Below are 125,179 nucleotides of genomic sequence, written 5' to 3' on the forward strand. Positions count from 1 at the left end.
CCATTTTCTAAAATGTCCCCACTATAATCTATTCTTCTCAGATCTACACATGTTTGTGAGAGTCTCAACTTATTAGGCCCACATTTAGGAGGCAAAGATATTACTGGATAAACAACATGTATAGTATATATATCTCAGAATCAAATGTTCAAAAAAAGTATACACTATAATCTACTATTCTTAGAGCCCTCAAAATAACATGCAAAAGTCTTATACATGAAACCACTTGTACAGTATATATCCCAATCAGATGCATATGCAAAAATACATCTACAGAGTAAATTGTACAAATCAACATAATTTCCTATAGCATTGCCATAACCATAACAGAGGAATATGGTTAATGGCTACAAACAAATAATAAAATATACAGATTTTAAGATATTGTCAAGCATACTAGCAGAGTGAAGGGGAGAGAGGTATTGTAAGGAAGTATCTGTCAGTCTAAGGACACACACACTGACTGTGAGGTTTGAGGTCTGTGGTTGACACAACTTTGAAGTAGTGAGAGACTATGGAGTTGGATAAAAGGCACACTAGCTACAAAGACTGTTTAAGCATGGGTGTAACATTGTATGCATCCTTTCAGTTTGTTTATCGGCTGTCATTAAACTCATTGAGGTTGAAGAAGAAGAAATTGACTACTTTAAAATAGAGATAGCCCTCAATTGCTCTGCCGATATTGTCACAGAACCCATCATGAAAGATGCAAAGGTGAGCCCTCTATCAATCTCTATGTCAGGGACCAAGACGCTGATTCAGAGATAGCTTCCTTCCTCATTCACACAGGTTGTGTTCAAGAGCATCAAAACTGTGACGTGTGATGGTTAAATACTGACTGACTGATCTACAAATCACCTTGCATGATAAATAACTACTTCATATTATTTGTAGATCAGTCAGTCTCCACTCAACTTTAAAGTCGGCTGCAATGTCGAACGCGGCCACATTTACATGACTGACAGCCAATGATGTCATACAATATGATAATAACTGTGGAAAACATGTTTAAAATCTTTTTCTTTTTTAAAGTTAACAGACGATTAAGAATAACAGGCTAACCTGCCATGTTTAAAAGAAAAAACGTTTGTATGAATTTTCTTAAACTTTAAGCTTATTTAAAAAATTATGCATAAATTACACTGAATCATACCTTTTACAAAGTAGGTATAAATTAATAATTTTACAATAAAACAAATGTGATTATGGTATTAATATTCCTTCTCATTAATGCCTTTGCTCAATAATGTCTGGTAGCAATACAAAGTACAGTTGAAGTCGGAGGTTTACCTTAGCCAAATACATTTAAGCTCAGTTTTTCACATTTAATCTAAGTAAAAATTCCCTGTCTTAGGTCAGTTAGGGTCAACACTTAATTTTAAGAACGTGAAATGTCAGAATAATTGTAGAGAGAATGATATATTTCAGTTTTAATTTTTTTCATCACATTCCCTGTGGGTCAGAAGTTTGCATACACTCAATTAGTATTTGGTAGCATTGTCTTTAACTTGTTTAACTTGGGGCAAACGATTCGGGTAGCCTTCCACAAGCTTCCCACAACAAGTTAGGTGAATTTTGGCCGATTCCTCCTGACAGAGCTGTTGTAACTGAGTCAGGTTTGTAGGCCTCCTACGTAGTCAGAGTGGCCTGAAGTTTTTGAATATGAATGTAAGAAGTCTTCTGCCGAAGCTTGATTTTGTGAATATATGGATAAAAACTGCCAAACCTGATGTATTTATGCTTTCTGAAACCTGGCTTAAAAAATCTATTACAGACAAAAATATTGGCATAAATGGTTACAATGTGTTTCGTACAGATCATAAATCTAAGGCTGGTGGTGTTGCTGTATACGTAAAAGACAAGTTCTCGGTGGTCGTTCTGACTTCTGTTACTAAACCTAAGCAATTTGAATATCTGTCTTTGAACCTAAACCTTGGCTCATCTTTAAATATTGTTGTATCTTGCTGTTATAGACCTCCATCTGCTACTGTTGGCTCTCTGGATCGTATTTTAAAATTGTTATCACAGAATGTCAACTCTGAGTTTGTCCTGATGGTGGATCTGAATCAGGACTGGCTTACATCTAGCTCTGATCAACTCAAAATTCTATGCAATACCTATAATCTCACTAAGATTGTCAATAGTGTAACTAGGTTGAATATAAAATATCTGTCACGTCCTGGCCAGTATAAGGGTTAATTGTCATTGTAGTTTGGTCAGGACGTGGCAGAGGGTATTTGGTTTATGTGGTTCGGGTGGTGTTTTTGTAGTAAGGGCATTTGATTTAAGTATTCCGGGGTTTTTGGGCACTGTTTGAGATTCATGTAATTCTATGTTTAGTTAATTGGGGGGGGGGACTCTCAATTGAAGGCAGGTGTGGTCTATTTGCCTTTGATTGAGAGTCCCATATATTAGGGTGTGTTTGTCATTTGTGGGGGATTGTTCTTGCACTGCGTTTTTGTATGCCTGTAAGACTGTTCCTGTCGTGTGTATTGTTTTTTTTCCAGTGGATGCTTTACTCCTTTTTTAAAATTAAAATATGAGTATCCATATTCCCGCTGCAGTTTGGTCTATTCAACACAGCTCTTTTTGTGACAATATCCTTTGAAATCCTCTTTGATTTATTTGATCTAAACCAATACTCCTCATCGTTTTAATGCTTCTGGTATTTTTGCAAATGACATAAGTAATCACTGTGCTATTGCCTGTGTGAGAGATGGTAAAATTCCTAAGAAATCTCCACGTGTTATTACAAAAAGAAACTGGAAGCAGTTAGATATTCAAGGTTTTTTTACATGACGTATCTAGCATTGAATGGAATAGAATGGGATTAATCCCTGATGTTGAACTAGTCTTTTCTTACTTCCACAACGCATTCCAGGATGTATGCAATAGGCATGCCCCTTTAAAAAAATTCAGGATTAAGGGCAGAGAGAACCCTTGGTTTACTAAGGAACTTACAAAAATCATAAGGGAACGAAATGCTATGTGGGCTAAAGCAAGAGGGACTGGTTTGGCAGATGATTGAATGGATTTTAAACGTCTTCGAAATATGGGTGTGGCTATGATTCGTAAATCGAAAGAAGACCACTACCTGAAATCTACTTCACAAAATGTAAATAATCCATCCAAATTTGGGCAAGTAGTGAAGGGTTTGGAGTGCAAAAAAGATACACAGCTTCCCAAACAATTGTTGGTCGATACACAGATTGTAACTGAGAGAACCACCATTCTGAAAGCCTTGAATTAGCATTTTTTAGATGCAGGCAGTTTATCTGAAAAGGTTAAAGGTATAATTGAGCCCACTATGAATTTACCTGACATCCCTGTGCACTCCTTCACCAGGTTCTCTTTTTCATCCTTCTCTGTTTCAGAAGTGTGTAAAGCCCTGAAAGAGATTGATAAAAAAAATCCCCTGGCCCTGATGAACTAGACCCCCGCCTCCTACACATAGCTGCAGACACCATTGCTCCCCCTTAACATGTATTTTTAATCTCACGCTTGATGTTCAGGAAATCCCCAAATTATGGAAATCTGCTTTTGTACTGCCTCTCCTGAAAGGTGGAGATCATTCGCTACTTGACAACTATCGACCCATATCAAAATTGTCTGTACTGTCAAAGGTACTGGAGTCCTTAGTTAGTAGGCAGCTAAAGGCCTACTTCTAAGAATACAACATCTTAAATGGAATGCAATCAGGTTTTAGGTCCGGCCACAGCACTGTTTCAGCAACATTGAAGGTTTTAAATGACATCCACTGTGCTCTTGATAAGAAGCTACATTGTGTGTCTGTCTTTATTGATTTGTCGAAGGCTTTTGACACCGTGGACCATGCTGTGTTAGTGCAAAGGTTAAAATGTTGTGGAATTACTGGTCATGCTCCAGATTGTGTACAATTTGATAGGTCATTTATAAACCAATGTGTAATGGCAGATGGCTGTAAGAGGTGTGCTCAGGTATTCCACAAGGTTCTATTTTGGGCCCACTGTTGTTTATTTTGTATATCAACAACATTGGGGATGTTATTGAAACAGCGGATGTTCAATTTTATGCAGATGATACTGTTCTTTATTCAAGTGGTAGTAGTTTATCTTTAGCTTTTGAAAATGCCCAAAGAGCGTTTAACATCATACAACAGAATCTGTATGATTTAAAGCCGGTTCTAAATTCGGGTAAAACAAAATGCATGGTATTTTCAAATGCCAGGCATGTTACAAATCATGTCATTGCTACATTGGCTGGACATACTATAGAGCAAGTTAACCTGTTGTGGTATAGGGGGCAGTATTTTCACCGCCGGATAAAAAACATACCCGATTTAATCTGGTTACTACTCATGCCCAGTAACTAGAATATGCATTTAATTAGTCGATTTGAATAGAAAACACTCAAAAGTTTCTAAAACTGTTTGAATGGTGTCTGTGAGTATAACAGAACTCATATGGCAGGCAAAAACCAGAGAAAATTCCAAGCAGGAAGTGGCCTGTCTGAGAACTGTAGTTCTACTTTTGAATCCCTAGAGAACTACAAATACTTACGAGTCGCTTTGCACTTCCCAAGGCTTCCATTGGCTGTCTAAAGCCTTCAGAACGTGGATTGAGCCGTCTCCTGTCTCTGGGCAGAGTATAGTAGCTCAGTTTGTCAGTGGTCTGACTGGTGACAAAGAGATTGGGTATGCGCGTTCCCACGAGCACGCTGTCTTTTGTTTTCCTCTTTGAATGAATACACTATTATCCGGTTGGAATATTATCGCTATTTTACAAGAAAAATACCATAAAAATTGATTTTAACCTCTATGGGCTAGGTGGGACGCTTGCAGGTGCCTTGGTGGAAGAGTGGGGTAACATCTCACAGCAAGAACTGGCAAATCTGGTGCAGTCCATAAGGAGGAGATGCCTGCAGTACTTAACCTCTCTGGGCCAGTGGGACACTTGCGTCAACAGCCAGTGTAATCCCGTGGCGCGATATTCAAATACCTTAGAAATGCTATTACTTCAATTTCTCAAACATATGACTATTTTACACCATTTTAAAGACAAGACTCTCTTTAATCTAACCACACTGTCCGATTTCAAAAAGGCTTTACAACGAAAGCAAAACATTAGATTATGTCAGCAGAGTACCCAGCCAGAAATAATCAGACACCCATTTTTCAAGCTAGCATATAATGTCACATAAACCCAAACCACAGCTAAATGCAGCACTAACCTTTGATGATCTTCATCAGATGACAATCCTAGGACATTATGTTATACAATACATGCATGTTTTGTTCAATCAAGTTCATATTTATATCAAAAACCAGCTTTTTACATTAGCATGTGACTAGCATGTGACTAGCATTCCCACCGAACACTTCCGGTGAATTTACTAAATTACTCGCGATAAACGTTCACAAAAAACATAACAATTATTTTAAGAATTATAGAAACCGAAGTCCTTTATGCACTCGCTATGTCAGATTTTAAAATAGCTTTTCGGTGAAAGCACATTTTGCAGTATTCTGAGTAGATAGCCCGGCCATCACAGGCTAGCTATTTTGACACCCACCAAGTGTGGTACTCACCAATCTCCGATTTACTATTCGAAAAGTTTGATTACCTTTGCTGTCTTCGTCAAAATGCACTCCCAGGACTTCTACTTCAATAACAAATTTTGGTTTGGTTCCAAATAATCCATAGTTATATCCAAATAGCGGCGTTTTGTTCGTGCGTTCAAGACACTATCCGATGGGTAAAGAAGGGTGACGCGCCCGACGCGTTTCGTGACAAAAAAATTCTAAATATTCCATTACCGTACTTCGAAGCATGTCAACCGCTGTTTAAAATCAATTTTTATGCTATTTTTCTCGTAAAAAAGCGATAATATTCCAACCGGGAAACCCTGTTTTTGTTCAAAGACAGAGAAAATAAAAACATGGGGTCGCCTCGTGCATGCGCCTCAGTGTCATTGTACTCTGATCGACCACTATCAAAATGCGCCATTATTTTTCAGCCAGGGCCTGCAAAGCCAACATTCATCGTTCTGGCGCCTTATGAGAGCCTATGGGAGCGTTAGAAAATGTCACGTCATGCCAGAGATCCCCTGTTTTGGTTAGAGATGATCAAGAAGACCATGAAATGGTCAGAGAGAGCGCTTCCTGTTTGGAATCTTCTCAGGTTTTTGCCTGTCAAATGAGTTCTGTTATACTCACAGACACCATTCAAACAGTTTTAGAAACTTTAGGGTGTTTTCTATCCAAATCAAACAATTATATGCATATTCTAGTTACTGGGCAGGAGTAGTAACCAGATTAAATCGGGTACGTTTTTTATCCGGCCGTGCAAATACTGCCCCCTATCCCCAACAGGTTAATTTTCCTTCCTCCTGATGCCATCTATTTTGTGAAGTGCACCAGTCCCTCCTGCAGCGAAACCCCCCCACAACATGATGCTACCACCCCCGTGCTTCACGGTTGGGATGGTGTTCTTCGGCTTGCAATCCTCCCCCTTTTCCCTCCAAACATAATGATGGTCATTGTGGCCAAACAGTTCTATTTTTGTTTCATCAGACCAGAGGACATTTCCCCAAAAAGTACGTTCTTTGTCCCCATGTGCAGTTGCAAACTGTAGTCTAGCTGTTTTATGGTGGTTTTGGAGCAGTGGCTTCTTCCTTGCTGAGCGGCCTTTCAGGTTAGGTCGATATAGGACTCGTTTTACTGTGGCTATAGATACTTCTGCACCTGTTTCCTCCAGCATCTTCACAAGGTCCTTTGCTGTTGTTCTGGGATTGATTTGCACTTTTCGCACCAAACTACGTTCATCTCTAGGAGACAGAACGCATCCCCTTCCTGAGCAGTATGATGGATGCGTGGTACCATGGTGTTTATACTTGCTTACTATTGTTTGTAAAGATGAACGTGGTACCTTCAGGCATTTGGAAGTTGCTCCCAAGGATGAACCAGACTTGTGGAGGTCTACAATTGGCAGATTCCTTTTGATTTTCCCATGATGTCAAGCAAAGAAGCAATGAGTTTGAAGGTAGGCCTTGAAATACATCCACAGGTACACCTCCAATTGACTCAAATGATGTCAATTAGCCTATCAGAAGCTTCTAAAGCCATGACATCATTTTCTGGAACTTTCCAAACTGTTTAAAGGCACAGTCAACTTAGTGTATGTAAACCTCTCACCTACTGGAATTTTGATACAGTGAATTATAAGTGAAATAATCTGTCTGTAAACAATTGTTTGAAAAATTACTTGTGTCATGCACAAAGTAGATGTCCTAACCGACTTGCCAAAACTATAGTTTGTTAACAAGAAATTTGTGGAGTGGTTGAAAAACAAGTTTTAATGACTCTAACCTAAGTGTATGTAAACTTCCGACTTCAACTGTACATCATTTTAACAGATCAAGATAAACTTGGTCCAGGACTTTATACATTAAAACGCTGTTGTCAATGTTATCAAAATCAGTCACAGAGAAAGTACATTATGTAATAAAAAAAGTATTGAAATGTCAAACCCCATAGACAAAGAGCAGAAGCATAAACTATCCTGTTTATCATCAATATACATAATTATCATTACAAGGAAAGAGAATTCAACTCCACATTTACCTCAAAAGTTAAAGCTATGGAAAGAACCCTGGAATGAGTAGGTGTGTCCAAACTTCTGACTGGTACTGTATATAGTCTGTAAAGTGAATATTTATGTTGTATTATACAGGGCACATTTGAAAAAGAGACCTAGTTCTCAATATGTCCTCCATGTTAAAATAAAGGTTAAATAAAATAAATAAACATTATTTGGGTATGAGTATGATAAAAGGTACCTCTAACTGCTTTCTTCTGGAAAATGTGAAGTCCAAGATGGACAAAGGGGGCGTTGTTGGGGCTGTGTTTCTGGACCTAAGGAAGGCTTTCGATACTGTTAACCATGAGATTCTCATCACAAAATTGTCCAAGTTCAACTTTTCCCCCGATGCCTTGAGATGGATGAGATGGATGAAATGGATGAAATCATACCTTGAAGGCAGAACTCAGTGTGTCAGAGTGAGCAATGAGCTGTCGCCCACTCTTAGCTATGATGTGGGCGTGCCCCAAGGGTCAATACTGGGGCCCCTCCTGTTCAGCCTGTACATTAATGATCTGCCTTCTGTCTGCACTGGGTCTGAAGTTCAAATGTATGCAGATGATACAGTGATATATGTGCATGCAAAGAGCAAACAACAAGCTGCACAAGAACTCACTACTGTAATGGTCCAGGTTACAAAGTGGCTCAGTGACTCCTGTTTGCATCTCAATGTGAAAAAAACTGTTTGCATGTTCTTCACAAAGAGGGCAACAGATGCTACTGAGCCAGATGTCTATGTGTCAGGGGAGAAGCTCCAGGTGGTATCTGATTTTAAGTACCTTGGCATCATACTTGATTCCAACCTCTCTTTTAAAAAGCATGTGAAAAAGGTAATTCAAATAACCAAATTCAACCTAGCTAATTTCCGATTTATACGAACTTGTTTGACCACAGAGATGATACTCCCCCACTTAACATACTGCTTGACTAGTTGGGCCCAAGCTTGCTATACAACAATAAAACCTATTCAGTCTGTCTACAAACAGGCTCTCAAAGTGCTCGATAGGAAGCCCAATAGCCATCATCACTGTTACATCCTCAGAAAGCATGAGCTCCTGAGTTGGGAAAATCTTGTGCAATACACCTATGCATGTCTTGTATTCAAGATCCTAAATGGCCTAGCTCCCCCTCCACTCAGTATTTTTGTTAAACAGAAAACCCAAACATATGGCAGCAGATCCACAAGGTCTGCCATGAGAGGTGACTGTATAGTTCCCTTAAGGAAAAGCACCTTTATTAAATCCGCTTTCTCTGTGAGAGCGTCCCATGTCTGGAATACACTGCCATCAGACACACATAACTGCACCACATATCACACTTTCACAAAATGCATGAAGACATGGCTAAAGGTCAATCAGATTTGTGAACATAATCACTAGCTGTGTATTGCCACTTTCCATGTTGTCTGTTGTCTGTAGCTTGTGAGGTGTGGAAATACTTTGTTTTTTTAATGGATTTTGTCTTGTTGCTTTTTGATCTATGTTGCTCTGTCTGTATGCTACATCTTGCTTGTCCTATGTTGCTCTGTCTGTATGCTATGTCTTGCTTGTCCTATGTTACTCTGCGTGTGCTCACTGTTCAATGATTGTCTATATTGTAATTGTTTTTAATAACCTGCCCAGGGACTGCGGTTGAAAATTAGGCGGCTGGCTAAAACCGGCAGTTTTACTGAAACGTTGATTAATGTGCACTGTCCCTGTACAAATAAAATAAACTCAAACTCAAACATGGGATCTCCAGTCTCCCTTCTAACCCTCTATGTCCCCAAAGAGAGACACCTACCTGGGAAGGTCAGTCAACAGTTAGGGAGTCAAGAGCCACGCCATGTTGGAGACCATAGCACTCATTCTATATGGCATCACATTCTCACTGTACAATGATGTAATCTATTCTCTAACTCCTAGCTGGTCAAAATGGTGGACTGATATTCTTCTAAGGACAAAATGCTTTAAATCAGGCAATAATCTCCCTGCCCGGTCTGAACTTGTTAACTGTGAGATGTATTATTATCAATCATCAACATTCCAGAATGTTCCATCTCTCAGTGTTCTGGAGTGGAATGCCATCGCTGACTGAATTACCCTCCACACTCCAAACATCCATGTTATGTCATGTTGTGTCTGTGTGTTTTAAAAATTACAATAAATCATATTTAAAGTAACTTGTTGTGTGTCTACGTGCTGGACATTGCTCCTACTGAAAGTGTCTGTGTATATTTTGTGCATTCTCTGACACCAGGTGGTGTCAGAGGAAGGCCCTAAAAATTGTCAAACTCCCCAGCCACCCCAGTCATAGACTGTTCTCTCTACTACCGCATGGCAAGCGGTACTGGAGTGCCAAGTCTAGGACAAAAAGGCTTCTCAACAGTTTTTACCCCCAAGCCATAAGACTCCTGAACAGGTAATCAAATGGCTACCCGGACTATTTGCATTGTGTCGTCCCCACCTCCAACCCCTCTTTACATTGCTGCTACTCTCTGTTTATCATATATGCATAGTCACTTTAACTGTACTGTAATGACCTGACTAGATTATAAAGGAACAATTGTTCAGACAGAGGATGGAGTTAACGAACGGACGGTTTATTAACCCAACTTAACACAGGCTACTGTTTGGCCGTAGCCCACGCCAAATAAATGAAAGGAACCCTACAAACCAACCGTGACCTTCTCTTGTGAAGCCCAGACGTAAGAGAGAGAACAATGGCTAAACCCGGTCTTAACTTCCAATGCTCCATCCCCCTGCCCAACCCCCCTTCACGCCACTCCGCCAACCACCAGGCTGCCCGGTATCAGAACATTCCAGGCATTCCCGTGATTGGCAGATAGCAGGTTGATTGGCATGACCCCGCGAACAATGGTAAGTACGACACAACCCACTAATAGCCTAACACATAACCCACAGCTGTCTGTGCGGGTCGCTACAATACATTCATGTACATACTACCTCAATTAGCCCGACCAACCAGTGCCCCCGCACATTGGCTAACCGGGCTATCTGCATTGTGTCCCACCACCCACCATCCGCCAACCCCTCTTTTACGCTACTGCTACTCTCTGTTTATCATATATGCATAGTCACTTTAACCATATCTACATGTACATACTACCTCAATCAGCCCGACTAACCGGTGCCTGTATATAGCCTCACTACTGTTTTTACTGTTGTTTTTATTTCCTTACCTATCTATTGTTGAATCCTTCTAACCCCCCCCCCTAAAAGATTTAGATGCACTATTGTAAAGTGGTTGTTCCACTGGATATCTTAAGGTGAATGCACCAATTTGTAAGTCGCTCTGGATAAGAGCGTCTGCTAAATGACTTAAATGTAAATGTAAATGTTCACCTAATACCTATTAAAACATTTTATAGAAATTGCACTGTTGACAAATACACTTTGATTTGTTGGCGATGATGATGAATGGGAATTAACCACTATTGCTATGCAAACCAATGTAAATGTCTTATTTGTAGTTACTGTATGTACTGTACAGTAGAAGAGGTGTGATGTTGAAAGATTTCCATTTTGTCTCCACGGAAGATACTGTTATAACAAGGTAAAAACAATGACGATGAAGTTCATTCTGAAAAAAAGTCACACTTCACACACTAGCTTACAAAAAAATAAATTTGATAAAAGCGATAAGAAACCTTGCATTAAGCAGAACTCTTTCCTGAACATAAAAAATAAAAAATATACCCAACTTTTACTATGTGTATCATCTAACAGTAACATATGAAGTAATAGAATATAATAGAAGCAGATAGAATTACTTTCTTGTTCTTAGCCTTCATACAGCATATAGTCTCACAAGTCTGATGATTGTTTCAGAAATATAACATTTTGGGAAAAATAAATTGTAATCAGAAATGTTTACAATTTTTCAAAAAAAAATAAACAATTTTAAGGTACTTTCTTATTCATCATTGTGAAAAAAGTGAAAACTGACCCTAGATCAGCACTCCTATTCTAAGGGTGAATAGAGTAGTCCGGTGTGGCCCAGTTTGTACAGCATGGCTCATGGGTTTCATTCCTGCTTGGACTACCCATCCGAAAAATGTATTCAAACATGATTGTAATGACTGAGTGAATTTGGATAAAAGTGTCTGCTGGAAGGAAAATATTATTATATACTATTATAAACTGGGTGGTTTGGGTCCTGGATGCTGATTGGCTGAAACAGCATTTCAGAAGTGTATACTCTATAGCAGACAATATACCGCGGGTATGATGTAAAAATACTTGTTTACTGTTCTATTTATGTTGGTAACCAGTTTAAAATAAGCCGTGCTACGGTATGTTGGCCATATACCACAAACCCCAGAAGTGCCTTATTGCCATGATAAACGTAAGCAATAAGGCCCGAGGAGGTGTGGTATATGGCCAATATAACACGGCTAAGGGCTGTTCTTATACACAAAGCAACGTGGAGTACTTGGATGCAGCCCTTAGCCGTGGTATATTGGCCACATACAACAAACCCAGAGGTGCCATATTTTAAACTGGTTACCAATGTACTTAGACCAGTAAATACAAATGTTAATACCCATGGTATACGGTCTGATATACCACGTCTTTCACCTAATCAGCATTCACGGCTCAAACCACCTGGTTTATAATGATCAATATTCCACACCCCCTCAGGCCTTATGTCACTTAGTTTAAATATACAGGTCCAGATATACAAGGTTTTTGTCAAACTTGTTGTGTTCAAGTCTTCTTGGTTCTGGGTTTGTTGTGTTCAGGTCTTCTTGGTTCTGGATTTGTTGTGTTCAGGTCTTCTTCTTTCTGGGTTTGCTGTGTTCAGGTCTTCTTTCTGGGTTTGTTGTGTTCAGGTCTTCTTGGTTCAGGGTTTGTTGATTCTACTGTAGAGAACAGAGGAGTCCTCCTCAGCTGCTTGTGCTGCTGCTGGTCTGAAGCAAGAGAAACAAAAATTAAACAAAGATAGCGTCCCAAATGGTGGCACCCTATAGGGCTCTGTTTAAAGTAGTACACTAAATAAGGAACAGGGTGACATTTGGAACAGAAGAACAGTTCCTCAAAACCATCATCACGTCACTCCCTCATTATAGACATGTCATAGTAATTGTCCTGAGATGTCCATTGTTGGGTTCATAGTTTGGGTTCATAGTGGTCACTAGGGGTCAACTGTTTTTCTTATTGATGACATCTCCTACAATAAACTGCAGCATATGAATGACCTTCATGCAGAATATGCTCACCGGGGTGGCAGCAGTGGGGAGGTTGAATGTCAGAGCAGAGTACTGGACATCCTCATCCTGTTTCTGGGGCAGAGGCAGTTGGACGGTGGAATATAGAGGCACTTCCTGATTTTTGGAGCGAGACAAGTGGACGCTGGTGTAGTGAACATCATCCTGGTCGTCTGTGGCTGCTGTCTGTGCTGCAGTAGGGTTCATGGCCATGCTTGAAACGTTGTCATACACTGGACTAGAGTCTAACTGATGGGGTGAGAGGACAGACAACATGAGGAGTGTAAAGTCCCACAAATACTGCACAGTCAACACAGTCATCTTCTGATTCCAACAGACTCACCTGTCCATTGTCTGCTGTGTCTCTTGTGTCAGAGGTGGATTTGCAGGACTTCTTCCTGTTTTGTAAACGAATGAATGAATGAATGAATTAATTAATCTTCTAAAGTGAAATAATAACCAACAAAAAAACTCACCTGAACCACATGAGTCCAGAGAGACAGAGGATGACAACCAGAACAACCACTATGATTCCTACAGCTGCAGTCACAACTGAGGTTTGTTTCCCTAAAATAAAATATGGATGATATGAGTACATGGTATGATATAATAAACTAAAAATAAACTTATATACAGGACATTAATACAATACTTGTTAAGGGATCTTATAACCCCAATGTATAGTTATAAACTAAGGTGTAATAAGACAAAGTATAATGATTAAGATTTGCTTGAAACATGTCGTTTTATATTGAAGTTTTGAAGATTAAACTTTACCTGCTACAATGATCATCAGAGCTGTAGAGTTCATAGATCCTCTTCCATTCTGGGCCTCACAGTAGTATTCTCCTCTGACCTCAGAGCTGATGGTTGTGAAATTGTATGTCTTTTCAGATCCTGTCAGTGAAGCTCCATTCTTCTTGTACCAGGTGTATTTGTCCACAGGTGGGTTGGCATCACTGCTGCAGGTCAGAGTCACTGAACTGCCCTCCACTATTTCACCAGAGGGACTGACTGACACTGAGGTGTTCCTTGAGCCATCTGGTAAAATATCATTTTCTAGAGCATTAAGGCAGTAGTTATATTACAAATTCACATGACATCTCATGTCAAAATTACATTCTCAATTCTAAATTCTCAGAGAACTAAAATTACACAAAACATCAACAATAACACATTTGGAGATGCTATGCTTAGCATTCAGGCACTAAGGTACTTTACTCACATTTCACATCCATGTTTATGGTTCTAGACCTGTCTGTCCCCATCTCATTCTGGGCCTCACAGTAGTACTCTCCAGTGTCAGACGATTTGATTTGATTGAAGGTATGATGTGGTCCTGTGTTCTGATTGAAGACACTCTGATAGTGACCTCCATTCTTCCTGAACCACCAGGTACAACTCTGGACAGGTGGGTTGGCATCACTGCTGCAGGTCAGAGTCACTGAACTGCCCTCCACTATTTCACCAGAGGGACTGACTGACACTGAGGTGTTCCTTGGTCCATCTGATGTAAAAGACAATGAATTTAGTAAAAGTACAAATAGGCCACTTATTAAACATTTTATATAAACATTCCACAATTGTACTTTTCACCACAATGCCTTTTAGATTCACCCTCTTATTGAAGATGATCAATTAAAGTACCATGTGGAGCTAATATCTGTCACTACAATGCTAATATAGCAAGCTAAAGGTTTAAATCCCATGTACTTACATGTGACAGTGAGAGTCTCTTCAGCAGAGGGGAGATCCTCAAGGCCTTCTACAGCACAGGAGTATCTGCCAGTATCCTCACTGCTGACTGAGAATAGGCTATAGACAGGAGAGTAGGTGTTGCTGTTTGGTATAGGCTGTCCATTCTTATACCAACTATAGGCTGTGATGGAGTCCAGTGTACATTTGGTTCTACATGTCAGTGTGACTCTCTCCCCCTCTGACACAGATCTACGATTCATTTCCAACACAACATCTAGAGTAAATGGAAACAAATTATTATTCTACTCCTTCTATATATGTCCTCTTATGTGAAATACTACATTTGGGATATTGCCATCACATACCACTATGGTGTCTGTATGACTTCCCTTAATAAGGTAATCACAGTTATAGATGTGAGATGTGTGACAGATTACCTGTGACAGTCAGGGAGACAGGTGAGCCAGAAAACGTTCCTCCAGATGTTATGAATCTGAACATGTACCCAGCAGAGTCACTCAATCTCAGGTCTGTGATTCTCAGGGTACAGTCACTCTCCTTATCCCCAAGGTACTCTATATGACCCTCATACCCTGGCACTGAGCTCAGATCTTCAGCATCCATACCAGACCATTTAGTAAACCAGAAAGCTTTTTTGATCTCATAATAACTGGGATATGTGTAAGAGCAGGATATGTCCACTGTTGACCCCTTCAAGGTACAGATACTCTGATGGGTGTAAGTCACACTCCAACAGTTCTTACCTGAAAGAAAAAAATACCATATAACACCTTGTATAAATCTTAAATTACAATATCTACCAATATCTACTGATGTTGTTTGTAAAGTAGAAGAAAACCAGTTACTGTTTACAGTAGTGAAAACCCAAATGATTAAATAATGATCAATATTCATTGATTAATTGACATTAGTCTCACAACCTTAAACATTGTATTTATATGAAATGTGTATAAAAAAAGTCCACACTCACACACTGCAGGAGAGTGGAGATCCTCACGGCCTTTTACAGCACAGGAGTAACTGTCTGCATCACTAAAGTAGTCTGAGTACAGGCTGGAAGTGTCCTCCTTTACTTTGTGTCCGTTCAGAGAGAGTGACATCTGAGCCAGATTTCCATGAGCCTGTTGTAAATGAGAAGTAATATGATGCTGAATCCTCCTTTCTCAGGTCTGTGATTCTCAGGGTGCAGTCATTCTCCTTATTCCCACGGTACTCTATAATATCTTCATATTTATCTTGGATTTGAGTCCAAGTTAAACTCTTCCGTTTATTCCATGTGGTTGTTGTGACTGTATAACCACTGGGATATGTGTAAGAGCAGGACAGATCCACTGTTGACCCCTTCAAGGTACAGATACTATTCTTGGTGTAGGTCACACTCCAGCCATTCTGACCCAGTACCACTGAAACACAGTCACAAAACAGAAGGGAATCAGAATTAAGTCAAGGTCTTATGGCTCACACTGACAGTAGGGTTCTGTCCAAACTTTGTTGCCATAGTTGCTGAGTTGAGTGTGAATGGAAACCACAGATAAGCATCACTCAGTGAGGTGTGAAAGACAACTATTTAAAGTGAAGTGGAGACACCTAACAGAACACACCAGAATAACATTATGATTCTTATCCTTTTAGAAATGTCTGTATATTATTAATTAGAGCAACTAAAACATTATGAATGAGACCATACCTGCTACAGACCAGAGAAAGACCACCAACACACTTCCTGCTGTTCTCAAGGCCATTGTTGCATCTCCCACCCTGCAGTCTTAGAAACATAAACAACAAGTCACTCTATAGCTGGTGAATAACTCCACCTGATACATTGAAGTAGAAACTGTAAATGGGGTACAGGGCCTCATTACTGAAAATGAACCAGGCTCATATTGTGTTGTGTTGTATTGTTCTATATGGTTGTCTATGTGAATACTGTCTGTCTGTAAGTCTATTGCACTATGTATGTAATGTGTGTGACGTGTTGCATGTCTGTCAACATCTGTCTATTTAAGATGACATGTTGTATGATGCAAAAATAATTTCCTAATCGATACGATAAATGTATCATCATCATCAACAACAACAGTCACTTATTGAACAGATGTGTAGAACTGTAAACACATATTTCTACGTTGATTGTTCAGAAGATGTTTTAATCTCAGAACCCCAAATATAGGAGGATAAATGTTCAATCCTCTACGGTCCGTCAAGCTGTACAGCAGCCTAAAGACTGACCACCAGGTTCAATGATAGCTCCTATCCCCAAGCTGTGAGGACAAACAGCAAGTGACTCTCACACACACACACACACACACACACACACACACACACACACACACACACACACACGCACACGCACACGCACGCACACACACACACACCACAGACACACAACACACACACAGACAGACACCATCTGTAGTGAAGGCCCATATGGCCCATGGAGTCTGTATCAAAGTCTAGAGAGCTGGTTGTTATGGATGTAGAAAAGTTAAAACACGCATCCTACACAGTATAGATGTCCACACTACTCCCTATCAGTCTGGTCCTGAAGGGCCCTCAGCTAAATCCACTGTGTCATACACACACACACACACACACACACACACACACACACACACACACACACACACACACACACACACACACACACACACACACACACACACACACACACACACACACTACAGTGTTACAATGTTTGTTTACATGTCTTTTTTACCCAGGTTAATCATCTCATCCCTATGTAGATCAACACTCCTACACGGAGACACTTTATGAATACTGACCCTGATGTAACAACCAAAACACAGCTCAAAACATAACAAGAAGTAAAATGATACATTACCCTCAAGAATATGACTTATGACTAATAACTAAAAACTATATTTCAAGATATTGTCAAGAGTACTTATAGAGTGAAGTGGAGAGGAGAGGTCTGTACAGTGAGTCAACTGACTGGTAGTGAGTGGAAACTGCTAGAAAGTGTCAGTTCTGTGGTTGATACATATTTATAGTAGTCAGAACACAAGTAGCTGATACAGAACTGTCCTTTCCTTCCTCTTTAAGACATTAACATGTCTGTTCCAGTGTTCTAGACTAGAGCTCTCCCTACTGGCATCTCAACATTACTGCACCATCCTAATAATAATGTCCTCAATAACGTTGGGATAATAACAACATAACAATACATCAGATAGAATGGTGAAACACAACACTGGCTACTTGACAAAGTCACATTTAAGGACACAAACACTGATGTCTGTAATAGTACAACATACCACTATCATATTATGTTACACTGTTGACCCTTGTGTACAGTACTGGTAGTAGCATTAGTTAGCAGAGGAATCAGTATCATGATCACCATAGCCTGCTGTATTGACTGCTGCTGTCCATATACTGTATAGTCTAATGTAGCCTGTTATCCATATATAGTCTAATGTAGCCTGTTATCCATATAAAGTCTAATGTAGCCTGTTATCCATATATAGTCTAATGTAGCCTATTATCCATATATAGTCTAGTGTAGACTGTTATCCATATATAAACTAATGTAGCCTGTTATCCATATATAGTCTAATGTAGACTGTTATCCATATATAGTTTAATGTAGACTGTTATCCATATATAGTCTAATGTAGCCTGTTATCCATATATAGTCTAATGTAGCCTGTTATCCATATATAGTCTAATGTAGCCTGTTATCCATATATAGTCTAATGTAGCCTGTTATCCATATATAGTCTAATGTAGCCTGTTATCCTTATATAGTCTAATGTAGCCTGTTATCCATATACCGTCTAATGTAGCCTTTTATCCATATATAGTCTAATGTAGCCTGTTATCCATGTATAGTCTAATGTAGCCTGTTATCCATGTATAGTCTAATAAACCACGTTATCCATATATAGTCTAATGTAGCCTGTTATCTATATATAGTCTAATTTAGCCTGTTATCCATATATGGTCTAATGTAGCCTTTTATCCATATGTAACAGTATAGCTTCCGTTCCTCTCCTCGCTCCTACCTGGGCTCGAACCGGGGACCCTCTCTCGGTGAAGGGCTTTAAGAAAGGTGTGAACATCTTCATGAGGAGAGAGAGGGACTTTACAAGAAATGTCTGTCTTATATGTCATAGGCTACTTGTATTTCTTCATTGGTGGCTACAATATGGAGAGTGGATAGATGGGTCCCTCCTGAGAGGTTTGAGAAACACTAGTTCTGGTGGGGGTGGTGTTCATTCCCCAAACATGTTGCTAAAACTGTATTTGGTTTTTATAACACCGTTATACATAGCCTTTCTGAATAATGACATTACATTAATAACGACACTACATATGATTTGATAAAACTGTATTTCATTATGAATGAATACAACTGATTGACATAATAAAACAGTCATTTGTACACCCAGCTCCCCCACATGCTGAGAGGATACAAACAGATTGTCATTTTACATTGATGCTCTCAAACAATCATTCTTTGCTCCTCATATTGTCAATTTGGTCATTTTGAATTTAATTAGTCCACTGAACAGACATGTATTAGTCCACTGAACATACATGTATTAGTCCACTGACTGTACATGTACAGTATATATTCACTGAACTGAAGATGTGGGTCTCATTCCAATATCACAACAGCACACTACTTGTTTCATTTAAGGTGGTCTGGTGTGGATGTTAGAACACCACATGGACACTGGGGGTGCTCCCGGCTGACTACATTTCAGTCAAGCTGTGTGCAGCAACCAATGGTTGTGTGCCACATCATCAATTGCGCAGTCGGGAATCACGGGTTAACTCATATCTTAAACACATACCTATATATATATATATAGTCTGCCTGGGACAATATAGTCTGCCTGGAACATGCCCTATATTCAATTGGAATTAATTTCCAAAACAGCTCAGGCCGAGGGAGAGGGGAAAGGAAATCAGAGGAGCACCCCTCTTCACTTTGATTGACACTTCACACACTCATACTGTATGTCCAGTGTTCTGTCTGTGTGTCAGAGGACTACAAAAGTGGTGACACTCCCCAACACCCTCATTCTATCCAAGCTTCCTGTTCCCTTTTAAGGTAGGTACAGTACACGGTCCCTCCTCCTCTTCCTCAATCTTCATATTCATTATTATGTTCTTCCTCTTCTTCCTCCCTCTGTCATATCCAGACGGTGCGTGGTGTTCAGGATAGTCTGGATGGTCAGGGTGGTCAGGGTTGCCATGGTTTCCTGTCTCTTCATCTATGGTCAGGCTTGTATTTGATGCAACATTTATCATCATAGAGACAGCCAGTGGTCCTCCAGAAGAAACACTCATCACAATTGATGGGAGCCATCCTCCTGGGCCTGGGAGAGAGACACACAAACAGTATGAAAACACAATCCTGTCCCCACCTTCTGTCAGTTGTCTGTAATTTTGTACAATTCATGGCCCATAGATTAGTAACACTTTAGAATAAAACATTACAAATGCTTATATCATTTTAAATGATAGATTATGTTTTGACAGACAGATGGATGTCCATACCCTGTGGAGTCGTACTGGGAGGCTGAGGAAGTGTTGAGGCCTATAGGGTTGGTCCTCTGAGGAGAGGGAGGGGTTCTCTGCATCCAGCGGTCTGGGTACCTGATCACCAGCCTGGTGCTCTCCAGCAGCCACTGTCAAAATACATAAAGTGGAACCAATAGGAACCAATAACACAGTTCCAAAAGTACAATGGAACCAATAGCCTAGTCCTAATAGTACAATGGAACCAATTGCATAGTCCCAAAAGTACAATCTCCTATAGTGCATGCTAAATAATTGAAAGCACATCTCACATAGTTAAATGCATTTCACAGCATTATGTTTCATCCCACCACTCACCTGGAGCCTCTCCAAGGCGCGAGCAGTCATGTTGGTATTCTTGAAGTTGACGAAGGCACATAATCTCTCATGTAGAACTCTGATGCTCTCTATCTCACCACACATATAACCACAACTAGAGAGAGACAGAATATAGAGAGTATTAGAGTTGCCTCCCGAGCCTCAGAAGCCTGATACCTGATTGCATGAACACTTTGGAGCCTACTCTCCCATCTTGTGTCACTCCATGACTTCACTGTTATGTTCACGTGTTTCTTCAGAACACTTCATCTTTGTGTGCCAGCTGAAAAGAAGGTGAAGAGCTTTTGCACATGCCCAAAAAACCCAACTGCATCTTTTGAAGATTTGGCAGCATCTGCAATGACAAGGTTTAGAGTATGTGCTCCACATGGGACCAACACGGCTCTGGGATTTTCTTTGAGAAGTCTGGCTTGTACTCCTTGGTGCTTGCACTTCATGTTGGCCCCATTGTCATACGCTTGCCCTCTGCAATCTTCAAATAGAATCTTCATCTCGTTGAGCTTATCTAAGATGACAGTGGACAGATTCAAGCCTGTTGTAAACCTCTAAATTCACAAAGCAGAGGAAGTGCTCCTTGATCTCTGGCTTTCCCTTTAAAGCCACGCTTCTCAGAATAATGGACTTTGCTACTGGTGACTAATGTCAGGTTTACAGTCCACGATAATGGAGAAGTACTTTGTCTCTTACTTGAGTCACTATTGCTTCCACAATCTGTATCAGTTCATTCTGTTTGCACTTCAAGGTAATGAGCATGTGTCTCTCCATCTTTAATTCTGCTGAGATGATTTTCCATAACGGGGCCACATTTTGCCAGTAATTCAACCTATTTTAGGAAGTTTCCATTATCTGGTTGGAAGAGTTTGTCTGATGAACCACTGAATGCTAGGTTTCTTTCAGCCAGAGACTGGGTGATACTTATTAAACGTGTAAGGATATCCCACCATCTCTTTCTTTCAGCCTCCAAAATTGTCATTTGTATCTGGTCAAGAGTCTGTCCCCGACTTAGGCGCAGATCAAGTTCTCTCCACTTAATCATATTGCTTGTGTGTTCAGGACTACCCTCATGGTGTTTCAGAATGGCGTTGATATTTCACCAGTCATTCACGCCTTCCTTTATTATTTTGTAGTCTTTTGTAGAAAAGAGCTTACGGCAAAAACAATACACAGCGTTGTTTTTAATTGAGTATGAAAGCCAGCTCCTGGTAATCTTTTCCCCATTTAGCCAGCTCCTGGTAATCTTTTCCCCATTTAGCCAGCTCCTGGTAATCTTTTCCCCATTTATCCAGCTCCTGGTAATCTTTTCCCCATTTAGCCAGCTCCTGGTAATCTTTTCCCCATTTAGCCAGCTCCTGGTAATCTTTTCCCCATTTAGCCAGCTCCTGGTAATCTTTTCTCCATTTAGCCAGCTCCTGGTAATCTTTTCTCCATTTAGCCAGCTCCTGGTAATCTTTTCCCCATTTAGCCAGCTCCTGGTAATATTTTCCCCATTTAGCCAGCTCCTGGTAATCTTTTCCCCATTTAGCCAGCTCCTGGTAATCTTTTCTCCATTTAGCCAGCTCCTGGTAATCTTTTCCCCATTTAGCCAGCTCCTGGTAATCTTTTCTCCATTTAGCCAGCTCCTGGTAATCTTTTCCCCATTTAGCCAGCTCCTGGTAATCTTTTCCCCATTTAGCCAGCTCCTGGTAATCTTTTCCCCATTTGACAGCTGTCTCTGTAATAAGCCTGAATGGAAACCTCTTCTAGACTTGTCTTTAGGGTAAGAAAAATCCAGTCCTGGTTTGAATGGACCTCCGCGCACTAACTCAGTCCTCATAGAGTCTGTTAAGACTGGGGGGCCAGTCTGCTGGGTCATTTGGTGGAGCAGCAAACTGTTCTATTAGGGTCTGAGCTGCTTGTATCTGATGCTGGCTGTACACCTCTGGTTGTGCTAGTACTGGCTGAGGCTGCCTGTACTTCACCTGGGTCTGTGGTAGTATTTGCTGAAGCCAGCCATACTGGGTCTGTGTTAGTACTTGTATTGGGTCTGTGTTAATAGCTGCTGAAGCCAGCTGTACTGGGTCTGTGTTAGTACTTGCTGAAGCTGCCAGTACTGCGTCTGTGTTAGTATTTGCTGAAGCCGGCTGTACTGGGTCTGTGTTAGTATTTGCTGAAGCCGGCTGTACTGGGTCTGTGTTAGTACTGGTTGAAGCTGGATGTGGATCAACTGAGTCTGTGCTTGTACTGGCTGATGATCGAGCATCTTCTCTACTGACAAACTTAAGCATAGCACCTGTAAATTAAAGATATCAATACTATTATTAATTTTATCAGCTGCTTCAGGCCCATTCAAACTGGCTCCCCCAGATTTCCTTTTATACATTTTAAAATATAAAATACTATTTACACTATGGCTTGGATGAATAATTGATGGTTATTATTTACTGAGAGATGTGCATCCATATTGCCCAGTATGCCCAGCTAATCAACATTTTAAATTAAATATATAGATCAATAGTGTAACGCCCTGGCCATAGAGAGGGGTTTTTTGTTCTTTATTTTGGTTAGGCCAGGGTGTTACATTGGGTGGGCGTTCTATGTTCCTTTCTCTATGTTTTTGTATTTGTTTTGGGCCGTGTGTGGCTCCCAATCAGGCACAGCTGAAGCTCGTTGTTGCTGATTGGGAGTCACACATAAGGAGCATGTTTTTCCTTTGGGTTTTGTGGGTAATTGTTTCTGTTAGTGTTTGCACCTGACAGGACTGTTTGGCTGTCAGTTTTCTCATATTGTTTTGTATAGTGTTCTCTCTGATATTAAATATTCTATGATGAACACTAACTCTGCTGCACCTTGTTCCACTCTCTCTCACGACAGCCCTTACAAATAGTCAATGTCAATCCATTGCTTTCCATAATGCATTAGTCCAGAGTTGTAACTAAACCTTGACTGAGAGACTAGATATTCATTGTCTTGCTTTAAAATGATGTGCGCCTAAGAGGAGTGCCATCACGCCCATATATTGTCTGGACTGGTCCCCACAGAGGTTGCCACTGGAAAGCGCAAGTTTCATTTTGTGCACAATCATATGAACACATATGAACGCATGTTCATGGGCGACGCGGTTATATTTTCCAAGCTGCAGTTTATAAACACCGTTGCCCGTTAGCGTTTATCAAACTTAATAGATAGTTGTATTTCACTCTCACTTTTGTCAGGCACAAAGTAACAGAACACAGCCCTGGAAGTGGCTGGTAATCAAGCAAGACACAGACAGACCAAGAGATGTACTGCCCAGCTAGGATAACAAGACAGACAGACTAGAGACAGATGCACTGCAAGCTAGCACATCAATTTAACTTTACATCAAACTTGGAGAGGAGAGAACACAAGTTTACCTGATTGCTGTTCCCGCAATTCACTCTCGTTGTTTTTATTTCTCTTTTTGTGACCGGAAGGATAGTTCCACTTCATCCTTTCATCGAAGTTGTAAACATTGACACATTGACACTCGCTTTAACACGAGGGGGAGGCGGGGCCCTTGCGTAATTTGTGGGGCCCTACGCAACTTGCGTAGTGAGCGTATAGGGCCGCCCGGCTCTGGATAGGGCAGAGAGTTAGAGCTCCAGACACCAGTAGCAGTATGAACCATTCCCAAAGAAATACAAGAAAGTAGAAATAGTCCATCCAGATCTTCACCACCTAGGAAATCTGTTGGACAACTTATATTATAGTACTCCTGCAATAGTCTAGGGATTGACACACACACACACACACACACACACACACACACACACACACACACACACACACACACACACACACACACACACACACACACACACACACACACACACACACACACACACACACACACACACACACACACACACACACACAGGCATCCAAACGCACACACTTGTACAATGTCTGAACTACTGGGAAATAATCTGGCAAGGTCGAGAGGTGTGTGTGTGTGTGTGTGTGTGTGTGTGTGTGTGTGTGTGTGTGTGTGTGTGTGTGTGTGTGTGTGTGTGTGTGTGTGTGTGTGTGTGTGTGTGTGTGTGTCTAGCCACTCACGGTTACATGGTTCAGTATTACCATCTTGTGTCCAATAGGTAGAAATACAAGAAACAACATCAAAGTGGAAATAGTTATGAATCAATGTAAGTTAATAAAACAATCACTTTATTTGTTGCCTAAACTTCAGCTTATTTACAACATGATGTTTATACTGTACTCAATGTAAAATAAAATACATAATAATGAATAATGAATAATTTGATAATAAAACAAGCAATATCATGACACTGAACAATATGGTATTACATAATATAAAATATAAAATGACCAATAATATCTGACAGCAATACAAAGTAAAACATATTTAAACACATCAGGAGCAACTCCAGAGCTACAAATATTTAAAAGCTCCTGTTAATATTGTTTCTTTTTGTGTCACGCAGACAAGCCAAAACTTTATATGTTATAAAATCTGGAATTGGCAAAATCCCATAAAAACAGATAAGCAATACAATCTATAGACAGCAAACAGATAAGTACACGAGAAAAGTAGGCCAGTTCAGAAAGGAAACCCGAGTGTCCAATTAGAGACTAGTATCATTCACCACCACCTTATTCTGTGGTCTATTTAAACTGACCGGGTCTGTTCTCACATCAGTCTACAACTGCTACTGTTACTATACGCTGGCTTCTTTTCCTCCACTGACTCTGCTGCTGTAACTACTGTTACTATACGCTGGCTTCTTTTCCTCCACTGACTCTGCTGCTGTAACTACTGTTACTATACGCTGGCTTCTTTTCCTCCACTGACTCTGCTGCTGTAACTACTGTTACTATACGCTGGCTTCTTTTCCTCCACTGACTCTGCTGCTGTAACTACTGTTACTATACGCTGGCTTCTTTTCCTCCACTGACTCTGCTGCTGTAACTAGCTGTTTCTAGCTATGCTGCTGATTTCTGATATAATGTTTTCTTTGTGAATGCTCGCTAGCTGTGTTTGAACCTCCCAGCATCGTTCAATATGCTCATGTTGCAGTGTTTGGCTGCTGCAGGGATGTGATTGATTGCGAGGATCAACCATGTTGCTGCTCTGTTGTCAATCAATAGCCGGCTACAAGCTAGCTAAGTAGAACTAGCATCGAGAGTAACCTATCATACTGCCCACTTGTTTCTTCCCAATACCAGCTTCGAGCTGAGTCAGTGTGCTCCGTGAACCATCATGGAGAATACTCCCTCATCCATACAAGGAAGAAGTAGTCTATGCTAGACTAGCATACAGGCTATGTGTTGCTATACAGTGAGTGAGTAGCAATGTTTTCTGATCATGAGCAGGAGATTAGCTCCTCCCACCACCCCAGCCTCCACCTGTTAGGTTCTGTGTTCCTGCTGGGGGATTGGTATAGTTTACTGCTACCCTGAAGGAGCAGAGCCTATATCGCCAAGATTGAAATTAATAATTTGCTCATAAAAAATTACAAATATTTCTATGTGAAATGTAATCAAATCTGGAAATGGCCAAATCTCATAGAAAAAGAGCAGAAGCATAATCTATCCCATTTATCATCTATTAACTGTATTTATCATCTATATACATACTGTATTGATCATCTATATACATACTGTATTGATCATTAGGAGAACAATCTACATTCCAGCATTTACTCAAAAGATAAAGATCATTGTCTGGTAAACCTTGATGCTGTCGCTCTTCAGTCCAGGTTCAGTGGTGGTTCTCTTCAGTCCAGGTTATGTGTTGGTTCTCTTCAGTCCAGGTTCTGTGGTATTTCTCTTCAGTCCAGGTTCTGTTTTGGTTCTCTTCAGTCCAGGTTCTGTTTTGGTTCTCTTCAGTCCTGGTTCTGTTTTGGTTCTCTTCAGTCCAGGTTCTGTTTTGGTTCTCTTCAGTCCAGGTTCTGTTTTGGTTCTCTTCAGTCCTGGTTCTGTTTTGGTTCTCTTCAGTTCAGGTTCTGTTTTGGTTCTCTTCAGTCCTGGTTCTGTGGTGGTTCTTTTCAGTCCAGGTTCTGTGGTGGTTCTCTTCAGTCCAGGTTCTGTTTTTGTTCTCTTCAGTCCAGGTTCTGTTTGGGTTCTCTTCAGTCCTGGTTCTGTGGTGGTTCTGTTCAGTCCAGGTTCTGTGGTGGTTCTCCCCAGTTCTCATAATCGGAGGGCTCAGCATCTATCTGAGGTGCTGTGTCACTGTCCAGGTTCTGTGGTGGTTCTCCCCAGTTCTCATAATCGGAGGGCTCAGCATCTATCTGATGGTCTGTGTCACTGTCCAGGTTCTGTGGTGGTTCTCCCCAGTTCTCATAATCGGAGTGCTCAGCATCTATCTGAGGTGCTGTGTCACTGTCCAGGTTCTGTGGTGGTTCTCCCCAGTTCTCATAATCGGAGGGCTCAGCATCTATCTGATGGTCTGTGTCACTGTCCAGGTTCTGTGGTGGTTCTCCCCAGTTCTCATAATCGGAGGGCTCAGCATCTATCTGAGGGGCTGTGTCACAGGGGAGTCCCTTAATGTGAAAGAAGACACATTGAATGAGCACTTTACGAACCCCTCCCTCCAACATTTTTATGTAAATTAATTTGCTTACGGTCTATGGTATTAGGATTGAAATCTTTGGTTGTTGACATTATTACCTGTGTGTCTGCTGTGGCATCACTTCCTCCTGTGTGTTTCCTGTAATGAGGGACAGAGTGAGTTCTGCTCTCTACTGACCTCTAGTGGAGGTTGATGTGTAACTAACAGTATATGTCAATGAAAGTCTCACCTCTTCAGAGTGCAGTAGATGGTGAGTAGCAGAGCTCCAGCAGTCAGGACAGCCCCCACCCCCACCACAGGAACCCAGGGAAACACTGCTGCAGGATCATGGGTTTATAAATGCATGATGTCAGAATGAAATCTGTAAAATGACAGGGCACCAAAAATGATCAGAATGTGACATACTTACATGTAACATTAATATGGACAGGGATATGTTCTCTCCCTATAATGTTCAGAGCCTCGCAGTAGTATCCCTCTCTGTCCTCAGAGCTGATGTTATGGATGGTGTATCTCTGTCCAGAATGTCTCATTGACATTTTCTTGTGTGTTATCTTGTACCAGGTGTATTTGTCCACAGGTGGGTTGGCAACACTGCTGCAGGTCAGATTCACTGAACTGCCCTCCACTATTTCACCAGAGGGACTGACTGACACTGAGGTGTTCTTTGGGCCATCTGGATAACAGACAAATTGAAAGTTTGGCTTCTCATTATGAAATTGTGTAAGTATTTTGAACTGTAAAATCAACATCCATTAATCTAAATGAAATAGTAGCCCTATTTGATGTCTGTTTCACTAAACATCAACACTGACCAATGATGTATTGGATGATTTTGACAGACTTTATAAAGTGTATTAGTCACACTCACACACTGCAGGAGAATTGATGTCTTTTACAACACAGTAGAAGCTGTCTTCAGTTTTTAAGTGGACTGAGTACGAGGGGGAGGAGTCCTCTTGTCCAATCGTGCTGTTCCTGTACCAGATGTAGGTGGGGTTACCAGTCAGAGTACAGGTGGTGCTACAGGTCAGTGTCATTGACAACAATGTAGTGGTCACCTTCACCTGCAGGTCTGGAGTAGATAACATTAAACCCTCAATTACCTGTTTAGTTCAAATGAGGCAGGAGTGGACGTTCTCAAATCATCAATTCAGACATTCCTATTTAATGCATGCTTTCATATTAATTGTATTATTTCAATACAAATCAAGACAATTTTCCAGAAACAATTAAACAGATTAGCATTCTATATATAATATCACTGTACCTGTTACAGACAGAGAGACTCCAGGATCACCAGTTTAAAGAATGTTACTGTACCTGTTACAGTCAGAGTGACTCCAGGATCACCAGTATATAGAATGTTACTGTACCTGTTACAGACAGAGAGACTCCAGGATCATCAGTATGTAGAATGTAACTGTACCTGTGACAGACAGAGTGACTCCAGGATCACCAGTATATAGAATGTTACTGTACCTGTTACAGACAGAGAGACTCCAGGATCACCAGTATATAGAATGTTACTGTACCTGTGACAGACAGAGTGACTCCAGGATCACCAGTATATAGAATGTTACTGTACCTGTTACAGACAGAGAGACTCCAGGATCACCAGTATATAGAATGTTACTGTACCTGTTACAGACAGAGAGACTCCAGGATCACCAGTATATAGAATGTTACTGTACCTGTTACAGACAGAGTGACTCCAGGATCACCAGTATATAGAATGTTACTGTACCTGTTACAGACAGAGTGACTCCAGGATTGCCAGTATATCTCCCTCCAGTCTGATTTGTTATAAATCTGAACTTGTACGTAGCTGAGTCTCTCTCTCTCAGGTCTGTGATTGACAGGGTGTGACCATTCTCTTTATCCTTACGATACGTCACACGTCCTTTGTAGTCTGGGTCATCTAACAGACTCACATATTTCCCCTCAGCATCATTTTTAGTGAACCAGAAGGTTGTTGTGACTGTATAACCACTAGGATATATGTAAGAGCAGGACAGCTCCACTGTTGACCCCTTCAAGGTACAGATACTCTGAGTGGTGTATGTAACACTCCAGCCAATCTGACCCAGTACAACTGAAACACAGTTAGAAATCACAAGAACGTTACATTAAGTTCAAGGTCTTTTGACTCACATTAACACTTTGTTCCATAGTTGCTGAGTTGAGACATTGATACTCTTTGGTTGAGTGAGAATGGCAACCACAGATAAGCATCACTCAGTGAAGTGTGAAAGACAACTGTTTACAGTGAAGTGGAGATGCCGAATGTGTTGACAGTAGAACACAAGTTGTTATGCTTTTAGAAATATCTATAGATTGATAAACTGAGCAACTAAAAGACAGGAATGAGACCATACCTGCTACAGACCAGAGAAAGACCACCAACACACTTCCTGCTGTTCTCAAGGCCATTGTTGCATCTCCCACCCTGCAGTCTTAGAAACATAAACAACAAGTCACTCTATAGCTGGTGAATAACTCCACCTGATACATTGAAGTAGAAACTGTAAATGGGGTACAGGGCCTCATTACTGAAAATGAACCAGGCTCATATTGTGTTGTGTTGTATTGTGCTATATGGTTGTCTATGTGAATACTGTCTGTCTGTAATGTGTGTGACGTGTTGCATGTCTGTCTACGTCTGTCTATTTAAGCTGACATGATGTATGATGCAAAAATAATTTCGTAATGTATACAATAGTCATCATTATAAACAACATCAACAACAACAATCACTTATTGAACAGATCTGTAGTACTGTAAACACATATTTCTGACCACAAGGTTCAATGATAGCTCCTATCCCCAAGCTGTGAGGCTAAACAGCAAGTGACTCACAAACATGCACACACGCACACACACACACACACACACACACAAACACACACCCAAACACACACCCAAACACACACACACCCACACCCAAACACCCACACACACACAGCAAAACCAGCCTTCGCTTTGGCTCCACCTCCTGTCCAGCTCAGGCTTTCGGCTTCGCTGGCCTTCTAGTTGCTGCCAAACCTGCTGCTGTCAAACGCCCTTCACTCATCAACCCCGGACTTGTTAGTCTTCATTACACACACCTGGTTCCAATCCCCACTCTATCACTGTATATATACTCCCTCTGTCATTTGTCTTTGTCAGTCATTGTAAATGTTGCTTGTTTTCCTGCTATTTCCTGAGTACTTTATTATTTTAATAGATTTCAGTAGTTCTAAACCTGCAACTGCCTCCTGACTCTCTACACTTGTGACACACACACACACACACACACACACACACACACACACACACACACACACACACACACACACACACACACACACACACACACACACACACACACACACACACACACACATCTATCCTACACAGTATAGATGTCAATCCTACTCCCTATCAGTCTGGTCCTGAAGGACCCTCAGATAAATCCACTGTGTCACACACACATTTTAAATAGTTTATTTGAATCCACCAATCAAATTGAACATTTCAAAGGTCCCTGAATGCATGGCACTTAGGTACAGAAAGCACCTCCCTCTCCAAACGGCTAGACTGCCCATGTCAGCTGAAACAGAGCAATACCTAGCCAATTGTTTTGCCCTAGTTTTTGTCAGGCCTGCTAATTGGAGGCCACGCACTGCAAGCCTGTGTGAGTGGCTGAGACTGACAAATATCAGTGCCAACAGCTTGCACCTACACCAGAGGCTGTCCAAGCACCACAAGGGGCAGGTATTTAAGCAGAGTCTCAGGAAAGCCGTTAAATGAGCAACCCACTTCCACAATGAGCACCTCTCCCTGGCCTCTGCCCAAAACAACAATATCTGGTGTATTTGGCACACAGGAAAACATATCATAATCAACATCAAACCAGCTTCAAATCAAATTGTTTTTGTCACATGCGCTAAATACAACAGGTGTAGACCGTACAGTGAAACGCTTACTTACAAGCCATTAACTAACAATGCAGTTTTAAGAAAAATACAAAAAAAGGAAATAAATAAAAGTGACACATAATTAAGAGCAGCAATAAAATAACATAGTGAGGCTATATACAGGGGTAAAGGTACAGAGTCAATGTGCGGGGGCACCGGTTAGTCGGTATATATATAAACATATATATATATCCCATGTGGCTCAGTTGGTAGAACATGGTGTTTGCAACGCCAGGGTTGTGGGTTCGATGCCCACGGGGGACCAGTACGGAAGAAAAAAAACATGTATGAAATGTATGCATTCAGTACTGTAAGTCGCTCTGGATAAGAGTGTCTGCTAAATGACTAAAATGTCAAATGTAAATATGCTTGTAGGTAGAGTTATTATCTTTTTAAATATTTTCATTAACCTCAACTTCTAAATACTCTCCTGCAACCCGCCTCACCCAATGTGGCGTGGATCTGGATTTTTTTTCTAAAGTATTTCTATTTACTTCGGATCTGGAATCCCTCAACTGAAGCTAGGCAGCTAACTACCTACAAGCTATCAGTCAGCAAACCATTGCTAGCGGTCATCAGCTAACCTTTAGCTTGGAAAGCTCTCGCCAGTTCGAACAACGTGACTCAAACCAGAGCATAACGGACCTATTTTTTTTTCTCTCCATATCCCCGGATTCCTACCGCAAACTCTGAACATTTTCTGCCCGAGGATTCCAACAGGCCCCTCAGGTGCGACGTCCGCTGAAGGCCCATTCTGCTAACCGTGGCCTGCTAGCTACCTAGAGCTACTTGAAACCCTAACTACTAATCCACGACTGGTCTATCGACATCACCGCACGAAGAGGCAAAAACAGACTTACCCCCATCGCGACGTCCCCCAAAGGCCCTTCTGCTAACTTGCTTGCCCCAGTCTGCTAACTGCTAGCTTGCTTGCCCCGGTCTGCTAACTGCTAGCTTGCTTGCCCCGGTCTGCTAACTGCTAGCTTGCTTGCCCCGGTCTGCTAACTGCTAGCTTGCTTGTCCCAGTCTGCTAACTGCTTGCTTGCTAACCCGGCCTACAAACTGTTAGCTTGTTAGCATCGGCCTGCTAAATGTCTGAATCGCCGTGTCCCCAGTCAGCTCAACCTCTCACTGGACCCATATGTTCACTTGGCTATGCATGCCTCGCTCTAATATCAATATGCCTCGTCCATTACTGTCCTGGTTAGTGATTACTGTCTTATTTCACTGTAGAGTCTCTAGCCCTGCTCGATATGCCTTAACCAACCACGTTGTTCCACCTCCTACATATGCGATGACATCACCTGGTTTAAACGTCTCTAGAGACTATATCTCTCTCATCGTTACTCAATGCCTAGGTTTACCTCCAATGTACTCACATCCTACCTTACCTTTGTCTGTACACTGTGACTTGAATCTATGCTATCGTGCCCAGAAACCTGCTCCTTTTACTCTCTGTTCTGAACGTGATAGACGGCCAGTTTGTATAGCCTTTAGCCGTACCCTTATCCTACTTCTCCTCTGTTCTTCTGGTGATGTAGAGGTTAATCCAGGTCCTGCAGTGCCTAGCTCCACTCCCACTCCCCAGGTGCTCTCATTTGTTGACTTCTGTAACCGTAAAAGCTTTGGTTTCATGCATGTTAACATTAGAAACCTACTCCCTTAGTTTGCTTGACACACTGCTTTAGCATACTCTGCTAACCCGGATTTCTTAGCTGTCTCTGAATCCTGGCTTAGGAAAACCACCAAAAACCCTGAAATCTCCATTGCTAACTATAACATTTTCCACCAAGATAGAACTGTCAAAGGGGGTGGTGTTGCAATCTACTGCAAAGATAGCCTGCACAGAGTTCTGTATTACTATCCAAGTCTGTACCCAAACAATTCGAGCTTCTACTTCTAAAAATGCACCTTTCCAGAAACAAGTCTCTCACTGTTGCCACTTGCTATAGACCACCCTCTGTCTCCAGCTGTGCCCTCGATACCATATGTGAATTGATTGCCCCCCATCTATCTTCTGAGCTCGTGCTACTAGGTGACCTAAACTGGGACATGCTTAACCCCCCCCCCCCCCCCCACTTTCATCCTACAATCTAAGCTTGATGCCCTCAATCTCACAAAAATGATCAATGAACCTACCAGGTAGAACCCCAAATACGTAAACACGGGCACCCTCATAGATATCATCCTAACTAACTCGCCCTCCAAATAAACCTCTGCTGTTTTCAATCAAGATCTTAGCGATCATTGCCTCATTGCCTGCATCCGTAATGGGGCTGCGACCAAACGACCACCCCTCATCACTGTCAAACGCTCCCTAAAACACTTCTGCGAGCAGGCCTTTCTAATCGACCTGGCCGGGGTATCCTGGAATGACATTGACCTCATCCCGTCAGTAGATGATGCCTGGCTATTCTTTAAAAGTGCCTTCCTCACCATCTTAAATAAGCATGCCCCATTCAAAAAATGTAGAACTAGGAATAGATATAGTCCTTGGTTTACACCAGACCTGTCTGCCCTGAACCAGCACAAAAACATCTTGTGGCATTCTGCATTAGCATTGAATAGCCCCCGTGATATGCAACTTTTCAGGGAAGTTAGGAACAAATATACACAGGCAGTTAGGAAAGCTAAGGCGAGCTTTTTCAAACAGAAATTTGCATCCTGTAGTACTAACTCAAAAAAGTTCTGGGACACTGTAAAGTCCATGGAGAATCAGAGCACCTCCTCCCAGCTGCCCACTGCTCTGAGGCTAGGAAACACTGTTACCAACGATAAATCCACGATAATTGATCATTTCAATAAGCATTTATCTACGGCTGGCCATGCTTTCCACCTGGCAACCCCTACCACGGTCAACTGCCCGGCACCCTCCACAGCAACCCGCCAAAGCCCCAACCATTTCTCCTTCACCCAAATCCAGATAGCTGATGTTCTGAAAGAGCTGCAAAATCTGGACCCCTACAAATCAGCCAGGCTAGACAATCTGTACCCTCTCTTTCTAAAATGATCTGCCAAAATTGTTGCAACCCCTATTACTAGCCTGCTCAACGTCTCTTTCGTATCGTCTGAGATTCCCAAAGATTGGAAAGCTGCCGCGGTCATCCCCCTCTTAAAAGGGGGTGACACTCTAGACCCAAACTGCTACAGACCTATATTTATCCTACCCTGTCTTTCTAAGGTCTTTGAAAGCCAAGTTAACAAACAGATTACCGACCATTTCGAATCCCCCCGTACCTTCTCCGCTACACAAACTGGTTTCAGAGCTGGTCATGGGTGCACCTCAGCCACGCTCAAGGTCCTAAACGACATTATATCTGCCATCGATAAGAGACATTACTGTGCAGCCGTATTCATCGACCAAGGCTTTCGACTCTGTCAATCACCACATTCTTATTGGCAGACTCGACAGCCTTGGTTTCTCAAATGATTGCATCGCCTGGTTTACCAACTACTTCTCTGATAGAGTTCAGTGTGTCAAATCGGAGGGCCTGTTTTCCGGACCTCTGGCAGTCTCTATGGGGGTGCCACAGGGTTCAATTCTCCGGCCGCCTCTCTTCTCTGTACACATCATTGATTTTGCTCTTGCTGCTGGTGATTCTCTGATCCACCTCTACGCAGACGACACCATTCTGTATACTTCAAGCCCCTCTTTGGACACTGTTAACTAACCTCCAGACGAGCTTCAATGCCATACAACTCTCCTTCCGTGGCCTCCAACTGCTCTTAAACGCAAGTAAAACAAAATGCATGCTATTCAATCGATCACTGCCCGCACCTGCTCGCCCGTCCAGCATCACAGGCTCTGACTTAGAATACGTGGACAACTACAAATACCTAGGTGTCTGGTTAGACTGCAAACTCTCCTTCCAGACTCACATTAAGCATCTCCAATCCAAAAATAAATCTAGAATCGGCTTCCTATATCTCAACAAAGCATCCTTCACTCATGCTGCCAAACATACCCTCGTAAACCTGACCATCCTACCGATCCTCGACTTCGGTGATGTCATCTATAAAATAGCCTCCAACACTCTACTCAACAAATTGGATGCAGTCTATCACGGTGCCATCCGTTTTGTCACCAAAGCCCCATACACTACCCACCACTGCGACCTGTACTCTCTCGTTGGTTGGCCCTCGCTTCATACTCATCGCCAAACCCACTGGCTACAGGTTATCTACAAGTCTCTGCTAGGTAAAGCCCCGCCTTATCTCAGCTCACTGGTCACCATAGCAGCACCCACTCGTAGCACGAGCTCCAGCAGGTATATCTCACTGGTCACCCCCAAAGCCAATTCCTCCTTTGGTCATCTTTCCTTCCAGTTCTCTGCTGCCAATGACTGGAACGAACTGCAAACGTCTCTGAAGCTGGAGACTCATATCTCCCTCACTAACTTTAAGCACCAGCTGTCAGAACAGCTCACAGATCACTGCACCTGTACATAGCCCATCTGTAAACAGCCCATCTATCTACCTACCTCCTCCCCATACTGTATTTATTTATTTATCTTGCTCCTTTGCACCCCAGGATCTCTACTTGCACATTCATCTTCTGCTCATCTACCATTCGTGTTTAATTGCTATATTGTAATTACTTAGCCACCATGGCTTATTTATTGCCTTAACGCCCTTATCTTACCTCATTTGCACTCACTGTATATAGACTTTTTGTTTTCTTTTGTTCTACTGTATTATTGACTGTAGGTTTTGTTTATTCCATGTGTAACTGTGTTGTTGTATATGTCGATTTGCCATGCTTTATCTTGGCCAGGTCGCAGGTGCAAATGAGAACTTGTTCTCAACTAGCCTACCTGGTTAAATAAAAGTGAAATAAAAATCACCACCTGGTATAGAGGTCCTGGATGGCAGGAAGCATGGCCCCAGTGATGTACTGGGCCATTCTCACTACCCTCTGTAGTTCCTTGCATTCGGAGGCCGAGCAGTTGCCATACCAGGGAGTGACGCAACCTGTCAGGATGCTCTCGATGGTGCAGTTGTACAACCTTTTGAGGATCTGAGAAACCATGCCAAATCTTTTCAGTCTCTTGAGGGGGAATGGGTTTTGTCGTGCCCTCTTCACGACTGTCTTGGTGTGCTTGGATCATGTTAGTTTGTTGGTGATGTGGACACCAAGGAACTTGAAGCTGTCAACCTGCTCCACTACAGCCCTGTCAATGAGAATGGGGGCGTGCTCAGTCCTCCTTTTCCTGTAGTCCACAATCATCTCCTTAGTCTTGATCACGTTGAGGGAGAGGTTGCTGTCCTGGCACCACACGGCCAGGTCTCCAACCTCCTCCATATTTTCTGTCTCGTCGTTGTTTGTGATCAGGCAGGCCCGACCACTGTTGTGTCATCAGCAAACTTAATGATGGTGTTGGAGTCATGCCTGACCATGCAGTCATGAGTGAAAAGGGAGTACAGGAGGGGACTGAGCACGCAACTCTGAAGGGCCCCCATGTTGAGGATCAGTGTGGTGGATGTGTTGTTACCTAGCCTTACCACCAGGGGGCGGCCCATCAAGAAGTCCAGGATTCAGTTGCAGAGGCAGGTGTTTAGTCCCAGGGTCTTTAGCTTTGTGATGAGCTTTGAGGGCACTATGGTGTTGAACACTGAGCTGTAGTCAATGAATAGGATTCTCACATAGGTGTTCCTTTTGTCCAGGTGTGGAGTGCAATAGAGATTGCATCATCTGTGGATCTGTTGGGGCGGTATGCAAATTGGAGTGGATCTAGGGTTTCTGGGATAATGGTGTTGATGTGAGCCATGACCAGCCTTTCAAAGCACTTCATGGCTACAGATGTGAGTGCTACGGATTGGTAGTCATTTAGGCAGGTTACCTTAGTGTTCTTGGGCACAGGGACTATGGTGGTCTGCTTGAAACATGTTGGTATTACAGACTCAGAAAGGGAGAGGTTGAAAATGTCAGTGAAGACACTTGCCAGTTGGTCAGCGCATGCTCGCAGTACACGTCCTCGTAATCCATCTGGCCCTGCGGCCTTGTGAATGTTGACCTGTTTAAAGGTCATACATCAGCTGTGGAGAGCGTGATCACACAGTCGTCCAGAACAGCTGATGCTCTCATGCATGTTTCAGTGTTACTTGCTTCAAAGCGAGCATAGAAGTAATTTAGCTCGTCTGGTAGGCTCTTGTAATTTAGCTCGTCTGGTAGGCTCACCGGGCAACTCTCGGCTGTGCTTCACTTTGTAGTCTGTAATAGTTTGCAAGCCCTGCCACATCCGACGAGTTTTGGAGCCAGTGTAGAACAATTCTATCTTAGTCCTGTATTGACTTTTTTCCTGCTTGATGGTTCGTCGGAGGGCATAGCGGGATTTCTTATAAGCTTCAGCGGCATCTCTAGCCTTTAGCTCAGTGTGGATATTACCTGTAATAAAATGCTGCTGGTTGGGGTATGTACGTACAGTCACTGTGGGGACAACGTCATCAATGCACTTATTGATGAAGCCAGTGACGACTGTGATGTACTCCTCAATGCCATCAGAAGAATCCCGATACATTTTCCAGTCTGTGTTAGCAAAACAGTCCTGTAGCTTGGCATCTGCTTCATCTGACCACTTTTAAATTGACTGAGTCACTGGTGCTTCCTGGTTTAATTTTTGCTTTTAAGCAGGAATCAGGAGGATAGAATTATGGTCAGATTTGCCAAATGGAGGGTGAGGTAGAGCTGTGTACGTGTCTCTGTGTGTGGAGTAAAGGTGGTCCAGAGTTTTTTTCCCTCTGGTTGCACATTTAACATGCTGGTGGAAATGAGGTAAAACAGATGTAAGTTTCCCTGCATTAAAGTCACCGGCCACTAGGAGCGCCACCTCTGGATGAGAGTTTTGCTGTTTTCTAATGGCTGTATACAGCTCATTGAGTTTGGTCTTAGTGCCAGCATTGGTCTGTGGTGGTATGTAGACAGCTACGAAAAATAAAGACGAAAACTCTCTAGGTCTACCTGTCTACCTCAGGTGGGCAAAACCTTGAGACTTCCTTAGATATTGTGCACCAGCTGTTGTTTACAAATATACATAGACCGCCATCCCTTGTCATACCAGAGGCTGCTGTTCGATCCTGCCGATACAGTGTATAAACCGCCAGCTGTATGTTATTCATGTCGTCGTTCATCCAAGATTTTACAGTTTTGAATGTCCCAATGGTAGGATATATGTGATTTTAGTTTGTCCAATTTATTATCCAGCGATTGTACGTTGGCCAATAGTACAGATGGCAACGGCATATTAGCCACTCGTCACAAGGCACCCCGATCCTCTTCCGCAAAATCTTTTCAAGGTGAGTAATCGCTGTTCTGATTTCCAGAAGCTATTTTCAGTCATAAGAGACGGTAGCAGCAACATTATGTACAAAATAAGTTACAAACAACAAGAAAAAACTAACAAAATAGCACAGTTGGTTAAGAGCCCATAAAATGGCAGCCATCTTCTCCGGCGCTAACAAGGTGTCCCTTTAGACAAGAATGTTTATGCATTTATGCTGTCGGTGAGACTATTTGTCTCACCTCGCTGGCTATCAGGTCAACAAGGCGGTCATGTCTAGCAATGTACAAATCCCCCCCCCCCTCACACACTGCAGTGTTACAATGTTTGTCTGAATGTCATTTTTACCCTGCTTAATCATCTCATCCCTATGTAGATCAACACTCCTACACTGAGACACTTATTGAATACTGGCCCTGATGTAACAACCAAACACAGCTCAAAACATAACAACAAGTAAATGATACATTACCCTCAAGTATATGACTTATGACTAAAAACAAATAACCCCAAACTATATTTCAAGATATTGTCAAGAGTACTTACAGAGTGAAGTGAAGAGGAGAGGTCTTGTACAGTGAGTTAACTGACTGGTAGTGAGTGGGAACTGCTAGTAAGTGTCAGTTCTGTGGTTGATACATATTTAAAGTAGTCAGAACACAAGTAGCTGGTATAGAACTGTCCTTTCTTCCTCTTTAAGACATTAACATGCATGACGACCAGAACAACATGTCAGAGAAGGAAGGTTACTCTATTAGAGTGGGCCCTACATTTCTTAAATGGACAAAATGTCCCCCATTTACACTTTTATATAAATACAGAACCATGTTAACAATATGTTTACTATTCTATATGGAATGTTTATAATATTTTAGGATGTGTTGCCTTGTCCCTCTGAGTTCTACATGGAACAGGTCAAAGTTCCATTTACATTTGGTCAGTTCCATGATGACATTCATTATATTCTACAAACACATTCAATTTACACTCCTCATCAGCTGTATCAAAGTGGTACTGAAGGTTCCAGTGTTCTAGACTAGAGTTCTCCCTACTGGCATCTCAACATTACTGCACCATCCTAATAATAATGTCCTCAGTAATGTTGGGCTAATAACAACATAACAAACTGACAATACATCAGATTGAATGGTGAAACACAACACTGGCTACTTGACAAAGTCACATTTAATAACACAAACACTGATGTCTGTAGTAATACAACATGCCACTATCATACTATGTTACACTGTTGACCCTTGTGTACAGTACTGGTAGTAGCATTTGTTAGCAGAGGAATCAGTATCATCATCACCATAGCCTGCTGTATTGACTGCTGCTGTCCATATACTGTATAGTTTAATGTAGCCTGTTATCCATATATAGTCTAATGTAGCCTGTTATCCATATATAGTCTAATGTAGCCTGTTATCCATATATAGTCTAATGTAGCCTGTTATCCATATATAGTCTAATGTAGCCTGTTATCCATATATAGTCTAATGTAGCCTGTTATCCATATATAGTCTAATATAGCCTGTTATCCATATATAGTCTAATGTAGCCTGTTATCCATATATAGTCTAATGTAGCCTGTTATCCATATTTAGTCTAATGTAGCCTGTTATCCATATATAGTCTAATGTAGCCTGTTATCCATATATAGTCTAATGTAGCCTGTTATCCATATATAGTCTAATGTAGCCTGTTATCCATATATAGTCTAATGTAGCCTGTTATCCATATATAGTCTAATATAGCCTGTTATCCATATATAGTCTAATGTAGCATCTTATCCATATATAGTCTAATGTAGCCTGTTATCCATATATAGTCTAATGTAGCCTGTTATCCATATATAGTCTAATGTAGCCTGTTATCTATACATATTCTAATGTAGCCTGTTATCCATATATAGTTTAATGTTGTGGTGAAATCCTGCAGAGAGCCTTCACCGTGTGCTGCCACTTTAAAAGCACATCGGCAGTCAGGAAGGAGGAAATAAAGTTATTCCTGCTCTCTGTGTGGAGCTGTCGGTTGGTGCACAGTGTGTGCTGCTCTGTAGAAGTCTTGTTTATTTTCAGTGTGCTTAGTTGTAAAGTGTTAAGTTGATCGCCGTTGTTACCTCTCTAGGTTGTGGTTTTAAAATACTTGTTTTTCCAGACATTGAAGTTAGGTTGACTTTAGGTTCTGAATGAAAGATGAAAAGACGTGATTTATAGACGTCTTTGTTTGAGCCAAATGAAAGCTGGTCCAGAGCAGGCAAAATCTCAACCAAACACAGAAGTCTATGATGGTTTCAAATTTGGTCCGGACCAGACCAAAAACCAACGTCCGTGAACGTGGAAATCAGAGCCGGTCCGGAATGCACCAAAAAAAACATCCAGTCCAGACAGGACCAAAAAAAGACCTCCAAAAGTTGTCAGTGTTGGACGGTGCTTACTGAGGTATAGCCTACAGTGTTGTCTGAAATAACATTTTAGGAATGCCCATCTATGTTGTAGGCCTACCATTTGTAAAACACCAAAAAAGACTGCCAGTTCGGACATGACCAAAGATGTCCAAAAGATGTCGGCCTGTGCTTACGGGGATGTATTCTACCATGTCGGCCCAAAACGGAATTTTATGAATGCTCATCCATTTGGTAGGTCCACCGTTTGTAAAACAGGCTGTTGCATCATATTAATTAGTCCTGATTCCTGTGACTAATCAATTTGGCTAATTAAGCTCTGAAAATCAGCAACCCAACTTTATCAGGAGGATTTATCCTGAGCCTATTTGCAATGTGTTTACACAGCAACAAATGCAGAAATATTTTATTTTCGCTATGATCAGCTTAGTAAAAAATTGAGGGATACAAACTTGAAACCACTGATCATGACAATTTAGCCCATGGATGAATCTCCTGGACAGCAGTGACTAGCCTGGTTGTCCAGACAATATTGTCTATTTTACCTTGACTTGTATTGTTTTTAGAATATGTTGTTTGTTAAGTGTCAGCACATTTTTTATGTGATTGGGCATCATTCAGGTAAGGCTATTTGATAGGAGAAATCTGATATAATAAGTTTCCCGAAAAGGCCACATACTCTTTCTTTTTCTTTATTTACAGAATGTTGGTGGAGCTCAGCAGTGATGCGTCTCTCCAACAGCACCCTGGACAGGAGCGCTGGGAACGGACAAGATAAATATTTTGCATCCCTGCCATTGACAAAGTGGTTACTGCTTATCACAGGGTGGAATCAGTGCTCACCTAAAAACCCCACTGGTTGAGAGAAATTGTCATTGTTTTTAGGCAGAATTATGTGAGGTTTTCTGTGTTGTTGGAGGTGGGTCTTGGTCAGTTTAGCTCAGAAAATGCTGCCCTCGTCAAAGCATAGGCCTAATCCTATGCAGGCCGGCCTTGTGTTTCATGTTAATACAACTGCTAAACAAAACCAGCCATCACTGTGTTTCATGTTAATACTACTCCTAAACACAACCCATCACCACTGTGTCTCATGTTAATACTACTGATAAACACAACCCACCATCACTGTGTCTCATGTTAATACTACTCCTAAACACAACCCACCATCACTGTCTCATGTTATTACTACTCCTAAACACAACCCACCATCACTGTGTCTCATGTTAATACTACTCCTAAATACAACCCACCATCACTGTGTCTCATGTTAATACCACTCCTAAACACAACCCACCATCACTGTGTCTCATGTTAATACTACTCCCAAACACAACCCACCATCACTGTGTCTCATGTTAATACTACTCCTTAACACAACCCACCGTCACTGTTTCTCATGTTAATACTACTCCTAAACACAACCCACCATCACTGTGTCTCATGTTAATTCTACTCCTAAACACATCCCACCATCACTGTGTCTCATGTTAATACTACTCCTAAACACAACCCACCATCTCTGTGTCTCATGTTAATACTACTCCTAAACACAACCCACCATCTCTGTGTCTCATGTTAATACTACTCCTAAAGCTTTTACGAAGCATCCACTTAATCACTCTTACTCTTACTGTCACTCTGTTGCTCTGAGAACTCTTAAAATAGCATGCTAAAGTCTTCATGTGAAACAACATGTACAATGTACTTCCCATCTTTTGTAGCACACAATATAGCTCAGTATTTCAATCAATCAATAATTTTGGTCGTCACTGTATATCCAACAATCAGATTAATATGTCAAAATACACACACACACACATGCACACGCACCCGCACACACAGTTATACTTGGCCCTCTTATACTTTGACTGTGAAAATGACCCTATTCAATTGAGATCTGGGACCCTTTGGCAGAAATCCATCTTGGTGTTACTGGCATACTCTACTCTACTGATATTTGAAACATGCAATTTAATTAACTGAACTTAACTAAACACATGAAACCACTGTCCAGGGTCCGTATTCACAAAGTGTATCAGAGTAGGAGAGCTGATCTGGGATCAGTTTAGCCTTTTAGATCATAATGAAATGGACCGTCTGAGACACTTTATGAATACAGGCCCTGATGTAACAACCAAAACACAGTTCAATATAAACCAACAAGTACAAAGATACAGTAAGTCATGTGATGTACGGCTAAAAACATCAAAACTAAAACTATATTCCAAGATATCGTCAAGTGTACTTACAGAGTGAAGTGAAGGGGAGAGGTCTTGAACAGTTAGTCAACGTACTGTCACTGCGTGGAAACAAGAAGTAGTCTACTGTAAGTATTAGTAGAAGCAGACGTAGCCTAAGTGTGAGTTCTGTGGTTGATACATTTTAAAGTAGCCTAGTCAGGGCATTAACATGCAGCAACAGCATGTCACATAAGGGATGTTACTGTATCTAAATAGAAAATGGTCTAAAGTCAGCATACTGTAGTTACATTTCTTTATTTGAGGAGTGGGCCTACATGTTTTACAAGAGACAAAATGTACTGCAGGCCCCCACCCGGCATCTTGAGTCCAGAATGGTGCGTACTGTATACGCCGGGGACCCCTTGATATCTAGAGGGGGCAGAGGGACCTCCGGCACCTCACCGTCTTGTAGGGGACCAGTTACCACCGGCCTGAGGAGAGACACATGAAACGATGGGTTAATACAATAAAAAGAATGGAGTTGTAATCTATAACACACCTTGTTTATTCTCATCAGGACTTTGAAGGGCCCTACACGCTGCGGACCCAGCTTCCGGCAGGGCAAGCGGAGGGGCAGGTTTCGGGTCGAGAGCCAGACCCTGTCTCCTGGTGCGAATATGGGGGCCTCACTGCGGTGGCGGTCAGCGCTCCTCTTCTTTCGTTCTCCAGCTTGTTTCAGGGATTCCTTGACAGCCCTCCAGGTGTCCTTGGAGCGCTGCACCCAATCCTCCACCGCAGGATCCTCGGTCTGACTCTGATGCCATGGTGCCAGGACCGGCTGGTAGCCTAACACACACTGGAAAGGCGACATGTTAGTGGATGAGTGGCGGAGTGAGTTTTGCGCCATCTCAGCCCATGGTAAGTACCTTGACCACTCACCTGGCCGGTCCTGGCAGTACGACCGCAGAAACCTACCCACCTCCTGGTTCACTCTCTCCACCTGCCCATTGCTCTCGGGGTGATAACCGGAGGTCAAGCTGACCGAGTCCCCCAGATGCTCCATAAACGCCCTCCATACACGGGACGTGAACTGGGGACCCCAATCAGAAACGATGTCCTCCGGCACCCCGTAATGCCGGAAGACATGGGTGAATAGAGCCTCCGCGGTCTGTAGGGCTGTAGGGAGACCGGGCAATGGGAGGAGACGGCAGGACTTAGAAACCCGATCCACAACTACCAGAACCGTGGTATTCCCCTGAGACGGGGGAAGATCGGTAAGAAAGTCCACCGACAGGTGAGACCACGGCCTTTGTGGAACGGGGAGGGGTTGTAACTTCCCTCTAGGAAGGTGCCTAGGAGCCTTACTCTGGGCACATACCGAACAGGAAGAGACATAAAACCTCATGTCCTTGGCTAAGGTGGGCCACCAGTACCTCCCCCTAAGGCCTTGCACTGTCCTCGCCACCCCAGGATGAACCGACGAGGGTAGTGGTGTATGAGCCCATCGAATCAATTGATCACGGACACCAAGCGGAACGTACTTACGACCTGTAGGACAATTAGAAGGCGCAGGCTCCATCTGTAACGCCCGCTCAATGTATTGTGTCCTATTGTGTCTACATGATGCGTGTCTTTTTAAATGACATTGAATATTCATTCATGTATTTGGTTATTGCTGCTTCGTTATTGTTATTTTATTGTGATTTCATATTTTTTGTTGCATTTTTATAATTAAAAAAATCGAATATTTTCTTACATAAAAACAACTGCATTGTTACTTAATAACCATTTAATAACCATTTCACAGTAAAGTCTACACCTGTTGTATTCGGCGCATGTGACAAATACAATTTGATTTGTGTGTTCAGGCACTGGACATTGCTCCCTCTGACACTGTGTTTCTATACCTCTAAAAGTCTAAGCCGTTTGGGGGGGTTCTACTAGCTGACATATGGAATTATTTTAAGGTGGTCATACCATGGATCATTTAGCTATTTGAATTTGAATTATAGTACCCCTTTAGGTAAAAAGGAGAAGGACTAATGTTTGTGAGAGCAGGCAGGTGACTGCAATATAGTCTGCCTGGAACATGCCCCATATTAAACTGTAATTCAATTAAATAATAGCGTTTATTTATCCACTGTAGGGGCAATTACTAGGCACCCTATGGCATCAGGCTGGCAGTGTCATCACAAGGGTTAGGGTTAGGTCACATGTTCAGTCACATGACCATACATAAATTCAGCAAAAAAATAAACCTTTTCAGGACCCTGTCTTTCAAAGATAATTTGTAAAAATCCAAATAACTTCACAGATCTTCATTGTAAAGGGCTTAAACACTGTTTCCCATGTGATACTTTTGTAACTGAAAATTCCAGAAAATTATGCCATGGCTTTAGAAGCTTCTGATAGGCTAATTGACATTATTTGAGTCAATTGGAGGTGTACCTCTGGATGTATTTCAAGGCCTACCTTCAAAGTCAGTACCTCTTTGTTTGACAACATGGGGAAATCAAAGGAAATCAGCCAAGACCTCAGAAAAAAAATTGTAGACCTCCACAAGTCTGGTTCATCCTTGGGAGCAATTTCCACAAGCCTGAAGGTACCACGTTCATCTGTACAAACAAAAGTACGCAAGTATAAACACCATGGGACCACGCAGCCGTCATACCGCTCAGGAAGGAGACACGTTCTGTCTCCTAGAGATGAACGTACTTTGGTGCGAAAAGTGCAAATCAATCCCAGAACAACAGCAAAGGAACTTGTGAAGATGCTGGAGGAAACAGTTACAAAAGTATCTATATCCACAGTAAAACGAGTCCTATATCGACATAACCTGAAAGGCCGCTCAGCAAGGAAGAAGCCACTGCTCCAAAACCGCCATAAAAAAGCAAAACTACGGCTTGCAACTGCACATGGGGGCAAAGATCGTACTTTTTGAAGAAATGTTCTCTGGTCTGATTACACAAACATAGAAATGTTTGGCCATAATGACCATCGTTATGTTTGGATGAAAAGTGGGGAGGCTTGCAAGCCAAAGAACACCATCACAACCGTGAAGCACGGGGGTGGCAGCATCATGTTATGGGGTGCCTTGCTGCAGGAGGGTCTGGTGCACTTCACAATATAGATGGCATCATGAGGAGGAAAATTATGTGGATATATTGAAGCAACATCTCAAGACATCAGTCAGGAAGTTAAAGCTTGGTCGCAAATGGGTCTTCCAAATTGACAAAGACCCCAAGCATACTTCCAAAGTTGTGGCAAAATGCCTTAAAGACAACAAAGGCAAGGTATTGTAGTGGCCATCACAAAGCCCTGACCTCAACCCTATAGAACATTTGTGGGCAGAATTGAAAAAGCGTGTGTGAGCAAGGAGGCCTACAATCCTGACTCAGTTACACCAGCTCTGTCAGGAGGAATGGGCCAAAATTCACCCAACTTATTGTGGGAAGCTTGTGGAAGGCTTCCCAAAACGTTTGACCCAAGTTAACCAATTTAAAGACAATGCTACCAAATACTAATTGAGTGTATGTAAACTTCTGACCCACTGGGAATGTGATGAAAGAAATAAAAGCTGAAATAAATCAATCTCTCTACTATTATTCTGACATTTCACATTCTTAAAATAAAGTGGTGATCCTAACTGACCTAAGACAGGGAATATTTACTAGGATTAAATGTCAGGAATTGTGAAAAACTGAGTTTAAATGTATTTGGCTATGGTGTATGTAAACTTCCGACTTCAACTGTAGTAAACAGATTGGTACACAAGTAAGGTAAGCCATTTATATAATCCAAAAAATGAAAATGAAAATTCCCATAGAAAAAAAGCAGAAGCATAACCCATCCCATTTATCATTAATATACATGATTATCATAAATTCCAGCATTTACTCAAAAGCTAAAGTTCATGGTCTGGAAAACATAATAGATATGATAGCAAGAGAATAGAGGAGTGAGGCCTAGCTTTAGCTTGGAACTGTAGCTCTTCAGTCCAGGTCCTGTGGGGACTGTCTTCAGTGGGAGAGTCCCCTCACATTCTGAAAGAAGACATTCTGATTTAGCATTCCCTCTTTGGACACACACACACACACACACACACACACGCACGCACGCACGCACACACACACACACACACACACACACACACACACACACACACACACACACACACACACATACACAATCAGTCAAAATGAACTATAAGAGACTTACTGCCAGAGTGTCATACTCTGGTGACCTGGTCTTCATGTTCAGAGGTGTGTATGTGTCACTGTTAGGGTCAGGATGGACACTCTGTTGACAGAAAGAGAAAGAGCATGAGAGAGAGAGAGAGATAGAGAGGGGGAGAGGGAGGGAGAGAGGAAATGCATGAGTTCTTTGAGACAGCAGTCTTTCCATAATTTTCTCTGTACACATCCATGTGTAAAACACAAACACATTCACAAACAATCAAAATGAATTATATGAGACTTACTGCCAGAGTGTCGTAGTCAGGGGACATGGTCCTCATGTTCAGAGCTGTGTACGTGTCACTGTTACAGTCAGGATGGACACTCTGTGTAGAGAGAGAGAGAGAGAGAGAGAGAGGTAACAATAAAAATAGTATGAAAGAGACTGTCGTGACACAGTAAATTAATTCCGGCAGGTGTGAAGGTGGTTGGGTCCCCTCTGGGGGCACGTTTTGGTTTTTGCCTTAACACCACACAGTTTAATCAAATAATCAAAGCTTGATGATGAGTTGGTTTATTGAATCAGCTGTGTAGTGCTAAGGCAAAAAACAAAACGTGCACCCAAAAGAGAGGGGGGCCACAGGACCGATTTTGGGAAACCCTGGTGTAACTGATGGAATAACCTGTGTGTCTGCTGTGGCATCACTTCCACCTGTGGATCTCCTGTAATGAGGAACAGAGTGATTTCTGCTGTCTACTGACCTCTAGTGGAAGTTGACATGTTACAAATACAATTTTGAACATTAATTCATTAATTAACAAACGAATGAAAGTAAATAACAAATCAGAGTGCTAACAATCATAAAAATATGCATTTTAACTCACCTGAACCACATGAGTCCAGAGAGACAGAGGATGAGAACCAGAACAAGCACTATGATTCCTACAGCTGCAGTCATAACTGAGGTCTGTTTCACTATAATAGAATATAGATTTACATTTACGTCATTTAGCAGACGCTCTTATCCAGAGCGACTTACAAATCGGTGCATTCACCTTAGATGACATGAGTGCATATTATTATAAACTGAAAATGAATATACGGCAATACAGGACATTAATGCAATACAATACTTGTATATATAAGTCTTTAAGCATGTATGTATAGTTGTAAACAAACATGTAACAAGGCAAACTAGAAGAAGATTACCTTAAAACATAATTTCTTATTGAAAATCATTTTGTTTTGAAGTATTGAAGATGTAACTTTACCTGCTACAATGATCATCAGAGCTGTAGAGTTCATAGATCCTCTTCCATTCTGGGCCTCACAGTAATATTCTCCTCTGTCCTCAGAGCTGATGTTAGTGATGCTGTAACTCTGTCCTGATGCTTTTGTTGAGGCTACATTCTTCTTGTACCAGGTGTATTTGTCCACAGGTGGGTTGGCATCACTGCTGCAGGTCAGAGTCACTGAACTGCCCTCCACTATTTCACCAGAGGGACTGACTGACACTGAGGTGTTCTTTGGAGCATCTAGTAAAGCAGAATTTGTCAGAGGGTTAGGACTATAGTATACTACCTCAAATGACGTCATGTGTAAAATTAATTATATCTAAAGTCAGAGGACTATCTAAAACTATCACTTACAAAAAACATGAACAAGAATACATTTGGAGATACTTTAGGACCGGAGTGTCTACTAAACTATTCTTCAAGTGTTTGAGGTACTGAACATTCTAACTATAGACATGCATACATCTATGACATTGTCTGTAATTTCTATGTAATGATGAATATTGATAGATAAAGCAGTAATACACTTCTCATTGATATTAAATTATTGATACTTGCTAAGTAGAATACTAGTTTAATTCATACTCACACACTGCAGGAGAGTGGAAGTCCTCATGGTGTTCTACAGTACAGGAGTAATTGTCCACAGAATGACCCAAGACTACTAGGGTATTACTAGAGTGTTGTTGGGAAGTGGGCTCATCTAGACGTTGTCCGTTCTTGTACCAGATGTAGGTGGGGTTGTCAGTCAGAATACAGGTGGTGCTGCAGGTCAGTGTCTTATACTCTGAAAACTGTTGAGGAGTCACCTTCACCTGAAAACCTGAATTAAAGGGGAGTAAAAACAGAGAACATCATTTAGAATTAATGATTCATTTCATGACTCTTCAAAACTGTATAATGTGCTGTGCAGTGTTACCTGTGACAGTCGGACTACATACATCTATGACATTGTGTGTAATTTCTATGTAATGATGAATATTGAAGTATTACCCTTCTCATTGACTTTAAATGATTGATACTTCCTAAGTAGAATAGTAGTTTAATTCATACTCACAAACTACAGGAGAGTGGAGACCCTCTTGACCTTCAACAGCACAGGAGTAAATGTTCACTGAAGAATCCCAGACCACCAGCATATTACTAGAGTACTGCTGGGAAGTGGGCTCATCTAGACGTTGTCCGTTCTTGTACCAGATGTAGGTGGGGTTGTCAGTCAGAGTACAGGTGGTGCTACAGGTCAGTGTCTTCTGTCCCTCTGCAGCAGGAGTCACCTTCACCTGCAGACCTGAAACAATATGTATAAAACCACATACACCTCTGTGTTAACAGGATGGTTCATTTATTTTCTCCTGTAATTCAATATGATTTACAGTTGTATCATACAGTGTAGTTTTACCTGTGACAGTCAGAGTTGTTCCTGGGAAACTATGACCCCATTCAAAGTTGTGTGTTTTAAAAGTGAAGTGATACTCAGCTGAGTCCTCCTCTCTCAGACCTGAGATTCTCAGGGTGAAGGGATCTTCATTTGTTCCAGTGTACTTCACACGACCTGTATACCCTGGGTCTCTGGTTAGGTCTTCAGGGGTCGACTTATCACTTCTAAACCAGAATGTTGATGTGGTGGAATAATAACCAATATAAGTACAGGATATGTCCACTGTTGACCCCTTCAAGACACAGATTCTCCTCTTGGTGTAAGTCACTCTGTTGCAGTTCTGATCCTGAACACCTGAAACATAAAGAGGGCATCATTTACACAGTGGAATCCTGAGCTTCAGTAATCGAAAGTAGTTATACCATCCTGTCTTGTCAAAGTGTTGCACTTTTGCTAGATTACTGTGAGGGCTGTTTAGTAGACAGAAGAGTTATACTTGAACAGTTAAACTAGAAAACTGCAGGTGAAGGAGTCACCTTCACCTGCAGGTCTTGAGTAGATCACAACATTAAAACCCTGAATCACATGTTGTCAAGTTTAATCACATGATGCAAGATATTCTCATACTCATTTAATTCTTTAATCTGTTTCATATATTCAAATCCAATTTATAGACCTAAATGGACAGTAGATATTAATTAAACAGATTAGCAGTATAAAGCAGGTTACTGTACCTGTTACAGTCAGAGTAACTCCAGGATCACCAGTATATAGAATGTTACTGTACCTGTGACAGACAGAGTGACTCCAGGATCACCAGTATATAGAATGTTACTGTACCTGTGACAGACAGAGTAACTCCAGGATCACCAGTATATAGAATGTTACTGTACCTGTGACAGACAGAGTGACTACAGGATCACCAGTATATAGAATGTTACTGTACCTGTTACAGACAGAGTGACTCCAGGATCACCAGTATATAGAATGTTACTGTAACTGTTACAGACAGAGTGACTCCAGGATCACCAGTATATAGAATGTTACTGTACCTGTGACAGACAGATTGACTCCAGGATCACCAGTATGTAGAATGTTACTGTACCTGTTACAGACAGAGAGACTCCAGGATCACCAGTATATAGAATGTTACTGTACCTGTGACAGCTAGAGTGACTCCAGGATCACCAGTATATAGAATGTTACTGTACCTGTTACAGACAGAGTGACTCCAGGATCACCAGTATATAGAATGTTACTGTACCTGTTACAGACAGAGTGACTCCAGGATCACCAGTATATAGAATGTTACTGTACCTGTTACAGACAGAGTGACTCCAGGATCACCAGTATATAGAATGTTACTGTACCTGTTACAGACAGAGTGACTCCAGGATCACCAGTATATAGAATGTTACTGTACCTGTAACAGACAGAGAGACTCCAAGATCACCAGTATATAGAATTTTACTGTACCTGTTACAGACAGATTAACTCCAGGATCACCAGTATATAGAATGTTACTGTACCTGTTACAGACAGAGTGACTCCAGGATCACCAGTATATAGAATGTTACTGTACCTGTTACAGACAGAGAGACTCCAGGATCACCATTATATAGAATGTAACTGTACCTGTGACAGACAGATAAACTCCAGGATCACCAGTATATAGAATGTTACTGTACCTGTGACAGACAGAGTGACTCCAGGATCACCAGTATATAGAATGTTACTGTACCTGTTACAGACAGAGAGACTCCAGGATCACCATTATATAGAATGTAACTGTACCTGTGACAGACAGATAAACTCCAGGATCACCAGTATATAGAATGTTACTGTACCTGTGACAGACAGAGAGACTCCAGGATCACCAGTATATAGAATGTTACTGTACCTGTTACAGACAGAGTGACTCCAAGATCACCAGTATATAGAATGTTACTGTACCTGTGACAGACAGAGTGACTCTAGGATCACCAGTATATAGAATGTTACTGTAACTGTTACAGACAGAGTGACTCCAGGATCACCAGTATATAGAATGTTACTGTACCCGTGACAGACAGAGTGACTCCAGGATCACCAGTATATAGAATGTTACTGTACCTGTGACAGACAGAGTGACTCCAGGATCACCAGTATATAGAATGTTACTGTACCTGTGACAGACAGAGTGACTCCAGGATCACCAGTATATAGAATGCTACTGCACCTGTGACAGACAGAGTGACTCCAGGATCACCAGTATATAGAATGTTACTGTACCTGTTACAGACAGAGAGACTCCAGGATCACCAGTATATAGAATGTTACTGTACCTGTGACAGACAGAGAGACTCCAGGATCACCAGTATATAGAATGTTACTGTACCTGTTATAGACAGAGTGACTCCAAGATCACCAGTATATAGAATGTTACTGTACCTGTTACAGACAGAGAGACTCCAGGATCACCAGTATATAGAATGTTACTGTACCTGTGACAGACAGAGAGACTCCAGGATCACCAGTATATAGAATGTTACTGTACCTGTGACAGACAGAGTGACTCCAGGATCACCAGTATATAGAATGTTACTGTACCGGTTACAGACAGAGTGACTCCAGGATCACCAGTATATAGAATGTTACTGTACCTGTTACAGACAGAGAGACCCAGGATCACCAGTATATAGAATGTTACTGTACCTGTGACAGACAGAGAGACTCCAGGATCACCAGCATATAGAATGTTACTGTACCTGTTACAGACAGAGAGACTCCAGGATCACCATAATATCTCCCTCCAGTCTGATCTGTTATAAATCTGAACTTGTACGTAGCTGAGTCTTTCTCTCTCAGGTCTGTGATTTTCAGGTTGTGACCATTCTTCTTATCCCCATGATTCTCCAGATGACCTGCATACTCTGGGTCCTGACCTAGATCTTCAGGTTCTACACCAGTCTCCATTTTAGTGAACCAGAAGGTTGATGTGACTTTATGACGTCTGGGATAGCTGAAAGAGCAGGTCAGCTCAACTTTTGACCCCTTCAAGGCACAGATACTCTCGGTGGTGTAAGTCACACTCCAGCCATTCTGCCCCAGTACCACTGAACAGTCACAGAACACAAGGGTATTAAGCCAATGCCAATTGGTTCACACTAACAGTATAGGCTTTGTCCATCTGTGCTGCCATAGTTGCTGAGTTGAGTGTGATTGGAAACCACATAAGCATCATTCAGTAAGGTAAGTGAGGTTTGAAAGATAACTATTGAAGTGAAGTGGAGACGCCTAACAGAATACACCAGAATAATAAAACACAAATGTAATTTTAATATTTTACAAATGCCTGTAGATTGACAAACATATCAAGGTATGAATGAGACAATACCTGCTACTGACCAGAGACATACCACCAACACACTTCCTGCTGTTCTCAAGGACATTGTTGCATCTCCCACCCTGCAGTCTTAGAAACATAAACAACAAGTCACTCTATAGCTGGTGAATAACTCCACCTGATACATTGAAGTAGAAACTGTAAATGGGGTACAGGGCCTCATTACTGAAAATGAACCAGGCTCATATTGTGTTGTGTTGTATTGTGCTATATGGTTGTCTATGTGAATACTGTCTGTCTGTAAGTCTATTGCACTATGTATGTAATGTGTGTGACGTGTTGCATGTCTGTCTACGTCTGTCTATTTAAGATGACATGATGTATGATGCAAAAACTATTTCCTAATGGATACAAAAAAGTCATCATCAACAACAACAAAGTATTGAACAGATGTGTAGTACTGTAAACACATATTTCTACATTGATTGTTATGAAGCTGTTTTATTCTCAGATCCACAAATATAGGAGGATAAATGTTCAATTCTCTACGGTCCGTCAAGCTGCACAGCAGCCTAAAGACTGACCACCAGGTTCAATGATAGCTCCTATCCCCAAGCTGTGAGGCTGAACAGCAAGTGACTCTCTCACTCACACACACACACACACACACACACACACACACACACACACACACACACACACACACACACAAATTGATTGCTCAAATTGATTGATTGCTCAAATTGATTGATTGCTTCTGTGGACAGGTGTCTTTTTTACAGGTAACAAGCTGCGGTTAGGACCACTCCCTTTAAGAGTGTGCTCCTAATCTCAGCTCATTACCTGTATAAAAGACACCTGGGAGCCAGAAATCTTTCTGATTGAGAGGGGGTCAAATACTTATTTCCCTCATTAAAAAGCAAATAATTTTATAACATTTTTGACATGCATTTTTCTGGATTTTTTTGTTGTTATTCTGTCTCTCACTGCTCAAATAAACCTACAATTAAAATTATAGACTGATCATTTCTTTGTAAGTGGGCAAACGTACAAAATCAGCAGTGGATCAAATACTTTTTCCCCCACTGTATAGTCTAATGTAGCCTGCAGTCCATATGTAGTCTAATGTAGCCTGTTGTCCATACATATAGTCTAATGTAACCTGTTATCTATGTATAGTCTAATGTAGCCTGCTGTCCATATATAGTCTAATGTAGCCTGTTATCCATATATAGTCTAATGTAGCCTGTTATCCATATATAGTCTAATGTAGCCTGCTGTCCATATATAGTCTAATGTAGCCTGTTGTCAATATATAGTCTAATGTAGCCTGTTATCCATATATTGCCTTATGGAGCCTGTTGTCCACATATAGTCTAATGTAGGCTGTTGTCCATATATAGTCTAATGTAGCCTGCTGTCCATATATAGTCTAATGTAGCCTGTTGTCAATATATAGTCTAATGTAGCCTGTTATCCATATATTGCCTTATGGAGCCTGTTGTCCATATATAGTCTAATGTAGCCTGTTATCCATATATAGTCTAATGTAGCCTGTTATCCATATATAGTCTAATGTAGCCTGTTGTCCATATATAGTCTAATGTAGCCTGTTGTACATATACTATTCTGTGAATATAAAGTGCTAATGAAGGACATACAGTATAATGTCCATATAAAGAACTCTGATATGGTTCAGGCTGTAGAGGTCTGTGGATGACATGAAGGTGATGCTGAGTTAGTTCATCTAAACCAACAACACTTACTGGCAGTGCAGAGAAACAAGAACAGGCCAGACCCCCGTGATCTGCATGAAGAAGAGGCGTAGAAAGAGAGGCCGGAGAGAAGGCTGCCTTCTGAGGATTTCGGAGGCGATCTAAAAAAAAAACAATTCCCTCAAATCTGCTGGCAAACACACAACATAAACTACCAACGGGATATTAAAAACTGTAACATCTTAAGTTTCACGGAGTCGTGGCTGAACCACGACAATGTCAACATACAGCTGGCTGGTTATAAGACGTACCGGCAGGATAGAACAGCGGCGTCTGGTAAGACAATGGGCGATGTATGTATTTTTGTAAATAACAGCTGGTGCACTATGTCGTGTCTTGAGGGCACCATTAAACTGAAGACATGTTTATCAAAATAACTCCCTGTAATTATTATCACGCGATTAAACTGATTAATCGTTTAACTGTAATTAACTAGGAGATCGGGGCACCAAGGAAAATATTCAGATTACAAAGTTATAATTTTCCTAATATAACTTTCCTATATTATAACATTATATATTATATTCTATTATAGTATAGGCCGATCATCTTCTGGTTTAAAAGGTGTATTTTACCTCGCGTCCAGTCTCATTCCAAACGTCGTAAATTGTTGTATCTGCATGAATCCAGCCTTTACTAAAGTCATCCATACATCAATTGTCTTAAAATCATTTATTTACTAAACTAAGTAATTCACAGAAAGCATAGAAAACAGTAGGTATCGTTACAAAGCAATGGTAGAGGAATGTGCCCTAGTGGGCTAAACAGGCATGGTGGCCTGTTTGAGTTGATAAATATTAACAATTGATATGCTAATCCTTTGCACATGAACGCTCACTCATTCGGGAACAATTGCAATCAATATATATTTAAGCTCAGTGTGTCGTCGGGATCCTTGTTGGAGAGTTTTTGTCCTGTTGGAGAGTTTTTGTCCTGTTTTCTCTCTCTCGGTTAGAATGGATCTTTCAAAGCGACATTCATTAATGTCGTTATAGAATGGATGTTTAGTCGGTCTTCGCTTTCAATGATATAATTTCTAGCTGCAGACTATTAATTAATATCAAAGACTTGTTATTATTCTGTCGTTCTCGATAGTCTAAAAGTTTAACCATGTGGTATAGTTAACTTTCAGTAGACGAATTGGGGGTCAAACCTTGGCTCTCTCTTCTGAGGTAAACTGGTCTGGAGAAAGTAAATCAGGGTGGGGTTTTATACGTGAACATAGAACAGGCTTGTCACATGACGCCTGGTCCTGTCTGTGTCCATGGGGGCGTGCCGATGCTATGAACAGAAATACATTCTATCACATTAACTTGTTATGGATAGGGGGCAGTATTTTCATGGCCGGATAAAAAACGTACCCGATTTAATCTGATTATTACTCCTGCCCAGAAACTAGAATATGCATATAATTATTAGCTTTGGATAGAAAACACTCCAAAGTTTCTAAAACTGTTTGAATGAGTCCGATTTCAAAAAGGCTTTACAATGAAAGCAAAACATTAGATTATGTCAGCAGAGTACCCAGCCAGAAATAATCAGACACCCATTTTTCAAGCTAGCATATAATGTCACATAAACCCAAACCACAGCTAAATGCAGCACTAACCTTTGATGATCTTCATCAGATGACAATCCTAGGACATTATGTTATACAATACATGCATGTTTTGTTCAATCAGGTTCATATTTATATCAAAAACCAGCTTTTTACATTAGCATGTGACTAGCATGTGACTAGCATTCCCACCGAACACTTCCGGTGAATTTACTAAATTACTCACGATAAACGTTCACAAAAAACATAACAATTATTTTAAGAATTATAGATACAGAACTCCTTTATGCACTCGCTATGTCCGATTTTAAAATAGCTTTTCGGTGAAAGCACATTTTGCAATATTCTGAGTAGATAGCCCGGCCATCACAGGCTAGCTATTTTGACACCCACCAAGTGTGATACTCACCAAACTCCGATTTACTATTAGAAAAGTTTGATTACCTTTGCTGTTCTTCGTCAGAATGCACTCCCAGGACTTCTACTTCAATAACAAATGTTGGTTTGGTTCCAAATAATCCATAGTTATATCCAAATAGCGGCTTTTTGTTCGTGCGTTCAAGACACTATCCGAAGGGTAAAGAAGGGTGACGCGCCCGACGCGTTTCGTGACCAAAAAATTCAAAATATTCCATTACCGTACTTCGAAGCATGTCAACCGCTGTTTAAAATCAATTTTTATGCTTTTTTTGTCGTAAAAAAGCAATAATATTCCGATCGGGAGTCGTTGTTTTCGTTCAAAGAGAGAGAAAGTAAACATGGTGTCGGCTCGTGCCTGCGCCTCCAGTCTCATTGTCCTCAGATCGACCACTATCCAAATGCGCTAATGTTTTTCAGCCAGGGCCTGCAAAGCCACCATTCATTGTTCTGGCGCCTTCTGAGAGCCTATGGGAGCGTTAGAAAATGTCACGTTATACCAGAGATCCCCTGTTTTGTTTAGAGATGATCAAGAAGGCCAAGAAATAGTCAGAGAGAGCACTTCCTGTTTGGAATCTTCTCAGGTTTTGGCCTGCCAAATGAGATCTGCTATACTCACAGACACCATTCAAACAGTTTTAGAAACTTTGGAGTGTTTTCTATCCAAATCAAACAATTATATGCATATTCTAGTTACTGGGCAGGAGTAGTAACCAGATTAAATCGGGTACGTTTTTTATCCGGCCGTGCAAATACTGCCCCCTATCCCCAACAGGTTAACATCAGCACATGGCATCTCAACGTATTCCAAATAGCTTTATCCTTATTAATACATTTTATACAACCATTTGGATGCAAGTCCCATAGCTGAGGCTATTATATAAACAGTTTTATGGTAATATGGCTATATTGTCTCTTCTGAGTATCACAAAATTATACCAAGCGGACCAGTTCGTAGCTGGATTCTTCACCAATCTTTTATACCTTCTCCAGAACATAAATGTCGTTCGGTTCCCCAATTCTTCGAGTTGGAAGAATTTCCTGTGTTTCCCTATGAAACCCCTCTGTGTCTCAACTGGGCCATGTGGCAAGAGATTCTCCTCTAGAATTTTACCACCCCTTCACACAGGGCCTGGGTGGGGGAGGTAGGTTGGGGGATGGTGCAAGGGGGAGGGGGTCAACTGTCCTCCCTGTACTCAAAGAGGGCAACGTCATGACAACTATATCTAAGGAATTCTCAAGCTATTGTTCACCTGAGGTTGAGTATATCATGATAAGCTGTAGACCACACTACCTACCGAGAGAGTTCTCATCTGTATTCTTCTTAGCTGTTTACATACCACCTCAGTCAGAGGTTGGCACTAAGACAGAATTGAAGGAGCTGTATTCCGCCATAAGCAAACAAGAAAACGCTCCCAGGCGGCGTTCCTAGTAGCCGAGGACTTTAACACAGGGAAAATTAAATACATTTTACCAAATTTCTATCAGCATGTTAAATGTGCAACCAGAGGGAAAAGAACTCTGGACCACCAATACTCCACACACAGAGACACATACAATGTTCTCCCTCACCCTCCATTTAGCAAATCTAACTATAATTCCATCCCCCTGATTCCTGCTTACAAGCAAAAATTAAAGCATGAAGCACCAGTGACTAGATCAATAAAAACGTGATGAAGCAGATGCAAAGCAACAGGACTGTTTTGCTAGCACAGACTGGAATATGTTCTGGGATTCCTCCAATAGCATTGAGGAGTACACCACATCTGCCATTGGCTTCATCAATAAGTGTATCGATGACGTCGTCCCCACAGTGACCGTACGTACATACCCCAACCAGCAGCCATGGATTACAGGCAGCATCCGCTCTGAGGTAAAGACTAGAGCTGCCGCTTTCAAGGAACGAGACTCTAACCTGGAAACTTATAAGAAATCCCGCTGTGCCGTCCGACGAACCATCAAACAGGCAAAGCATCAATACAGGACAAAGATTGAGTCGTACTACACCGGCTCTGACGCTCATTGGATGTGGCAGGGCTTGCAAACCATTACAGACTGCAAAGGGAAGCACAGCCAAGAGCTGGCCAGTGACACGAGCCTACCAGACGAGCTAAACTACTTCTATGCTCGCTTCGAGGCAAATAACACTGAAACATGCATGAGAGCACCAGCTGTTCCGGACGACTGTGTGATCACGCTCTCCGCAGCCGACATGAGAAAGACCTTTAGACACATCAACATTCACAAGGCCACAGGGCCTGACGGATTACCAGGACGTGTACTCTGAGCATGAGCTGACCAACTAGCAAGTGTCTTCACTGACATTTTCAACCTCTCCCTGTCCGAGTCTGTAATACCAACATGTTTTAAGCAGACCACCAAGTGCCTGTGCCTAAATGACTACAGACCCGTAGCACTCACGTCTGTAGCCATTCATTTCTTTGAAAGGCTGGTCATGGCTCACACCATCATCCCAGAAACCCTAGACCCACTCCTAGACCCACTTCACACTGTTCACTTATGACTGCACGGCCAAGCACGACTCCAACACCATCATTAAATTTGCCGATGACACAACAGTGGTAGGCCTGATTACCGACAACAACAAGAAAGGGTATAGGGAGGAGGTCAGATACCTGGCAGTGTGGTGCCAGGACAACAACCTCTCCCTCAACGTGATCAAGACAAAGGAGATGATTGTGGACTACAGGAAAAAGAGGACCAAGCACGCCCACATTCTCATCGACAGGGCTGCAGTGGAGCAGGTTGAGAGCTCAAGTTCCTTGGTGTCCACATCACCAACAAACTAACATGGTCCAAGTACACCAAGACAGTCGTGACGCGGGCATGACAAAACCTATTCCCCCTCAGGAGACTGAAAAGATTTGACATGGGTCCACAGATCCTCAAAGGTTCTACAGCTGCACCATCGAGAGCATCCTGACTGGTTGCATCACTGCCTGGTATGGCAACTGCTCGGCCTCTGACCGCAAGGCACTATAGAGGGTAGTGCGAACGGCCCAGTACATCACTGGGACAAAGCTTCCAGCCATCCAGGACCTCTATGCCAGGCGGTGTCAGAGGAAGGCCCTAAAAATTGGCAAAGACTCCAGCCACCCTAGTCATAGACTGTTGTCTCTGTTACCGCATGGCAAGAGGTACTGGAGCGCTAAGTCTAGGTCCAAGAGAGTTCTAAACAGCTTCTACCCCCAAGCCATAACTCCTGAACATCAAGTCAAATGGCTACCCACACTATTTGCATTGCCCCCCCTCCCCCACTCCGCACCACTGCCACTCTCTGTTGTCATCTATGCTTAGTCACTTTAATAACTCTACCTACATGTACATACTACCTCAAATAACCGTTGCCCCCGCACATTGACTCTGTACCGGCACCCCCCTGTATATATTGTTATTTTTTACTGCTGCTCTTTAATTACTTGTTACTTTTATCTCATTCTAATCTAAGGAATATGCCTATATTTTTTTTATAATTAAAATCTGACCCGTTCCCATCCCTCCTCATCATCTGCATCAAAGTGCTGCTGAAAGGTTCCAGTTCCATTACTGCAGCCTCCAATCCTCATCTGATGTCCTCATTCATTTGGGCAGTACAATTAATAAAATGATAGGTTAGTGTTCCTTCATGCCATTGCAATGAGTCCATCCTCCAATTTATCCACTCACCAGCCTGTTGTACAGTACTGGCAGTAGCTTTATCTAGCAGAGGCATCATTTAACATCACCATAGCCTGCTGTATTGACTGTGTAGTCTATTGTAGTCTGCTGTCCATAAATAATGCCTTTTATAAGACTCAACTTTCCAAAGCAATTTACAGTCATGTGCATATATTTTACATATGGGTGGTCCTGCGAACAAAACCTATTACGTTGCAGGTGCCATGTTCTACCAACTGAGTTACAGAGGACCATATTCTGTATAGTCGAATGTGTATATACAGATTTCTGATATGATTCAGGAGGCCTGTGAGAGGACAGACAGGAAAGCAGAACAGGAAGTTGACAGTCAGTGTGTGCATCTAAACAAACGAAACCACAACCCACCATCACTGCGTCTCATGTTAATACTATTCCTAAACACAACCCAGCATCACTGTGTCTCATGTTAATACTACTCCTAAACACAACCCACCATTACTGCGTCTCATTTTAATACTACTCCTAAACACAACCCACCATCACTGTGTCTCATGTTAATACTACTCCTAAACACAACCCACCATCACTGTGTCTCATGTTAATTCTACTCCTAAACACAACCCACCATCACTGTCTCATGTTAATACTACTCCTAAACACAACCCACCATCACTGTGTCTCATGTTAATACTACTCCTAAAGCTCTTACGAAGCATCCAATCAATCAATCTTACTGTCACTCTTACTTCAGGCCATTTTCAAAATGTCTCCAAAACAATCTATTGCTATATCTTAAATATAATATATGTATCTATATCTGTTGCTCTGAGAGCTCTTAAAATAGCAAGCACACGTCTTTATTTGAAACCACATGTACAATGTACATCCCGTCTTTTGTAGCACACAATATAGCTCAGTATTTGTCAAGGGTGCCAATCATTTTGGTCGTGTACATACCACTATCAGATTAATACAAACACACCACACATGCACAAACACACAGTTATACTTGACCCTGTTATACTTTGACAGTGAACATTGAATTGAGATCCGTCTATTACTGGCATACTCTACTGATCACGTATTAAACATGCAATTGAATAAACTGAGCTAAACTAAACACATGAAACCACAGTCCATTAGATCATAATTATATAGACCGTCTGAGACACTTTATGAATACAGGCCCTGATGTAACAACCAAAACACAGTTCAAAATAAACCAACAAGTACAAAGATACAGTAAGTCATGTGATGTATGGCTAAATACATCATAACTAAAACTATATTCCAAGATATTATCAAGTGTACTTACAGAGTGAAGTGAAGGAGAGAGGTCTTGAACAGTTAGTCAACTTACTGTCACTGCGTGGAAACAAGAAGTAGTCTACTGTAAGTATTAGCAGAAACAGGCGTAGCCTAAGTGTGAGTTCTGTGGTTGATACATTTTAAAGTAGCCTAGTCAGGTCATTAACATGCAGCAACAGCATGTCACATAAGGGATGTTACTGTATCTAAATAGAAAATGTGCTAAAGTCAGCATATTGTAGTTACATTTCTTTATTTGAGGAGTGGGCCTACATGTTTTACAAGAGACAAAATGTGACCCATTCCCATCACTCTTCATCAGCTGGTACTGAAGGTTCCAGAACAGATGTAGTTTTGTGCATTGTGGACTGGATTGTGAACAATATGAGGTGCTGCCGCTGAATTACAGCAAGACCCCATACTGAGCTAGTAAGCTAGTTAGTTAGCTAACTTTTATTTAACAACGTTAGCTAGCTAGAAACAACAGACAACAGTGAGCTGTCATTATGCCAAGGCCAAGGCAAACTGCTCTGAAATTTCCAGTGTGTGCTTGTGTGAAAGAGATGTCTTCAGCTCACTGATCTTCAATGGACCCAAAGTGAACCCTGACATGCATATAACTAAGTCTGTCTGTCTGGGATTATTGTGTCCTATTGTGTCTGCATGATGCGTGTTTTTTTGAATGAATAATCTTTCATGTAATTGGTTATTGCTGCTTCGTTAATGTTATTTTATTGTGTGATCTTTTTTGTTGCATTTCATTTATAATTTTTTTTTAATTATTTTCTTACACAAAAACAACTGCATTGTTAGTTAAGGGCTTGTCATTAACCATTTTACAGTAAGGTCTTCACCTGTTGCATTCGGCGCATGTGACTAATACAATTTGATTTGTGTGTTTAGGTGCTGGACATTGCTCCCTCTGACACTGGGATTCTGAACCTCTAAAAGTCTAAGCCGTTTGGGGGGTTCTACTAGCTGACATATGGAATTGTTTTAAGGTGGTCATACCATGGATCATTTAGATATTTGATTTTGAATTATAGTAGCTCTTTAGGTAAAAAAGGAGAAGGACTAATGTTTGTGAGAGCAGGCAGGTGACTGCAATATAGTCTGTCTGGAACATGCCCTATATTCAATTGTACCTCAATAGAAAAGTAGCATTTATTTATCCCCTGTAGGGGAAAATACTTTTATAATACCTTTAGGTAAAAAAAAAAATACTTAAAAATGATTTGATAAAATATTGAATGTGTCCTTTAATGCTATAGCCCATATTAACACATTGAATAACACATTCATAAATGGCAAAAAAAGACTAAGTCTAACTAAGGTTTTGAACAAAGCTCAGGACACTATATATTCAAAAGTACGTGAACACCCCTTCAAATTAGTGGATTAGGCCATAACACACCCATTGCTGACATATGTATAAAATCGAGCCATCTCCATCAACAAACATTGGCAGTAGAATGGCCTTTCCGAAGAGCTCAGTGACTTTCAATGTGGCACCTTCATAGGATGCCACCTTTACAACAAGTCAGTTTGTCAAATTTCTGACCTGCTATAGCTGCCCTGGTCAACTGTAAATGCTGTTATTATGAAGTGGTAACGTCTAGGAGCAACAACGGCTCAGCCACAAAGTGGTAGGCCACACAAGACCGCCGAGAGCTGAAGTGCCTAGCGTGTAATAATAATTGTGTGTCTTCGGCTGCAACACTCACTACCGAGTTCCGAACTGCTGCAGGAAGCAATATCAGCACAAGAACGGTTTGCCGGGAGCTTCATGAAATGGGATTCCATGGCCGAGCAGCCGCACTTAAGATCACCATGCACAATGCCAAGCGTCGGCTGGAGTAGTGTAAAGCTTGCCATCATTGGACTCTGGAGCAGTGGAAACGCGTTCTCTGGAGTGATGAATCATGCTTCACCACCTGGCAGTCAGACAGATGAATCTGGGTTTGGCGGGGATCTTTTTCATGGTTCAGGCTAGATCCCTTAGTTCCAGTGAAGCGAGATCTTAACGCTGCAGCATACAATGACATTCTATACGATTCTGTGCTTCAAACTTATTGGCAACAGTTTGGGGAAGAAACTTTCCTGTTTCAGCATGACAATGCCCCCGTGTACAAAGCAAGGTCCATACAAAAATGGTTTGTTGAGATCAGTGTGGAAGATCTTGAATGGCCTGCACAGAGCCCAGACCTCAACCCCATGAAAACCTTTGGGATGAATTGGAACGCCGACTGCAAGCCAGGCATAATCGCCCAACATCAGTGCCCAACCTCACTAATGCTCTTGTGGCTGAATGGAAACAAGTCCCCTCACTACTGTTCCAACATCTAGTGGAAAGCCTTCCCAGAAGAGTGGAGGTTGTTATAGTAGCAATGCACAACACATCAGCTGTATGTGACCAGGCGAAAAAACCTTTCCAAGCCAAACCACTACATACACCCTATATCGTTGTCACCATATTAGCTAAAGTAACGTCATAGTCAGAATAGCTAATAGAACTAAAGCGTTAGTAAACCCGCTATAATCATGAGGTAACGTTACAGTTTACAGTCAGTAGTAAGCAGTTACACCGGCGAGCCCCGGTGGCAATAAATTAGTGAAACTAAAAGCTGACCTTAACTTGGAAGAGTTCCAGTGTTTTGTTGGATAGTCATAGCCAGCTAGCTAACATAACATCCCTCTGTTTGAGCAGGGTGTTTGAATAGGCTAAACTAGATAGCTACATTTGCTAGCTAAGTAAGTGAAAGTGATTTTTTTTAACAAAATATCTCTTTCTATCTCTCTCTTGCTTCTCCTTCATTTTGGAAGTACTGTGTTTGTTCAAAACTGTTCAACTATTGACTTTCTCTATCTCTGAGTCAACTACTCACCACATTGTGTGCACTGCAGTGCTATCTAGCTGTAGCTTATGCATTCAGTACTAGATTAATTCTCTGATCTTTTGTTTGGGTGGACAACATGTCAGTTCATGCTGCAAGAGCTCTAATAGGTTGGAGGACATCGTCCGGAAGTTGTCATAATTAATGTGTAAGTCTATGAAAGGGAGTAAGAAACATGAATCTCCTAATTTTTTTGTATTGAAATCAATATACCCAGAGGAGGACGGAAGCTAGCTGTCCTCCAGCTACTCCATGGTGCTAACCTACAGAGTGCTGTTGAGGCTACTGTAGATCTTCATTGCAAAACAGTATGTTTTAATAATTTATTTGTTGACATTTTTATCTTAAAAGGATAACTTTTCAAATGTTTAACCTGTTGAGGATCTTATCCCGATCTTATCCCGGTATTGGGATTCATTGTCATGTGACCATGGCGGGGAATTCAAAACTGCAAGAGTAATCATTTCAAAAAATCAAATAATCAACTATTTTCCTCCATTTGAAAGATATATCTCCTAAATCTAACCACGCTGTCCGATTTTCAGAGGCATTACGGAGAATGCATAAAGTTAGGTTATGTGAGGAGAGTACATTGACAATAGCTGCGTGTAATGTTTAGCCAATTCAAAGAAGGGCATCAACAGACAGAAAACTAGCTAGAATTATGCACTTACCTTTGACAATCTGCATCAGATGACACTCATAGGACATTATGTTATACAATACATGCATTTTTAGTTCCATCAAGTTCATATTTATATCCAAAAACAGCATTTACAGTCGCGGTGAAATTCAGAATTTTTTTTGGCTCGAATGCACCCAGTGAATCCAGCATTACAAATCACGGAATTACTATTCGAAAACATTGGTAAATTATAATATTGTCATTCAAAGAATAATATATTATCATCTCGTAATTGCTACCGAAGGGCCAGATCTCAAAATAACTTTACTGGGAAATCACATTTTGTATAAACTGGGTACTATGCTAACAACAATAAGCTATATGCTAAGCTAAGCTAAGCTATACCGTTAGCATTAGCATCATCTAATATCGATAATAACATTCTAAATATCCCCTTACCTTTGATTATCTCCATCAGAAGGCGCTGCCAGAGATCCCAGGTCCAGAACAAATGTGGTTTCTTTTGACAAAGTTCATAATTTATGTCCAAATAGTTAGCGTTCAGTAGGCTCCCACAAAATGAGGTGGGCAGTGTAAAGTCACGTCGAAAAACTAAAGAAAACCTAGTAAATAATCTATTTACGTTTGTTTAAACATGTCAAACGTTGTTTAGCACTAATCTTTTGTTCCATTTTTAACGTGAAACATCAGTAAACATCAGTAATATTTTCACACAACCTATCAAGTGTCTAGAATAAACGATAATGACAAAGGCACTCTTCTCAGATTCATGCGCAGGCGCAAAAAATGAAGTGATGACGTGTCAACTTGTAAGCTTTCTAATTCGGTGTGTATTTATCACAGATGCTTCAAACAACTTTCTAAAGATCGTTGACATCTAGTGGAAGCAGTAGGAGTTGCGAACTGAATCCTTTCTCACTGTGGTATCTTTAAAACAATGACACTAAATAGTACAGTCACAAAATTATCTTTTTTTTTTATCTATTTTTCACAGGTTTTTGCCTGCAATATGAGTTTTGTTATACTTACAGACACCATTCAAACTGTTTTAGAAAATTCAGAGTGTTTTCTATCCGAATGTGTTAATAATATGCATATCCTAGCTTCTGAGTTGGTGTAGGAGGCAGTTAAAAATGGGCACATATTTCTTTCAAAATTCTCAATACTGCCCCCGTGGCCCGTAGAGGTTAAAACGTTACATTTTTATGAAATTCTGAGGAGCCTCCAATGTTGCCCTGTCTGCCTCACCATACCGCTGGAGAGAAGAGGGGAGGAGGGAGGGAGGAGGGGGGAGATATAGAGAGAGTCAGATTTCTGACAGACAAACACACACACACACACACACAGATCAATGTCCACATTTACAGTAGAAAGCTCAGAGAGTGACCTTCAAACCTGTTAGTACACTCCCTTTGTGGAAGTATCCCTTTGGCCAATCAGGAGCAAGCTGGATGGACTTCTGAGCATCTGATAAGTCAGAGGAGTAGATCTCCAAACACCCGTAGCTGTATAAATTATTCCCAAAGAACCAGAGAGAGAGAGAGAGAAAAGGAAAAGAGAGAAAGGCAAGGAAGGGAGAGAAAGAAAAGGGAGAGAGAGAGTGGGGAGAGATGGACAGAGAGTGAGTGAGAGAGCGACAGAGATCGATAGAGAGAGAGTTTGGTGGGAGTATAGTGGAATTTTGTGTTGTGTACCTGTGGTGTTTTGGGTCATAGGTTAGAGGTTAAGCTTTAAGGTGTTGTGTACCTGTGGACTTTGGGGTTACAGTGGATAGCCTCAGAGAACATGTCCACAGCCTGAGAGTACTGGCCCTGCTTAAACAACTGAATACCCTTCTCTGGTGGAGAACACACATATTCATTCCAGTGAATAGAAATAATAATTCTGAGACAATTGTGTTAATGTCACCTGTTAGTGAGACTCCCTTCCTCTTCACAGGGTCTGAACTCTCCACCAGAAATGAGACAACTCAGTTAACACTGCCTCTTTGTGTGTGTGTGCATGTGTGTGTCTTTGTGTTTGTGTGTGTGTGATTGGTGATTCGTTGTTAGTACACACTTTGGGAAGGTTGGAGAATAGGGACGCAGAGAGAAAGGGTAGGGGCCAGGGGCCAGGGGCAGAGAGAAATAGTCAAAGCCTAAATCGTTTCCCTAGATACGGTCTATGTCTGTCACATGTTTCGTCGTTGTGTTGAAGGGAGGACCAAGGCGCAGCGGGAATGTGGATACTCATATTTTTTATGGATCAGAGTAAAGCATCCACAGGAAAACCAACAATCACCACGACAGCAACAGTTTTGCAGGCACACAAAACGCAGTGCAAAAACAACTACCCACAACCCCAAAGAAAAACACACACTACTATATAGGACTCCCAATCAAAGGCAACTCAACACACCTGCCTTCAATTGGGAGTCCAATCACCAACACAACACTTAACACACACAAAAAACCTGCCACATCCTGACCAAAACTACTACAATACCTCCCTCTGCTGGTCAGGACGTGACAATGTCTTTGCCAGGGTAGAGTGATTCACATCTTTCATCAATGTCGTTTTTTTTCTTTAATTGTCACTCGACAAGTGAATTCAGACAATCCAATCAGAGAGGGAAACGTAAATATACGCCACATGGCAGCGGATAAAAATACAGATAAAAATGACATTTAATAATGAAACTTCATCTGATTTGATAAAACTGTATTTTATTATGAATTAATACAACTGATTGACATAATAAAACAGTCATTTGTACACCTAGCTCCCCCACATGCTGAGAGGATACAGACAGATTGCCATTTTACATTGATGCTCTCAGTCATTCTGTGCTCCTCATATTGTCACTTTAGTCAACTTCAATTGTATTAGTCCACTGAACATACATGTATTAGTCCACTGAACAGACATTAGTCCACTGAATATACATTACTAGTCCACTGAACATATATGTATTAGTCCACTAAACATACATTATTAGTCCACTGAACATACATGTATTAGTCCACTGAACAAACATGTATTATTCCACTGAACATACATTAATTAGTACACTGAACATGCATGTATTAGTCCATGGAACAAATACTAAATGTACAAAACATTAGGAACACCTAATGACTGACCAGGTGAATCCAGGTGAAGGCTATGATCCCTTATTGATGTCACTTGTTAAACAGTTCAGTCAGTGTAGATGAAGGGGAAGAGACAGGTTAAAGAAAGATTTTTAAGGATTTTTAAGCCGTGAGATATGGGTTGTGTATGTGTGTCATTCAGACGGTGAATGGGTAAAACAAAAGATTTAAGTGCATTTGAACAGGGTATGGTAGTAGGTGCCAGGCGCACCGGTTTGTGTCAAGAACTGCAAAGATGCTGGGTTTTTCATGCTCAACAGTTTCCCGTGTGTATCAAGAATGGTCAACCACCCAAAGGACATTCAGCCAACTTGACACAACTGTACGAAGCATTGGAGTCAACATGGGCCAGGATTCCTGTGGAACGCTTTTGACACCTTGTAGAGTCCATGCCCTGATGAATTTAGGCTGTTCAGAGGGCAATAGTGGGGGGTGCAACTCAATATTAGGAATGTGTTCTTAATGATTGGTATACTCAGTGTATATGTATAAAATCACTGAACTGTTAATGGTCTCGTTCCAATATCCACAGTCGCACACTACTTGTTCCATTTAAGGTGGTCTAGTGTGGGTGTTAGAACACCATTATATACAATTATATACAATGCATTCGGAAAGTATTCAGACCCCTTGTCTTTTTTCAAATTTTGAAACGTGACAGCGTTATTCTAAAATAGATTAAATAAAAATAAATCTTCAATCTACCACACTATCCCATAATGACAAAGCAAAAACAGGACTTTAGAAAGGTTTGCAAATGTATTAAAAATAAAAAACAGAAATACCCTATCTAGATAAGTATTCAGATCTTTTGCTATAAGACTCAAAATTGAACTCAGCTGCATCCTGTTTCTATGAATCATCCTTGAGATGCTTCTACAACTTCATTGGAGCTCACCTGTGGTAAATTCAATTGAGTGGACATGATTTGGAAAGGCACACACCTATCTATATACTGTCCCACAGTTGACAGTGCACGTCAGAGGAAAAATCATGAGGTCGAAGGAATTGTCTCTGGAACTCCAAGACAGGATTATGCTGAGGCACAGATCTGGGGAAGGGTACCAAAACATTTCTGCAGTTTTGAAGGTCCAAGAACACAGTGGGCTCCATCATTCTTAAACAGAAGAAGTTTGGAACCACCAAGACTCTTCCTAGAGTTACCAAGAACCCGATGGTCACTCTGTCAGAGCTCCAGAGTTCCTCTGTGGAGATGGGAGAGCCTTCAAGTAGGACAGCCGTCTCTGCAGCACTCCACCAATCAGGCCTTTATGGTAGAGTGGCCAGACGGAAGCCACTCCTCAGTAAATGGCACATGAAAGCCTGCTTGGAGTTTGCCAAAAGGCACCTAAAGACTCTCAGACCATGAGAAACAAGATTCTCTGGTCTGATGAAAACAAGATTGAACTCTTTGGCCTGAATGCCAAGCGTCACATCTGGAGGAAACCTGGCACCATCCCTACAGTGAAGCATGGTGGTGGCAGCATTATGCTGTGGGGATGTTTTTCAGCGGCAGGGACTGGGAGACTAGTCAGGATCGAGGGAAAGATGAACGGAGAAAAGTACAGAGAGATCCTTGATGAAAACCAGCTCCAGATGGCTCAGGTCCTCAGACTGGTGCGAAGGTTCAACCTTCCAATAGGACAAGGACCCTAAGCACACAGCCAAGACAACGCAGTAGTGGCTTTCAGGAGAAATCTCTGAATGTCCTTGAGCGGCCTAGCCAGAGCCTGGACTTGAACCTGATCGAACATCTCTGGAGAGACCTAAAAATATCTGTTCAGCGACGCTTCCCATCCAACATGATCAAGCTTGAGAGGATCTGTAGATAACAGGAGAACTCCCCAAATACAGGTGTGCCAAGCTTGTAGCGTCATACCCAAGAAGACTCGAGGCTGTAATCGCTGCCAAAGGTGCTTCGACAAAGTACTGATTAAAGGGTCTGAATACTTATGTAAATGTGATATTGCAGTTTTTTTTATTTATACATTTGCAAAATTGTCTAAAAACCTTTTTGGCTCATCATTATTGGGTTTTGTGTGTAGATTGATGAGGAAAGAAAACAATTTAATCAATTTGAGAATAAGTTTGTAACATCACAAAATGTGGAAAAGGTCAAGGGGTCTGAATACTTTCTGATTGCTCTGTAAAATATAACTGGAACACAAGGTTGCCTACGTCAGAAACACAACATTTTTCAACTTAAAAATATATTTAAAAAATGTTAAGGTCCCTTTCTTATTCATCACAGTTTCAAAGTCATAACTGACCCTAGATCAGAACTCCTACTCTAAGTTTGAATAGAGTAGCCTTGTGTGGCTCAGTTTGTACATCATGGCGCTTTGGTTCCATTCCTGCTGGGACTTCCCATATGAAAAAAGTATTCATGCATGACTGTAATGACAGGGAATTTTGATAAAAGTGTTTAATAAATGGCATATATTATTATATACTATTATAAACTGAGTGGTTTGGGTCCTGGATGCTGATTGGCTGAAACAGCATTTCAGAAGTCTATTTTGTATATCAGACAATATACCATGGGTATGACATAAAAATATATGTTTACTGTTCTATTTATGTTGGTAACCACTTTAAAATAAGCCATGGTACAGTATGTTGGCCATATACCACAAACCCCAGAAGTGCCTTATTGCCTTGATAAACGTAAGCAATAAGGCCCGAGGAGGTGTGGTATATGGCCAATATATTACAGCTAAGGGCTGTTCTTATGCACAATGCAACGTGGAGTACTTGGATACAGCCCTTAGCCGTGGTATATTGGCCACATACAACAAACCCAGAGGTGCCTTATTTTAAACTGGTTACCAATGTAAATTCAAATGTTAATACCCATGGTATACGGTCTGATATATCATGCCTTTTAGCTAATCAGCATTCACGGCTCAAACCACCCGGTTTAATAATGGTCAATATTCCACACCCCCTCAGGCCTTATGTCACTTAGTTTAAATATACAGGTCCAGATATACAAGGTTTGTGTCAAACTTGTTCTGTTCAGGTCTTCTTGTTACTGGGTTTGTTGTGTTCAGGTCTTCTTGGTTCTGGGTTTGTTGTGTTCAGGTCTTCTTCTTTCTGGGTTTGTTCTGTTCAGGTCTTCTTGGTTCTGGGTTTGTTGTGTTCAGGTCTTCTTCTTTCTGGGTTTGTTCTGTTCAGGTCTTCTTGGTTCTGGGTTTGTTGTGTTCAGTTCTTCTTCTTTCTGGGTTTGTTGTGTTCAGGTCTTCTTGGTTCTGGGTTTGTTGTGTTCAGGTCTTCTTGGTTCTGGGTTTGTTGTGTTCAGGTCTTCTTCTTTCTGGGTTTGTTGTGTTCGGGTCTTCTTGGTTCTGGGTTTGTTGTGTTCAGGTCTTCTTCTTTCTGGGTTTGTTGTGTTCAGGTCTTCTTGGTTCTGGGTTTGTTGTGTTTGGGTCTTCTTGGTTCTGGATTTGTTGTGTTCAGGTCTTCTTCTTTCTGGGTTTGTTGTGTTTGGGTCTTCTTGGTTCTGGGTTTGTTGTGTTCAGGTCTTCTTGGTTCTGGGTTTGTTGTGTTCGGGTCTTCTTGGCTCAGGGTTTGTTGACTGTACTGTAGAGAACAGAGGAGTCCTCCTCAGCTGATTGTGCTGCTGCGGGTCTGAAGCAGAGAAACAGAAATAAAACAAACACAGCGTCCCAAATGGTGGCACCCTATAGGGCTCTGTCTAAAGTAGTGCACTAAATAGGGAATAGAGTGACATTTAGAACAGAAGAACAGTTCCTCAAAATCATCGTCACATCACTCCCTCATTATAGACATGTCATAGTAATTGTCCTGCGATGTCCGTTGTTGGGTTCATAGTTTGGGTTCATAGTGCTCACTAAGGGTCAACTGTTTTGCTTATTGATGACATCTCCTACAATAAACTGCAGCATATGAATGACCTTCATGCAGAATATGCTCACCGGGTGGCAGCACTGGGGAAGTTGTATTTCAGAGCAGCGTACTGGACATCCTCATCCTGTTTCTGGGGCTGAGGCAGTTGGACGGTGGAATATAGAGGCACTTCCTGGTTTTTGGAGCGAGAGAAGTGGATGCTGGTGTAGTGAACATCATCCTGGTCGTCTGTGGCTGCTGTCTGTGCTGCAGTAGGGTTCATGGCCATGCTTGAGATGTTGTCATACACTGGACTAGAGTCTCCCTGATGGGGTGAGAGGACAGACAACATGAGGAGTGTAAAGTCCCACAAAAACTGCACAGTCAACACAGTCATCTTCTGATTCCAACAGACTCACCTGTCCATTGTCTGCTGTGTCTCTTGTGTCAGAGGTGGTATTGGAGGACTTCTTCCTGTTTTGTAAGCGAATCAATGAATGAATGAATGAATGAATTAATCTTCTAAAGTGAAATAATAAACAACAAAAAAACTCACCTGAACCACATGAGTCCAGAGAGACAGAGGATGAGAACCAGAACAACCACTATGATTCCTACAAATGCAGTCAGAACTGATGTTTGTTTCCCTCTAATAAAATATGGATGGTATGAGTACACAGCATGTTCTAATGAACTGAACGTTATTATAATAATAAAATAGAATATCAATATAATACTTGTTAATACTTGGGGATTTTATAAATAAACCTGTAGTTATAAACAAAAGTGCAATAATCTAAAGTATAATTATTAAGATATATCTTGAAAAGTAATTTTGTATTGAGATATTAAAGATGAAACTTTACCTGCTACAATGATCATCAGAGCTGTAGAGTTATGAGATGCTATTGTATTCTCAGCCTCACTGTAATATTCTCCTCTGTCCTCAGAGATGATGTTAGTGATGCTGTAACTCTGTCCTGATGCTTTTGGTGAGGTTACATTCTTCTTGTACCAGGTGTATTTGTCCACAGGTGGGTTGGCATCACTGCTGCAGGTCAGAGTCACTGAACTGCCCTCCACTATTTCACCAGAGGGACTGATTGACACTGAGGTGTTCTTTGGAGCATCTAGTAAAGCAGAATTTGTCAGAGGGTTAGGACTGTTGTATACTACCTCAAATGACGTCATGTGTAAAATAAAAAAAAATAAAAAAAATCTAAAAGTCAGAGGACTATCTAAAACTATCACTTACAAAAAACATGAACAAGAATACATTTGGAGATACTTTAGGACCGGAGTGTCTACTAAACTATTCTTCAAGTGTTTGAGGTACTGAACATTCTAACTATAGACATGCATACATCTATGACATTGTCTGTCATTTCTATGTAATGATGAATATTGATAGATAAAGCACTAATACCCTTCTCATTGATATTAAATTATTGATACTTGCTAAGTAGAATAGTAGTTTAATTCATACTCACACACTGCAGGAGAGTGGAGGTCCTCATGGTGTTTTACAGCACAGGAGTAACTGTCCGCAGAATGACCCAACACTACTAGGGTATTACTAGAGTATTGTTGGGAAGTGGGCTCATCTAGACATTGTCCGTTCTTGTACCAGATGTAGGTGGGGTTGTCAGTCAGAGTACAGGTGGTGCTACAAGTCAGTGTCTTCTGTCCCTCTGCAGCAGGAGTCACCTTCACCTGCAGACCTGAAACAATATGTATAAAACCACATACACCTCTGTGTTAACAGGAAGGTTCATTTATTTTCTCCTGTAATTCAATATGATATACAGTTGTATCATACAGTGTAGTATTACCTGTGACAGACAGAGTTGTTCCTGGGAAACTATGACTCCATTCAAAGTTGTTTGTTTTAAAAGTGAAGCGATACTCAGCAGAGTCCTCCTCTCTCAGACCTGAGATTCTCAGGGTGAAGGGACCTTTGTATGTTCCAGTGTGCTTCACACGACCTGTATACCCTGGGTCTCTGGTTAGGTCTTCAGGGGTCGACTTATCACTTCTAAACCAGAATGTTGATGTGGTGGAGTAACCAACATAAGTACAGGATATGTCCACTGTTGACCCCTTCAAGACACAGATTCTCCTCTTGGTGTAAGTAACTCTGTAGCAGCTCTGACCCTGAACACCTGAAACACAGTGACATAACAAGAGAACAACTGGATTATATTCTCAGTTCTTTCTAGAAATGCTAACAGTTCTCCTACTACAAAGTGAAACCAACACAGACACAGATATACAGTTTATACAGTTTTACAGTGATGTATTTGGGATAAATCTATTTATTTTTTGCATTGGGGAGGATTGTGTGTTTTTTTACATTCAGCCCAGGATCTCCACATCCGGCTTCTTCACCTGCGGGATCATCTGAGAACAGCCACCCAGACAGCAGATGAAAGTGAGGAGTATTTCTGTCTGTAATAAAGCCCTTTTGTTGTGAGAAACTCAGTCTGATTCGCTGGGCCAGGCTCCCCAGTGGGTGGGCCTATGCCCTCAAGCCCACCCATGGCTGTGACCCTGCCCAGTCATGTGAAATCCATAGATTAGGGCCTAATTGACTTATTTCAATTGACTGATTTCTTTATATGAACCCTAACTCAGTAAAATATTTGAAATTGTTGCATGTTGCGTTTGTTTTTGTTCAGTATAATTGTATATGTATTTATGTATAACATAGGGACCACAATGAAAATACGTCCCTGACATTATTGTGCAATCAAGGTCACTTTAAAAAATAATGTGTATGTATGTATTTTTTTTACTGACTGTCACAAGGGTCGTCGAAAGGGGACCAAGGCGCAGCGTGTAAAGTGCTCATATTTCCTTTATTAATGATAACACTTCAACAAAATAATAAAAACGACAGCCAACAGTTCCGTCAGGTACATAGACAAAACGGAAAACAACTACCTACAAAACCCAAAGGCAAAACAGGCTGCCTAAGTATGGCTTCCAATCAAAGACAACGATAGACACCTGCCTCTGATTGGAAACCATACCCGGCCAAAACATAGAAAACAAAACATAGAAATAGAAATCTCGAAAAAAAACACATATAAACAGAAAACCCAAAACCACCCAAAACAACCACCTGTCACGCCCTGACCACTCTACTATGGAAAACGACCTCTTACAAGGGTCAGGACATGACACTGACAAATAAAATCAATCAGTCAATCAATCCAAACTGTGCAGCAGCCATTTGATGAATGGAAAGAGACATTTGTTACAAAACACCAAAAAGCTTAATGACATTCAGAGATTGTCAAGACAAGCCTTCGATACTGGGTAAGACTACAAGGCAGGGAGGGATGTATTCTCTGTTTGTCCAGATTTACATTGTCTATTTATTGTGGTGTTGAAAAAACAAACCATGATATTTAAGTGCCCGAAGTTTGTAAGCTTTGCTTATTGGTTGTGTGGTACATTGGCACAGAAACCTGTTGTTGGAAAATTCATTGCATATATTTTGTATATGATCGTAGTGTAATGAAACAGGCAGGCAGGGTGAGCTTGTCTGTATTGGTCGGGAACCGTCAAACTTCTGGCCCACAGCCCTGCGTGGCATCGACCATGCCACAAAAGCATGCTGAAGTGGCAAAGTCGATATTAACGTTTAAAAATACAGTTATTTTTTATTTGTGGTCGTAAACATTATTTTGCATTAATTCTATGAGGGGGAGGGTGTTCAATTTATTTTACAGAACAATAGGAGGGTCATGTGAAAATATTTTCAACTTTGGAGACCAGCCCCATTCCGTCCCGTCCCCCAACAAATTTTGATTTGTCCCTTAAATAAACACTCACAAACTGCAGGAGAGTGGAGATCCTCATGGCCTTTTACAGCACAGGAGTAGCTGTCTTCATAGTTACTGGAGACTGGGTCTTTGTACTGGGGGGAGGTGCTCTCATCTAGATGTTGTCCGTTCTTGTACCAGATGTAGATGAGGTTGGGGTTACTCAGAGTACAGGTGGTGATACAGGTCAGTGTCTTCTGTCCCTCTGCAGCAGGAGTCACCTTCACCTGCAGACCTGAAACAATATGTATAAAACCACATACACCTCTGTGTTAACAGGATGGTTCATTTATTTTCTCCTGTAATTCAATATGATATAGAGTTGTATCATACAGTGTAGTTTTACCTGTGACAGACAGAGTTGTTCCTGGGAAACTATGACCCCATTCAAAGTTGTATGTTTTAAAAGTGAAGCGATACTCAGCTGAGTCCTCCTCTCCCAGATCTGAGATTCTCAGGATGGAGGGTCCTTTATATCTCCATGTCTTTTTGTCAGTGTACTTCACACGACCTGTATACCCTGGGTCTGTGGTTAGGTCTTCAGGGGTCGACTTATCACTTCTAAACCAGAATGTTGATGTGGTGGAATAATAACCAACATAAGTACAGGACATGTCCGCTGTTGACCCCTTCAAGACACAGATTCTCCTCTTGGTGTAAGTTACTCTGTTGCAGCTCTGACCCTGAACACCTGAAACACAGTGACATAACAAGAGGACAACTGGATTTTATTCTCAGTTCTTTCTAGAAATGCTAAAAGTTCTCAAATGACAAAGTGAAACCAACACAGTATAATGTATTAAATTCACACTCACACACTGCAGGAGAGTGGAGATCTTCATGGCCTTTTACAGCACAGGAGTAACTGTCTTCATAGTTACTGGAGACTGGGTCTTTGTACTGGGGGGAGGTGCTCTCATCTAGATGTTGTCCGTTCTTGTACCAGATGTAGGTGGGGTTGTCAGTCAGAGTACAGGTGGTGATACAGGTCAGTATCTTCTCCTGATGTCCACCAGTCACCTTCACCTGAAGACCTGGAGAAAAAACAATATCACTGTAAATCCCTTTATCACTGACTTATCACTCTAATACAAAGATGGAAGAAATCCTATGTTATACAGACATAAATACAAACCAAGGCAATTTTTCAGAACTAATTGGAAATGAACATAATAGCACTTTTTTACTTTACCTGTGACACACAAAGTCACTCCAAGTTTTCCAGTATATGTCCCTCCTTCCTGATCTGTTAATAATCTGAACCTGTACGTAGCTGAGTCACTCTCTCTCAGGTCTGTGATTCTCAGGGTACAGTCTTTCTTCTTATCCCCACGATACTCCACATGACCTGCATATTCTGGGTCCAGACCTATATCTTCAGTCTCCATTTTAGTGAACCAGAAGGTTGATGTGACTTTATGACCTCTGGGATATCTGAAAGAGCAGGACAGCTTCACTGTTGACCCCTTCAAGGCACAGATACTCTGAGTGGTGTAAGTCACACTCCAGCCATTCTGCCCCAGTACAACTGAAACAAAGTCACACAACACAACATTTATTAAATGGAAATTTAGCAAAAATGGCTCTCACTGACAGTAATGTTGGTCCACATTTTGTTGCCATAGTTACTGAGTTGGGTGTGAATGGAAAATAAGCATGATAAGCATGGCTCAATGAGCAGTGAAAAACAACTATATAAAGTGATGTAGATACACCAAACAGAACAACAGAATAACATAATGACTCTTAACCATTTAGACATGTTTGTAAATTGAAAAACAGTTATGGGACCATACCTGCCACAGACCAGAGAAAGACCACCAACACACTTCCTGCTGTTCTCAAGGCCATTGTTGCATCTCCCACCCTGCAGTCTTAGAAACATAAACAACAACTCTATAGCAGGTGAATAACTACATAATCATCATCATTATATCAACAACAACAATCACTTATTGAACGGATCTGTAGTACTGTAAACACATATTTCTACATTGATTGTTCTGAAGCTGTTTTATTCTCAGAACCCCAAATATAGGAGGATAAATGTTCAATCCTCTACGGTCCGTCAAGCTGTACAGCAGCCTAAAGACTGACCACCAGGTTCAATGATAACTCTTATCCCCAAGCTGTGAGGATAAACAGCAAGTGACACACACACACACACACACACACACACACACACACACACACACACACACACACACACACACACACACACACACACACACACACACACACACACACACACACACACACACACACACACACACACACAGAGTGCATCTGTAGTGAAGGCCCATAAGGCCCATGGAGTCTGTATAAAAGTCTAGAGAGCTGGTTGTTATGGATGTAGAAACGTTAAAACACACATCCTACACAGTATAGATGTCAACACTACTCCCTATCAGTCTGGTCCTGAAGGGCCCTCAGATAAATCCACTGTGTCATTCACACACACCCACACCGGGGGAGACACTTTATGAATACTGGCCCTGATGTAACAACCAAAACACAGCTCAAAACATAACAAGAAGTAAATGATACATTACCCTCAAGTATATGACTTATGACTAAAAACAAATAACCCAAAACTATACTTCAAGATATTATCAAGAGTACTTACAGAGTGAAGTGAAGTGGAGAGGTCTTGTACAGTGAGTCAAGTGACTGGTAGTGAGTGAAAACAAGAAGTAAGTGTTGAAACATTATAAAAGCAGTCAGAACACAAGTAGCTGATGCAGAACTGTCCTTTATGTTTAATTAAGACATTAACATGCACGACGACCACACCAGCACGTCAGAAAAGGGCTGTTACTGTATTTTAACAGAAATTGTGAAAAAGACAAGTCTGGGCCTATATTTCTTAATAAACAATATGTGTCCCATTTCCAATGTGATCTTTATACAATATACAGAACCATGTCAACAATGTGTTGTCTATACTATTTATAACATTTTTACATTTTACATTTTTACACGTTAACATTTTAATGTGTTGCCTTGCCCTTCAGAGTTCTGTATATACAGGTCAAAGTTCCATGATGTCATCCAATTAGAACCCATTTAATTTATACACCCATGACCGTCACTCCTCATCAGCAGCATCAGTGGTACTGAAGGTTCCAGTGTTCTAGACTAGAGGTTTACCTACTGGCATCTCAACATTACTTCAGCCTCCAGTCCTCATGATGTCCTCATTCATTTGGGAAGTAATGGGAATAAAATGAATGGTGTTCCTGTCATTCCAGCCAATATAATGAGTCCATCCTCCTTTATACAAGACTGTTAACCCACTGTTCCTAGGCCGTCATTGAAAATAACAATTTGTTCTTAACTGACTTGCCTAGTTAAATAAAGGTTAAATAAAAAGAAAACAAATATACCAGTCTCCTCTGTTGTGCAGTACTGGTAGTAGCTTTATCAAGCAGAGGCATCACTGAACATCACCACAGCCTGCTCTATTGACTGTGTAGCGTATTTTAGTCTGCTGTCCATAAATAATACCACTTAGAAGACTCAACTACCCAAAGCAATTTATAGTCGTGTGCATATATTTTACATATGGGTGGTCCCGGGAACCAAACCCATTTCATTGCAGGTGCCATGTTCTACCAACTGAGCTACAGAGGACCATATTATGTATAGTCTAATGTTTCTCATGTTTCTCACTGTGTCTTATGTTAATACTACTCCTAAACACAACCCACCATCACTGTGTCTCATGTTAATACTACTCCTAAACACAACCCACCATCACTGTGTCTCATGTTAATACTACTCCTAAACACAACCCACCATCACTGTGTCTTATGTTAATAATACTCCTAAACACAACCCACCATCACTGTGTCTCATGTTAATACTACTCCTAAACACAACCCACCACCACTGTGTCTCATGTTAATACTACTCCTAAACACAACCCACCATCACTGTGTCTCATGTTAATACTACTTCTAAACACAACCCACCATCACTGTGTCTCATGTTAATACTACTCCTAAACACAACCCACCATCACTGTGTCTCATGTTATACTACTCCTAAACACAACCCACCATCACTGTGTCTCATGTTAATACTACTCCTAAACACAACCCACCGTCACTGTCTCATGTTAATACTACTCCTAAACACAACCCACCATCACTGTGTCTCATGTTATACTACTCCTAAACACAACCCACCATCACTGTGTCTCATGTTAATACTACTCCTAACCACAACCCACCATCACTGTCTCATGTTAATACTACTCCTAAACACAACCCACCATCACTGTGTCTCATGTTAATACTACTCCTAAACACAACCCACCGTCACTGTGTTTCATGTTAATACTACTCCTAAAGCTCTTAAGAAGCATCCACTCAATCACTCTTGATCTTACTTTATTCCATTTTCAAAATGTCTCCACAACAATCTGTTGCTCTCAGAGCTCTTAAAATAGCATGCACAAGTCTTTATGTGAAACCACATGTACAACTGTCACGTCCTGACCATAGTAAGATGTTATTTTCTATGGTAGAGTAGGTCAGGGCCTGACATTGGGTGTTTTGTGTTATTCTATGTTTTCTATATCTATGTTTTGTTCTATATTTCTACGTTTGTTCTTTTGGTGGATGATCTCCAATTAGATGCAGCTGGTCCTCGTTGTCTCTAATTGGAGATTATTCTTAAGTAGGGTATTTTTCCACCTGTGTTTGTGGGTAGTTGTATTCTGTTTAGTCTATGTACCTGACAGAACTGTGAGGTGATCGCTTTTGCTTTTGTTATTTTCTTTAGTGTTCTGTGTTAAAATAAATGTCATCATGAGCACTCAATACGCTGCGCTTTGGTCCCCTTTCTACGACAGTTGTTACAACAACGTACATCCCATCTTTTGTAGCACGCAATATAGCTCAGTATTTGTCAAGGGTGCCAATAATTTTGGTCATGACTGTATAGCCCACAATCTGATTAATATGTAAAAATTAATTTACACTCACTCACACAGACACACACACAGTTATACTTGACCCTGTTATACTTTGACAGTGAACTTGACCCTATTGAATGGAGATCTGGGTATTACCGGCATACTCTACTGATCATGTTTTGAACATGTAATTGAATAAACTGAACTAAACTAAACACATGAAACAACAGTCCAGAGTCTGTATTCACAAAGTGTCTCAGAGTAGGAGAGCTGATCTGGGATCAGTTTAGCCTTTTAGATCATAATGATATGGACCGTCTGAGACACTTTATGAATACAGGCCCTGATGTAACAACCAAAACACAGTTCAAAATAAACCAACAAGTACAAAGATACAGTAAGTCATGTGATGTTTGGCTAAATACATCATAACTAAAACTATATTTCTAGATCTCGTCAAGTGTACTTACAGAGTGAAGTGAAGGGGTGAGGTCTTGAACAGTTAGTCAACTTACTGTCACTGTGTGGAAACAAGAAGTAGTCTACTGTAAGTATTAGTAGAAGCAGACGTAGCCTAAGTGTGAGTTCTGTGGTTGATACATTTTAAAGTAGCCTAGTCAGGGCATTAACATGCATGAACAGCATGTCACATAAGGGATGTTACTGTATCTAAATAGAAAATGGTCTAAAGTCAGCATATTGTAGTTACATTTCTTTATTTGAGGAGTGGGCCTACATGTTTTACAAGAGACAAAATGTGACCCATTCCCATCACTCCACATCAGCTGGTACTGAAGGTTCCAGAACAGATGAAAGGGGAGTATCTTTGATTCCAGTGTTCTAGAGTAGAGCTCTCCCTACTGACATCTCAACATTACTGCAGACTCCAGGCTTCATATATCCCTCGATTCTGATGAAAAAATACAAAATAGAATGTAAAATAACATTTGATAATGTAAAAAAATGTGTATAGAATAAACCAGGTGTAGTAGAGTGATGTTGTTCCCCTAGATTATGCACCAAGTTGCACGCAAGGACAGTTCAAGTAGGCCAGGGCAAGAGGGGATGTTAATAAGTTAATAACAATAATAATAATTCAATGTGTTTTCTTTATTTAATTACAGCAGCATAGTTAATGTTATTTTTCAGTGTACAAACATTTTTTTATATCTATATTGTAAATACACCTAATTGTAAAAGTTTGTATATTTTGGTTTGGTCCATCGCGGGTTATCCGTACTTGCGGACCCTGTTATCGTTCTCTTTTGCCGGACCTTCAGCTAGCAAGGTATGTTGTCCTTGGCGCCGTAATTTGGCAATATAAAACTGTGGTAAAGTTACATAAAGTGCTGTTACGCAATTATAGGGTTTGTTACAATGTGAACAATTATAAAGATTTATGTTAACTTTCACCAGCTCGCTAATTAGGGTACCTATTGTAACTTGGGAGTATTTGGGACCGTGTTTGAGTGAGTTGCTATGTGGTCACGCAGGTGCCCGAGAGCTGTGACTGCACCGAGGGCTAACCTATTGTGTGTTGTCTCTTCGTGTGCAGGTATGTCTTTTATTTTGTTCCGAATATGTTGTATATAATTTTAACTGTATTGTATAGTGTGCTGATGGGCACTGAATGTATGTATGCAGTTCCCGCTCTTTTGCCGGACCTTCAGCTAGCAAGGTGCCCGAGAGCTGTGACTGCACCGAGGGCTAACCTATTGTGTGTTGTCTCTTTGTGTGCAGGACCAATAAACATGATTCAACCATCATAATTCCAGTTGTGGCAGTGTCCTGATTGAAAGTACACAACGCAGAACGAACCACGCTACACAGGCACACACGTAAAAGTACTGTTATTGGAACTTATGTTGAACTGCCGTTTGTATTGAGTGAACTATTGTTCTCAGCTAGCTTGTTAGCTACATGAAGCTGCTGTTATTCAGCAATAAACAAGTATTTTTGTGCATCAAACAGCTACTCTGAATGTACTGGATTGTGAACAATATGATGTGCTGTCGCTGAATTACATCAAGACCCTATAGTTAGCTAGCAAGCTAGCTAGTTAGCTAACTATTAGCTATCAATGTTAGCTAGCTAGAAAAAACAGACGACAGTGAGCTGTCATTATGCCAAGGCCAAGGCAAGCTGCTCTGAATTTCCAGTGTGTGCTTGTGTGAAAGAGATGTCATCAGCTCACTGCTCTTCAGAACAACAGACCCAAAGTGAACCCTGACATGCATATAGCTAAATCTGTCTGCCTGTCTGGGATTATTCTGAGTGATGCGTGTTTTTTGAAAATGACAGTGATTAATCTTTAATGTAATTGTTTATTGCTGCTTCATTATTGTTATTTTATTGTGTGATTTTGAAAGTTTTTTTTGTTGGCATTTTTATAATGAAAAAAAATAGAGTATTTTCTTACATATAAACAACTGCATTGTTGCTTAAGGGCTTGTCAGTAACCATTTCACAGTAAGGTCTACACCTGTTGTATTTGGCGCATGTGACTAATACAATTTGATTTGATTTGTGTGTTTAGGTGCTGGACATTGCTCCCTCTGACACTGGGTTTCTGAACATCTAAAAGTCTAAGCCGTTTGGGGGGTTCTACTAGCTGACATATGGAATTGTTTTAAGGTGGTCATACCATGGATCATTTCGTTATTTGATTTTGAATTATGGTACCCCTATAGGTAAAAAGGAGAAGGACTAATGTTTGTGAGAGCAGGCAGGTGACTGCAATATAGTCTGCCTGGAACGTGCCCCATATTCAATTGTAATTCAATTTAAAAAATAGCATTTATTTATCCCCTGTAGGGGCAATTACTAGGCACCCTATGGCATCAGGCTGGCAGTGAGTCTCACAGTGACATCACAAAGGGTCACAGATACAGGTCACATGTCCAGTCACATGACCATAAATACATACACAGTAAAACACATGATAGCAACAGATGTCTGCCCCCTTAGTGTCTACAACATGGTCATCATAGAGGAGGTTCACTGGGCAAATATCCCTTCAAGTTCTAATGATGATGTCAATTCCATGTTTCACAGCTCAGGCCCGATGGAGAGGGGGAAGGAAATCAGAGGTGCACTCCTCTTCACTTTGATTGACACTTCACACACTCATTATATATGTGTAATGTTCTGTCTGGGATCTGTGGTCTGTGTCAGAGGACTACAAACGGGGTGACACCCCCTCAAGCCTCCTGTCCTTTTTAAAGTAGGGACACAGTCCCTCATCCTCTTCCTTAATCTTCATCATTCTCCTCCCTCTCTACTATCCAGTCACTGTGTGGTGGACAGGGTTGTCATGGTGGACAGGGTTGACATGGTTTCCTCTCTTCCTCTCTGGTCCGGCTTGTGTTTGAAGCGACACTTGTCACCATAGAAACAGCCAGTGGTCCTCCAGAAAAAACACTTGTCACCATTGATGGGAGCCATCCTCCTGGTCCTGGGAGAGAGAGAGACAAACTGTATGAAAACACAAACACCTGCACCTGTGCTCCTGCTTCCTCCTTCCATCATTTTGTACATTTCAAAAGTTGATATGAGTTGATTGGTAACACTTTAGAAAGACTCATAATGATCATTTGAATGACAGACGGATGTCCTTACCCTGTGGAGGTGTACTGGGAGGCTGAGGAGGTGTTGAGGCCTATAGAGTTGGTCCTCTGAGGAGATTGAGGGGTTCTCTGCATCCAGCGGTCTGGGTACCTGATCACCAGCCTGGTGCTCTCCAACTCCACCCCCTGGCAGGAGGACATACTGCAGGGGCAGTCCAAATACATACAATTGAACAAATAGCATAGTCCCAAATGTACAATGGAACTAATAGCATTGTCCCAAAAGTACAATGAAACCAATAACACTGCAATGGATTTTATTTCCGGCTTGTTTTTCATTTGCCGCCAGAAAGGAGTTGAATCATTGTACTTTTCTCTCTGTGTTGAACAATGGTGATACTATTTATGTGCAAGACTCATGCTCTACACTGAAGGCTCTTGACTCTGTGTATCATGCAGAGACGTCTAACTCACCATTGTGATCTCTACAGTGCTGTCAGGTGGACATCAGTAGAAACGCTGGTACATTCTTATTCAGAAGACCATTTAAGGATAACTGCCATTTTATATATCCTCTCTTCTAGCATGAAATGAGAACACATACAAACTCAGATCTCAATCTTGTTTTATGCTAACAGTACCGAAAATTAGAACCAAACACTGAAAAATTTCCTTTCATTATTCAGCCCATTGATCTTGGAATGTCCTCCATTGGAGGAGTTCAAAGGACAAATAGATGAACAGGTTATTGAGACAAGTAGCTCTTTCTAGTTGTCAGCCCATATCACTACTTTGCATTGCCTTTTTTTAAGCCCCCGTTCCCACAGGAGACCTTTTGCCTCTTGCCAGGCCGCCATTGTAAATAAGAATTTGTTCTTAATTGACTTGCCTGGTTAAATAAAGATTGTCCTAAAAGTGCAATGGAACCAATTGCATAGTCCCAAAAGTACAATAGAACAAATCGCATAGTCCTTACTATACAATGGAACCAATAGTATAGTTCCAAAGTACAATGGAACCAATGGCATAGTCCCAAAAGTACAATTGAACCAATGCATGGTCCCAAAAGTACACACTCCTTAAGTTCAAGCTAAATAGTTGAAAGCACATCTCACATAGTTAAATGCATATGACAGCATTATGTTTCATCTCATCTCTCACATTTATTCATTTTTTATTTTTATTTTACCGTTATTTTACCAGGTAAGTTGACTGAGAACACATTCTCATTTACAGCAACGACCTGGGAAATAGTTTCAGGGGAGAGGAGGGGGATGAATGAGCCAATTTAGCCTCTCCAAGGTGCAAGTGGATATGTTGGGATTCTTGAAGTTGACAAAGGCACATAATCTCTCTTTTAGAACTCTGATACTCTCTCTCTCCCCACACCTACAGTACATAACCTAGATTTAGAATGTAGAACTCTGATAAACTCTATCTTCCCTGTGGTGGACGAATCAGAATTAGTTGGGTAACATAGATAATTAAGATGTCTTATCTGCATAATGTGCTTATTTTATATACTTGTTATTAGAATGTATCCCTTTGGACTCAGGTGTTGGCAGTTGCACTTCTTCCATCAGCTGGTTCTCAGTCACTTGGGGCCCAGAGAGGGGAGTGGTCAGGCTGTTTTTCACATATCCCTGGTGCTATGCAGAATATCAGAAAGGGAAGAGGACAGGATGGAACATTGTCTTCATATTCCGCTAGCGGAACGCCTCGCCAAATATCCAATGGAAGAATGTGGAGCGAAATACAAAAACCAAAAAAAATGCCCAATTTCAATTTTTCAAACATATGACTATTTTACACCATTTTAAAGACAAGACTCTCGTTAATCTAACCACATTGTCCGATTTCAAAAAGGCTTTACAGCGAAAGCAAAATATTAGATTATGTTAGGAGAGTACATAGCCAAAAACATCTACATAGCCATTTTCCAAGCAAGCATATATGTCACATAAACCCAAAACACAGCTAAAAGAAGCACTAACCTTTGATGATCTTCATCAGATGACACTCCTAGGACATTATGTTATACAATACATGCATGTTTTGTTCAATCAAGTTCATATTTATATAAAAAAACTGCTTTTTACATTGGCATGTTATGTTCAGAACATGCATTCCCACCCAAAACTTCCGGTGAATTCACTAAATTACTCATCATAAACGTTGACAAAATACGTAACAATTATTTTAAGAATTATAGATACAGAACTTCTTTATGCAATCGCTATGTCAGATTTTAAAATAGCTTTTCGGCGAAAGCACATTTTGAAATATTCTGAGTACATAGCTTAGCCTTCACGGCTAGCTATTCAGACACCAGCCAACTTCGGGGCTCATTAAACTCAGAATTACTATTAGAGAAATGGTGTTACCTTTGCTGATCTTCGTCAGAATGCACTCCCAGGACTGCTACTTCCACAAGAAATGCTGTTTTTGTTCCAAATAATCCATATTTATGTCCAAATACCTCCGTTTTGTTCGTGCGTTCAGGTAACTATCCAAAGGGTAACGCGCGAGCGCATATCGAGACAAAAAATTAAAAATGTTCCTTTACCGTACTTAGAAGCATGTTAAATGCTGTTTAAAATCATTTTTTATGATATTTTTCTCGTAAAATACCGATAATATTCCAACCGGACAACAGTGTATTCATTCAAAAGACAAAAGAAAAAATGGCTAGGTCTCGTGAAAGCGCATTTCCAATATCTGAGTCACCAGGCAGTCCACTGAAAAACTGTGCTCCTTTACTCTGCCCAGAGACAGGAGACGCCTCAATCCGCTTTCTGAATGCTTTAGAGAGCCATTGGAAGCCTTAGAAAGTGCCACGTAACAGCTCAGATACTGTAGTTTCGATAGAGAAGCAAAAGAAGGACTACAAATTCGCAGACAGGACACTTCCTACTTGGAATCTTCTCAGGTTTTTGCCTGCCATATGAGTTCTGTTATACTCACAGACACCATTCAAACAGTTTTAGAAACTTTAGAGTGTTTTCTATGCAAATCTACTAATAATATGCATATTATCATTTCTGGGCAAGAGAAGTAACCAGTTTAAATCGGGTATGTTTTTTTCATCTGGCCGTGAAAATACTGCCCCCTATCCCAAACAGGTTAATGGGGAACCAATTACTTGTCTCCACAATGTCTGTGCGCAAGTCACTCCCTCCTTTAGCATTGGGGGAGGTGTATGGCAGTGTCTGGAAACATCGTATGTCCTCTATGATGTTGCACTTAACCTGCGATAGTGTATGACCTAGAGGCTCACTCCCCTCAGTGAGCTTGTCCAGGAGTGGGGTCAAGAAGGGGTTTTACTTGAGATGGGAGTATCTAGAGTTGACAATTGAGTTATGCCATTGGATGAGTTGGTGTTTTTGTGCTTTGAAGTACCAAGAACGAGATTAGAACCTCGTCTTAGGGGCCAAACTGAACGATAATTTATAGCGAATGCTATCTGGCTACGGGATACTCCTTTCTCATTTATAAAGTCTCACTTTGTGAACTGTTCCTAATATCTGTGGTTTGTTATGTCGACTAGGGGGTGGATCTTTGCTATAAAGGATCTCAGTAGCCATTGTGTTGTCACTCTCAACGGGTAATTAGAAAATGGTGAATCATTGAAAGTCATTGCTATTGCAAAGCTCTTATTATTAAAGATTTAGTTTAAGTATAACTCCGACTCGTGTGTTAAGTTTGTCTCTCCTCATTTGATAAGACATAAATTAACCACCACACCCCTCATATACAGTACAGAATAAAGAATTAGAATGTAGAACTCTGATACTCTCTATCTCCCCACATCTATAGTAGAGAACATAGAGAGTATCCGAGTTCTACATTCTAATTATATCTCCCCTCACCAACAGCACAGAATGTAGAAGGAGGAGAGGAAAGGAGGGAGGTGATCACAGTCAAAATACAAGGAATATAGGAACAAGGTGCTATTTGAGACAGCCTATAGAACCTATAACTGTAGAAATGTATACTGTGGAATAACCAGAATTAAACATACTCACCCACTGGAGTCATGAGGGGAGGAGAGGACCACCACTGGAGTCATGAGTGGAGGAGAGGACCACCACTGGAGTCATGAGTGGAGGAGAGGACCACCACTGGAGTCATGAGGGGAGGAGAGGACCACCACTGGAGTCATGAGTGGAGGAGAGGACCACCACTGGAGTCATGAGGGGAGGAGAGGACCACCACTGGAGTCATGAGGGGAGAAGAGGTCCGCCACTGAAGTCATGAGGGGAGAAGAGGTCCAAAACTGAAGTCATGAGGGGAGGTGAGGTCCACCACTGGAGTCATGAGGGGAGAAGAGGTCCGCCACTGGAGTCATGAGGGGAGGTGAGGTCCACCACTGGAGTCATGAGGGGAGAAGAGGTCCGCCACTGGAGTCATGAGGGAAGGAGAGGTCCACCACTGGAATCCTTAGGGGAGGATAGGTCCTCCCCTCAGGAAACATTGTAGCTAAACCTCACAATAAATCAGTGTTAGATGTACAGCATGTATTTCTTTATTGTTGTAGTGTTTTGGTTAAAACAGAAATCAAATTCCTGTAATAATGGCTATGCTCCCTTTGATGGGGTCTGGTAGTGCAGTCTGTATATACTATGCCCCCTGTGGTAGGGTATGGTAGTGCAGTCTGTATATGCTATGCTCCCTGTGGTGGGGTCTGGTAGTGCAGTCTGTATATACTATGCCCCTATGGTGGGGTCCGGTAGTGCAGTCTGTCTATACTATGCTGCCTGTGGTGGGGTCTGGTAGTGAAGCCTGTCTATACTGTGGCGGGGAGATGGCGAGACAGACAGACAGGCAGGCAGAGACATTTAAGATGAGGGAGGACGCACATTTTTTATGAGCATGGCCTTATTTCTATTAGAGCATTTTGGATGACTGTCATTCATATTCCATTCACCCAGCTCAATGTAACATGGATATTTTTAACTACTACATGTCATGATACTCTAGTGTTCCCTATAGCCATCATGAGGTTGTTACAACCTACCCTATGAATGAAAGGTTACAACGTAGGTGCACAGGTTGAGAGAAACAGTTGAGTAATCAAGGTGACAGACAGTGACACATTCAATACTGCCTTGCACACTCTGGCCTGCATCTAGCTGATCTAGGATGTAATCATTAGTCCAACAGTTGCAAACAAGAGTTTCTCTTGGACAAATTCAGGTATGTTTATCCCCATTTCCTTCCGTTTGCTTTTGTTTAAAAAACATTTTTCAACAGAATCGGTGGAATAAATACACCTCTGATCACATTCAAACACAGTTCACTTTCAAAGCAGACACATACAAACAACATGATCACATTGCCCATTGTAGAATTCCTTCTTACATCTCTGCACTATACTCCTCTCACCTTTTCCCTTCACTTGTGGACTTCAGTGCACAACACATCAGCTGTCTGTGAGCAGGCAAAAAAACCTTTCCAAGCCAAACCTTCATATCATGACTGCTAACGATACACACAGCCTACATCATTGTTACCATCTTTGCTAACGTCATAGTCTTCATAGCTACTAGAACTAATGTGTTAGTAAACACGCTACAATCATGCAGTACAGTGTACAGTCAGCAAGCAGTTTAGCAGTTACACCGGTGGGCCCAGGTGGCAATAAATGAATAAAACCAAAAGCTTACCTTGACTTGGAAGAGGTCCAGTGTTGGATAGCCATAGACAACTAGCGAACATACCATCCCTCTCTGTTTGAGACGGTTATTTGAGTAACTTAACTAGCTAGCTGCATTAGATGCTGGCTAAGTAAGTGAAAGTGAAAGGAAAAAGCAAAGTAGAGTTTGCTAGCTCTCTCCCACTCTCTCTTGCCTCTCCTTCATTTTTAAAGAAATACATTTTTTCAAAACTGTTCAGCTATTGTCTTTCTCTTTGAGTCAACTACTCACCACATGTTATGCACTATAGTGCTAGCTAGTTGTATCTTATGCTTTCAGAACTAGATTAAATATCTGATACTTTGATTGGTCGGACAACATGTCAGTTCATGCTGCAAGAGCTCTGATAGGTTGGAGGACATTGTCCGGAAGTTGTCATAATTACTGTGTAAATCTGTGGAAGGGGTTGAGAACCATGAGCCTCCTAGGTTCGGTATTGAGGTCATTGTACCCAGAGGAGGACAAAAACTATCTGTCACCATGGTGCCACACTACAGAGTGCTGTTGAGGCTACTGTAGACCTTCTTTGCAAAACAACTGTTTTAGTGAAAATAAATACTGGCCGTGCTTATACAGCTGAATACCCTTCACTGGAGGAGACAACAAAGAGTTAAACTAGGGTAATTTCAGTGAATCTAAATAATATTTCTGAGGTTAATTAAAACTTCTTATGGCTTGAGGGCGCTATTTTCACGTCCGGATGACTAGTCTGCCCAAAGTTTACTGCCTGCTACTCAGGCCCAAAAGCTAGGATATGCATACAATTGCTAGGTTTTGATAGGAAACATTCTAAGGTTTCTAAAACTGTTTGAATGATGTCTTTGAGTATAACAGAACCTATTTGGCAGGCGAAACCCCGAGGACAAACCATCCAGGATTTATTTTTTTAGTTCACTCTCTTTTCAATGCGGTTTCATTGAGAATCCATAATTCTAAGGCAGTTGCTTGCAGTTCCTATCGCTTCCACTGGATGTCAACAGTCTTTAGAAATTGGTTGATGTTTTTCCTTTGTGTAATGAAGAAGTAGCCCTGTTCAGAATGTGGCTCGAGGGAAGTGTACTGTTTGATAGAGGCGCGTGACCTGAAAAGCACTCTCCACTTTGTTTTCCTCCGGTATTGAATGCAGTTTATCCCGTCTTAAATTTTCTTAAACATGTATCTAAATAGGTAATAATGAAAATGTGATGATAAAACAAGTGATATCATGACACTGAACAATATTGTATTAAGTAATATAAAATAATAATTAATATAAAATGTATAAAAACTGCAAATGTTTAAATGTATGTAATGTACTGATGACATTTAAAAAATATATATATATATATGGTATTACGTAATATAAAACATAAAATGCAGAATAATGTCTGACAGCAATGCAAAGTAAATCATTAAACACATCAGGAGAAACTTGGCCCCAGAGCAAAAAATATTAAAAAGCTGTTATCAATATTATCTATATTAGTTGCTGAGAAAAGTAGGACTATTAATGTTATAAATCCCTAAATGGCAAAATCCCATAGAAAAAGATCAGAAATATAAACTTAAATTATAGATAGTAAACAGATTGGTACACAAGAAAAGTATTCTATTTATATCATCAAACAAATGGAAATGGAAAAATCCCATTGAAAAAAAGCAGAAGCATAGCCCATCCTATTTATCACCTATATAAGTATCATTATAAGAAAATAAAAAATCTATTCCTGCATTTACTCAAAAGCTAAAGTTCATGGTCTGGAAAACCATCTAGATACAATAGCAAGAGAATAGAGGTGTGAGGCCTGGCTTTGGATTGGAACCGTAGCTCTTCAGTCCAGCTTCTGTGGTGCTTCTCTTCAGTCCAGCTTCTGTGGTGGTTCTCTTCAGTCCAGATTCGGTGGTGGTTCTCTTCAGTCAAGATTCTGTGGTGCTTCTCTTCAGTTGATGTTCTGTGGTTCTTATCTTCAGTCCAGATTCGGTGGTGGTTCGCTTCAGTCCAGATTCGGTGGTGGTTCTCTTCAGTGCAGGTTCTGTGGTGTTCTCTTCAGTCCAGATTTGATGGTGGTTCTCTTCAGTCGATTCGGTGGTGGTTCTCTTCAGTCCAGATTTGATGGTGGTTCTCTTCAGTCGATTCGGTGGTGGTTCTCTTCAGTGCAGGTTCTGTGGTGGTTCTCTTCAGTCCAGATTTGATGGTGGTTCTCTTCAGTCGATTCGGTGGTGGTTCGCTTCAGTCCAGATTCGGTGGTGGTTCTCTTCAGTGCAGGTTCTGTGGTGATTCTCTTCAGTTGATGTTGGTAGGTATTTTCTTCAGTCCAGGTTCTGTGGTGGATCTCTTCAGTGCAGGTTCTGTGGTGGTTCTCTTCAGTGCAGGTACTGTGGTGGTTCTCTTCAGTCCAGGTTCTGTGGTGGTTCTCTTCAGTGCAGGTTCTGTGGTGATTCTCTTCAGTTGATGTTGGTAGGTATTTTCTTCAGTCCAGGTTCTGTGGTGGTTCTCTTCAGTGCAGGTACTGTGGTGGTTCTCTTCAGTCCAGGTTATGTGGTGGTTCTCTTCAGTCCAGGATTTGTGGTGGTTCTCTTCAGTCCAGGGTTTGTGGTGGTTCTACTCAGTTGATGTTCTAAGGTACTTTTCTTCAGTCCAGGTTCTGTGGTGGTTCTCTTCAGTCCAGGTTCTGTAGGGGTTCTCTTCAGTGGGAGGGTCCCCTCACATTCTGAAACAAGATACTGAATTAGCAATTCACACTCCCACTAAAATGTTTATGGACACACACACACACACACACACACACACACACACACACACACACACACACACACACACACACACACACACACACACACACACACACACACACACACACACACTTACTGCCAGGGTGTCATACTCTGGTGACCTGGTCTTCATGTTCAGAGGTGTTTACATGTCACTGTTGGTGTCACTGTTAGGGTCAGGATGGACATTCTGTGGACAGAAAGAGAGAGAGAGAGAGAGAGAGAGAGGGAAAGATATAGTGTTAACTAACCTCCAGATGAGCTTCAAGGCCATACAACTCTCCTTCTGTGGCCTCCAACTGCTCTTAAATGCAAGTAAAACTAAATGCATGCTCTTCAACCGATCGCTACCCGCACCTGCCGCCCGTCCAGCATCACTACATTTACATTTACATTTAAGTAATTTAGCAGACGCTCTTATCCAGAGCGACTTACAAATTGGTGCATTCACCTTATGATATCCAGTGGAACAACCACTTTACAATAGTACATCTAAATCTTTTAGGAGGGGGGGGGGTTAGAAGGATTACTTTATCCTATCCTAGGTATTCCTTAAAGAGGTGGGGTTTCAGGTGTCTCCGGAAGGTGGTGATTGACTCCGCTGACTACTCTTGACTACTCTGGACGGTTCTGACTTAGAATATGTGGACAACTACAAATACCTAGGTGTCTGGTTAGACTGTAAACTCTCCTTCCAGACTTGCATTAAACATCTCCAATCCAAAATTAAATCTAGAATCGGCTTCCAATTTCGCCACAAGGCATCCTTCACTCATGCTGCCAAACATACCCTCGTAAAACTGACCATCCTACCAATCCTCGACTTCGGCGATGTCATTTACAAAATAGCCTCCAACACTCTACTCAACAAATTGGATGCAGTCTATCACAGTGCCATCCATTTTGTCACCAAAGCCCCACCACTGCAACCTGTATGATCTCGTTGGCTGGCCCTCACTTCATACTTGTCGCCAAACCCACTGGCTCCAGGTCATCTACAAGTCTCTGCTAGGTAAAGCCCTGCCTTATCTCAGCTCACTGGTCACCATAGCAGCACCCACCTGTAGCAGGCACTCCAGCAGGTATATCTCACTGGTCACCCCCAAAGCCAATTCTCCTTTGGCTGCCTCTCCTTCCAGTTCTCTGTTGCCAATCACTGGAACTAGCTGCAAAAATCTCTGAAGCTGGAGACTCTTACCTCCATCACTATGGTCCTCATGTTCAGACCTGTGTACGTGTTACAGTCGAGAGAGAGAGAGAGAGAGAGAGAGAGAGAGAGAGAGAGAGAGAGAGAGAGAGAGAGAGAGAGAGAGAGAGAGAGAGAGAGAGAACAATTAAAATAGTGGGGGGGGACCCTGGTGTAACTGAAACATGTCGTTTTGCACTGAAGTACTGAAGATGAAAGTTCACCTGGTAAAATGATCATCAGAGTTGTAGAGTTCATAGATCCTCTTCCATTCCAGGCCTCACAGTGGTAATGTCCATTGTCCTGAGACTTGAAGTTACTTATGTTGTACATCTGTCCAAATCCATTTAGAAAAGTCTTATTTTGAATGTACCAGGTGTATTTGTCCACAGGTGGGTTGGCATCACTGCTGCAGGTCAGAGTCACTGAACTGCCCTCCACTATTTCACCAGAGGGACTGACTGACACTGAGGTGTTCTTTGGGTCATCTGGTGGACAATATGTTACAACAGTGTTTTAAATAGTGTTTTACTTGTGATTGAAATATGAATTTAAATGTGATCCTCTGATCAAAAGATGAGGTTAGGTGAACTAACACTAAACGTCCACAGACACTGAAGAAGAGTTGAGTGGTCCAGATTTATTCTCAGCCTCACAGTAGTATTCTCCTCTGTCCTCAGAGCTGATGGTCGTGAAATTGTATGTATTTTCAGATCCTGTCAGTGAAGCTCCATTCTTCTTGTACCAGGTGTATTTGTCCACAGGTGGGTTGGCATCACTGCTGCAGGTCAGAGTCACTGAACTGCCCTCCACTATTTCACCAGAGGGACTGACTGACACTGAGGTGCTCTTTGGGCCATCTGGTAAAGGAGAATTTGTCCGACGGATAGGACAGAAGCATATTTATGAGAATAGTATATTTACAAATGGAATGTCATGTCAAAAATAAATGATCTGTTAAGTCAGAGAACTATCTAAAACTCTAACTTACACAAAATGTTAACAAATACACATTTGGAGATTCTATACTTTAGGACTACTTCATTTAATTCCAATTGTTTTGCTACCTTTTCATTCAAACACTGAGCTGTACTTTACTCACACTTCACATCCATGTTCATGGTCCTAGACCTGTCTGTCCCCATCTCATTCTGGGCCTCACAGTAGTACTCTCCACTGTCAGATGACTGGATTTGATTGAAGACATGATGTGATCCTGTGTTGTGATTGGAGATACTCTGATTGTGACCTCCATTCTTCTTGTACCACCAGGTGTAACTCTGGACAGGTGGGTTGGCATCACTGCTGCAGGTCAGAGTCACTGAACTGCCCTCCACTATTTCACCAGAGGGACTGTCTGACAATGAGGTGTTCTTTGGACCATCTGATGTAAAATATAAATGTCCCAAAGCCTTAATGTCACAATACTTTCATAATAATTATAATAATTTAAAGTAATATAGACAATGAGTAAAAAAGGCTTTTTGATCTGTAATGATTGATAAAGTACGATGCATGATACTTGCTAAGTAGTGTACTGTACTTATAAGGGCACAAGGTGAGACACAGATGGAGACACAGGAGGCAGATGGTTAGAGTCCAATATGTTTATTAACAATCCAAAAGGGGCAGGCAAGAGAATGGTCGTGGACAGGCAAAAGGTCAAAACCAGTTCAAAGTTCCAGAGGTACAGAATGGCAAGCAGGCGTGAGGTCAGGGCAGGCAGAATGGTCAGGTAGGCGGGAACGGAGTCCAGAAAAACAGGCAAAGGTCAAAACCGGGAGGACTAGTAAAAGAGAATAGAAAAGCAGGAGCACGGGATAACACGCTGGTTGACTTGAACATACAAGACAAACTGGCACAGAGAGACAGGAAACACAGGGATAAATACACTGGGGAAAATAAGAGACACCTGGAGGGGGTGGAGACAATCACAAGGACAGGTGAAACAGATCAGGGCGTGACAGTACTATTGTACTGTACTCACACACTGCAGGAGATCTGAGACCCTCACGGCCTTTTACAGCACAGGAGTAACTGTCTGCATCCTCACTGCTGATGGAGTACATGGGGGAGGAGTCCTCTTTCACAGGTTGTCTGTTCTTATACCAGATGTAGGTGGGGTTGCGGTTGTCAGTCAGAGTACAGGTGGTGCTACAGGTCAGTGTCTTCTGTCCCTCTGCAGCAGGAGTCACCTTCACCTGCAGACCTGAAACAATATGTATAAAACCACATACACCTCTGTGTTAACAGGATGGTTCATTCATTTTCTCCTGTAATTCAATATGATTTACAGTTGTATCATACAGTGTAGTATTACCTGTGACAGTCAGAGTTGTTCCTGGGAAACTATGACCCCATTCAAGACACCGATTCTCCTCTTGGTGTAAGTCACTCTGTAGCAGCTCTGACCCTGAACACCTGAAACACAGTGACATAACAAGAGGACAACTGGATTATATTTTTAGTTCTTTCTAGAAATTAAAGTTCAAGTTCTCATAGTGAAAACAACACACACAGGTTGTACAGTATTGTTAATTAAATAAACACACACACTGCAGGAGAGGGGAGATCATCATGGCCTTTTACAGCACAGGAGTAACTGTCTTCATAGTTACTGGAGACTGAGTCTTTGTACTGGGGGGAGGTGCTCTCATCTAGATGTTGTCCGTTCTTGTACCAGATGTAGGTGGGGTTACCAGTCAGAGTACAGGTGGTGATACAGGTTAGTTTGTTGAAATATATCCTCTCCACCTTTAGATCTGAAGGGAGAGGTTATGAAACAATAATGGAGGAAGTCTGTCAGTCACCACCATTTCACTGTTCTCATAGATCATGTAATAAATAGTTGAGTTGTACTATACTATTTATGCCGTATCCATATGAGCCATATTTCCATTCTGAATACTGGTTTGTATTATGTCTGAAGTAATATGTTGCTATGTCACACTGTCTCAGGTCTGTGATTCTCAGGATGCAGTCCTTCTCTGTAGTTCCATTGTACTCCACACGACCTTCATACTTAGGGTCCCATCTCAGATCATAAGGCTCATGATTCAACCATTTGTTATACCAGACTATTTCTGTGACTTGGGTCACACTGGGAACAGGACAGCGCATGTCCACTGATGACCCCTTTAAGGCACAGACACTCCTCACAGTATTATGTCCAAGAACACCTGAAACACAGTGTCACAGGACTCAACCATGAGAGAACTTCATCTGTGACATCAAGACTATAAAAAAAACAGACATTACAATATCACATCCAAATGCATGTAAACATGTACAGGATACTGTAGGACCCATCTTCTCAAATGTACATTCCCTTATATCATTCTAGTATTCATTTCAGTATACATCATGGAAGTAAAAAGCACTGGTGGCCAGGGTTGGGGTCAATCCCGTTTAAATTACAATCAATTCAGAAAGTAAACCAAATTCCAATTCCACATTTTCTAAATGTTCCTAATTGAAATGCATTGAAAATAATTGGAATTTGAATTTCAGTCTAGTTCCTGAATTGAGTGAAATTGTAATGGAATTGACCCCAACCCTGCTGGTGGTGGACAACATTATACTGCTGCTGCTGCTGATGTGCAGAAGTGTGAATGGAAACCAGAGATAAGCATCACTCAGTGAGGTATGAAAGATAACTATTTATAGTGAAGTGGAGACACCTAACAGAACACACCAGAATAACATTATGATTCTTATCCTTTTAGAAATGTCTGTAGATTGACATACAGGGCAACTGAAACATTATGAAGGAGACCATACCTGCTACAGACCAGAGAAAGGCCACCAACACACTTCCTGCTGTTCTCAAGGCCATTGTTGCATCTCCCACCCTGCAGTCTTAGAAACATAAACAACAAGTCACTCTATAGCTGGTGAATAACTCCACCTGATACATTGAAGTAGAAACTGTAAATGGGGTACAGGGCCTCATTACTGAAAATGAACCAGGCTCATATTGTGTTGTGTTGTATTGTTCTATATGGTTGTCTATGTGAATACTGTCTGTCTGTAAGTCTATTGCACTATGTATGTAATGTGTGTGATGTGTTGCATGTCTGTCTACGTCTGTCTATTTAAGATGACATGTTGTATGATGCAAAAATAATTTCCTAATGGATACAATAAAGTCATTATCATAAGAAGCATCAACAACAACAACCACTTATTGAACAGATGTGTAGAACTGTAAACACATATTTCTACATTGATTGTTCTGAAGCTGTTTTATTCTCAGAACCCCAAATTTAGGAGGATAAATGTTCAACCCTCTACGGTCCGTCGAGCTGTATAGCAGCCTAAAGACTGACCACCAGCTTCAATGATATCTCCTATCCCCAAGCTGTGAGGATAAACAGCAAGTGACTCAGACAGACAGACAGACAGACAGACAGACAGACAGACAGACAGACAGACAGACAGACAGACAGACAGACAGACAGACAGTCACTCGCTCGCACGCACGCACGCACGCACGCACACACACACACACACACACATACAAACAAATACAGACAACATCTGTAGGAAGGCCAATAAGGCCATCAAAGTCTCGAGAGCTGGTTGTTATGGATGTAGAAAAGTTCAAACACACATCCTACACAGTATAGATGTCAACAGTACTCCCTATCAGTCTGGTCCTGAAGGGCCCTCAGCTAAATCCACTGTGTCATACACACACAAACACACACACACACACACACACACACACACACACACACACACACACACACACACACACACACACACACACACACACACACACACACACACACACACACACACACCCCTCAGGTCAACGAGGTGGTCATGTCTAGCAATGTACAACTCACACACACACACACACACACGCACGCACACACACACACACACACACACACACACACACACTGCAGTGTTACAATGTTTGTCTGCATGTCTTTTTTACCCAGGTTAATCATCTCATCCCTATGTAGATCAACACACCTACACTGAGACACTTTATGAATACTGACCCTGATGTAACAACCAAAACACAGCTCAAAACCTAACAGGAAGAAAAATGATACATTACCCTCAAGTATATGACTTATGACTAATAGCAAATAACCAGAAACTATATTTCAAGATATTGTCAAGAGTACTTACAGACTGAAGGGGAGAGGAGAGGTCTTGTACAGTGAGTTAACTGACTGGTAGTGAGTGGAAACTGCTAGAAAGTGTCAGTTCTGTGGTTGATACATATTTATAGTAGTCAGAACACAAGTAGCTGATACAGAACTGTCCTTTCCTTCCTCTTTAAGACATTAGCTTGTCTGTTCCAGTGATCTAGACTAGAGCTCTCCCTACTGGACTCAACATTACTGCACCATCCTAATAATAATGTCCTCAATAATGTTGGGCTAATAACAACATAACAAACTGACAATACATCAGATAAAATGGTGAAACACAACACCGTCTACTTGACAAAGTCACATTTAATCACACAAACACTGATGTCAGTAGTATTACAACATACCACTATCATATTATGTTACACTGTTGACCCTTGTGTACAGTACTGGTAGTAGCATTAGTTAGCAGAGGAATCAGTATCATCATCACCATAGCCTGCTGTATTGACTGCTGCTGTCCATATACTGTATAGTCTAATGTAGCCTGTTATCTATATATAGTCTAATGTAGCCTGTTATCCATATATAGTCTAATGTAGCCTGTTATCCATATATAGTCTAATGTAGCCTGTTATCCATATATAGACTAATGTAGCCTGTTATCCATATATAGTCTAATGTAGCCTGTTATCCATATATAGTCTAATGTAGCCTGTTATCCATATATGGTCTAACGTAGCCTGTTATCTATATACAGTCTAATGTAGCCTGTTATCCATATATAGTCTAATGTAGCCTGTTATCCATATATAGTCTAATGTAGCCTGTTATCCATATATAGTCTAATGTAGCCTGTTATCCATATATAGTCTAATGTAGCCTGTTATCCATATATAGTCTAATGTAGCCTGTTATCCATATATATATACATGCCCTATATTCAATTGCAATTCATTTCCAAAACAGCTCAGGCCGAGGGAGAGGGGAAAGGAAATCAGAGGAGCACCCCTCTTCACTTTGATTGACACTTCACACACTCATACTGTATGTCCAGTGTTCTGTCTGTGTGTCAGAGGACTACAAAAGTGGTGACACTCCCCAACACCCTCATTCTATCCAAGCTTCCTGTTCCCTTATAAGTTAGGTACAGTACACGGTGTCTCCTCCTCTTCCTCAATCTTCATATTCATTATTCTGTTCTTCCTCTTCCTCTTCTTCCTCCCTCTGTCATATCCAGACGGTGCGTGGTGTTCAGGATAGTCTGGATGGTCAGGGTGTTCAGGGTGGTCAGGGTTGCCATGGTTTCCTGTCTCTTCCTCTATGGTCAGGCTTGTATTTGATGCGACATTTATCATCATAGAGACAGCCAGTGGTCCTCCAGAAGAAACACTCATCACAATTGATGGGAGCCATCCTCCTGGGCCTGGGAGAGAGACACACAAACAGTATGAAAACACAATCCTGTCCCCACCTACTGTCAGGTGTCTGTAATTTTGTACAATTCATGGCCCATAGATTAGTAACACTTTAGAATAAAACATTACAAATGCTTATATCATTTTAAATTATAGATTATGTTTTGACAGACAGATGGATGTCCTTACCCTGTGGAGTCGTACTGGGAGGCTGAGGAGGTGTTGAGGCCTGTAGGGTTGGTCCCCCTATAGGGTTGTTCCCTGAGGAGATTGAGGGGTTATCTGCATCCAGCGGTCTGGGTACCTGATCACCAGCCTGGTGCTCTCCAGCAGCCACTTTCAAAATACATAAAGTGGAACCAATAGGAACCAATAACACAGTTCCAAAAGTACAATGGAACCAATAGCCTAGTCCTAATAGTACAATGGAACCAATTGCATAGTCCCAAAAGTACAATCTCCTATAGTGCATGCTAAATAATTGAAAGCACATCTCACATAGTTAAATGCATTTGACAGCATTATGTTTCATCACACCACTCACCTGGAGCCTCTCCAAGGTGCGAGCGGTCATGTTGGTATTCTTGAAGTTGACGAAGGCACATAATCTCTCATGTAGAACTCTGATACTCTCTATCTCACCACATATATAACCACAACTAGAGAGAGACAGAATATAGAGAGTATTAGAGTTGCCTCCCGAGCCTCAGAAGCCTGATACCTGATTGCATGAACACTTTGGAGCCTACTCTCCCATCTTGTGTCACTCCATGACTTCACTGTTATGTTCACGTGTTTCTTCAAAACACTTCATCTTTGTGTGCCAGCTGAAAAGAAGATGAAGAGCTTTTGCACATGCCCAAAAAAACGAACTGCATCTTTTGAAGATTTGGCAGCATCTGCAATGACAAGGTTTAGAGTATGTGCTCCACATGGGACCAACACGGCTCTGGGATTTTCTTTGCGAAGTCTGGCTTGTACTCCTTGGTGCTTGCACTTCATGTTGGCCCCATTGTCATAAGCTTGCCCTCTGCAATCTTCAAATGGAATCTTCATCTCGTTGAGCTTATCTAAGATGACAGTGGACAGATTCAAGCCTGTTGTAAACCTCTAAATTCACAAAGCAGAGGAAGTGCTCCTTGATCTCTGGCTTTCCCTTTAAAGCCACGCTTCTCAGAATAATGTACATTTGCTCCTGGTGACTAATGTCAGGTGTACAGTCCACGATAATGGAGAAGTACTTTGTCTCTTACTTGAGTCACTATTGCTTCCACAATTCTGTTTGCACTTCAAGGTAATGAGCATGTGTCTCTCCATCTTTAATTCTGCTGAGATGATTTTCCATAACGGGGCCACATTTTGCCAGTAATTCAACCTCTTTTAGGAAGTTTCCATTATCTGGTTGGAAGAGTTTGTCTGATGAACCACTGAATGCTAGGTTTCTTTCAGCCAGAGACTGGGTGATGATACTTATTAAATGTGTAAGGACATCCCACCATCTCTTTCTTTCAGCCTCCAAAATTGTAATTTGTATCTGGTCAAGAGTCTGTCTCCGACTTAGGCGCAGATCAAGTTCTCTCCACTTAATCATATTGCTCGTGTGTTCAGGACTACCCTCATGGTGTTTCAGAATGGCGTTGATATTTGACCAGTCATTCACGCCTTCCTTTATTATTTTGTAGTCTTTTGTAGAAAAGAGCTTACAGCAAAATCAATACACAGCGTTGTTTTTAATTGAGTATGAAAGCCAGCTCCTGGTAATCTTTTCCCCATTTAGCCAGCTCCTGGTAATCTTTTCCCCATTTAGCCAGCTCATGGTAATCTTTTCCCCATTTAGCCAGCTCCTGGTAATCTTTTCCCCATTTAGCCAGCTCCTGGTAATCTTTTCCCCATTTAGCCAGCTCCTGGTAATATTTTCTCCATTTAGCCAGCTTCTGGTAATCTTTTCCCCATTTAGCCAGCTCCTGGTAATCTTTTACCCATTTAGCCAGCTCCTGGTAATCTTTTCCCCATTTAGCCAGCTCCTGGTAATCGTTTTTCCCCATTTAGCCAGCTCCTGGTAATCTTTTCCCCATTTAGCCAGCTCCTGGTAATCTTTTCCCCATTTAGCCAGCTCCTGGTAATATTTTCTCCATTCAGCCAGCTCCTGGTAATCTTTTCCCCATTTAGCCAGCTCCTGGTAATCTTTTCCCCATTTAGCCAGCTCCTGGTAATCTTTTCTCCATTTAGCAAGCTCCTGGTAATATTTTCTCCATTTAGCCAGCTTCTGGTAATCTTTTCCCCATTTAGCCAGCTCCTGGTAATCTTTTCCCCATTTAGCCAGCTCCTGGTAATCTTTTCCCCATTTAGCCAGCTCCTGGTAATCTTTTTTCCCCATTTAGCCAGCTCCTGGTAATCTTTTCCCCATTTAGCCAGCTCCTGGTAATCTTTTTTCCCCATTTAGCCAGCTCCTGGTAATATTTTCTCCATTTAGCCAGCTCCTGGTAATCTTTTCCCCATTTAGCCAGCTCCTGGTAATCTTTTCCCCATTTAGCCAGCTCCTGGTAATCTTTTCCCCATTTAGCCAGCTCCTGGTAATCTTTTCTCCATTTAGCCAGCTCCTGGTAATCTTTTCCCCATTTAGCCAGCTCCTGGTAATATTTTCTCCATTTAGCCAGCTCCTGGTAATCTTTTCCCCATTTAGCCAGCTCCTGGTAATATTTTCTCCATTTAGCCAGCTCCTGGTAATCTTTTCCCCATTTATCCAGCTCCTGGTAATCTTTTCCCCATTTAGCCAGCTCCTGGTAATATTTTCTCCATTTAGCCAGCTCCTGGTAATCTTTTCCCCATTTAGCCAGCTCCTGGTAATCTTTCCCCATTTAGCCAGCTCCTATTAATCTTTTCCCCATTTGACAGCTGTCTCTGTAATAAGCCTGAATGGAAACCTCTTCTAGTCTTGTCTTTAGGGTAAGAAAAATCCAGTCCTGGTTTGAATGGACCTCCGCGCACTAACTCAGTCCTCATAGAGTCTGTTAAGACTGGGGGGCCAGTCTGCTGGGTCATTTGGTGGAGCAGCAACTGTTCTATTAGGGCCTGAGCTGCTTGTATCTGATGCTGGCTGTACACCTCTGGTTGTGCTAGTACTGGCAGAGGCTGCCTGTACTTCACCTGGGTCTGTGTTGGTACTTGCTGAAGACGGCTGTATTGGGTCTGTGGTAGTATTTGCTGAAGCCAACCATACTGGGTCTGTGTTAGTACTTGTATTGGGTCTGTGTTAGTACCTGCTGAAGCCAGCTGTACTGGTTCTGTGTTAGTACTTGCTGAAGCTGCCAGTACTGCGTCTGTGTTAGTATTTGCTGAAGCCGGCTGTACTGGGTCTGTGTTAGTATTTGCTGAAGCCGGCTGTACTGGGTCTGTGTTAGTACTGGCTGAAGCTGGATGTGGATCAACTGAGTCTGTGCTTGTACTGGCTGATGATCCAGCATCTCCTCTACTGACAAAATTAAGCATAGCACCTGTAAATTAAAGATATCAATACTATTATTAATTTTATCAGCTGCTTCAGGCCCATTCAAACTGTCTCCCCCAGATTTCCTTTTTATACATTTTAAAATATAAAATACTATTTACACTATGGCTTGGATGAATAATTGATGGTTATTATTTACTGAGAGATGTGCATCCATATTGCCCAGTATGCCCAGCTAATCAACATTTTAAATTAAATATATAGATCAATAGTCAATGTCAATCCATTGCTTTCCATAATGCATTAGTCCAGAGTTGTAACTAAACCTTGACTGAGAGACTAGATTATCATTGTCTTGCTTTAAAATTATGTGCGCCTAAGAGGAGTGCCATCACGCCCGTATATTGTCTGGACTGGTCCCCACAGAGGTTGCCACTGGAAAGCGCAAGTTTCATTTTGTGCACAATCATATGAACACATGTTCACGTGCGACGTGGTTATCTTTTCCAAGCTGCAGTTTATAAACACCGTTGCCTGTTAGTGTTTATCAAACTTAATAGATAGTTGTATTTCACTCTCACTTTTGTCAGGCACAAAGTAACAGAACACAGCCCTGGAAGTGGCTGGTAATCAAACAAGACACAGACAGACCAAGAGATGTACTGCCCAGCTAGGATAACAAGACAGACAGACTAGAGACAGATGCACTGCAAGCTAGCACATCAATTTAACTTTACATCAAACTTGGAGAGGAGAGAACACAAGTTTACCTGATTGCTGTTCCCGCAATTCACTCTCGTTGTTTTTATTTCTCTTTTTGTGACCAGAAGGATAGTTCCGCTTCATCCTTTCATCGGAGTTGTAAACATTGACACATTGACACTTGCTTTAACACGAGGGGGAGGCGGGGCCCTTGCGTAATTTGTGGGGCCCTACGCAACTTGCGTAGTGAGCGTATAGGGCCGCCCGGCTCTGGATAGGGCTGAGGGGTAGAGCTCCAGACACCAGTAGCAGTATGAACGATTCCCAAAGAATTACAAGAAAGTAAAAATAGTCCATCCAGATCTTCAACACCTAGGAAATCTGTTGGACAACTTATATTATAGTACACACACACACACACACACACACACACACACACACACACACACACACACACACACACACACACACACACACACACACACACACACACACAGGCATCCAAACGCACACACTTGTACAATGTCTGAACTACTGGGAAATAATCTGGCAAGGTCGAGAGGTGTGTGTGTGTGTGTGTGTGTGTGTGTGTGTGTGTGTGTGTGTGTGTGTGTGTGTGTGTGTGTGTGTGTGTGTGTGTCTAGCCACTCACGGTTACATGGTTCAGTATTACCATCTTGTGTCCAATAGGTAGAAATACAAGAAACAACATCAAAGTGGAAATAGTTATGAATCAATGTAAGTTAATAAAACAATCACTTTATTTGTTGCCTAAACTTCAGCTTATTTACAACATGATGTTTATACTGTACTCAATGTATCTAAAATACATAATAATGAATAATGAATAATTTGATAATAAAACAAGCAATATTATGACACTGAACAATATGGTATTACATAATATAACATTTAAAATGCCCAATAATATCTGACAGCAATACAAAGTAAAACATCTTTAAACACATCAGGAGCAACTCCAGAGCTACAAATATTTAAAAGCTCCTGTTAATATTGTTTCTTTTTGTGTCACGCAGACAAGCCAAAACTTTATATGTTATAAAATCTGGAATTGGCAAAATCCCATAAAAACAGATAAGCAATACAATCTATAGACAGTAAACAGATAAGCAATACAATCTATAGACAGTAAACAGATAAGTACATGAGAAAAGTAGGCCAGTTCAGAAAGGAAACCCGAGTGTCCAATTAGAGACTAGTATCATTCACCACCACCTTATTCTGTGGTCTATTTAAACTGACCGGGTCTGTTCTCACATCAGTCTACTACTGCTACTGTTACTATACGCTGGCTTCTTTTCCTCCACTGACTCTGCTGCTGTAACTACTGTTACTATACGCTGGCTTCTTTTCCTCCACTGACTCTGCTGCTGTAACTACTGTTACTATACGCTGGCTTCTTTTCCTCCACTGACTCTGCTGCTGTAACTACTGTTACTATACGCTGGCTTCTTTTCCTCCACTGACTCTGCTGCTGTAACTACTGTTACTATACGCTGGCTTCTTTTCCTCCACTGACTCTGCTGCTGTAACTACTGTTACTATACGCTGGCTTCTTTTCCTCCACTGACTCTGCTGCTGTAACTACTGTTACTATACGCTGGCTTCTTTTCCTCCACTGACTCTGCTGCTGTAACTACTGTTACTATACGCTGGCTTCTTTTCCTCCACTGACTCTGCTGCTGTAACTACTGTTACTATACGCTGGCTTCTTTTCCTCCACTGACTCTGCTGCTGTAACTAGCTGTTTCTAGCTATGCTGCTGATTTCTGATATAATGTTTTCTTTGTGAATGCTCGCTAGCTGTGTTTGAACCTCCCAGCATCGTTCAATATGCTCATGTTGCAGTGTTTGGCTGCTGCAGGGATGTGATTGATTGCGAGGATGAACCATGTTGCTGCTCTGTTGTCAATCAATAGCCGGCTACAAGCTAGCTAAGTAGAACTAGCATCGAGAGTAACCTATCATACTGCCCACTTGTTTCTTCCCAATACCAGCTTCGAGCTGAGTCAGTGTGCTCCGTGAACCATCATGGAGAATACTCCCTCATCCATACAAGGAAGAAGTAGTCTATGCTAGACTAGCATACAGGCTATGTGTTGCTATACAGTGAGTGAGTAGCAATGTTTTCTGATCATGAGCAGGAGATTAGCTCCTCCCACCACCCCAGCCTCCACCTGTTAGGTTCTGTTTTCCTGCTGGGGGATTGGTATAGCTGTTACCCTGAAGGAGCAGAGCCTATATCGCCAAGATTGAAATTAATAATTTGCTAATAAAAAATTACAAATATTTCTATTTGAAATGTAATCAAATCTGGAAATGGCCAAATCTCATAGAAAAAGAGCAGAAGCATAATCTATCCCATTTATCATCTATTAACGGTATTTATCATCTATATACATACTGTATTGATCATCTATATACATACTGTATTGATCATTAGGAGAACAATCTACATTCCAGCATTTACTCAAAGGTTAAAGATCATTGTCTGGTAAACCTTGATGCTGTCGCTCTTCAGTCCAGGTTCAGTGGTGGTTCTCTTCAGTCCAGGTTATGTGTTGGTTCTCTTCAGTCCAGGTTCTGTGGTGGTTCTCTTCAGTCCAGGTTCTGTGGTGGTTCTCTTCAGTCCAGGTTCTGTTTTGGTTCTCTTCAGTCCAGGTTCTGTTTTGGTTCTCTTCAGTCCAGGTTCTGTGGTGGTTCTCTTCAGTCCAGGTTCTGTTTTGGTTCTCTTCAGTCCAGGTTCTGTTTTGGTTCTCTTCAGTCCTGGTTCTGTGGTGGTTCTGTTCAGTCCAGGTTCTGTGGTGGTTCTCCCCAGTTCTCATAATCGGGGGGCTCAGCATCTATCTGAGGGTCTGTGTCACTGTCCAGGTTCTGTGGTGGTTCTCCCCAGTTCTCATAATCGGAGGGCTCAGCATCTATCTGAGGGGCTGTGTCACAGGGGAGTCCCTTAATCTGAAAGAAGACACATTGAATGAGCACTTTACGAACCCCTCCCTGCAACATTTTTATGTAAATTAATTTGCTTACTGTCTATGGTATTAGGATTGAAATCTTTGGTTGTTGACATTATTACCTGTGTGTCTGCTGTGGCATCACTTCCTCCTGTGTGTCTCCTGTAATGAGGGACAGAGTGAGTTCTGCTCTCTACTGACCTCTAGTGGAGGTTGATGTGTAACTAACAGTATATCTCAATGAAAGTCTCACCTCTTCAGACTGCAGTAGATGGTGAGTAGCAGAGCTCCAGCAGTCAGGACAGCCCCCACCCCCACCACAGGAACCCAGGGAAACACTGCTGCAGGATCTTGAGATTATAAATGCATGATGTCAGAATGAAATCTGTAAAATGACAGGGCACCAAAAATGATCAGAATGTGACATACTTACATGTAACATTAATATGGACAGGGATATGTTCTCTCCCTATAATGTTCAGAGCCTCGCAGTAGTATCCCTCTCTCTCCTCAGAGCTGATGTTATGGATGGTGTATCTCTGTCCAGAATGTCTCATTGACATTTTCTTGTATGTTATCTTGTACCAGGTGTATTTGTCCACAGGTGGGTTGGCAACACTGCTGCAGGTCAGATTCACTGAACTGCCCTCCACTATTTCACCAGAGGGACTGATTGACACTGAGGTGTTCTTTGGGCCATCTGGATAACAGACAAATTAAAAGTTTGGCTTCTCATTATGAAATTGTGTAAGTATTTTGAACTGTAAAATCAACATCCATTAATCTAAATGAAATAGTAGCCCTATTTGATGTCTGTTTCACTAAACATCAACACTGACCAATGATGCATTGGATGATTTTGACAGACTTTATAAAGTGTATTAGTCACACTCACACACTGCAGGAGAATTGATGCCTTTTACAGCACAGTAGAAGCTGTCTTCAGTTTTTAAGTGGACTGAGTACGAGGGGGAGGAGTCCTCTTGTCCAATCGTGCTGTTCCTGTACCAGATGTAGGTGGGGTTACCAGTCAGAGTACAGGTGGTGCTACAGGTCAGTGTCATTGACAACAATGTAGTGGTCACCTTCACCTGCAGGTCTGGAGTAGATAACATTAAACCCTCAATTACCTGTTTAGTTCAAATGAGGCAGGAGTGGACGTTCTCAAATCAGCAATTCAGACATTCCTATTTAATGCATGCTTTCATATTAATTGTATTATTTAAATAAAATCAAGACAATTTTCCAGAAACAATTAAACAGATTAGCATTATATATATATAATATCACTGTACCTGTTACAGACAGAGTGACTCCAGGATCACCAGTATATAGAATGTTACTGTACCTGTTACAGACAGAGTGACTCCAGGATCACCAGTATATAGAATGTTACTGTACCTGTTACAGACAGAGAGACTCCAGGATCACCAGTATATAGAATGTTACTGTACCTGTTACAGACAGAGAGACTCCAGGATCACCAGTATATAGAATGTTACTGTACCTGTTACAGACAGAGTGACTCCAGGATCACCAGTATATAGAATGTTACTGTACCTGTGACAGACAGAGAGACTCCAGGATCACCAGTATATTGAATGTAACTGTACCTGTTACAGACAGAGTGACTCCAGGATCACCAGTATATAGAATGTTACTGTACCTGTGACAGACAGAGTGACTCCAGGATTGCCAGTATATTTCCCTCCAGTCTGATCTGTTATAAATCTGAACTTGTACGTAGCTGAGTCACTCTCTCTCAGGTCTGTGATTGACAGGGTGTGACCATTCTCTTCATCCTTACGATACGTCACACGACCTTTGTAGTCTGGGTCATCACTCAAACTAACAGGACCCTCAGCATCATTTTTAGTGAACCAGAAGGTTGTTCTGACTGTACCACTGGGATATGTGTAAGAGCAGGACAGCTCCACTGTTGACCCCTTCAAGGTACAGATACTCTGAGTGGTGTATGTAACACTCCAGCCAATCTGACCCAGTACAACTGAAACACAGTTAGACATCACAAGGACGTTACATTAAGTTCAAGGACTTTTGACTCACATTAACACTTTGTTCCATAGTTGCTGAGTTGAGACATTGATACTCTTTGGTTGAGTGAGAATGGAAACCACAGATAAGCATCACTCAGTGAGGTGTGAAAGACAACTGTTTAAAGTGAAGTGGAGATGCCGAATGTGTTGACAGTAGAACACAAGTTGTTATGCTTTTAGAAATATCTTTATATTGATAAACAGAGCAACTAAAATACAGGAATGAGACCATACCTGCTACAGACCAGAGAAAGACCACCAACACACTTCCTGCTGTTCTCAAGGTCATTGTTGCATCTCCCACCCTGCAGTCTTAGAAACATAAACAACAAGTCACTCTATAGCTGGTGAATAACTCCACCTGATACATTGAAGTAGAAACTGTAAATGGGGTACAGGGCCTCATTACTGAAAATGAACCAGGCTCATATTGTGTTGTGTTGTATTGTGCTATATGGTTGTCTAAGTGAATACTGTCTGTCTGTAAGTCTATTGCACTATGTATGTAATGTGTGTGATGTGTTGCATGTCTGTCTACATCTGTCTATTTAAGCTGACATGATGTATGATGCAAAAATAATTTCGTAATGTATACAATAGTCATCATTATAAACAACATCAACAACAACAATCACTTATTGAACAGATCTGTAGTACTGTAAACACATATTTCTGACCACAAGGTTCAATGATAGCTCCTATCCCCAAGCTGTGAGGCTAAACAGCAAGTGACTCACAAACATGCACACACGCACACACACACACACACACAAACACACACACAAACACACACCCAAACACCCACACACACACACACACACAAACACACACCCAAACACACACCCAAACACCCACACACACACACACACCCAAACACACACAGCAACACCAGCCTTCGCTTTGGCTCCACCTCCTGTCCAGCTCAGGCTTTCGGCTTCGCCGGCCTTCTAGTTGCTGCCAAACCTGCTGCTGGCAAACGCCCTTCACTCATCAACCCCGGACTTGTTAGTCTTCATTACACACACCTGGTTCCAATCTCCACTCTATCACTGTATATATACTCCCTCTGTCATTTGTCTTTGTCGGTCATTGTAAATGTTGCTTGTTTTCCTGCTATTTCCTGAGTACTTTATTATTTTAATAGATTTCAGTAGTTCTAAACCTGCAACTGCCTCCTGACTCTCTACACTTGTGACACACACACACACACACACACACACACACACACACACACACACACACACACACACACACACACACACACACACACACACACACACACACACACACACACACACACAGAGCATCTGTAGTGAAGGCCCATAAGGCCCATGGAGTCTGTATCAAAGTCTATAGAGCTGGTTGTTATGGATGTAGAAAAGTTAAATCACACATCCTACACAGTATAGATGTCAATCCTACTCCCTATCAGGACCCTCAGATAAATCCACGGTGTCACACACACATTTTAAATAGTTTATTTGAATCCACCAATCAAATTGAACATTTCAAAGGTCCCTGAATGCATGGCACTTAGGTACAAAAAGCACCTCCCTCTCCAAACGGCTAGACTGCCCACGTCAGCTGAATCAGAGCAATACCTAGCCAATTGTTTTGCCCTAGTTTTTGTCAGGCCCGCAAATTGGAGGCCACGCACTGCAAGCCTGTGTGAGTGGCCGAGACTGACAAATATCAGTGCCACCAGCTTGCACCTACAGCAGAGGCTGTCCAAGCACCACAAGGGGCAGGTATTTAAGCAGAGTCTCAGGAAAGCCGTTAAATGAGCAACCCACTTCCACAATGAGCACCTCTCCCTGGCCTCTCCCCAAAACAACAATATCTGGTGTATTTGGCACACAGGAAAACATATCATAATCAACATCAAACCAGCTTCAAATCAAATTGTTTTTGTCACATGTGCCAAATACAACAGGTGTAGACCGTACAGTGAAACGCTTACTTACAAGCCATATACTAACAATGCAGTTTTAAGAAAAATACAAAAAAAGGAAATAAATGAAAGTAACAAATAATTAAGAGCAGCAATAAAATAACATAGTGAGGCTATATACAGGGGGTAAAGGTACAGAGTCAATGTGAGGGGCACCGGTTAGTCAATATATATATATATATATATATATATATATATATATATATATATATATATATATATATATATATCAGAGCGACGGGGGACCAGTACGGAAAAAAAAAATGTATGAAATGTATGCATTCAGTGCTGTAAGTCGCTCTGGATAAGAGCGTCTGCTAAATGACTAAAATGTCAAATGTAAATATGCTTGTAGGTAGAGTTATTATCTTTTTAAATATTTTCCTAAACCTCAACATCTAAATACTCTCCTGCAACCCGCCTCACCCAATGTGGCGTGGATCTGGATTTTTTTTCTAAAGTATTACTATTTACTAAGGATCTGGAATCCCTCAACTGAAGCTAGGCAGCTAACTACCTACAAGCTATCAGTCAGCAAACCATTGCTAGCGGTCAACAGCTAACCTTTAGCTTGGAAAGCTCTCGCCAGTTCGAACAACGTGACTCAAACCAGAGCATAGGGGACCTATTTTTTTTTCTCTCCATATCCCCGGATTCCTACCGCAAACTCTGAACATTTTCTGACCGAGGATTCCAACAGGCCCCTCACGTGCGACGTCCGCTGAAGGCCCATTCTGCTAACCGCGGCATGCTATTTACCTAGAGCTACTTGAAACCCTAACTACTAATCCACGACTGGTCTATCGACATCACCGCACGAAGAGGCAAAAACAGACTTACCCCCATTGCAACATCCCCCAAAGGCCCTTCTGCTAACTTGCTTGCCCCAGTCTGCTAACTGCTAGCTTGCTTGCCCCGTTCTGCTAACTGCTAGCTTGCTTGCCCCGGTCTGCTAACTGCCTCGCTCTAATATCAATATGCCTCGTCCATTACTGTCCTGGTTAGTGATTACTGTCTTATTTCACTGTAGAGTCTCTAGCCCTGCTCAATATGCCTTAACCAACCATGTTGTTCCACCTCCTACATATGCGATGACATCACCTGGTTTAAACGTCTCTAGAGACTATATCTCTCTCATCATTACTCAATGCCTAGGTTTACCTCCAATGTACTCACATCCTACCTTACCTTTGTCTGTACACTGACTTGAATCTATGCTATCGTGCCCAGAAACCTGCTCCTTTTACTCTCTGTTCTGAACGTGCTAGACGGCCAGTTTGTATAGCCTTTAGCCGTACCCTTATCCTACTTCTCCTCTGTTCCTCTGGTGATGTAGAGGTTAATCCAGGTCCTGCAGTGCCTAGCTCCACTCCCACTCCCCAGGTGCTCTCATTTGTTGACTTCTGTAACCGTAAAAGCTTTGGTTTCATGCATGTTAACATTAGAAGCCTACTCCCTAAGTTTGCTTTACACACTGCTTTAGCATACTCTGCCAACCCGGATTTCTTAGCTGTGTCTGAATCCTGGATAGGAAAACCACCAAAAACCCTAAAATCTCCATTGCTAACTATAACATTTTCCGCCAAGATAGAACTGTCAAAGGGGGTGGTGTTGCAATCAACTGCAAAGATAGCCTGCACAGAGTTCTGTATTACTATCCAAGTCTGTACCCAAACAATTCGAGCTTCTACTTCTAAAAATGCACCTTTCCAGAAACAAGTCTCTCACTGTTGCCGCTTGCTATAGACCACCCTCTGTCTCCAGCTGTGCCCTCGATACCATATGTGAATTGATTGCCCCCCATCTATCTTCTGAGCTCGTGCTACTAGGTGACCTAAACTGGGACATGCTTAACACCCCCCCCACCCCCCCACTTTCATCCTACAATCTAAGCTTGATGCCCTCAATCTCACAAAAATGATCAATGAACCTACCAGGTAGAACCCCAAATCTGTAAACACGGGCACCCTCATAGATATCATCCTAACTTACTCGCCCTCCAAATAAACCTCTGCTGTTTTCAATCAAGATCTCAGCGATCATTGCCTCATTGCCTGCATCCGTAATGGGGCTGCGACCAATCGACCACCCCTCATCACTGTCAAACGCTCCCTAAAACACTTCTGCGAGCAGGAATTTCTAATCTACCTGTCCGGGGTATCCTGGAATGACATTGACCTCATCCCGTCAGTAGATGATGCCTGGCAATTCTTTAAAAGTGCCTTCCTCACCATCTTAAATAAGCATGCCCCATTCAAAAAATGTAGAACTAGGAATAGATATAGTCCTTGGTTCACTCCAGACCTGTCTGCCCTCAACCAGCACAAAAACATCCTGTGGCGTTCTGCATTAGCATCAAATAGCCCCCGTGATATGCAACTTTTCAGGGAAGTTAGGAACAAATATACACAGGCAGTTAGGAAAGCTAAGGCGAGCTTTTTCAAACAGAAATTTGCATCCTGTAGTACTAACTCAAAAAAGTTCTTGGACACTGTAAAGTCAATGGAGAATCAGAGCACCTCCTCCCAGCTGCCCACTGCTCTGAGGCTAGGAAACACTGTTACCACCGATAAATCCACGATAATTGATAATTTCAATAAGCATTTCTCTACGGCTGGCCATGCTTTCCACCTGGCTACCCCTACCACGGTCAACTGCCCGGCACCCTCCACAGCAACCCGCCAAATCCCCAACCATTTCTCCTTCACCCAAATCCAGATAGCTGATGTTCTGAAAGAGCTGCAAAATCTGGACCCCTACAAATCAGCCAGGCTAGACAATCTGTACCCTCTCTTTCTAAAATGATCTGCCAAAATTGTTGCAACCCCTATTACTAGCCTGCTCAACCTCTCATTCGTATCGTCTGAGATTCCCAAAGATTGTAAAGCTGCCGCGGTCATCCCCCTCTTCAAAGGGGGTGACACTCTAGACCCGAACTGCTACAGACCTATATCTATCCTACCCTGTCTTTCTAAGGTCTTCGAAAGCCATGTTAACAAACAGATTACCGAACAATTCGAATCCCCCCGTACATTCTCCGCTATGCAAACTGGTTTCAGAGCTGGTCATGGGTGCACCTCAGCCACGCTCAAGGTCCTAAACGACCTTATAACTGCCATTGATACGAGACATTACTGTGCAGCCGTATTCATCGACCAAGGCTTTTGACTCTGTCAATCACCACATTCTTATTGGCAGACTCGACAGCCTTGGTTTCTAAAATGATTGCATCGCCTGGTTTACCAACTACTTCTCTGATAGAGTTCAGTATGTCAAATCGGAGGGCCTGTTTTCCGGACCTCTGGCAGTCTCTATGAGGGTGCCACAGGGTTCAAATCTCCGGCCGACTCTCTTCTCTGTACACATCATTGATTTTGCTCTTGCTGCTGGTGATTCTCTGATCCACCTCTACGCAGACGACACCATTCTGTATACTTCTGGCCCTTCTTTGGACACTGTGTTAATTAACTAACCTCCAGACGAGCTTCAATGCCATACAACTCCCCTTCCGTGGCCTCCAACTGCTCTTAAACGCAAGTAAAACAAAATGCATGCTATTCAATCGATCACTGCCCGCACCTGCTCGCCCGTCCAGCATCACAGGCTCTGACTTAGAGTACGTGGACAACTACAAATACCTAGGTGTCTGGTTAGACTGCAAACTCTCCTTCCAGACTCACATTAAGCATCTCCAATCCAAAATGAAATCTAGAATCGGCTTCCTATATCTCAACAAAGCATCCTTCACTCATGCTACCAAACATTCCCTCGTAAACCTGACCATCCTACCAATCCTCGACTTCGGTGATGTCATCTATAAAATAGCCTCCAACACTCTACTCAACAAATTGGATGCAGTCTATCACAGTGCCATCCGTTTTGTCACCAAAGCCCCATACACTACCCACCACTGCGACCTGTATGCTCTCGTTGGTTGGCCCTCGCTTCATACTCATCGACAAACCCACTGGCTACAGGTTATCTACAAGTCTCTGCTAGGTAAAGCCCCGCCTTATCTCAGCTCACTGGTCACCATAGCAGCACCCACTCGTAGCACGAGCTCCAGCAGGTATATCTCACTTGTCACCCCCAAAGCCAATTCCTCCTTTGGTCGTCTTTCCTTCCTGTTCTCTGCTGCAAATGACTGGAACGAACTGCAAAAGTCTCTGAAGCTGGAGACTCATATCTCCCTCACTAACTTTAAAGACAAGACTGTCCTTTATCTAACCACACTGTCCGATTTCAAAAAGGCTTTACAGCGAAAGCAAAACATTAGATTATGTCAGCAGAGTACCCAGCCAGAAATAATCAGACACCCATTTTTCAAGCTAGCATATAATGTCACAAAAAACAAAACCACAGTTAAATGCAGCACTTACCTTTGATGATCTTCATCAGATGACACTCCCAGGACATTATGTTAAACAATACATGCATGTTTTGTTCAATCAAGTTCATATTTATATCAAAAACTAGCTTTTTACATTAGCATGTGACGTTCAGAACTAGCATTCCCACCGAACACTTCCGGTGAATTTACTAAATTACTCACGATAAACGTTCACAAAAAACATAACAATTATTTTAAGAATTATAGATACAGAACTCCTTTATGCAATCGCGGTGTCCGATTTTAAAATAGCTTTTCGGTGAAAGCACATTTTGCAATATTCTGAGTAGATAGCCCGGCCATCATGGCTAGCTATTTTGACACCCACCAAGTTTGGTACTCACCAAACTCAGATTTACTATAAGAAAAATTGGATTACCTTTGCTGTTCTTCGTCAGAATGCACTCCCAGGACTTCTACTTCAATAACAAATGTTGATTTGGTTCAAAATAATCCATAGTTATATCCAAATAGCGGCGTTTTGTTGTGCGTTCAAGACACTATCCGAAGGGTAAAGAAGGGTGACGCGCCCGGCGCGTTTCGTGACAAAAAAATTCAAAATATTCCAATATCGTACTTCGAAGCATGTCAAAAGCTGTATAAAATAAATTTTTATGCGATTTTTCTCGTAAAAAAGCGATAATATTCCGACCGGGAAACCCTGTTTTCGTTCAAAGACTAAAAATAAAACATAGAGTCGTCTCGTGCATGCGCGCGCCAGTCTCATTGTTCTCAGATCGACCACTTACCAAATGCGCTACTGTTTTTCAGCCATGGCCTGCAAAGTCATCATTCAACGTTCTGTCGCCTTCTGAGAGCCTATGGGAGCGTTAGAAAATGTCACGTTACAGCAGAGATCCCCTGTTTTGGATAGAGATGATCAAGAATGTCAAGAAATGGTCAGAGAGGGCGCTTCCTGTTTGGAATCTTCTCAGGTTTTGGCCTGCCAAATGAGTTCTGTTATACTCACAGACACCATTCAAACAGTTTTAGAAACTTTGCAGTGTTTTCTATCCAAAGCTAATAATTATATGCATATTCTAGTTTCTGGGCAGGAGTAATAATCAGATTAAATCGGGTACGTTTTTTATCCGTCCGTGAAAATACTGCCCCCTATCTATAACAAGTTAAGCACCAGCTGTCAGAGCAGCTCACAGATCACTGCACCTGTACATAGCCCATCTGTAAACAGCCCATCTATCTGCCTACCTCCTCCCCATACTGTATTTATTTATTTATCTTGCTCCTTTGCACCCCAGTATCTCTACTTGCACATGCATCTTCTGCTCATCTACCATTTGTGTTTAATTGCTATCTTGTAATTACTTAGCCACCATGGCTTATTTATTGCCTTAACTCCCTTTTCTTACCTCATTTGCACTCACTGTATATAGACTTTTTGTTTTCTTTTGTTCTACTGCATTATTGACTGTACGTTTTGTTTATTGCATGTGTAACTCTGTGTTGTTGTATATGTCGAATTGCTATGCTTTATCTTGGCCAGGTCGCAGGTGCAAATGAGAACTTGTTCTCAACTAGCCTACCTGGTTAAATAAAGGTGAAATAAAAAACACCGCCTGGTATAGAGGTCCTGGATGGCAGGAAGCATGGCCCCAGTGATGTACTGGGCCATTCTCACTACCCTCTGTAGTGCCTTGCATTCGGAAGCCAAGCAGTTGCCATACCAGGCAGTGACGCAACCAGTCAGGATGCTCTCGATGGTGCAGTTGTAGAACCTTTTGAGGATCTGAGAACCCATGCCAAATATTTTCGGTCTCTTGAGAGGGAATGGGTTTTGTCGTGCCCTCTTCACGACTGTCTTGGTGTGCTTGGATCATGTTAGTTTGTTGGTGATGTGGACACCAAGGAACTTGAAGCTCTCAACCTGCTCCACTACAGCCCTGTCAATGAGAATGAGGGCATGCTCAGTCCTCCTTTTCCTGTAGTCCACAATCATCTCCTTAGTCTTGATCACGTTGAGGGAGAGGTTGATGTCCTGGCACCACACGGCCAGGTCTCCGACCTCCTCCCTATTTGCTGTCTCGTCGTTGTTGGTGATCAGGCAGGCTGACCACTGTTGTGTCATCAGCAAACTTAATGATGGTGTTGGAGTCGTTCCTGACCGTGCAGTCATGAGTGAAAAGGGAGTACAGGAGAGGACTGAGCATGCAACTCTGAAGGGCCCCAATGTTGAGGATCAGCATGGCGGATGTGTTGTTACCTAGCCTTACCACCAGGGGGCGGCCCATCAGGAAGTCCAGGATTCAGTTGCAGAGGGAAGTGTTTAGTCCCAGGGTCTTTAGCTTTGTGATGAGCTTTGAGGGCACTATGGTGTTGAACACTGAGCTGTAGTCAATGAATAGGATTCTCACATAGGTGTTCCTTTTGTCCAGGTGTGGAGTGCAATAGAGATTGCATCATCTGTGGATCTGTTGGGGCGGTATGCAAATTGGAGTGGATCTAGGGTTTCTGGGATAATGGTGTTGATGTGAACCATGACCAGCCTTTCAAAGGCACTTCATGGCTACAGATGTGAGTGCTACGGATTGGTAGTCATTTAGGCAGGTTACCTTAGTGTTCTTGGGCACAGGGACTATGGTGGTCTGCTTGAAACATGTTGGTATTACAGACTCAGAAAGGGAGAGGTTGAAAATGTCAGTGAAGACACTTGCCAGTTGGTCAGCGCATGCTCGCAGTACACGTCCTCGTAATCCATCTGGCCCTGCGGCCTTTTGAATGTTGACCTGTTTAAAGGTCATACATCAGCTGTGGAGAGCGTGATCACACAGTCGTCCAGAACAGCTGATGCTCTCATGCATGTTTCAGTGTTACTTGCTTCGAAGTGAGCATAGAAGTAATTTAGCTCATCTGGTAGGCTATTGTAATTTAGCTCGTCTGGTAGGCTCACCGGGCAACTCTCGGCTGTGCTTCACTTTGTAGTCTGTAATAGTTTGCAAGCCCTGCCACATCCGACGAGTGTCGGAGCCAGTGTAGAACAATTCTATCTTAGTCCTGTATTTTCTCCTGCTTGATGGTTTGTTGGAGGGCATAGCGGGATTTCTTATAAGCTTCAGCGGCATCTCTAGCCTTTAGCTCAGTGCGGATATTACCTGTAATACAATGCTGCTGGTTGGGGTATGTACGTACAGTCACTGTGGGGACAACGTCATCAATGCACTTATTGATGAAGCCAGTGACGACTGTGATGTACTCCTCAATGCCATCAGAAGAATCCCGGAACATTTTCCAGTCTGTGCTAGCAAAACAGTCCTGTAGCTTGGCATCTGCTTCGTCTGACCACTTTTAAATTGAGTCACTGGTGCTTCCTGCTTTAATTTTTGCTTTTAAGCAGGAATCAGGAGGATAGAATTATGGTCAGATTTGCCAAATGGAGGGTGAGGTAGAGCTGTCTATGCGTCTCTCTGTGTGGAGTAAAGGTGGTCCAGAGTTTTTTTCCCTCTGGTTGCACATTTAACATGCTGGTGGAAATGAGGTAAAACAGATTTAAGTTTCCCTGCATTAAAGTCCCCAGCCACTAGGAGCGCCGCCTCTGGATGAGAGTTTTGCTGTTTTCTTATGGCTGTATACAGCTCATTGAGTTTGGTCTTAGTGCCAGCATCGGTCTGTGGTGGTATGTAGACAGCTACGAAAAATAAAGACAAACTCTCTAGGTCTACCCGTTTACCTCAGGTGGGCAAAACCTTGAGACTTCCTTAGATATTGTGCACCAGCTGTTGTTTGCAAATATACATAGACCGCCATCCCTTGTCATACCAGAGGCTGCTGTTCGATCCTGCCGATACAGTGTATAACCCACCAGCTGTATGTTATTCATGTCGTCGTTCAGCCATGACTCGGTGAAACATAAGATTTTACTGTTTTGAATGTCCCATTGGTAGGATATATGTGATTTTAGTTTGTCCAATTTATTATCCAGCGATTGTACGTTGGCCAATAGTACATAGTACAGATGGCAACGGCATGTTAGCCACTCGTCACAAGGCACCCCGATCTTCTTCCGCAAAATCTTTTCCGTCTCTTTCTCCTGCGAATGACAGGGATGAGGGCCTGTTCGGGAGTCTGGAGTAAATCCCTCTCGTCCAACTCATTAAAGAGAAACTCTTCATCCAGTTCAAGGTGAGTTATCGCTGTTCTGATTTCCAGAAGTTATTTTCAGTCATAAGAGATGGTAGCAGCAACATTATGTACAAAACACCCTGACCAAACCTAAATAGAGACATAAAAAGGCTCTCTCAGGTCAGGGCGTGACACCTTCCTTCCTCTTTAAGACATTAACATGCATGAGGACCAGAACAGCACATCAGAAAAGGAAGGTTACTGTATTAGTGGGCCCTACATTTCTATAATGGACAAAATGTCCCCCATTTCCACTTTCATTTAAATACAGAACCATGTTAACAATATGTTGATTATTCTATATGGAATGTTTATAATATATTAGAATGTGTTGCCTTGTCCCTCTGAGTTCTACATGGAACAGGTCAAAGTTCCATTTACATTTGGTCAGTTCCATGATGTCATTCATTCTATTCTACAAACACATTCAATTTACACTCCTCATCAGCTGTATCAAAGTGCTGCTGAAGGTTCCAGTGTTCTAGACTAGAGCTCTCCCTACTGGCATCTCAACATTACTGCACCATCCTAATAATAATGTCCTTAATAATGTTGGGCTAATAACAACATTACAAACTGACAATACATTAGATAGAATGGTGAAACACAACACTGGCTACTTGACAAAGTCACATTTAATAACACAAACACTGATGACTGTAGTATTACAACATGCCACTATCATATTATGTTACAATGTTGACCCTTGTGTACAGTACTGGTAGTAGCATTAGTTAGCAGAGGAATCAGTATCATCATCACCATAGCCTGCTGTATTGACTGCTGCTGTCCATATACTGTATAGTCTAATGTAGCCTGTTTTCCATATATAGTCTAATGTAGCCTGTTATCCATATATAGTCTAATGTAGTCTGTTATCCATATATAGTCTAATGTAGCCTGTTATCCATATATAGTCGAATGTAGCCTGTTATCTATACATATTCTAATGTAGCCTGTTATCCATATATAGTTTAATGTTGTGGCGAAATCCTGCACAGAGCCTTCACCGTGCGCTGCCACTTTAAAAGCACATTGGCAGTCAGGAAGGAGGAAATAAAGTTATTCCTGCTCTCTGTGTGGAGCTGTCGGTTGGTGCACAGTGTGTGCTGCTCTGTAGAAGTCTTGTTTATTTTCAGCGTGCTTAGTTGTAAAGTGTTAAGTTGATTGCCGGTGTTACCTCTCTAGGTCGTGGTTTTAAAATACTTGTTTTTCCAGACGTTGAAGTTAGGTTGACTTTAGGTTCTGAATGAAAGATGAAAAGACGTGATTTATAGACGTCTTTGTTTGAGCCAAATGAAAGCTGGCCCAGAGCAGGCAAAATCTCAACCAAACACAGACGTCTATGATTGGTTCAAATTTGGTCCGGACCAGACCAAAAACCAACGTCCGTGAACGTGGAAATCAGGACCGGTCCGGAATGCACCAAAAAAAACATCCAGTCCAGACAGGACCAAAAAAAGACCTCCAAAAGTTGTCAGTGTTGGACGGTGCGTACTGAGGTATAGCCTACAGTGTTGGACGGTGCTTACTGAGGTATAGCCTACAGTGTTGTCTGAAATAGAATTTTAGGAATGCCCATCTATGTTGTAGGCCTACCATATGTAAAACACCAAAAAAGACTGCCAGTTCGGACATGACCAAAGATGTCCAAAAGATGTCGGCCTGTGCTTACGGGGATGTATTCTACGGAATTTTATGAATGCCCATCCATTTGGTAGGTCCACCGTTTGTAAAACAGGCTGTTGCATCATCTTAATTAGTCCTGATTCCTGTGACTAATCAATGTGGCTAATTAAGCTCTGAAAATCAGCTACCCAACTTCATCAGGAGGATTTATCCTGAGCCTATTTGCAATGTGTTTACACAGCAACAAATGCAGAAATATTTTATTTTCGCTATGATCAGCTTAGTAATAAATTGAAGGATACAAACTCGAAACCACTGATAATGACAATTTAGCCCATGGATGAATCTCCTGGACAGCAGTGACTAGCCTGGTTGTCCAGACAATATTGTCTATTTTACCTTGACTTGTATTGTTTTTAGAATATGTTGTTTGTTAAGTGTCAGCACATTTTTTATGTGATTGGGCGTCATTCAGGTAAGGCTATTTGATAGGAGAAACCTGATATAAAAAGTTTCCCGAAAAGGCCACATACTCTTTATTTTTCTTTATTTACAGAATGTTGGTGGAGCTCAGCAGTGATGCGTCTCTCCAACAGCACCCTGGAGAGGAGCGCTGGGAACGGACAAGATAAATATTTTGCATCCCTGCCATTGACAAAGTGGTTACTGCTTATCACAGGGTGGAATCAGTGCTCACCTAAAAACCCCACTGATTAAGAGAAATTGTCATTGTTTTTAGGCTGCATTTTGTGAGGTTTTCTGTGTTGTTGGAGGTGGGTCTTGGTCAGTTTAGCTCAGAAAATGCTGCCCTCGTCAATCAAAGGCCTAATCCTATGCAGGCCGGCCTTGTGTTTCATGTTAATACTACTCCTAAACACAACCCACAATCACTGTGTCTCATGTTAATACTACTGCTAAACACAACCCACCATCACTGTGTTTCATGTTAATACTACTCCTAAACACAACCCACCATCACTGTGTCTCATGTTAATACTACTGCTAAATACAACCCACCATCACTGTGTCTCATGTTAATACTACTCTTAAACACAACCCACCATCACTGTGTCTCATGTTAATACTACTCCTAAACACAACCCACCATCACTGTGTCTCATGTTAATACTACTCCTGAACACAACCCACCATCACTGTGTTTCATGTTAATACTACTCCGAGAGCTCTTATGAAGCATCCACCCAATCACTCTTACTTTAGGCCATTTTCAAACAAGTCTCCACAACAATCTATTACTCTTAAAGTCCTTAAAATAGCATGCAGATGTATTATGTGTGAAACCACATGTACAATACTGTATCAGATTAATATGCAAAAATACATTTACAAAGTATACTGTACTTAACAGAAAAATAAAACAATGAAAATTGTAATAGCATTGCCATGCACAAAACAGGATACAGAAGTTCATGGATACAAACAAATGATAAAAGATACATATTTTAAGAAATCGTCAAGCGTACTTACAGAGTGAAGGGGAGATGAGTTGTAAGTTAACTTACTGGAAGTCTATGTAAATAGACACTGAGTGTGAGATTTGAAGTGTGTGGTTGACAACTTTGAAGCAGTCAGGGACAATAGAGTTGAATAGAGGGCGCACTTGCTAAAAAGACTGTTTTAGCATGGCTAAGCCATTGAATACACCATTTCAATTGGTAAACCGACTGTTATTAAACTTATGGAAGTTGAAGAAGAATACATTAACTGCTTTAAAATGGAAATAGCCCTCAATGGCGCTGCTCATTCTGTCACAGAAGACATCTTGACAAAGATGCCAAGATATACCCTCTGTCCAACTCTATGTCAGTAACTAAGATACTTATGCAGAGAGGGCTTCATTCCACAGTCACACAGACAGTGTTCCAGAGCATCAAAACTGTGATGTATGATGGGTAAATTGTGACTGACTGGTCTATTAATAATATTGAGTAGTTATTTATCATGCAAGGTGATTTGTAGATCTTGACTCGCCTATAAAGTCGGCTGCAATGTCGAACACTCCCACATTTACATAACATTATAGCATTTGTAACAAAAATCCCATTCAAGTCATGGGACCGATAATAATATTTCACATATTAACATTCTCACATCATGTTCAAATCATCTATAAGTGACTTTGTTGAGCTTCACAATGCATTTTTTACATTTGAATGATTTCGACATTATGTGCGAGAAATGCCTTTCTACTTGAATGGGATTTGTGCCACGGATGCTAAAATGTTAGCAAGTTGAAACAGTGCCAGGGGAAACTAAACCAAAGCATGGACTGCTGTCACACCATGTTCATAGATTGCTAAAAGGGTAAGGAAACCAATGTGTCATTTTGTAATTTGGGTGAACCTTCAAGATATTATAACAATATATTAGCAAGAGAATAGAGGTGTAAGGACTAGCTTTGGTTTGGAGCCATAGCTCTTCAGTCCAGGTTCTGTGGTGGGTCTATCAGTCCAGTTTCTGTGGTGGTTCTATCAGTCCAGGTTCTGTGGTGGTTCTCTTCAGTCCATGTTCTGTGGTGGTTGTCTTCAGTCCAGGTTCTGTGGTGGTTCTCTTCAGTCCAGGTTCTGTGGTGGTTGTCTTCAGTCCAGGTTCTGTGGTGGTTGTCTTCAGTCCAGGTTCTGTGGTGGTTCTCTTCAGTCCAGGTTCTGTGGTGGCTGTCTTCAGTCCAGGTTCTGTGGTGGTTCTCTTCAGTCCAGGTTCTGTGGTGGTTGTCTTCAGTCCAGGTTCTGTGGTGGTTCTCTTCAGTCCAGGTTCTGTGGTGGTTCTCTTCAGTCCAGGTTCTGTGGTGGTTCTCTTCAGTCCAGGTTCTGTGGTGGTTCTATCAGTCCAGGTTCTGTGGTGGTTGTCTTTAGTCCAGGTTCTGTGGTGGTTCTATCAGTCCAGGTTCTGTGGTGGTTGTCTTCAGTCCAGGTTCTGTGGTGGTTTTCTCCCCTGGATGGCCTGATACACGGAGGGCTGAGCATCTCTCTGAAGAGATGTGAATGTGTCACTGGGCGAGTCCCTCACACTCTGAGAGACAGCGACACAGGAAACACAGTATGAGCACTTTACACACTGCTCTGTAGCATTCTCTCTCACCTCTACTTTCTGTGTCTCTCTCTCACTCACCCAATTACCCACTCACACAAACAAACACAAAAACGGTATACAAAATAAACACATAAATGAATAAGTTATAACATACTTACTGCCAGACTGT

The 125,179-nt window shown here is 41.6% G+C and overlaps 2 protein-coding genes and 4 long non-coding RNA genes across 7 annotated transcripts; 1 reads left to right on the plus strand and 5 right to left on the minus strand.

The window, feature by feature from the left end:
• Positions 1-13,300: 13,300 nt before the first annotated feature.
• Positions 13,301-13,810, minus strand: LOC115178728 (uncharacterized). The gene is made up of 2 exons (XR_003872678.1): positions 13,603-13,810; positions 13,301-13,392 (listed from the first exon to the last, which is right to left on the minus strand). It is a non-coding gene; the product is annotated as an uncharacterized LOC115178728 (long non-coding RNA).
• A 13,815-nt stretch (positions 13,811-27,625) lies between these two features.
• Positions 27,626-41,632, plus strand: LOC115178737 (uncharacterized). Of its 2 annotated transcripts, none has more exons than XR_003872689.1 (2): positions 27,626-27,682; positions 41,305-41,632. It is a non-coding gene; the product is annotated as an uncharacterized LOC115178737 (long non-coding RNA). The 2 variants fall into 2 exon arrangements; XR_003872690.1 differs by lacking the exon at positions 27,626-27,682 and adding an exon at positions 40,549-40,639.
• Positions 41,633-46,557: 4,925 nt separating this feature from the next.
• LOC115178717 (B-cell receptor CD22-like) lies at positions 46,558-98,013 on the minus strand. Its single transcript, XM_029740007.1, has 11 exons — positions 97,922-98,013; positions 52,556-52,726; positions 49,653-49,985; positions 49,311-49,541; positions 48,843-49,076; positions 48,230-48,493; positions 47,843-47,933; positions 47,641-47,680; positions 47,263-47,343; positions 47,001-47,081; positions 46,558-46,825 (listed from the first exon to the last, which is right to left on the minus strand). The coding sequence occupies exons 1-11, from the start codon at positions 97,974-97,976 to the stop codon at positions 46,802-46,804; spliced, it is 1,605 nt and encodes a 534-aa protein (XP_029595867.1). The 5' UTR covers positions 97,977-98,013; the 3' UTR covers positions 46,558-46,801.
• On the minus strand, positions 71,843-72,436 carry LOC115178736 (uncharacterized). The gene is made up of 2 exons (XR_003872688.1): positions 72,281-72,436; positions 71,843-71,972 (listed from the first exon to the last, which is right to left on the minus strand). It is a non-coding gene; the product is annotated as an uncharacterized LOC115178736 (long non-coding RNA).
• Positions 77,409-77,855, minus strand: LOC115178735 (uncharacterized). The gene is made up of 2 exons (XR_003872687.1): positions 77,818-77,855; positions 77,409-77,549 (listed from the first exon to the last, which is right to left on the minus strand). It is a non-coding gene; the product is annotated as an uncharacterized LOC115178735 (long non-coding RNA).
• A 9,615-nt stretch (positions 98,014-107,628) lies between the features above and the next one.
• Positions 107,629-108,925, minus strand: LOC115177897 (B-cell receptor CD22-like). Its single transcript, XM_029738892.1, has 5 exons — positions 108,691-108,925; positions 108,229-108,495; positions 108,049-108,136; positions 107,918-107,957; positions 107,629-107,796 (listed from the first exon to the last, which is right to left on the minus strand). Exons 1-5 carry the CDS (start codon positions 108,908-108,910, stop codon positions 107,629-107,631), a joined length of 783 nt encoding a protein of 260 aa, XP_029594752.1. The 5' UTR covers positions 108,911-108,925.
• Positions 108,926-125,179: the final 16,254 nt, after the last annotated feature.

Source organism: Salmo trutta, chromosome 38 (genome assembly GCF_901001165.1).
Source record: "Salmo trutta chromosome 38, fSalTru1.1, whole genome shotgun sequence".
Lineage (NCBI taxonomy): Eukaryota > Metazoa > Chordata > Actinopteri > Salmoniformes > Salmonidae > Salmo > Salmo trutta.

Coding starts and splice junctions, on each gene's coding strand:
- LOC115178717 (XM_029740007.1), bottom strand. CDS start 97,976: ATGGCCTTGAGAACAGCAGGAAGTGTGTTGGTGGCCTTTCTCTGGTCT. Junction 49,986..52,555: donor TGTAGAACCTGAAGATCTAG/GTCAGGACCCAG, acceptor TTTATGTTTCAG/GTGTTCAGGATCAGAACTGC. Junction 48,494..48,842: donor CTTCCACTCTCCTGCAGTGT/GTGAGTATGAAT, acceptor CTGCTTTACTAG/ATGCTCCAAAGAACACCTCA.
- LOC115177897 (XM_029738892.1), bottom strand. CDS start 108,910: ATGTTATCTACTCCAGACCTGCAGGTGAAGGTGACCACTACATTGTTG. Junction 108,496..108,690: donor CATCAATTCTCCTGCAGTGT/GTGAGTGTGACT, acceptor TCTGTTATCCAG/ATGGCCCAAAGAACACCTCA. Junction 107,958..108,048: donor ATCTACTGCAGTCTGAAGAG/GTGAGACTTTCA, acceptor CCCTCATTACAG/GAGACACACAGGAGGAAGTG.